Source organism: Chanodichthys erythropterus, chromosome 17 (genome assembly GCF_024489055.1).
Source record: "Chanodichthys erythropterus isolate Z2021 chromosome 17, ASM2448905v1, whole genome shotgun sequence".
In the NCBI taxonomy this organism is placed as follows: Eukaryota; Metazoa; Chordata; class Actinopteri; order Cypriniformes; family Xenocyprididae; genus Chanodichthys; species Chanodichthys erythropterus.
In genome coordinates this window covers 15,813,420-15,957,598 of record NC_090237.1, presented here as the reverse complement: position 1 = coordinate 15,957,598, position 144,179 = coordinate 15,813,420, and the positions used below count along the sequence as shown (strand labels likewise).

The window sequence follows — 144,179 nt, the reverse complement described above, 5'->3', positions numbered from 1 at the left end:
CCGATTACGTAACTCAGGTTACTTTTAATGCGTTACCAGCACTGTCAAGCGTGGCTGCTAACAGGAAGGTCACAACAAGGGAAAGTTCAGGAATAAATACACTTTAATAAATCCATACAGGAGAAACGTAGGAACACAGACAAAAGCATTCACATAACATAGACAACACCAGACAAAGAACACAGGAACAGTTTGGCTAAAATAACAGGGAGAACTAATACGATAATTGACTGAACAGATGAATGTAATCAATAATCAGACACACTGGGAAATTGGGTCACAGGGGAAAAACACAATGAAACATAGGAACCCTGACACACTTGATACAAAATCACTATATGTGTGTGTGTATGTGTAGCTACATTATTATAGATATTTTTGATATATATTTTTCATTTTAACCCTAAAAGTTTAGCCTCGGGTACATCAGTAGAATCCTCTAAAACAAGTTGTGTATAGTACTTGATATGGCACCAGTCAAAACACAATGAGCACAAGATTGACGTTTTGGAGGATAAAGGTTGATGTTTCCATGTTGCTAGTTAATTTAAAAATTCTCAAGGTAAAAGTCATCTTTAATATTTTTTTTATTCTAATTCATTATCCATTTTTATTAGCTAACGTGATTCACTTTAAAATATAATATAAATTCCCCCAGCTATCAGATAGTCCATCACCAGCTAAATCTATGAATGAGAAAAGACAAGAAGAAAACAAAGAAATCAATTTTTGCCTCCTTAATTCTGCTTCTAATCTCATCCCTCTATCAGTACCCCCATTTTATTCTGTTCTGTCGGCAAAATGATTAATTGACAGGAACAAGATTTGTGTTATATCTGCCTATGCCTTCATCAAGTCTCCTCTAATAACCCATTTCTTTGCAAATAAGCAGTAAGGATCTAACTGCTCACACTTAATGTAAATTAATAAGCATGAATGCATGTAGTTAATATAGAGCATCATCCATTAATACTGTATGGGATGTGTCCCAGATGCACTTACTGATGGAAACGGGTGAATCAGGATGATAGAGTCTAATGCCAAGAAATGCAGTTTTAGATGCTGAAGTATGAGCATTCATTATGATGATTAATTTCCTGCAATAATATAGCAATCCTTCTGTTTAGCTAAATACTGAAGGTCACCACAACCCTATCAGACCTCAACCTTGAGTGGAGACCAGTTTCTAAATGAAGATGAGTAATACTGTTTGGAGACTCAGCTAAAACATTCATTTAAGTCACCTTGGAGCCAAACACTGGAATTATTTTTTACATACTATATGTCATTTATCTCTATTACACTGTCAAGAGTCAATTATTCCAGAAAAACAGGCTAAATGTATTTTAATTTTTATGTATTTTATCACAAAATATTTGAGAGTGAAATAAGCACAGTTCATTGCCACATCAGCTTAAAAGAATTGAAAAGAAAAGTGTAGTAAACTAAAATTGTGCAAATCAATGTCAATCAAAACAGACTTGTTCGGCAGTGTTGGCAAAATGAATTTAATGCTTCTGATGGCTGAAAGTGATATATCAAATGTGAAATGTGCGAACATTTTGCTGTTTCAGTTTAAAGGTAGAGTTCACCCAAAAATGACTATTCTGTCATCATTTACACTTTACTTTTTTTTTTTCAGTGGAGAACAACATTTTTAAAAGAATATCCAGGCCATTTTTTTCAATATGAAAGTGAATATATATATTGCACACACACAATATATATTGATTAATATAACTAAAAGGTTTGGAAAGACATTTGTCTTAAAGGAATAGTTTACCCAAAATAGAAAATTATCCCATAATTGACTCACCCTCAAGTCATCCTAGGTGTATATGACTTTCTTTTTTCAGCCAATTGCATATATTATATTATATTAAATTATATAATATTAAAAATATCCTGGCTCATCCCAGCTTTGTAATGTGATTGAATGATTTTAATAAAAGCCTTCTGAAGCGAAGCGATGGGTTTTTGTAATAAAAATATTCATATTTAAATCTTTATAAACTATAATCACTGGCTTCCGATAACTGCCATAGGTAAGTCGAGTTGGACTTACGTATGGCAGTTATCGGACTGGAAATCTCCACAGAAGGATAGGCTTGTTCCTTGTTTCAGAACTCTCCGAGCTCCCAGTGTCTCCCAAGCCTACTACAGCCTCGGATCATCTTTGTGGGTTCCGGCAGGACGGTCGTTCCCTGGAGAGGTATGTGGAGGAATTTGTCGAGCTTGCTTATTTGGCGAATTGGTCAGATGCATGTTTGAACTGGCAGGGCTGGATGAAGACACGATTCGTTTTAAAGAACCTGCCTGTTATTTTTCCCTAGTCGAAACAATTAATCTGATTTTGTTTCTAAACTGTTCTGAGTTTGTCATTGAGGAGGTTCTTGATCAATCGTGTAATCCTCGTCCAGTCCCCACAGAAACACAGGCGGCCTGACCAGTTTGCCAATCGCCACTTTCCTCGGCTTGCTCCTCCAGTGAGCATTCCCCTGGTGTCCTGCCGGACCCAAAAACCCCAATGGCCGATGAAAAATCCTCCGCTGGGAGGAAGAAGGCGGCCACAAAGCAATCCCAGTCTCCTGAGTTTTCTGCCTCCATGCAGCCCCAGTCTCCTGATTTTTCTGCCTCCATGCAGCCCCAGTCTCCTGAGCTTTCTGCCTCCCTTCAGACCCAGTCGTCTGAGTATTCTGTCGCCGAGCCCGCTCTAGTATCTGTAGGGCTTTTTGTGGAGTATGATGGGATGGACTGGGCCCCATTATCAGACTCCTCTCCAGCCCTCACCGAGCCCGCTCCATGCCTCCGCGGGACCGCTCCGGTCTCCACTGAGCCCGATCCAGCCTTCGCCGAGCCCGCTCCAGTATCTGTGGGGCTTTTGGTGGAGTATGAGGGGAGGAACTGGGCCCTGTTAACAGACCTCTCTCCAGCCCACGCCAAGCCCGCTCCAGCCCTCGCCAAGCCCACTCCAGCCGCCGCCACCAAGCCTGCTCCAGCCACCGCCGAGCCTGCTCCAGCTGCTGCTGAGCCCGCTCCAACCACTGCTGAACCCACTCCAGCAGCTCACGAGCCCAATTCAGCCGGTGTGCCCACATCATACCATGAGCCCTTCCAAGCACCCCTTGGTCTCCCAAAGATTTTTTTTGGGGGGGGAAGGGTACACGTGGGTGGGAAAGATGTGGGTGGGTTTGGAGACCCGCCATGACCACCTACGGCCCCTGACCCATCACGACTGCCCACAGCTCCTGACCTGCCGTGGCCGCCTGGGACTCCAGACCCGCCGTGACGGCCCGAGATCCTAAACCCAACCTGGAGACCTCCGCACCAGTCTGCACCACCCGCACCTGCCTGTAGGTCTCCAGGGCGCCCACCCCCCCCACAGCGGGTCAGGGGGACGTAATGTTACATTCACGCCTTCCTGGACTCGAGTTCCCAGCATCCTCCTGTTCTGCACACCTGTCTGCACTTCCCTCATCAGTCTTCCCGCCATCTCCCCGGATTCCCAGCACCTGTTGTCCTTGTCAGCACTCTCTTTAAGTTGGACTCACTCCCTGCACTCCCTGTCCATTCTTGTTGTTAGTTATTGTTTGACTAAGTGTGTGAAGCTGTCGCTCAGTATCCTGTTTGTAAATAAAGCCCATTAATTGTGGATTTCCGGACTCGCCTCATTTCTTCAACAGCACACATAACAATGTTCTTTTGTAAATGTATACATTTATGTTAAAATGTATTATTTATATTATTTTGTTGCTATTAATTTTATGGCGAAAGGGGTTAATGTGTGAGGGGGGAATTAAATGTTGAAATTGTATGGAGCTCTTTGTTAATGCTTTGGTAAATTTTCAAAAAACATTGATAAAAGGAAATATTTAAATATATGAATATGTAATAAATTAGATTTGTTTGAAGTGCTTTTGCTGGTGTGATGTTAGACACAGAGTTGACTGAACCGGATAATGGTGCTTTAAAATTCCATTCAAAGATAAACTGGATGGAGAGTTTGCTCAAAGACAGGTTGGAAAAGCAATCATGCTTCAGTGCACCTTTTACAAAGATGTCTTGGCCAAAAGCTCATTGCATCAACCTGCCAGACAGATGGCTCTCAAGTTCTGCATGTGCTATTGTCAAGTCTTCACATCCACCGAGTCAGAAAAACGAACATTTTCTACCATCTGTTCCCTGAGAACTTTAGCCTCATGCAGCTAGACTCCCTTCTCAGTGCTTTTCATCTTCCAGAACATACAGAATCAACACAAGTCTGTGAATTAAAGGAGTCTTTTCATAGCACGCGCTGGCTGTAAATAGTTCGACATAGAGTTTAAAATCACATTTCATAGCAGCTGCTATGGAAGTCGTTGTGATTTGTTTTGCATTCTATAAGTCTGCTCATCAGCAGGAGTTAATAGAGGCCACCCTTTCTGAGTTGGGTTATAATGTGGCTCTCTCTCCCAAGATTTGCAGATATTTAAAAAGAGAAGTTTCATTGTTATGATAAAGCCCTTAAAGTGAGGGAAATGTTCCTGATCATACTGTACAGTATTCTCTTGGGGATATAGCAAGTCGTTTGGGTAATGTAAGAACGTCTCTCACGTACTTTAAAGGACTTTAGTCTCAGAAAGTTTTGTGACCTTGTGTTGAGCATGGTGATTTATCATCATTGTGGAATGGCATTTTTAGATCTAAGTCCCCAAAACAATCCACTGGAAAGTTTTTTAAACAAGCTAACCTTTAAAAATTACCCTGTTACATGCGTGATGGAGCTCTGCACATCCAGGTGACTTTTCTTTTATATATATAAACATCAAAACCACCACCACCACAAAGAAAAAAAAAAATCATGATCCAGTGAATTCTTGCCAGTTTATGCCAGGTAAATTGTATTATCTAATCTGTGTATGAACTGTCATCCAATAACAGCTGTTAATGAGGATTTAATACCTCATACCCTTACCAATCTTTCATTTGAAAGCCACATTTCTAGCATCTGTAAAACCGCATTCTTCCATTTTAAAAATATATCTAAATTACGACATATGCTCTCAGTGACATGCGGAAAAGTTAGTTCATGAGTTCATGACCTCAAGGCTAGATTACTGTAATGCTTTACTGGGTGGTTGCCCTGCACACCTAATAAACAATCTCCAGCTGGTCTAAAACGCAGCAGCTAGAGTTCTTACTAGAACCAGGAAGTATGACCATATTAGCCTGGTTCTGTCAACACTGCATTGACTCCCTATTAAACATTGTATACATGTTAAAATCTTGCTAATTACTTATAAAGCAATAAATGGTTTAGCTCCCCAATACTTGTGCAAGCTCTCAACACAATATAGTCCTTCACGTCTATTGTGATCTCAGAATTCAGGCCAGTTGATAATACCTATATCAAAATCAACCGCAGGTGGTAGACCATTTTCCTTTTTAGCACCTAAACTTTATTTAGCTAATATTATCTCTCTCTGTTTATCCCGAGGCTTACCGTAGTCTGCCAGATCCAGGCTGTATCCAGATGAGATGAAGGACCTGCACCTAGACACAACAACAACGCAGCCCTGAATGTCAACTAAACTATCCTCTGCAAAGGCCTCCTTCCCTTTCCTTTCCCTATGTATAGATAAAATGTAATCAAAAGGATTCCAGTTCGCATGGATATGCGGAAATGACTAATAATTCTGTATTATGCGGGCCAGAGTAATTTGGCAATGTCATTTTGTAAAAAAAGACTAAGCATCTGTGCACATACACATTCAAATGCACATACCTATAGACTAAACACGTAAATGAATGGCAATATCGCATTAAAAATCTTCTGTTTTCAGTTAAAAAAAGTGTCATTTAAGCGGCCCCTGAGTTAATAATTAACGAATTTATTTTTACAATGGAAGTGATTAAATCAAAAACTTACTTTGGCTTGATCCCGACTTACTTTTAGTAACTTTTTCTTAGAGCTGCTGTAAAGGCAAAATAATCTCTGTCCATTAGTTTTCCTATTATCACTGTGAAGCTACTTTGAAACAATCTGTACTTAAAAAGTGCTATATAAATGATGACTTGACTTGATTTAAAGAGACAGCTGCCCTTATTTTGTTCTAAACTTGTATTACTTACTTTTTTCTTTAGAACACAAAAGAAGATATTTTGAAGAATGTCTGAGCTGCTCTATGGCGTAAGTGGAGAGGGATGAGGGACCAACTTAAAAAAAAAAGAAAGTAACATAAAAGTACCAGGAAAGTAGTCCATATAATTTCAAATATGTTTAAAATGACAGGGTAAATACATTTTGACAGTATTCTCCACATTTTTCAGTGAACTATTCCTTTAATTCGTACACAAACTTGTGCCCTTATGACAAACACCCTTTCATTTACAACATAAATTTATGCATAGAGTAAGTAAATCAAAAGAAGGCTTTTCTTTCATACCTACTCTGTTTACTTGAATAACTGACACATTGTTGGTCTGAATCACCTTGTTTATAGGAAAGTGCATGTCGACAGCAGAGACCAGAAGTCCCTTTCACGTTTGACTTTCAGAGCAAAATGAATGCTGACTACTACATTTTCCACCAGGCAATCTGAGCACTGAACTTTCCAACTTGAGAGCTGTAAGCCACTTCTAAGATATAGGGCTTTGGTATAAACATACTGTAACCACAGTGCTGGTTGAACTGTGTTCTACTATATATATATATATATATATATATATATATATATATATATATATATATATATATATATATATATATATATATATATATATATATATGGATTGTGCTTTAAGGGATAGTTCACAGAAAAAAGACCATTCTGTCATAATTTGCTCACCTACATGTTATTTACTTTCTTCTGCAGAAAAGGAGATATGTTTGAGAAATACTGTTTGACTATACAAAAAAGTCAGTGGGGTCCACAGACGAAAGAAAGTTTGGAAAGACATGAGGGTGAGTAATTGAAGACAGAATTTTCATTTTGGGGTGTTGATTTCTGAGAAACATCTGAAGGGCATTTGTTGTCACCAGTTACTAAGGCAACAGGGTTTTTTGATTCTCCCACATCTTATCATCTTTCTCTAAGGAGAGTAATAGCCTTTCCTCTGGCTGACTAGTGAGGCTCTGGCAATGTAGTGCACATATATGATGTGCTTCAAATCTGAAATCGTGATTATAAATCTCCATGCATTAATGTATATATTTGCAGTTCCTGTGTTGTTAAAGCTGTATCAGTCTTGCACACAGTATTTGCACTTATAACCTCGTCATGGTTTCATTCCAATGGCCTTATAGTCTCACAGCCCAAGCACACATGGTTGAGACCACACATGGCACCAAATCCATTTTTCTGTGAGCTCCACACCCACCGTATCTAAAGTCTGTGCACTCAGATCCAATCCTCAAATCAGCTTTCTGTTGCTGTAGGGGAAGTGTGGGCTTGTGCTTTGTGTCTAGACTCTTGAAGAACATTTGGGGGCATCAAATTCAATTCTTCCCCCAAGACAAGGAGCCCAGTCCATGGCATCAGAGTGATGTTGTTAAAAGGGGAAGTTAATGTTTTTGATTAAATATTACAAGGGCACATTAAAGGCACAACATGCAAGATTTTTGGATTAAATATCCATTGTTATTGGATTATTGGATTAAATATTGACTTGTGTACTTATCCCAGATGTTTCCAAGAATGTTTAAATCCAGAGTCATACCTGCATTACCCCCGATTTCCAGTTTTATTTTGTTGAAAGCATGGAAACACCAAAGGCGCTTTAATATTTACATGTATTAATAGATGAGGGAACAACTGTTTGGATACATTTATAGACTTAACACATTTATTCTTATTGTTTAAATCTAGTTTTCTTGATTTTTTGCGAGTACCATGCTTTACCATGCCTCAGAGAAAAACACTATTTTGTGAAGTAGCTAACATAGCATAATCAGATGCAGCTTTATTTTTAGTAACAATAATACAGCATTTTCTCTGTCATATAATAGGATTTAAAATTAATTGCATGCCATTTATCAACATAAGCCATCCAGCATTAATTAATATGTTATTCTAATATCGATCTAGCTTACTGCAGTGTGCAACAAGTGTCTCACATCAGCCACCGAGCGAATGCACAAAGTAATGTTATAACATCATTTTCAACACTCTCAAATGTATCTAATATGATAAACAGCGCTGTTATCTCATCTTGACTGGAAGAAGTGAAAATGGTGACTGTGGCATAATAAAAGTTCTGCTGCCCTTGAGGTGTGTGTTGCACTCGTCTCTCATTGGCAATTGCTCCAGCGGCCTCGTTCAGCTTCAACAGCACTCGCCCTGCTCCATTTCATACTACAGTAACTTTAATAATCTCATCCATGAACATGATTTCTGTCCGGGTCATATATACCGATTCTTTTCCACCAGCTGTGAGGTGAAGAAGACAACTACCAAGATTCCGCGCTCAATCATCAAGCTACGTCTTTGAACAGGCGATCTCTAGCGGCAAAAAAATACATATTGTACCTTAAAGGCGCCCAAGAATGCTTTTTCACAAGATGTAATATAAGTCTAAGGTGTCTCCTGAATGTGTCTGTGAAGTTTCAGCTCAAAATACCCCATAGATTTTTTTTTTAATTTATTTTTTTAACTGCCTATTTTGGGGCATCATTAACTATACACTGGTTTTGGCAGCGGCGCCCCTTTAAATGGCGTGCTCCCTGCCACACGAGCTCTCGACTATATTACAGCGCATTTACAAAGTTCACACAGCTAATATAACCCTCAAATGGATCTTTACAAGATGTTCGTCATGCATGCTGTATGTATGCTTCGAATGATGTGAGTAAAGTATTTATTTTGATGTTTACGTTTGATATTGAATGAGTTTGAGGCTATGCTCTGTGGCTAACGGCTAATGCTACACTGTTGGAGAGATTTATAAAGAATGAAGTTGTGATTATGCATCATACAGACTGCACATGTTTAAAAATGAAAATAGTGACGGCTCTCTTGTCTCCGTGAATACAGTAATAAACGATGGTAACTTTAACCACATTTAACAGTACATTAGCAACATGCTAACGAAACATTTAGAAAGACAATTTACAAATATCACTAAAAATATCATGACATCATGGATCATGTCAGTTATTATTGCTCCATCTGCCATTTTTCGCTATTGTTCTTGCTGGCTTACCTTGTCTGTGCACAGATCCAGACGTTAATACTGCCTTTCCTTGTCTAATGCCCTGAACATGGGCTGGCATATATGCAAATATTGGGGTCATACATATTAATGATCCCGACTGTTACGTAACAGTACTTTCTAATTTTTTAAAAGTCTGTGATTATAGCGCCACTTAGAGATAAAAGGCAGTAAACACATGTTCCGGGAGCGGCGGTGGTAAAACTATTATTCCAGTTGGCTGCTATATTTTTTTTTAATATTGCCTTATGTATATAGGCATTTCACCATTTTGAATTTGTGGTGAATTTTAAGAGATGAAAGGACATTTACTGATATACATTCCTGGCCAAAAAGGAAAAAAAAAAAAGAAAAGGCCAATCCCAAAATGGCTAAACACTAAGCTTTTGTCTTCTTCATAACCACAAATTATTGGTCAGGAAATTAGCAAAATGTAAGCAAATGCACTAAAAAGCCATGTCTCAGAAAAACATCAAAGACAATGAAGTTTTTGGCAGAATATGGGATGTTGTGTATGGAGTAATGAATTATAATTAAACACGAGTTGCATAGTGATGCTCCAGAGTGGTGTCTTCAAAAATGTAGCATAGAGAAAGAGGTGTCGTTTTGTGGGAAGCCTTTTTAGCTGCTTGTATTGGTGAGTTACTTCACTGTGAAAAGTCATTTAATGCTTTGGAGTACATGAGAATATTGCAGAATGGCTTGCCAGAGGAATGATCTGGGGCCAGTTGCATAAACTTAGTCACTATATTAAGACTGTGTCTTATAAGATCTAGTATGACCCACTTTTCTGTATCAAATTAGGCAAATCTGTATTTTTATGGAAATAACTTTTTAAAAAGTTATGAACAATCTGAAAGAAAAAGCATTGATGGCTAACTGGTAACACTAGTCTTAGCGGTTTATGCAACGGCCCAAATTGCAGATACAACCAGGAAGTGGTTTGAGAACCATCAGGCTCCATCAGGCTCATGTTTTGGCCTGGTCAGAGTCCAGATTTGAACCTTATAGTGAATATTTGGTCTCACATTGAACTCAAACTAACTGGGAGACATTTTAAATAATTCATAATGAACTGTTTGAAGCCAACAACAGTGAATGGAACAATACTGACTCTTCAAGTGTCAGTTATTGACACTTGTTTACTTTGCCAAGTTATTTTATCTACAGTATTAGTACAGTTCTTGCTAATTTCCTGACCAGTGATTTGTGATTAAAATGGTTAAAACTACTAAATATTTAGCAATTTTTGGCTTGGGCCTTTTTTCTTTTTTTTCTTTTTTTTGTCCAGGTGTAAATATTAATATTTTTGATCTCCAGGTTGGAGATGAAAAAGAAAAAGATAGATACATCCAATTTCCATCCCTCATCACCACCTTCATTTTAAAACAAATAGGCTACTCAATTAAAACAAAATATATAAGTAACTATATACTAATATATAGTTTACAGTTTGAAGATTAATTAATTATTAATTTCTTAAAAAGAAAGAAAGAAAGAAAGAAAGAAAGAAATAAGAAAGAACAGGGTTTTGAAAAGAAAAAAAGATTGTGATTAAAGAATTCAAGGCATGTATTTTATTCTCACTGATGTTTATGTAACAGCCCCGCCTCGTTTTCCAACCTTCTCAATCTCTGTTGGAGGGACTGAGATTGTCCCTCAGTGGATGCTGAAGGTTACCGCGTGCGTAAAGCGCGCGCTCAGATGCTGCGCTCACACGCGCGTTGCTCACACTCCGCTTGGACTCTGAAACGGATATGGGTTGCTCCTGCTAAGTGCAGTTTAACACCTGAATAAAACAAGGAAACGCATATTTACATGATGTTCAACTTCTTTTAATCACCAAAATGAAATTTCCCTGTGGAAGTAGTGTTCGTGTTCGCCGGTTTACAGTGGTTTTATCCACCCGTGGAGCTGTAATTGAGACAGAAGAGAAATACAGTTACAGTCGCTCGGATGGACAAGTGTATCCGATGGGGAAAAGTGGATTTAAAATATAAGAAACGGAATACTTCCGCTCTTTGGATGAAAGCGGCGGTTTGAAGGTACAGCACGGCATCTTCTCTCGGTTGCGAACTAGTTATTTCTGTTCATGAATAATTAGGAAGCACAGTTGAGCTGCTAATTAACAGATATTTGTTTATGCTGACACTTTCATACAAACTTTACTTCACAGCGTGTGGAAAAAAACAAGCCTTTGTTTCACACGAGTATGTGTAAAATCGTCTTGTTATCTTCTCCAATTAATGCTACCGCTTTTGAAAGTGACAAAATTGCAGTAATTTCTGTGTGTGTGTGTGTGTGCACGATGATGTGTGTGCGAGTGTTTGTCACAGAGCGCGCGCGAGAGAGAGGGAATAAGAGGGTAAGGGAGAGAAAATAGGTCTAATATAGACATTGTCACTGTTGTTTTCCATTAATCTGAATTTAGAATCGTTTAATATTAGTTTTTGTGTTTGGGACAATAATATTAAATATCTTTAACTACTGACTGCTGTTTAACTACTTAAACACTGCAAACTGCTCTATGTATGCAGTTGTATTAAAGTAATCAAACGTCTCATTTTACGTCTCATTTTTCATCACAATAAAACTAGTATGCAATATATAGTATTACTTATACTATATATATATATATATATATATATATATATATATACACTGTATAATATCTATCTATCCATCTATCTACTATATAATATATATATATATATATATATATATATATATATATATATGAGATAGATAGATAGATAGATAGATAGATAGATAGATAGATAGATAGATAGATAGATAGATAGATAGATAGATAGATAGATAGATAGATAGATGTACACAAGTACAAAGTATCAAATGTTTAAAATTTGAATCTAAATACATATATAATAGTTCCTCCTGTAAACATTTTACTTATAATGAACAAAAACAAAACAGCTGCATGATCTTATCAAAGATAAATTCACATCCTGAATTGTTCTGATTCAAAATCCCATTACAAACAAACAAACAAACAAACACAACTGCACATTATTATGAAAGTCCAATGGTTGATATGAGAAAGAATTAAAAACATCATTTAGTTGAGCTGTGATGCGTATTTCTTCCTCTGCAGGGAGTGTCAACTCTGAGACAGCTTTCATGATCAAAACTGACACTGAGAAGGCTAAAGAGGCAATTATGTGGAAAACCAATAAGGGGTGGTCCCTTTACACGAGAGTGGGTTACATCTGTGATTGTGGTGCTTTTTAATGGATTTTTTCCCTCAGCAAAATGCATTTTTTACTATCATATTGAACGGTTTAAGTGATGACATATTGCTATTACAGTTTTGCCTTCTAACATTTGTTCATTTACATGCACAATTGCTGACGAGGCGCTGCTGAGACCCTGAGAGATGTTACATTCAGGGTGCGACAAGTTCAAGCGTTCTTGCTTCTGTTATTTCCCTTACATATCTTTCTGATTTATGTAACACGAGTCAAGGTGGTGAAAACAGACCAGTGTGATGTGTTCAAATAGAATTTGCTACATTTTGATATATAGCCAGGCACTTATAAAACTTTGATATGATGAATATAGTCCACCCAAAAATGAAAAATCTGTCATCTCTAGTATGATTTTCTTTCACCTGTGAATCTCAAAAGATATTTTGAGAAAAAAAGGTCTTTTTTTGTCTATACAATGAATTTTTAATGGCGTCCAGTGTTGTTTTGGACCCCATTGACTTTCACTGCATGGGGGAAAAAAATGAAAAGCTTAACCCAAGCTGTACCTTGTCCCTTCCATCTCAAAGCCATAATTACAAAATAACTTAAGAAGACAAGTAGACCTTTGTTCTGAGTTTGATATCATTAAGATGGCCACAATAGGCTCATTCGTCATGAAATGCAAATGAATTTCATCCATTTCATCATTACGGGCTATCATACATTTTGTGCTGAGCTCTTACGAATTCTGCAAAATCTGCTAAATATGGAAAGAAAAACAACTGCTCACTGTGCGGTTGGCTTTTTTTCTCAATTTGCAGAGACTTTTGTTGTGATATTTTACGAAACGCTCACACCTCCCCGTGTCCACTTATTATTGAGCTGATGCTGCTTATGTTTCTGTATGTATTCTTGGACGTCGTTCAAGGGGAACAGTAGGGAGGGAGGAGACTTCTGTCCTAGTTAGTCAAGTCACAACTAGAGTTCAAACACAGGCTTTCCAGGGCAGCTGAGCGAACTATCACCCATAAATAAAGGATAGACTTTACACTGCAAGGCCACAGCCCTGAGCTTTCTTGTGAAAACTTCTGCTCAGGTGCTCCAATAAGAAATTGATTTTTCACGGCAAAACTTTGTGGGACATGCTGTGCAATCTGGTTGATGTGATAAGACACACCTCAGGATGCAAAAAAAAAAAAAAAAAGTACTGGATTTCTCTCATAAAATGTCTCGTCTTTGGTTTTAGGGTCTCGGCTTGGCTTCAACCATCTGATGGAAGTCTTCACGGAGTATGCTTATAATGAGAGCTTCTTTGAAAATGGATCCCGGGACTTCAATGCCACGGAAGAAGGGGGGCGGCACCAGTACAATTATTACGCCATGCTTCTCACGCTGCTCATTTTCATCATTGTCTTTGGCAATGTGCTGGTGTGTATGGCCGTCTCTAGGGAGAAAGCCCTGCAGACCACCACCAACTACCTGATAGTCAGCCTGGCTGTGGCTGATCTACTAGTTGCCACACTTGTAATGCCATGGGTGGTTTACCTGGAGGTAGGTTTCAGCGTGATCAGAGCCTTTTCGTTGGGAATGCCAAAATGATTTCAACCATTAACCATTAGTTGTTTATAATAATTCAAGGATAGATTATTACATTATTCTGAACTGAATAGATTGTAATTTCTTTCGCCATCTTCTTCATAACTCGAGTCAATGTGGGCAAGAATTAACTAAGAAGAGCTGCAGGCGCGTGTCTTAAACCTCATTCTAGCCAATCAATTTGCAGTAGCCACAAGCACATGTCTAATTCTAGAAGTCTGATCCTAGCCACGGGTTAGTAGTTATTTTCAACCAAGAAAAGCCTCTCTTGTGTATGTCATTGAGCCATGCATATTATCAAAGCTATCAGATTGCAAGCAAAATCCATAGGTTGAATTGTACATTCAGATCATAATCTTGACTCGTGTTCTTCTGAGATTAATGTATGCGGGATGATTGTGTGATTTTGAATTGAACTCTGAACAGTGACACTTCATATGCGGCACATCCAATTTACAGCATTATTAGAAATCCCTGTATAAAATTAGCCTTTTGATATCTTGCGATGTGTTGTTTATCTCCTAAAGGGCAGCACTGAGTAACTGCATGCTCAGTCAATAAATGAAGGTCATAATTTATTTAGTTTAAATCATTTATATGCGTGAACAGAACATTAAGGAGCGCTAGTGTAAGATGGTTGAAATGGAGTCTGATTGTTGGCTAAGTAAAAATTGCTGTTGGTGCATTGCTATATGAAAGTCCTCAATATTATTATTAGGACAGATGAGATCATCATTCCAAAAGATGTTTTTCATAAATAACTTTTTTAAATATCTTCAGAACATGATGAAAATGCTTCATGAAAGCAAGAAATGACCAATTGAATGGAAGGTTGGGCCAAGTGCAATTTATGAAATGTCCTGCTTTAATATACGCCCCACTTTATGCTGAATTGGAATTTGAATAGTAATGGCGGAAGGAATTTACTGATTTGCAATTCAACACAATCAGACAACAGAGGATTTTCATTAAACAATTAAACTGATTAGGCATAGTGCCTCAAGCCGCATTTCCACTGCACACGACATTCGCATCCGATTGTCGCATTTCGCCCCCTAGCGGCAGTCGCATGGAACTTTGAAATTGGTAGTGAAGCAACCATTACCCTCGGCTTATTCCAACCCAACAACCACCATGGTAAACTGAACCATTTTAATGAATGTAACGTTAATGCATGTATGAATATATATATATACAAAGCAAATGACTCTCAATACATCTGAAATAAAAACAAACTAGTAGATTTTATAGAGCTTCAACGTAAAAATGTATTTAATAATCATAAAATATCTTTTTTGTTTTACATAATTATTTTAAAGAAATAGTGTTTATATAATAACGTTAAAGTGTTAAAATATTGGTAATTCTAACTTCGTGCTCATTTTTTGACTAGAATACATCATATCCGGTCGGCCGGTCGCATACGGTCTAGCCGCAGAAGTTCAAATATTTCAACGCATCCAAAGCTCAAATCGGATCCGAAATTTCCGCTTTCGCATATGATTGGAACTCTACGCAGCCCCCGTACTACTTTCCATTGGAAATGAATGACTTCCGGTCCAACGGCTGTCGTTTGTCGTGTGCAGTGGAAAGGCGGCTTTAGGCCATGTCCACACTAATATGTTTTCGTTTGAAAACTTGTCCACACTGAGACGGCATTTTAAGTCAACGAAAACATAGCTTTTGGAAAAAGCTCTCCAAAGCAGATAAATTTGAAAACGCCGTCTTCGCGTGGTAGTGTGGACTGTGAAAACGGAGGCTTTTGAATACGATGACGCATTTTTAGTCATGTGATGCAGTCATATGACCAATTCAGCCAAGACACGTCTCCCAGTCTACATTCTCGCTTGCTTTTGCCACTTTATAATCCTGTGTTACTCGCAGCAACAACTCCACCACACTGTCGGTCCATTTAAAAAACTCAGTGCCTTTCCTCGACATTGCCTCAAAGTTTCAAAGAGCCGGAAAGTAAATAAACGCCTAGCGGGAATGACACAGGTCGAAGCTTTACTCATGCGCAGTAGGGGGATGTAAGCGTTTTCATACGTTTCAGTGTGGATGAGCAACTTTTAGAAAACTTTGAAAATTATAGTGTGGACGCGGAGTGTTTTTAGACGAAAACTCTGTTTTCAAATATATCTAGATTAGTGTAGACGTAGCCTTAATGTCCAAAATTTTAATCTACTGATTATATAAACAATCACATTAATACTGAGCAACTTACAATTAACAACAAAATTGCAGGTTATTTTGTCTATTTTTCCTCCAAAAAGTTGTTTTTTAAAACAAAGCTTAAAAAAAGCTGAATCAACTGTTGTGAATATCATTTAAGGGTTATTTCACCCAAAAATGAAAATTCTGTCATTAATTACTCATGTCGTTCTACACCGCTAAGACCTTTGTTCATCTTTGGAACACAAATTAAGATATTTTTGATAAAATCCGATAGCTCAGTGTGGCCTCCATTAACAACAAGATAATTTTAGATGCCCAGAAAGCTACTAAAGACATATTTAAAACAGTTCATGTGACTACATTGGTTCAACCTTAATGTTATGAAGCGACAAGAATACTGTTTGTGCACCAAAAAAACAAAATAACGACTTTATTCAACAATATTTAGTGATGGGCGATTTCAAAACACTGATTCATGAAGCTTTACAAATCTTTTGTTTCGAATCAGTGGTTCGGAGCACGTATCAAACTGCCAAAGTCATGTGATTTCAGTAAACGAGGCTTCGTTACATAATAAGTGTTTCGAAATTTCAATGGTTCATCACTGGGGGGCGTGACTTTGGCAGTTTGATACACTCTCCGAACCACTGATTTGAAACAAAAGATTCATAAAGCTTCGAAGCTTCATGAAGCAGTGTTTTGAAATCGCCCATAACTAGATATTGTTAAATAAAGTCATTACTTTGTTTTTTTGGTGCAGAAAAAGTATTTTTGTCGTTTCATGACATTAAGGTTGAACCACTGTAGCCACATGAATTGTTTTAAATATGTCTTTAGTAGCTTTCTGGGTGTCTGAAAGTGTAAATTATCTTGCTGGCTATGGAGGCCACACTGAGCCATTGGATTTTATCAAAAAGATCTTCATCTGTGTTCCGAAGATGAATGAAGGTCTTACAGGTGTGGAACGACAAGAGGGTGAGCAATTAATGACAGCATTTTCATTTTTGGGTGAACTAACCCTTTAATGGTGCTTCAGTCCTGAAAGAATCAGTGGTGTTTAATCAATCGTTTTAATTGATTCAATGACTGACTGATAAAAACAGTAATTTGTCATCACCTACTGGCATAATGAGGTAATTGGCAGACATTCTAAAAGAAAAATGTACATCTGACATTTTGTAAATCATTTCCATCCATCCATTCTCAAACCACTTGTCCTTTGTTGGGTCACAGGGATACTGTATGCTGAATACTTTATACTCTATTTAAATCTTTTCTCCTTAAATTCTGGAATTAAATTGGAATTGAAATGCATTCTCAGTTCATTTCTAAATGCCACACAACTCTTTCTGTGCACAGCCCTCTATTAGTGCAAGGACATGTTTTGATCTCTAGCGATGCCTGAGAATGATAGCGGTGAGGCTCATTTCATCTGAGTTTAGAGATATGGTGATGAACTGATTCCGGCAACTCACAGCAGCTTTCATTAGAAGTGTCAAATAATTCTTTAATCAATGACAGCGATGCAAACTCCAGAGGCAGGGACCTAAGACCATCAAGCGCTTTCCGAGTCCCTCGGCTTGCCTGAGGACACACATTAATCAGAGGAGACTCTGCCAGCCAACTCAGTAGAAGCAAACTAGATGAGGCTGACCTGTACTATATTGCTTCTCTCTGCCAGTTTTATCGAGTAAACCAGAGAAAATGCTAATATTTTATTGCTTTAAACATTATAGTGGCTGAAGCTATTGCAAATCGACTTTCAGATGAGAAAAGCAAGTGCTTGTGGTGTTACCATGGATATTTATAATATAAAGATATTAGTAATATGCAGTGCGTGGCAAGTAACTAACTATTGTACATTTACAGGTAAACAGTGTGGGTTTGCAATGCATTCAGATAAATAAGCAGAGCATCTAGTCATCCATGTCTGTCCTCCTAGGTGGTGGGAGAGTGGCGGTTCAGCACAATCCATTGTGACATCTTTGTCACCCTGGACGTGATGATGTGTACAGCAAGCATACTCAATCTATGTGCCATCAGTATCGACAGGTAAGTGCACTGCCATTACAAGAGTCGTCTAATGCTAACCAAGACATAATTTGGTTGCTCAGCTCAAAACTCAGCTTTTACACACCTGATTTGGTGCTGTTATAGACAGACAATGACTTCATTGTACACTGTCATTTACATGAGCTCAGAATAGTAAGGAATACTTGTTAGATCAATAGTGGTTCATACTGAACATCTCTATTTATACAGTAAGTAATCAGATACTAGAAAGAAAGAATAGAAGGGATTACAGAGGTCAGGGGAAGCACAAATATGTAGTGTTATACAGTAAAGATCACATGATTAAAGATATATTAGGAAAATCATGTCAAGAGACAAGTTTTATAAGCCGTTTAAAACAACAGTGAATCCATTTTTGTCTGGTATCTCCCACAGGTACACAGCTGTAGCCATGCCTATGTTGTACAACACACGCTACAGCTCCAAGAGGAGGGTCACAGTCATGATTTCTGTCGTCTGGATTCTGTCTTTTGCTATATCATGTCCACTGCTGTTTGGACTCAATAATACTGGTAAATATGGGGAAAAATATTCACTTTATACTTCTCTTTGCTGGGAGTCCAACACCATTCAAAAGTTTATTTTTTTTGAAAGAAATGAATACTTTTATTCTGTAAGGATGCATTCATTCATTTCATTGATCCTTATACGACCTTCTGTGGTCATAGAGCTGGAGCTTATCCCAGTTTCTTAGGCCAGAGGCAGGGGAAAGTACCCTGGACAGATGGACAGTCCATCACAGGGCTCTCTCACACACACAATCACACATAGGCAATTTTGACTCTCCAGTTCACCTAACCTGCATGTGGGGGAAACCGGAGTACCCGGAGGAAACCCACGCTGACATGGGGGGAACATGCAAACTCCACACAGAAAGGCTCAAAAGGTACCTTCTTGCTGAGAGGCAACAGCACTACCCACTGAGCCACCAAATGATGCATTAATAATAATAATAATAATAATGACATTTTTATAATATAATGCTGTTCTTTTGAACTTTCTATTCATCAAAGAATCCTGAAAAATTGTATCACTGTTTCCACAAAAATATTAAGCAGCACAACCACTGATCTATATAGATTATCTACATATATATTATACAAATCAGTGAGAACAACTGTTTTCACCATTGATAATAATTATACTGAAGACTAAAGCTTTGACATTACAGCAATAAATTACATTTAAAATTAAATTGTAAATTAAATACATTTAAAATGTACTAGTATTTCACAACATTACTGTTTATACTGTATTTTTGATCCAATAAATGCAGCCTTGGTGAGCATAAGAGAACATTAAAATAATCTTAATCTCCCCAAACATTTAAATGGTAGTGTAATCCAATTAATCATAATATACTGTAATTAATTTCATGCATCTTCTGAGAAATGCCTTCAAATGAAGATAAAGACATTAAAATTATTGTGGCAGATGAATATATAACTGAATAGACATTGTAAAAAGAAGAAGCCAATACACTGTTTTATATCTGTAAGATTTCTTCTGCCGTACTGTGCGCTACTGTCCACTTTGCAGCATTTTATATACAGTATTCTACGTGTGAATTAATAAATAAAGGAATAATGAATTAATAAAATTATTTATTTAGGAATAGTGAATTAATAAAGGAATATGCTAAACTCTGTGTGAGTGGATCCCCTTGTATTATTAAAATATATAAATGTATATAATTTTATAATAATATAATTATTATAGTACAATGTAACAGCTTGCACTTGCGAGCTGAATTTAGAGAGTATTAGTGTCATTATCTTGCATGTACACTGGTGTTAGGGGCAGCTAAAATAAGTTAGGTCACCACTTCATTTGAAAGTTATATTAGAGGAAGTAATATAATCAGCACTCTTCTGCTTGACTGCTCGTAGTTGGAGGATGGGGGTCGGGTACTCGGGGGCATGAACAAATCACACTGCAAGATACTGGGAAGTTGGGCGTTATGTCCACCAAATCAAAGTCATTAAACAGGACATGATATCATAGAGATAACTCCTACAGAGCGGCAAGCTATCATTTTATATATATTATATATATTTTTTATATATATATATATATATATATATATATATATATATATATATATATATATATACACACATACATAATGTGTTAAAACAAATGTACTGATCATTTGAAAAACAATTTGAGAGCAATGATGGATATATAGATAAAACTAAATAATGTAACGATGTTGGCATCTTTGTAACTAGCTAATTTTCATTGTATTTTCTGTTACAGTAACCCATGATGATGCTCTGTGTGTGATCGCAAACCCTGCCTTTGTAGTGTACTCCTCCATCGTATCCTTCTACGTTCCTTTCATAATAACACTGCTAGTATATGTGCAGATCTACGTGGTACTGCAAAAGAGACGGAAACGTGTCAACACTAAACGCACATGCCCTGTTACAGACACGGATATGAGCACGACTTTAAAGGTGAGAACAGCTGTTTGATGACGAGTTATGAAAGTTTCTACTTACTTGGCACTCCAGTATAGATTAGTGAATTGGGATTTTGAAAAAACTGCCGTGTCAATGAATTTCATAGTAATTCATCAGCATTGTAATTCCCATTAGCAGTGTATCACTAATGAGCAGTTGGATAGTAATGAATAGTAGTACAAATGTGCATCTGTGATCATAGCATGTCTAGAATGACCTTTTCCTTTTTTTGCTTGTATTGATTCTCCCAACATACAGCAAATCAATGCAGGAAATGGTCGCCGCTTCATATCAATGTTATTATACTGTAATACATCGTTAGTCTTTTCGTTGTTTTACACAGAGCAGTGACAACCAGGCTTCTCCATTGAGCACATACCGCAGCAGAATAAATTCAATATAGTATTATTCAAAGAAACCGATAGCTTATCTACCCATCCTAAGCTTCTTCAAGGGCATCAGTGCATTATTGAGGGGAATTTGTGTTTAGGGAGTTCTCATACTGTGTCCCGACGGCATAAGTAAACATCGCATCTCCTATCAGTGGATTGTCACTGCTGTGTCTCCTCCAAAGCATTCTGATGTGTAAACCGGCTTTAGATCAACATCATGTTTTTTTCCGCAATGCTTACATTTTGAAGTGCAAAACTCATCCTTATCCTTCTATATAGCAAGTGTCTGTTTTTCTTTTAAATACTGAACTTTTGGATTTAGATCTGAAATGATCTTTATATTATCTGCATCCAAAACGTATGTTTTGTGTACTGAGAAAGCAAAGCTTTAGCAATCCTGCCGAGCAGGTAATTTAAAATGTTAAAGGATTAGGAAACTTTTCCTAGAGCATTACCTATAAACATGATCTATAAGCTGGCATTTGCAAAAAAAATATCACTGTAACCGAATGTAACTGCCAACCTTGCAGTTGTATGTTCCTCCGATTTTTATAATTGCAAATAAATGTAAACTGAACCTGGGACGGAACAACTAATTCCTTTCTGGTCTAAATCTGTCAAAACAGTCTGGTGTTTCTCCCATGTGTGTTTCAGAAATGCACTCACCCTGATGATGTGAAACTGTGCACTGTGATCGTCAAGTCCAGTGGGAATTTTCCTGTGAACAACAAAAATGTGGTACAGCCAATTTTATTCTTGCTTTCAAAATATCAATCTCACAGGATTTTTGAGCTGCTGTTTGTGTATCCACCATGAGTATTGAGGACAGATGACATTTGAGAAATGACAATGTGTCAGCAAATATTAAATGTTAATCTCTGCAGCCACAGTTTGCTTTATATGAAGTTATATTGACTGAAACATTAAACAAGGTGTTCTGAAATTAACGGTTTGATAGAGTAAACCGTTAGTAGTGGATTCTTGCTTTTTATATCAAGGCTCTTGTGTGCACTTCAGCTATGCACTTAGACAAAATTACTTATTTTTTTACCTCTTTTTTTGTTAGATCTTCATAAAGGAGGTGGTAAACAATGGGGACGACATTCAAATGGATGAGATCACAAACTTAAACCCTCCGAGACAGAGGAAGCAGGATCAGTCTGGTGCAGGTCAACAACACAGCAGGCTGGTTAACTCTAATGTAAGAGAGACTGACATATCACCCCGGTCGCCTGAAGCAGGTGTCAAACCTGAAAGAAATGGCAACACCAGCAATATCACAAAAGGGGCCAAAGCATTTGAGATCCAGGTCTCCCCCACTGGCAAAACACAGACATCAGTCAAAACTCTTAACAAACGCAAAATCTCCCAGCAGAAGGAGAAGAAGGCCACTCAGATGTTAGCTATTGTCCTTGGTAAGTGTGTGATGTTATTTGATGTTAAAATACTTTAAAGGGGAGCTATTATGTCCCTTTTTACAAGATGTAATACAAGTCTCAGGTGTCCCCAGAATGTGTCTGTAGAGTTTCAGCTCGAAATAAAATACCCCACAGATCATTTATTATAACATGTTGTAAATAGCAATTTTTGAGTTGAAGCAAAATATTCAGATTTTGTGCATGTGTCTTTAAATGCAAATGAGCTGCTGCTCCCCACCCCCTATTAAGAAAATGCCTTTACAGCTTGTGCCTCGGATACTCTGCCAAAACTAACAAAACATCTGTTTGGTTTTGATTATCATCTCTATCACGGTCACGGTCTCGTGACATTGCAGTTCTTCATCATCATGAAAGTTTATTATTTGTATGCGTTTTAAAGCCATATCAGTTTAAACTTCTGATATATGGTTTTCTGAGAGCACACATCTAAAGCACGCACACAGAAAGCTGGATTTCAGATGTCAGAGTTCTCCTTTACGTGTTAATATTGTGCTGAAACTGTCAAAAACACACAAGGTTATGTCAAAAACACAAAGTTCACAAACATTGTCGGTTATGTCTGTGAACGTAAACAGCAGGGAAAGAAATCGCATGTGTATATTCGATCTGTGTATTAAAGTGACAGCAGCATAATATCTAGTACCTACTGCTGCCTGTATATGCTTTTAATATGAATCAAACAACAAAAGAAAAACAGAAAATTACTTACTGCCTTGATTGAATAACTTTAGTAGCTTTGATAAGAATACATTTCTTACTTGAATGCTGCTGTTAAATTTTCTGGACTAGGAGATAAACATGGATGACTGTGTACAGCTCACTCAGGGGAGGAGCTAAGCTAATAGGACAGATTCCGTCACCATTTGTGGGTGGGGTCTGTTTCAATGTAACATCACATTGGAGTACTTTCCTGAACGGCTCATTTTGAGACACTCGCTGCATCCGAAATTACATACTATCTGAGTAGATACTACATTTGAATTTACTTTAAGACCATTAAAAAAGTATGAACATGGGTAGTATGAATGAAATTGATATGTACTACATCCACCATGTTGTTACTGTCACATGACCTACCAGCTTCAGTTGCATTGCTTCACTTCCATTCATAAATCCCCTTCTGTACCCTCACGGGACAGTAAAGTGTCCATCGAATGTGAATTTCAGAATCTCTCTGGAAGTAGCAGGTCATATGGGGACTTTACACCAACTGTTTTTCGAATACTATGTATTCGGACATACTATTTTGCCGTACTGTTTTTCGCATACTATATAGTAGGGAAGTATTCATTTTCAGACGCAGTGACTGTTTCCGATTTAAGGGAAAAATAACAAATGGAGAGGATAGATTTTTACCACAATACACACACTGTGGACACATAATTATGTTCAAAAACAATATAAAAGTGAATCTTGCATAATAGGTCCCCTTTAAAACATTTGTTGGTTGATTTGCTTGTAAAGTGTTAACAATGTGGCTCCATGGCACTTTGAAAACATTGCTGTTTATTTGATCATCACCAAAGGCTTTAGATATAGAAAGAAGGTACACTTATATTACTTACGAATGAGAGAAAGTGCAACTCGCAATATGGCGGAAGTCCCAACTTCTAAATAAAATAACAAATCGTGATTGGTAAAGTCATTGTGTCACTGCAGCTGGCATTAGAAGCTCTGGTTGCTATAAAACGTTGCTGAGACGCACGCTTAGGACTGCACAGCTTTTTAAATGCTATGCGAGCATAAGAAACAATTTATGAGAAAGATATTGTCAGATTTCAATGGTTATTTCAAATATGAAATTTAATCGTTAGTTTGGTGTACAGCTTTGGAGAATTTGATGTTTCCCCATTCAAAGAGAGGGTGCTGTACTTGAATGACTGAAATAGCTGCCCGAGAGGTGTTTCAAAGATGCCGCAAAGTGAAACGACTTGCCTTAAAGAGACTTTGTCATCACGACCAGCCTAACAACAGCAACATTGGCTCAGCCAATAGTGTGACCCTGGGGGTGGTAATATCTGATTGTCTAACCAATAGCAGACAGACGAAGAGTTCTGTTTTAATTTTTGCAGTTTTGTTGGTCATGCAAAAATAATGGAGCAAAAACTGCACACGTCAGTGTTAACAATACTGTTTGTTTTATTGTATGTTCAGTACAAAATGGCATTTCATCTTCCATTTTAGTGAGCTACACAATATTACATGAAATTAAAAACATGCCTCTGCAAAACCCCTGAATGAAAGAGTTTATATATGTTTTCAACTCTAAGGCACAGTTTCTCAATATTGCCCACCCAAATATTTTCTTTAACATCTTTGTCTGCTTATTTTCAGGTGTATTTATCATCTGCTGGCTGCCGTTCTTCATCACACACATTGTGAACACTTACTGGCAAGTTCCTCCTGAACTCTACACTGCCTTTACATGGTTGGGCTACGTGAACAGTGCAGTAAATCCCATCATATACACTACTTTCAACATTGAGTTTCGCAAAGCTTTCATTAAGATTCTACACTGTTGAGAGAGAACTCACTTCAATGGAGCAGAAGGGATGGAAATAATACCTCATCTACAGTGGACACACTGTACAACTTTATTTAAAGAATCAAAATCAAATCCCATGTGGACTATGGCCTGGGGACTACATGTCTTGCATTTCACTGAGATTAAACTAAAGGAATGTATATAAATTGTCTGTATTATAAAAAATGATTTTGTTCCAAGATCATATCGCCCATAAAAGAAAAGAAAAATGCATATAAAAACCCTGGGGTAGATGGGGCTTTTTAAGCAGTTATCTTCAGCACAGACAAAAATGCTTGTTTGGAATACTAATTCAAGCAATGCCTTTGCTTATCTGTTTGTCAGTATTATTTTTGATTACTTTGCTCAAAACCTAAATGCATCTACAGTAGGTGGAAATTCTAAAGCATGGTAGTACATGCAGTACTGTGATACAAACAGATGCTTTGTAGTAACCAATAGGCCATGCATTGCATGGAGGTGGTATTTTTTTTTTCTGTTGAAAAGCTTATTTATGTCAGTCATGTCTGCAATGTTATGTCCCACATTTATAATGTGTTTGTTAGATGTTCTCTCAGCAACTAACAGCAGGCAGAAACCGTAATACATTCAAACTGTAATTTCTGTACAAATATCAAAGCATTTGTGCCACGCCTACAGCAAAGTGGATTTAACATTTTAAAAAAGGAGAGAGAATAAATATAATTTCAGTAAAATGCTGAGATTTTTCAAACAAAATAACCTTGACCGTTGTTTGTCAACCTTCCTGATGGAAGCATTAACCATTTCAGTTCCTTTTTGGCCTTGTGGAAGTGAAGATAATACTGACAGAGTGAAATGGGAGAATAAGGATGAAATGCATGCAGTCCCTGGGGATTGGTTTGTGTGTACAGAGGACGAGAGCATCAGCCAAAAGTGTCAGCAAAATGAGTGTAAATTTAATTTAAGGTTCCTTTTTACTATTTATTATGTTTATATACATAGCTTTTCATGCTTTATATGACACACCTTGAATGTGATGGGCCTGCCATTGCAATGTAATGCATGTTCTCATGAGATGTATGTCGCACAATGATATAGGCTTATGAATAAAGTAATTGTGCACTGCCGGATTACTGTATCATGACAGATGTTTTAGTGATATAAAGCTACAATATCTGCTATCTATGGTGGCCAAGAGAGCTCATCGCGCTGCAACTGAAGAAAATATGCAAATAGAAAAAACACCAGCAAATCAAGAAAACATCTTCATTGGTTTGACAACACGTGCTGCAAATACTCACAATGCAACCAAATACAGAAACACGCTGCAAATACTCACAACACAACCAAATACAGAAACGCACAGCAAATGCTCACAATGCAACCACATACAGAAATGTGCTGCAAATAGCACAAAACTCAATGCACTGCAACTGAGGAAAACACATGCAAATGAGAAAACATCTTCATCAGTTTGACAACACGTGCTGCAAATACAATGCAACAAAATACAGAAACAAGCTGTAAATATCACAAACCACAATGGAAAGGTTTCAAAGGAACCCCAACAAGTGGCCAACCTGGCTGGGATTGTTCAATGTCTACTCATCAGTGGTGTTGTCGATGGCCTGAAAGGTGAGTTTTTTTGTTTATTTTAACATCCTTATCGTATGTGAGTTGTGAGTATTTGCAGCGCGTTTCTGTATTTGGTTGCGTTGTGAGTATTTTGAGACGTGTTTTCTGTATTTCGTTGTGTTGAGAGTATTTGCAGAGCGTCTCTGTATTTGGTAGCGTTGAGAGTATTTGCAGAGCGTTTCTGTATTTGGTAGCGTTGAGAGTATTTGCAGAGCGTTTATGTATTTGGTGGCGTTGTGAGTATTTGCAGAGCGTTTCTGTATTTGGTTGCGTTGAGAGTATTTGCAGAGCGTTTCTGTATTTGGTTGCATTGAGAGTATTTGCAGAGCGTTTCTGTATTTGGTTGCGTTGAGAGTATTTGCAGAGCGTTTCTGTATTTGGTTGCGTTGAGAGTATTTGCAGAGCGTTTCTGTATTTGGTTGCATTGAGAGTATTTGCAGAGCGTTTCTGTATTTGGTTGCGTTGAGAGTATTAACAGAACGTTTCTGTATTTGGTTGCATTGAGAGTATTTGCAGAGCGTTTCTGTATTTGGTTGCGTTGAGAGTATTTGCAGAGCCTTTCTGTATTTGGTTGCGTTGAGAGTATTTGCAGAGCGTTTCTGTATTTGGTTGCGTTGAGAGTATTTGCAGAGCGTTTCTGTATTTGGTTGCGTTGAGAGTATTTGCAGAGCGTTTCTGTATTTGGATGCGTTGAGAGTATTTGCAGAGCGTTTCTGTATTTGGTTGCGTTGAGAGTATTTGCAGAGCGTTTCTGTATTTGGTTGCGTTGAGAGTATTTGCAGAGCGTTTCTGTATTTGATTGCGTTGAGAGTATTTGCAGAGCGTTTCTGTATTTGGTTGCGTTGAGAGTATTTGCAGAGCGTTTCTGTATTTGGCTGCGATGAGAGTATTTGCAGTGCGTTTCTGTATTTGGTTGCGTTGAGAGTATTTGCAGAGCGTTTCTGTATTTGATTGCGTTGAGAGTATTTGCAGAGCGTTTCTGTATTTGATTGCGTTGAGAGTATTTGCAGAGCGTTTCTGTATTTGGTTGCGTTGAGAGTATTTGCAGAGCGTTTCTGTATTTGATTGCGTTGAGAGTATTTGCAGAGCGTTTCTGTATTTGGTTGCGTTGAGAGTATTTGCAGAGCGTTTCTGTATTTGGTTGCATTGAGAGTATTTGCAGCGCTTTTCTGTATTTGGTTGCGTTGAGAGTATTTGAAGTGCGTTTCTGTATTTGGTTGCGTTGAGAGTATTTGAGGTGCGTTGAAAGTATTTGGTTGCGTTGAGAGTATTTGAGGTGCGTTTCTGTATTTGATTGCGTTGAGAGTATTTGCAGCGCTTTTCTGTATTTGGTTGCGTTGAGAGTATTTGAGGTGCGTTTCTGTATTTGGTTGCGTTGAGAGTATTTGAGGTGCGTTGAAAGTATTTGGTTGCGTTGAGAGTATTTGCAGCGCTTTTCTGTATTTGGCTGCATGGTGAGTATTTGAGGTGCATTTCTGTATTTGGTTGCGTTGAGAGTATTTGCAGAGCGTTTCTATATTTGGTTGCGTTGAGAGTATTTGCAGAGCGTTTCTGTATTTGGTTGCGTTGTGAGTATTTGCAGAGCGTTTCTGTATTTGGTTGCGTTAAGAATATTTGCAGAGCGTTTCTGTATTTGGATGCGTTGAGAGTATTTGCAGAGCGTTTCTGTATTTGGTTGCGTTGAGAGTATTTGCAAAGCATTTCTGTATTTGGTTGCGATGAGAATATTTGCAGAGCGTTTCTGTATTTGGTTGCATTGAGAGTATTTGCAGAGCGTTTCTGTATTTGGTTGCATTGAGAGTATTTGAGGTGCGTTTCTGTATTTGGTTGCGTTGAGAGTATTTGCAGCGCGTTTCTGTATTTGGTTGCGTTTTGAGTATTTGCAGAGCGTTTCTGTATTTGGTTGCGATGAGAATATTTGCAGAGCGTTTCTGTATTTGGTTGCGTTGAGAGTATTTGCAGCGCGTTTCTGTATTTGGTTGCGTTTTGAGTATTTGCAGAGCGTTTCTGTATTTGGTTGCGTTGAGAGTATTTGCAGAGCGTTTCTGTATTTGGTTGCGATGAGAATATTTGCAGCGCGTTTCTGTATTTGGTTGCGTTTTGAGTATTTGCAGAGCCTTTCTGTATTTGGTTGCGTTGAGAGTATTTGCAGAGCGTTTCTGTATTTGGTTGCGTTTTGAGTATTTGCAGAGCCTTTCTGTATTTGGTTGCGTTGAGAGTATTTGCAGAGCGTTTCTGTATTTGGTTGCGTTTTGAGTATTTGCAGAGCCTTTCTGTATTTGGTTGCGTTGAGAGTATTTGCAGCGCGTTTCTGTATTTGGTTGCGTTTTGAGTATTTGCAGAGCCTTTCTGTATTTGGTTGCGTTGAGAGTATTTGCAGAGCGTTTCTGTATTTGGTTGCGTTGAGAGTATTTGCAGAGCGTTTCTGTATTTGGTTGCGTTGAGAGTATTTGCAGAGCGTTTCTGTATTTGGATGCGTTGAGAGTATTTGCAGCGCGTTTCTGTATTTGGTTGCGTTGAGAATATTTGCAGAGCGTTTCTGTATTTGGTTGCGTTGAGAGTATTTGCAGAGCGTTTCTGTATTTGGTTGCGTTGAGAGTATTTGCAGAGCGTTTCTGTATTTGGTTGCGTTGAGAGTATTTGCAGAGCGTTTCTGTATTTGATTGCGTTGAGAGTATTTGCAGAGCGTTTCTGTATTTGGTTGCGTTGAGAGTATTTGCAGAGCGTTTCTGTATTTGATTGCGTTGAGAGTATTTGCAGAGCGTTTCTGTATTTGGTTGCGTTGAGAGTATTTGCAGAGCGTTTCTGTATTTGGTTGCGATGAGAGTATTTGCAGTGCGTTTCTGTATTTGGTTGCGTTGAGAGTATTTGCAGAGCGTTTCTGTATTTGGTTGCGTTGAGAGTATTTGCAGTGCGTTTCTGTATTTGATTGCGTTGAGAGTATTTGCAGCGCTTTTCTGTATTTGGTTGCGTTGAGAGTATTTGAGGTGCGTTTCTGTATTTGGTTGCGTTGAGAGTATTTGAGGTGCGTTGAAAGTATTTGGTTGCGTTGAGAGTATTTGCAGCGCTTTTCTGTATTTGGCTGCATGGTGAGTATTTGAGGTGCATTTCTGTATTTGGTTGCGTTGAGAGTATTTGCAGAGCGTTTCTGTATTTGGTTGCGTTGAGAGTATTTGCAGAGCGTTTCTGTATTTGATTGCGTTGAGAGTATTTGCAGAGCGTTTCTGTATTTGGCTGCGATGAGAGTATTTGCAGTGCGTTTCTGTATTTGGTTGCGTTGAGAGTATTTGCAGAGCGTTTCTGTATTTGATTGCGTTGAGAGTATTTGCAGAGCGTTTCTGTATTTGATTGCGTTGAGAGTATTTGCAGAGCGTTTCTGTATTTGGTTGCGTTGAGAGTATTTGCAGAGCGTTTCTGTATTTGGCTGCGATGAGAGTATTTGCAGTGCGTTTCTGTATTTGGTTGCGTTGAGAGTATTTGCAGAGCGTTTCTGTATTTGATTGCGTTGAGAGTATTTGCAGAGCGTTTCTGTATTTGATTGCGTTGAGAGTATTTGCAGAGCGTTTCTGTATTTGGTTGCGTTGAGAGTATTTGCAGAGCGTTTCTGTATTTGATTGCGTTGAGAGTATTTGCAGAGCGTTTCTGTATTTGGTTGCGTTGAGAGTATTTGCAGAGCGTTTCTGTATTTGGTTGCATTGAGAGTATTTGCAGCGCTTTTCTGTATTTGGTTGCGTTGAGAGTATTTGAGGTGCGTTTCTGTATTTGGTTGCGTTGAGAGTATTTGAGGTGCGTTGAAAGTATTTGGTTGCGTTGAGAGTATTTGCAGAGCGTTTCTGTATTTGGTTGCGTTGAGAGTATTTGCAGAGCGTTTCTGTATTTGGTTGCGTTGAGAGTATTTGCAGAGCGTTTCTGTATTTGGATGCGTTGAGAGTATTTGCAGAGCGTTTCTGTATTTGGTTGCGTTGAGAGTATTTGCAGTGTGTTTCTGTATTTGATTGCGTTGAGAGTATTTGCAGAGCGTTTCTGTATTTGATTGCGTTGAGAGTATTTGCAGAGCGTTTCTGTATTTGGTTGCGTTGAGAGTATTTGCAGAGCGTTTCTGTATTTGGTTGCGTTGAGAGTATTTGCAGAGCGTTTCTGTATTTGGTTGCGTTGAGAGTATTTGCAGTGCGTTTCTGTATTTGGTTGCGTTGAGAGTATTTGAGGTGCGTTGAAAGTATTTGGTTGCGTTGAGAGTATTTGCAGCGCTTTTCTGTATTTGGCTGCATTGAGAGTATTTGCAGAGCGTTTCTGTATTTGGCTGCATTGAGAGTATTTGAGGTGCGTTTCTGTATTTGGTTGCGTTGAGAGTATTTGCAGCGCGTTTCTGTATTTGGTTGCGTTTTGAGAGTATTTGCAGAGCGTTTCTGTATTTGGTTGCGATGAGAATATTTGCAGAGCGTTTCTGTATTTGGTTGCGTTGAGAGTATTTGCAGAGCGTTTCTGTATTTGGTTGCGATGAGAATATTTGCAGCGCGTTTCTGTATTTGGTTGCGTTGAGAGTATTTGCAGAGCGTTTCTGTATTTGGTTGCGTTGAGAGTATTTGCAGTGCGTTTCTGTATTTGGTTGCGTTTTGAGTATTTGCAGAGCGTTTCTGTATTTGGTTGCGATGAGAATATTTGCAGAGCGTTTCTGTATTTGGTTGCGTTGAGAGTATTTGCAGAGCGTTTCTGTATTTGGTTGCGATGAGAATATTTGCAGAGCGTTTCTGTATTTGGTTGCGATGAGAATATTTGCAGAGCGTTTCTGTATTTGGTTGCGTTGAGAGTATTTGCAGAGCGTTTCTGTATTTGGTTGCGTTGAGTGTATTTGCAGAGCGTTTCTGTATTTGGTTGCGTTGAGAATATTTGCAGAGCGTTTCTGTATTTGGTTGCGTTGAGAGTATTTGCAGAGCGTTTCTGTATTTGGTTGCGTTTTGAGTATTTGCAGAGCCTTTCTGTATTTGGTTGCGTTGAGAGTATTTGCAGAGCGTTTCTGTATTTGGTTGCGTTTTGAGTATTTGCAGAGCCTTTCTGTATTTGGTTGCGTTGAGAGTATTTGCAGCGCGTTTCTGTATTTGGTTGCGTTTTGAGTATTTGCAGAGCCTTTCTGTATTTGGTTGCGTTGAGAGTATTTGCAGAGCGTTTCTGTATTTGGTTGCGTTGAGAGTATTTGCAGAGCGTTTCTGTATTTGGTTGCGTTGAGAGTATTTGCAGAGCGTTTCTGTATTTGGATGCGTTGAGAGTATTTGCAGCGCGTTTCTGTATTTGGTTGCGTTGAGAATATTTGCAGAGCGTTTCTGTATTTGGTTGCGTTGAGAGTATTTGCAGAGCGTTTCTGTATTTGGTTGCGTTGAGAGTATTTGCAGAGCGTTTCTGTATTTGGTTGCGTTGAGAGTATTTGCAGAGCGTTTCTGTATTTGATTGCGTTGAGAGTATTTGCAGAGCGTTTCTGTATTTGGTTGCGTTGAGAGTATTTGCAGAGCGTTTCTGTATTTGATTGCGTTGAGAGTATTTGCAGAGCGTTTCTGTATTTGGTTGCGTTGAGAGTATTTGCAGAGCGTTTCTGTATTTGGTTGCGATGAGAGTATTTGCAGTGCGTTTCTGTATTTGGTTGCGTTGAGAGTATTTGCAGAGCGTTTCTGTATTTGGTTGCGTTGAGAGTATTTGCAGTGCGTTTCTGTATTTGATTGCGTTGAGAGTATTTGCAGCGCTTTTCTGTATTTGGTTGCGTTGAGAGTATTTGAGGTGCGTTTCTGTATTTGGTTGCGTTGAGAGTATTTGAGGTGCGTTGAAAGTATTTGGTTGCGTTGAGAGTATTTGCAGCGCTTTTCTGTATTTGGCTGCATGGTGAGTATTTGAGGTGCATTTCTGTATTTGGTTGCGTTGAGAGTATTTGCAGAGCGTTTCTGTATTTGGTTGCGTTGAGAGTATTTGCAGAGCGTTTCTGTATTTGATTGCGTTGAGAGTATTTGCAGAGCGTTTCTGTATTTGGCTGCGATGAGAGTATTTGCAGTGCGTTTCTGTATTTGGTTGCGTTGAGAGTATTTGCAGAGCGTTTCTGTATTTGATTGCGTTGAGAGTATTTGCAGAGCGTTTCTGTATTTGATTGCGTTGAGAGTATTTGCAGAGCGTTTCTGTATTTGGTTGCGTTGAGAGTATTTGCAGAGCGTTTCTGTATTTGGCTGCGATGAGAGTATTTGCAGTGCGTTTCTGTATTTGGTTGCGTTGAGAGTATTTGCAGAGCGTTTCTGTATTTGATTGCGTTGAGAGTATTTGCAGAGCGTTTCTGTATTTGATTGCGTTGAGAGTATTTGCAGAGCGTTTCTGTATTTGGTTGCGTTGAGAGTATTTGCAGAGCGTTTCTGTATTTGATTGCGTTGAGAGTATTTGCAGAGCGTTTCTGTATTTGGTTGCGTTGAGAGTATTTGCAGAGCGTTTCTGTATTTGGTTGCATTGAGAGTATTTGCAGCGCTTTTCTGTATTTGGTTGCGTTGAGAGTATTTGAGGTGCGTTTCTGTATTTGGTTGCGTTGAGAGTATTTGAGGTGCGTTGAAAGTATTTGGTTGCGTTGAGAGTATTTGCAGAGCGTTTCTGTATTTGGTTGCGTTGAGAGTATTTGCAGAGCGTTTCTGTATTTGGTTGCGTTGAGAGTATTTGCAGAGCGTTTCTGTATTTGGATGCGTTGAGAGTATTTGCAGAGCGTTTCTGTATTTGGTTGCGTTGAGAGTATTTGCAGTGTGTTTCTGTATTTGATTGCGTTGAGAGTATTTGCAGAGCGTTTCTGTATTTGATTGCGTTGAGAGTATTTGCAGAGCGTTTCTGTATTTGGTTGCGTTGAGAGTATTTGCAGAGCGTTTCTGTATTTGGTTGCGTTGAGAGTATTTGCAGAGCGTTTCTGTATTTGGTTGCGTTGAGAGTATTTGCAGTGCGTTTCTGTATTTGGTTGCGTTGAGAGTATTTGAGGTGCGTTGAAAGTATTTGGTTGCGTTGAGAGTATTTGCAGCGCTTTTCTGTATTTGGCTGCATTGAGAGTATTTGCAGAGCGTTTCTGTATTTGGCTGCATTGAGAGTATTTGAGGTGCGTTTCTGTATTTGGTTGCGTTGAGAGTATTTGCAGCGCGTTTCTGTATTTGGTTGCGTTTTGAGTATTTGCAGAGCGTTTCTGTATTTGGTTGCGATGAGAATATTTGCAGAGCGTTTCTGTATTTGGTTGCGTTGAGAGTATTTGCAGAGCGTTTCTGTATTTGGTTGCGATGAGAATATTTGCAGCGCGTTTCTGTATTTGGTTGCGTTGAGAGTATTTGCAGAGCGTTTCTGTATTTGGTTGCGTTGAGAGTATTTGCAGTGCGTTTCTGTATTTGGTTGCGTTTTGAGTATTTGCAGAGCGTTTCTGTATTTGGTTGCGATGAGAATATTTGCAGAGCGTTTCTGTATTTGGTTGCGTTGAGAGTATTTGCAGAGCGTTTCTGTATTTGGTTGCGATGAGAATATTTGCAGAGCGTTTCTGTATTTGGTTGCGATGAGAATATTTGCAGAGCGTTTCTGTATTTGGTTGCGTTGAGAGTATTTGCAGAGCGTTTCTGTATTTGGTTGCGTTGAGTGTATTTGCAGAGCGTTTCTGTATTTGGTTGCGTTGAGAATATTTGCAGAGCGTTTCTGTATTTGGTTGCGTTGAGAGTATTTGCAGAGCGTTTCTGTATTTGGTTGCGTTGAGAGTATTTGCAGAGCGTTTCTGTATTTGGTTGCGTTGAGAGTATTTGCAGAGCGTTTCTGTATTTGGTTGCGTTGAGAATATTTGCAGAGCGTTTCTGTATTTGGTTGCGTTGAGAGTATTTGCAGAGCGTTTCTGTATTTGGTTGCGTTGAGAGTATTTGCAGAGCGTTTCTGTATTTGGTTGCGTTGAGAGTATTTGCAGAGCGTTTCTGTATTTGGTTGCGTTGAGAGTATTTGCAGAGCGTTTCTGTATTTGGTTGCGTTGAGAATATTTGCAGAGCGTTTCTGTATTTGGTTGCGTTGAGAGTATTTGCAGAGCGTTTCTGTATTTGGTTGCGTTGAGAGTATTTGCAGAGCGTTTCTGTATTTGGTTGCGTTGAGAGTATTTGCAGAGCGTTTCTGTATTTGGTTGCGTTGAGAATATTTGCAGAGCGTTTCTGTATTTGGTTGCGTTGAGAGTATTTGCAGAGCGTTTCTGTATTTGGTTGCGTTGAGAATATTTGCAGAACGTTTCTGTATTTGGTTGTGTTGTGAGTATTTGCAGAGCGTTTCTGTATTTGGTTGCGATGAGAATATTTGCAGAGCGTTTCTGTATTTGGTTGCGATGAGAATATTTGCAGCGCGTTTCTGTATTTGGTTGCGTTGAGAGTATTTGCAGCGCGTTTCTGTATTTGGTTGCGATGAGAATATTTGCAGAGCGTTTCTGTATTTGGTTGCGTTGAGAGTATTTGCAGAGCGTTTCTGTATTTGGTTGCGTTGAGAGTATTTGCAGAGCATTTCTGTATTTGGTTGCGATGAGAATATTTGCAGAGCGTTTCTGTATTTGGTTGCGTTGAGAGTATTTGCAGAGCGTTTCTGTATTTGGTTGCGTTGAGAGTATTTGCAGAGCGTTTCTGTATTTGGTTGCGTTGAGAGTATTTGCAGAGCGTTTCTGTATTTGGTTGCGTTGAGAGTATTTGCAGCGCGTTTCTGTATTTGGTTGCGTTGAGAGTATTTGCAGAGCGTTTCTGTATTTGGTTGCGTTTTGAGTATTTGCAGAGCGTTTCTGTATTTGGATGCGTTGAGAGTATTTGCAGAGCGTTTCTGTATTTGGTTGCGTTGAGAGTATTTGCAGAGCGTTTCTGTATTTGGTTGCGTTGAGAATATTTGCAGAGCGTTTCTGTATTTGGTTGCGTTTTGAGTATTTGCAGAGCGTTTCTGTATTTGGTTGCGATGAGAATATTTGCAGAGCGTTTCTGTATTTGGTTGCGTTGAGAGTATTTGCAGAGCGTTTCTGTATTTGGTTGCGTTGAGAGTATTTGCAGAGCATTTCTGTATTTGGTTGCGATGAGAATATTTGCAGAGCGTTTCTGTATTTGGTTGCGTTGAGAGTATTTGCAGAGCGTTTCTGTATTTGGTTGCGTTGAGAGTATTTGCAGAGCGTTTCTGTATTTGGTTGCGTTGAGAGTATTTGCAGAGCGTTTCTGTATTTGGTTGCGTTGAGAGTATTTGCAGCGCGTTTCTGTATTTGGTTGCGTTGAGAGTATTTGCAGAGCGTTTCTGTATTTGGTTGCGTTTTGAGTATTTGCAGAGCGTTTCTGTATTTGGATGCGTTGAGAGTATTTGCAGAGCGTTTCTGTATTTGGTTGCGTTGAGAGTATTTGCAGAGCGTTTCTGTATTTGGTTGCGTTGAGAATATTTGCAGAGCGTTTCTGTATTTGGTTGCGTTGTGAGTATTTGCAGAGCGTTTCTGTATTTGGTTGCCTTGAGAGTATTTGCAGAGCGTTTCTGTATTTGGTTGCGATGAGAATATTTGCAGAGCGTTTCTGTATTTGGTTGCGTTGAGAGTATTTGCAGAGCGTTTCTGTATTTGGTTGCGTTGAGAGTATTTGCAGAGCGTTTCTGTATTTGGTTGCGATGAGAATATTTGCAGAGCGTTTCTGTATTTGGTTGCGATGAGAATATTTGCAGAGCGTTTCTGTATTTGGTTGCGATGAGAATATTTGCAGCGCGTTTCTGTATTTGGTTGCGTTGAGAGTATTTGCAGCGCGTTTCTGTATTTGGTTGCGTTTTGAGTATTTGCAGAGCGTTTCTGTATTTGGTTGCGATGAGAATATTTGCAGAGCGTTTCTGTATTTGGTTGCGTTGAGAGTATTTGCAGAGCGTTTCTGTATTTGGTTGCGTTGAGAGTATTTGCAGAGCGTTTCTGTATTTGGTTGCGTTGAGAATATTTGCAGAGCGTTTCTGTATTTGGTTGCGTTGAGAGTATTTGCAGAGCGTTTCTGTATTTGGTTGCGTTGAGAGTATTTGCAGAGCGTTTCTGTATTTGGTTGCGTTGAGAGTATTTGCAGAGCGTTTCTGTATTTGGTTGCGTTGATAGTATTAACAGAACGTTTCTGTATTTGGTTGCGTTGAGAGTATTTGCAGAGCGTTTCTGTATTTGGTTGCGTTGAGAATATTTGCAGAGCATTTCTGTATTTGGTTGCGTTGAGAGTATTTGCAGAGCGTTTCTGTATTTGGTTGCGTTGAGAATATTTGCAGAGCGTTTCTGTATTTGGTTGCGTTTTGAGTATTTGCAGAGCGTTTCTGTATTTGGATGCGTTGAGAGTATTTGCAGAGCGTTTCTGTATTTGGTTGCGTTTCGAGTATTTGCCGAGCGTTTCTGTATTTGGATGCGTTGAGAGTATTTGCAGCGCTTTTCTGTATTTGGTTGCGTTTCGAGTATTTGCCGAGCGTTTCTGTATTTGGATGCGTTGAGAGTATTTGCAGCGCTTTTCTGTATTTGGTTGCGTTGAGAGTATTTGCAGAGCGTTTCTGTATTTGGATGCGTTGAGAGTATTTGCAGAGCGTTTCTGTATTTGGTTGCGTTGAGAGTATTTGCAGAGCGTTTCTGTATTTGGTTGCGTTTTGAGTATTTGCAGTGCGTTTCTGTATTTGAGGTGCGTTGAAAGTATTTGGTTGCGTTGATAGTATTAGCAGAACGTTTCTGTATTTGGTTGCGTTGAGAGTATTTGTAGCGCGTTTCTGTATTTGGTTGCATTTTGAGTATTTGCAGAGCGTTTCTGTATTTGGTTGCGATGAGAGTATTTGCAGAGCGTTTCTGTATTTGGTTGCGTTGAGAGTATTTGCAGAGCGTTTCTGTATTTGGTTGCGATGAGAGTATTTGCAGAGCGTTTCTGTATTTGGTTGCGTTGAGAGTATTTGCAGAGCGTGTCTGTATTTGGTTGTGTTGAGAGTATTTGCAGAGCGTTTCTGTATTTGGATGCGTTGAGAGTATTTGCAGAGCGTTTCTGTATTTGGATAGGTTGAGAGTATTTGCAGAGCGTTTCTGTATTTGGTTGCGTTGAGAGTATTTGCAGAGCGTTTCTGTATTTGGATGCGTTGAGAGTATTTGCAGAGCGTTTCTGTATTTGGATGCGTTGAGAGTATTTGCAGAGCGTTTCTGTATTTGGTTGCGTTTTGAGTATTTGCAGAGCGTTTCTGTATTTGGATGCGTTGAGAGTATTTGCAGAGCGTTTCTGTATTTGGTTGCGTTTCGAGTATTTGCCGAGCGTTTCTGTATTTGGATGCGTTGAGAGTATTTGCAGCGCTTTTCTGTATTTGGTTGCGTTGAGAGTATTTGCAGAGCGTTTCTGTATTTGGATGCGTTGAGAGTATTTGCAGAGCGTTTCTGTATTTGGTTGCGTTGAGAGTATTTGCAGAGCGTTTCTGTATTTGGTTGCGTTTTGAGTATTTGCAGTGCGTTTCTGTATTTGAGGTGCGTTGAAAGTATTTGGTTGCGTTGATAGTATTAGCAGAACGTTTCTGTATTTGGTTGCGTTGAGAGTATTTGTAGCGCGTTTCTGTATTTGGTTGCATTTTGAGTATTTGCAGAGCGTTTCTGTATTTGGTTGCGTTTTGAGTATTTGCAGCGCGTTTCTGTATTTGGTTGCGTTGAGAGTATTTGCAGAGCGTTTCTGTATTTGGTTGCGATGAGAGTATTTGCAGAGCGTTTCTGTATTTGGTTGCGTTGAGAGTATTTGCAGAGCGTTTCTGTATTTGGATGCGTTGAGAGTATTTGCAGAGCGTTTCTGTATTTGGATGCGTTGAGAGTATTTGCAGAGCGTTTCTGTATTTGGTTGCGTTGAGAGTATTTGCAGAGCGTTTCTGTATTTGGATGCGTTAAGAGTATTTGCAGAGCGTTTCTGTATTTGGATGCGTTGAGAGTATTTGCAGAGCGTTTCTGTATTTGGTTGCGTTGAGAGTATTTGCAGAGCGTTTCTGTATTTGGTTGCGTTGAGAGTATTTGCAGAGCGTTTCTATATTTGGTTGCATTGAGAGTATTTGCAGAGCGTTTCTGTATTTGGTTGCGTTGAGAATATTTGCAGAGCATTTCTGTATTTGGTTGCGATGAGAATATTTGCAGCGCGTTTCTGTATTTGGTTGCGTTTTGAGTATTTGCAGAGCGTTTCTGTATTTGGATGCGTTGAGAGTATTTGCAGAGCGTTTCTGTATTTGGTTGCGTTGAGAGTATTTGCAGAGCGTTTCTGTATTTGGTTGCGATGAGAATATTTGCAGCGCGTTTCTGTATTTGGTTGCGTTGAGAGTATTTGCAGAGCGTTTCTGTATTTGGTTGCGTTTTGAGTATTTGCAGAGCGTTTCTGTATTTGGTTGCGATGAGAATATTTGCAGCGCGTTTCTGTATTTGGCTGCATGGTGAGTATTTGAGGTGCGTTTCTGTATTTGGTTGTGTTGAGAGTATTTGCAGAGCGTTTCTGTATTTGGTTGCGATGAGAATATTTGCAGCGCGTTTCTGTATTTGGTTGCGTTGAGAGTATTTGCAGAGCGTTTCTGTATTTGGTTGCGTTTTGAGTATTTGCAGAGCGTTTCTGTATTTGGTTGCGATGAGAATATTTGCAGCGCGTTTCTGTATTTGGCTGCATGGTGAGTATTTGAGGTGCGTTTCTGTATTTGGTTGTGTTGAGAGTATTTGCAGAGCGTTTCTGTATTTGGTTGCGTTTTGAGTATTTGCAGAGCGTTTCTGTATTTGGTTGCGTTTTGAGTATTTGCAGAGCGTTTCTGTATTTGAGGTGCGTTGAAAGTATTTGGTTGCGTTGATAGTATTAGCAGAACGTTTCTGTATTTGGTTGCGTTGAGAGTATTTGAGGTGCGTTTCTGTATTTGGTTGCGTTGAGAGTATTTGCAGAGCATTTCTGTATTTGGCTGCATGGTGAGTATTTGAGGTGCGTTTCTGTATTTGGTTGTGTTGAGAGTATTTGCAGCGCGTTTCTGTATTTGGCTGCATGGTGAGTATTTGAGGTGCGTTTCTGTATTTGGTTGTGTTGAGAGTATTTGCAGAGCGTTTCTGTATTTGGTTGCGTTTTGAGTATTTGCAGAGCGTTTCTGTATTTGGTTGCGTTGATAGTATTTGCAGAGCGTTTCTGTATTTGGTTGCGTTTTGAGTATTTGCAGAGCGTTTCTGTATTTGGTTGCGTTGAGAGTATTTGCAGAGCGTTTCTGTATTTGGTTGCGTTTTGAGTATTTGCAGAGCGTTTCTGTATTTGGTTGCGTTGAGAGTATTTGCAGAGCGTTTCTGTATTTGGTTGCGTTGAGAGTATTTGCAGAGCGTTTCTGTATTTGGTTGCGATGAGAATATTTGCAGAGCGTTTCTGTATTTGGTTGCGTTTTGAGTATTTGCAGAGCGTTTCTGTATTTGGTTGCGTTTTGAGTATTTGCAGAGCGTTTCTGTATTTGGTTGCGTTGAGAGTATTTGCAGAGCGTTTCTGTATTTGGTTGCGTTGAGAGTATTTGCAGAGCGTTTCTGTATTTGGTTGCGTTTTGAGTATTTGCAGAGCGTTTCTGTATTTGGTTGCGTTGAGAGTATTTGCAGAGCGTTTCTGTATTTGGTTGCGTTGAGAGTATTTGCAGAGCGTTTCTGTATTTGGTTGCGTTTTGAGTATTTGCAGAGCGTTTCTGTATTTGGTTGCGTTGAGAGTATTTGCAGAGCGTTTCTGTATTTGGTTGCGATGAGAATATTTGCAGAGCGTTTCTGTATTTGGTTGCGTTGAGAGTATTTGCAGAGCGTTTCTGTATTTGGTTGCGTTTTGAGTATTTGCAGAGCGTTTCTGTATTTGGTTGCGTTGAGAGTATTTGCAGAGCGTTTCTGTATTTGGTTGCGTTTTGAGTATTTGCAGAGCGTTTCTGTATTTGGTTGCGATGAGAATATTTGCAGCGCGTTTCTGTATTTGGTTGCGTTGAGAGTATTTGCAGAGCGTTTCTGTATTTGGTTGCGTTTTGAGTATTTGCAGAGCGTTTCTGTATTTGGTTGCGTTGAGAGTATTTGCAGAGCGTTTCTGTATTTGGTTGCGATGAGAATATTTGCAGAGCGTTTCTGTATTTGGTTGCGTTTTGAGTATTTGCAGAGCGTTTCTGTATTTGGTTGCGTTTTGAGTATTTGCAGAGCGTTTCTGTATTTGGTTGCGTTGAGAGTATTTGCAGAGCGTTTCTGTATTTGGTTGCGTTGAGAGTATTTGCAGAGCGTTTCTGTATTTGGTTGCGTTTTGAGTATTTGCAGAGCGTTTCTGTATTTGGTTGCGTTGAGAGTATTTGCAGAGCGTTTCTGTATTTGGTTGCGTTTTGAGTATTTGCAGAGCGTTTCTGTATTTGGTTGCGTTGAGAGTATTTGCAGAGCGTTTCTGTATTTGGTTGCGATGAGAATATTTGCAGAGCGTTTCTGTATTTGGTTGCGTTGAGAGTATTTGCAGAGCGTTTCTGTATTTGGTTGCGTTTTGAGTATTTGCAGAGCGTTTCTGTATTTGGTTGCGATGAGAATATTTGCAGCGCGTTTCTGTATTTGGTTGCGTTGAGAGTATTTGCAGAGCGTTTCTGTATTTGGTTGCGTTTTGAGTATTTGCAGAGCGTTTCTGTATTTGAGGTGCGTTGAAAGTATTTGGTTGCGTTGATAGTATTAGCAGAACGTTTCTGTATTTGGTTGCGTTGAGAGTATTTGAGGTGCGTTTCTGTATTTGGTTGCGTTTTGAGTATTTGCAGAGCGTTTCTGTATTTGGTTGCGTTTTGAGTATTTGCAGAGCGTTTCTGTATTTGGTTGCGTTTTGAGTATTTGCAGAGCGTTTCTGTATTTGGTTGCGATGAGAATATTTGCAGCGCGTTTCTGTATTTGGCTGCATGGTGAGTATTTGAGGTGCGTTTCTGTATTTGGTTGTGTTGAGAGTATTTGCAGAGCGTTTCTGTATTTGAGGTGCGTTGAAAGTATTTGGTTGCGTTGATAGTATTAGCAGAACGTTTCTGTATTTGGTTGCGTTGAGAGTATTTGCAGAGCATTTCTGTATTTGGTTACGTTGTGACTATTTGAGGTGCGTTTCTGTATGTGGTTGCATTGTGAGTATTTGCAGCGTATTGCAGCAAAATGATGAATATGTTTTCTTAATTTGCTGGTATTTTTTCTAATTGCATGTTTTCTTGCAGTGTGTCAAGCTCTCTCTGCCACTGTAGCTATCCGTTATAAAAATCTTTGTTCATCATCATAAACCTTGTGAGAACTCTGGATATAGACTTTCCTGTGAACTTTATGGAGTAAAAGAACACGGGAGCCTAAACGAAGTTCTTCTCTAGCCTCAGGGTTGACTCAAATGATGTGGCACAGAACGTTTGATATGAATGCATGTTCTGTGGACAACACAATGACATTAGCCCCATGGCAACCATCTGTGGACGCAGCTGATGATCAACACACTGCTTTTTGTTGGCTATGCACACACCATTACACTGCTAAACTTAGGGCTACACAAACTTAGCAAAAGTACACAAAAAGTAGTTTAGATGTGCATTTTATAATTCAAAATCCCTGGAAACAAAGTTAAAGTCCAAAGCCCTTAACTAGCCCACAACCACCCTGAGCCGTGATGTCAAAACGCAGCAGAAAGAGAAAAATATCCATTGCATTGTTTTAAAAGCCTTCACAAAACCTTCTGAATGGCCGTCAATAGAGAAACATTATGGTGAAGTTAAAGCATCTTCTAGCATAGGCGAACTACTGTATATAACCAGAGTTTTTCAATAACAATTCTTCACTTTTTACATTTACCAAAAATAACATCTGTCCCACAGATATTCTGTTGTTTTAAGTTCTTTTATTTTATTTTTTATTATTATAATTATGTATTCTTTTTTCCTCATTGTTGTCTTTGTTCTGTTTCTTTTTTCTGTGAAAAATCAAAAACACTAAAATAAATGTGTTAAAAGAGATCAGTGTGTAAGGTACAGGGACATGTTATAAATAATCATCCAGCATTGATTGTGAAAAGCAAATCACTGTCAGAACTCCCAGGGTCATCCGTATAGACATGCATTGAAGGCCTTAAGATGAGATTAAATCTGGTGCTTGACCCTCAATGATGGAGATGTGTAGGGCACTAGCCATCTATTGCACATTTCTAAATAAAATCTGCTAATAACATTTTTCACCACTTGCTTGCATTCCAATCACAAATTCGTTGTTAGACGTGGACATGCTGTATATGAAGTCTGTGAATGATGATTTTGCTCTGACAAATGAGAAACACTTGAGCAAAGTAAACTCCATTCTTGGCTTTTCAATAGAAACAGATTAAGAACTTAAAATTCTTCAAGCCTCATTAGTTGGCTAAATTACCTCTTAAAAATAGCTTCAGCTTGGTAAATTGCACTAAATATTCCTGGATGGAAACTGCGACATTCCATGTAAGAAATGTCTCAAATTAACTCTTTGCAATACCCTGCAATCAGGTCTACTTTTCTTGTGAGTCAATGAACAAATGCAAAGACAGGTTTCATCGTTAGACACGCTGTTCAACAGCCCTTGATTGCTGTCGGCACTTAACAGGAAAGGGGTCACGTGGATAGAAAATTAAGTCATTTTGAAGATGTGATAGATGACAGAAAGTAAGTAAGCTAGAAAAACAGTTACGAATCATTTGAAGCTATTCGAAGCTATAACAGCTGACAATTTTAAATTAAGTCATTCACTTTACTAATTCAAGCACATAAAACGTGTTTTGGACTTATTTGTCTCTTCAACATATAGTCCAGTCATCTTTTGGACTTAAATCTCTGATCTGAAAATGTCTGGCTGAGAAAGTGTTCCGAAGGCAAGTAGAGAGAAAGAGAGAAAAAAGGAGGGAGGGTGTGTGAGGGCTCCCAAAGCGCTGCAGCTATAATCACTTGCTTGGCACGGTTACCCCCCCCCCCCCCTCCTATGAGCCCAACTAAAGAGAATTAAGCTGGACCAGCTGAGCCACAGGCAGGTGCTGTGTTTGTTTTTCTGATGTGTTAATAAGAGTGCTCCTGCTGCCCACTGGACCATACGCCACACACCCCACCCAGTCAAACCACACAGCGCTGATTCATTTAACAGGGCAATGCTGTCAGGAATTGGAAATAGAAGTCATTTGTCCACACAATTATGTAATTATTTGAGGAAATAGCATTGAACCGAGGCTCTCCTATCCGTTCAGCTTAAAGTAAAGCCTTGAATTGAATTTTGATTGACATTCATTTAAGTAAACACATTTCTACTTAACCACTTTACAGGAAAGTAGGTTAAATATAATTACTTTAGTAGGGTAAGATGGGGGAAGATGCCCCCATTAATAATAGTGTGCATTTACTTTTAAATTGTAACATATAGAGTTATAGGTTTGGCATTTGCAGGATGATAATGAATCAGCCAATGAGTTAAGAAAAAAAATGAGCTATCTGCTAGTTGTCGTAGCACAAAATGTCAGACTACTGGGGTAAAATGGGACAAGAATGTTTGCATATATAGTTGTCAATTTAAACGTGTCCACAAATCCATCATTAACAAATAGAAAAAAACTTTGATTACAAATGAAGACTTTAGATGCAAAAGCCTATAAATGCCGTCTGAAATGCTCTTCTAAAATGAGAATTTTTAATCAAGCTTAGGTTCAGTAATTTCACTTTAATGGCAAATAGGTCATTTTTATTGCCATTAAAGTGAAATAACTATATGGATCAACATGCACATTCCCAATATATGGATCCCAATATATGGATTAACATGCACATTCCCAAATTTCGATATATCCTAATTATTGTTAATATGCAATTGATTATTTCCAGGAGCTAATTGCTCCTACCTTCAATTTTTTATTACTTGTGGGTTGCAGTAGAGATGAGGCGTTCACGGAAATCCACAATAGAAGGGTATCTATTGAACGAAGGAGATAAACACAACCAAACACACATAGAATAACATTAAGAACTGACAAAGGAATGCAGGGAGTGAGTCCAACTTAAAGGGAGTGCTGACGAAGACAACAGGTGCAAGGAATCCAGGGAACGGCGGAAAGGTTGATGAGGGAAGTGAGTTCAGGTGTGCAAACAAGGAGGATCATGGGAAACGGAGTCCGGGACAGGCGTGGTGTAGCATTACCTCCCCCTCCCCGGTAGGCGCGTCCTCGCACCTCAGATAGAACAACGGGGGAGGGGGGGTGGGCGCCCTGGAGACCTACACGCAGGTGCGGGGGGAGGTGCAGATGGGTGTGGAGATTTCCAGGGCGGGTCGAGGGGCTTGGCCGTCAAGGCTGTTCAGGAGTCTCAGGTGGCGGGTCTGGAGACGTGGGCAGCCATGGCGGGTTCTGAGCCCCACCCACATGTGTGACGCCCACATGTTCCCCACACAGCAGGAGACTCCTGTGCGGATCCGCATTCAAGTCGCCAAACCCGTGTGACTGTCACATTCGTTTTGGCACCGCCCAGAGGATCAGCTCCGCCTCCGGGCGGAAATTCTACTGTCAATCAGCAAATCCTGAGCAGACCCATGTCGGATCCGCAGACGCGCACGCACCTTTACTGTAACGGTTGTATCAATTTGCAGGTCCCAAACGGACCCGCCGCGGAAGTAATGTTTTAATTGCGGATGCATAGCGGATGCAGCGCGGAGCCATGGCAGGTCCGCGATCCGCCTTCGTTGCGGATCCGTCACTGCGCGCATGTAGACGCCGATACGGGTCCGTTTGCGGATACGTTCCGGAAGCCGCGATACCTCCGCGGCCGATTCGCCATGGAGTTCTTTTGCTGTGAGGGTCCCCACCCACAGGTGCATGGCAAAAAAAAAATTGGAGGGGGATATTTAGGGGGGGCTGGAGGGTTTGTGGCCTGGAGTGGGCTCGGGGGCTGCTGTAATTTGTAATGTATGCATGTACTACATTACAAATGTATTATTTAAAGTTTGTTTGAGCAAGTCTTCTAATTCTCGCAAAAAAAAAAATTGAAATATTTAAATGACATTTTTTATGACAAATCTCAAAAATGTTTTGGAATAGATAAAAGTCCGTTTCCACTTGTTCTGGATTAAAACAAGTCAAAATGACGTTACATTAAACAGTTATGACTACACTTAGGCTACGTCCACACAAAGCCGGAGCTTACCCTAAACCGATCTTTTTATTTCTCGTCGCAAAAAATATCTGCGTCCACACTAAGCCACTGAAACGACTCAAAATGATGTAGTATACATGCCAGACCATTATGTGGTGCTGTAATTCTTGAAAATAAGGACTTTGAGACAACAAAGATTGTTTTAAACTTTTTACTTCACACTGGTCTATATAAGAGGATTTAATATATAAAATGAAGTTCATCAGATGACCTGAGGAGGGCAGCAATATGCCTTTGGAGCGTCTAAGCTGCCGCAAATTTCACAAGAAGAAGAAGAAGAAGACTTGGAGCATGCACATAAACCTTGCGCGCTGAATACAAACTATAGTAAAGCTTAGAAATAACGCTTTATTTTGGCTCAGTGTCATCTGCAGCATGAACACAAGCATCTAGAATCCTCTATTGCCGTTGTTAGTGCTGTTTTGTGCTGTTAGCGGTGTCTGACTAGGGTCGACACGTGGAATGATGACATCATCGTTACAGAAAATATGCGGATGGCCGCATCCACACGAAAACGCAAAGACGCCGTTTTCAAATTTATCCACTCTGGGACCTGGTTTAAAAAAATAGCGGTTTCACCTTTCGAAAACAGCGGATCCGTGTGGACGAAACGCCTATCAGATAAAAAATTTGTGCGTATTCACAGAAACGCGTCTCCGTGTGGATGGAGCCTTAAATGACACCTAATAGTTAGTGATTATTTCTGTTGTGTCTAAAACTAGAAAGTTTGATGATAGCTCTTGTGCTCTAAGAAGAGTTATAGATTCCACTCATAATTAGGGTGGGCCAGGGGCGGAGCCAGGGGGTGGCCAGGGGTGGCCGTGGCCACCCTTGGCTTAAGCTTGGCCACCCCTTTGGCCAACCCGCTCACAACTGCTGTTTCTGTCTGCTTTTTTGTTGATAAGAATTGCGTTAATTTAAATGCAGAACCGTCTCTTTAAGACGTCTCATGTCTCATCGATGGAGATGTAACAATGGAGAACAAGCTATTGGGGGTTTGACAACCAGAACTGACTGAAAAAGTTGAAATTTAGTTATAGTTTGAGCCCCTTTATTAATATGCCTGCAAGTGAGTAATGATTAAAAGAAAAAAAGGGTCAAATTCACTCAGCATTCCATGATCTAATAATTCACTATCTCAATTACAATTAAGTAGGCTAAAAACAAACTGCATTCAGTTGTGTTGTAGGCACAGTCCATAGCTACATTATATTCAGACTCATTTTTATGTTGAAATGATGAATATTTCTGTGCCACCCCAGACTGGTTGCTGGCCCCTGTCTGGCCACCCCAATGAAAAAATCCCAGCTCTGTCGCTGGGGTGGGCAAAGGACAAAATATTCAATTTAAGGCAAACAGTCTGCAGAAAGTATGGCGACTGTCAATGTGAATGGGTGGTTTAGAAAAACGTTTCTTTTTAAACATTTTTATTGAAGTTGGATTTTAAATACACATCACAGAGAGCAAATTTGTTTGGGCATGACACTTCTGACAGTAAGCCAGCCCTCTGAATGCGATAAATGTCAAAAGCATTGATTTGATTCTGGCAAATACGAGCAGCTGATGGACAGACCTGAATGGAAGACTTTCTAGATTTAGAGAAATTCAACCAACAAGAAAGTCCCTTTTGTATACACTCAGACAGATGCAAATAAACCAGTTCAGAATGAGTTACAGTTTTATCAGAGCTGGGGGTTTGGGAGTATTTCAATTATTTTGTGCAGCATGTGACCAGATCAGTGAAGGCCAATTGGCTGTTTAAATTAAACTCCTTGGTGTTTTATACATCAAGAAGTAAGAACTGTCTGACCTTCAACCAAGATAAGAGATCGAGCGATTAAGGTCTTGTACAGGACTCTTGTCATGGTTCATTTTGAGGCATCCATGTTGATGTCACAATGACAAACTCACTATAAAACTCCCATATTATTAACATGGCTTTGTCATGAAATTTGACATTAACCTCATTCTGTTATATTTCAATGTTGAATAAACAACGCTAGCACAAAATCTGACAATATGCACATCAAAGAATTCTGAATCATATGCAGAAATTCTTACATTTCAAGGCCATCACAAAGCCAGTTTCAATCAACATGATAAATAATCTGTAAACCATCATTTCAGACTACAACAACATTTGGGAATGAACCCTGCATCAGCACCTTTGTTCGCCAATACACTCCTAAAAAGGTGATTCGGAGGTTTTTTGGATGATATATAGTCTTAGGAGCAAAAGTCTTCTTTTGGATCTCTTAGGATCTCTGCCTCTAAAGGTTCTTGGCAACAAAAAGGATTGTTAATAAAATATGAAACAAGTGTGTGCTGTGTATATAATTTCCTTTGGCATTGAATTTAATGATGTGTTCATAAAATAATAAATAAAATGGTAATTTCTTGCCTATATTTCCCCTGCCAGATGACTCCTTTTAAAGTCTTTTGTAAGCTTGTCTTCTTTTAACAATTGTAGGAGTTTGACATATTCAGTTCATGCTTATTAAATGAATAATAGTAAATAACTTAAACATTACATTTCATGAAGAGCAAACAATTCGGTTTCTTTCAGTTACTCAGTAGTCTGTTTTCCCTTTTCTTATCGCTATGGTACTTGTTTTCCTCAGGTAAGTGGTACATTTTCAAAGCTCCAGCAGGAGCTCACTGGGCTATGCTATTCAGCCAAACCTCGACGCCTTAAGGCAGGAACACACCAAGCCGACGGCGACGAACTAATGGCGACGAAAGCAAACTGTGGGGTTGGCTCACGTCGGCTGCGTCTGGGTCCAAAGTTGCCCTGACACACAAAATCAATGCTCGACAGCATTCCAAGTAATATCAATCAAACTGCTGTTGGGTTGTTGATAAATCCCCATTTTTTATGTTTCAGAGTTAAACAAAACCCAAGTAATTGCTTTGTAATTGCATTTAAAACACACTCAAACACACGTGTGTGCACACACACACACCCATCCACTCACTGTGCGCGCACACACACACTAACAGATCGACACACAAGTACACTCTCTCACACATACACACGCATCCACGCACGTGCGCGCGCACACACGCAAAAGAACTACCAAGGTTTAACCCTTTGATGCACAAGCTATGAAAACCCCTTCTAATGCATAACATGGGTCAAAAATGCCCCGTATTCATTTCCTATATAATTTCAATAACGGTTGAGTGTTTTTTTGCTGAATCTTTAAAAGAAATGTATTTTATCATTCATTTATTCCAGGTATTCCTTAAATATCTTGTTTTTGATTGACAAAAATCATTATGTTAATTTTTTCTTTCTTACTTTATAAACAAACACAGTTTTTGTTTGTCTACATCAATTTTAAACACATGGGTCAAAAATGACCCGTATTCATTTCCTATCGTATTTCAGTCATGACTGAGTGTTTATTCACTGAATCTTTGAAAGAAATTTATTTTATCATTTATTTATTCCAGGTATTCCTCTTGTTTTTGATTTTAACAAATCATTGTTTTTATTTTTTCTTTCTTTTTTTATAAACAAACACAGCTTTTGTATTTCTACATCAATTTTACACACATGGGTCAAAAATGACCCATATAGAAACCTTTGCAAATTTTCACAAGTAGGAACATATTTACTGCAGACAACTATTCATCCACCACACATTTCACCTCTCAACATGGCTGCTTTTGTATATTTGATGGATGAAAGTCATATTATATTTCATATAATAGGCTATATATTATATTTAATAATTTGTATTTTTTGTCATAAACCAATGCTACTGGTCACTTTTTACATCTCTCAGTGTTCCTGAAATGTAACAGTTTTGAACAAGGTTTCTGTCCAACAGTGAAAATATATAATAACTAAGTGAATCGATCAACAGTGCTTTTGATTTTCTTTATCTAGAGCGTTAGCGGCTGGTCCTCAACAGAACTGAGGTGGATGATGACATCACTGTAAAAAAAGTTGAAAGTATACTTTGCGCACAAACGCAATTTAAATTTTACTAAAAATTAAATTTTTCAGTTACAGAAATCCAGCGGAAATTATAAAAAGTTACAAAAATCTGTATGCTGACCCTCACATACGCATACAAAAGTGAAGTATACTTTGGCCTTTAGAATGGTAATGACACACACAAAAAAAAATCATTAAAAAAGAAAGGAAAAATTTAAATAAGGATTTGTTTATTGAGTAATAGATGGAATAATGAATGATAAAATTAATTTATTGTAATATATGCGATATAGAAAGTAATAACTCATTCAGGTCACTTTAGACCCATGTTGTATATGTCCAAAACTGTTACTTTTCAGGAACACTGACAGACTTAAAGGGTGACCAATTGCATTGATTTATGACAAAAAAAATAAAAATTATGAAATATATAGCCTAATATATTAAATATAATAATACATCTATCAAATATACAAAAGTAGCCTTGTTAAGATGTGAAATGTGTGGCAGATGAACAGTTGTCTGCAGTAAATATGTTCCTACTTGCAAAAATTTGCAAATATTAAAGATTTCTATATGGGTCATTTTTGACCCATCTGTGTAAAATTGATGTAGAAACTGTGTTTGTTTATAAAGTAAGAAAGAAAAAATGAACATAATGATTTTTTACAATCAAAAACAAGATATTTAAGGAATACCTGGAATAAATAAATGACAAAATAAATTTCTTTCAAAGATTCAGCGAATAAACACTCAGTCATGACTGAAATTACATAGGAAATGAATACGGGTCATTTTTGACCCATGTGTGTAAAATTGATGTAGACAAACAAAAACTGCGTTTGTTTATAAAGTAAGAAAGAAAAAATGAACATAATGATTTTTGTTAATCAAAAACAAGATATTTAAGGAATACCTGGAATAAATGAATGATAAAATACATTTCTTTTAAAGATTCAGCAAAGAAACACTCAACCGTTATTGAAATTACATAGGAAATGAATACGGGGCATTTTTGACCCATGTTGCGCATTAGAAGGGTAGTGATACAAAAATGATTTTTATTAAAAAAGTAAGAAAGAAAAAATTTAAATGAGAATTTGTTATTATCAAAAACAAGTTAATTGAGGAATACCTGGAATACTGAATGATGAGATTAATTTCTTGCAAAGATATAGAAAATAAAAACCCAGCCGGGTCATTTTTGACCCATGTTATGCATCAAAGGGTTAAGCATGTAAGTCATGTATGGTGTAAAAGGACTTACAGGAGTCGAAATTATAAATCCTCTATCACTTTTAGTCGTCTTTGACAAAACTTCCCTCAGCTAGCACGTCTTTTTGAAGTGAATAGAAACCTTGTCACCTGACCTGAATACTGCGCTGATTCGCTAAAACGGACTTATCGGTTTCTGTCACAGTCTATGGTTTCTGTACACAAACAACAAGGGCGCTTGTCGGCTTCTGCTGTAAAACGTGAAGTTGCGATGGCTGACAGTGGACAATACCGGCTCTTCTGACAAAATGGATTTAGGGTACAGAACGTGCTATATATGGAGAATAATGCACAGCACTTAGTTCATTTATTTTTATGGTGTTTATCGGTTTTTGCAAATGAACTCTTCACTTAGTCGGCCGACGAACAAAAAACGTTGGCTTGGTGTGTTTCTGCCTTAAGTTGCTGGAGGTAATTGGGGGAGGGGCATGTAGTAAAAAATGTGTAGTACAGGATGAGTCATCAGGTTTTTTAGTCTTGTTTGCCTGGAAGAGACAGACTGTATAATTGAAATATAAAATATTAATATTCTATTTTGTTAACTTTTAAAAGTACATTAGAACATAGATGACCTCAAAATAACATACATGGACTGGAAGCCACAAAACTATAATGCATGGGGTGGAAAATGGCACACAGGAAAATGTGTTTTGGTGTCCTCTTATTATAGCAATTATAATGTAAACAAAATCATTTTTAATGGTCTGAGTCTATTATGGCAACAAATAATGTGTTGATAGTGAGACCATGGTGTCATTCTCTGGAAGAGGGTTCGGTGCATGCTGGGTAAAACTTAATCAACCACTCATTAGTAGAGCTATCTATGTGCTTGCCTGAAGGACCCAGAAGTAATGAAATGAAAGTCAGACAGAGCAATAATTGGTCACACTTCACTAGAAATCTTCTCTTTGAGATGGTACTGTATTTTTCAGCACATTTCTTTGGATGTGCAGTCGTGTGTATAAATGAATTTATATTACATTTGCTGTGGAGATTTAAACCTTATCCACATATGATGATCTTTGGTGCATTAGCAATAGTCCATATCAGGGAATATTTTGTGCCACTGAACGTTTTGAAGCTTTGAAGTAAAATCTCTCAGCACAAATTCTTTTTAAGATCCAAACATTAATAACTAATTAAATTGAGGGTATCTGACGAGTGTAAATCACACAATGGGAAGCCGTCTCTTAATCTGCCTTTGTTTTACTGTGTAAACATATGAGCGCACACAATACTAAGCACAATTATTTGTAAATGATTTGCTCAATTGGAATTAGATTCTGTATATGACTGGAAATGATCTCATCCATCCATTTTCAAAACTTTTTAATCCCATGTAAAATCTCTCTGCAGGAGAAAAACGCCTGAGAACATGCTGTTACGTAAAAGAAGATCGTTTATTTTCTGCATATCAATGAGGGTTGCATCAATCCACACTGTAGACGTCTCAAAGCATTTGTTATTATACAGACCTTTTAATGAGATATTTAAAGTGTCATGTACATTACAGTGGAGAGGCTGAAGAGCAAACCACAGTCTGTGATGGGCTGTGTTCTGATTCCTTCAAGCCATTGATGTTTTATTAATATATTCACTTGTGAAAAAAAGTCAGAACCTTGCTAAAACAAAAAATAAATGTGATTCTGATATTCTGATGCTTGTTTCAAAAGCTCTGAAACCTGATTACAACTTTCTCTGTGTCACAAAAGAGTATGTAAAATTACTGAAATGAACATAATTCAAGCTTAAGCTTATGTCTAAAGTACAGTTTGTGAAATACAATACTAGTGCGTTTCAGTCATAAGTTGACACCAGTTAAATACGCATTATGTAATGATGTCCAGCATACCACCAGTTCAGTATACTACTGTATTTTCAGTTCAGTTCAATATATATACATTCAAACCAAAATTTATTCAGACACCTTGAACATTTCATTCATTATTACAGTTTATTAATTATAGTCGGTAATAAAATATGACAAGATCTCAGAGTTAAACTGTGTCAGAAAAAAATTTATCTTAATTATGTCAGAAAACACTTAAACAAAACATGGTCAGGTCGAAGTGTCTGAATAATTTTAGGTTCCAAATTTTTATCAATTTTACTGGTAGTCTACTGTATGAAGAATTTTTGGGTATAATATTTCAGTTTACTTTATTTTGCTATCCTCACTTACATAAATGAACTATAGTGTCCTGCACCCGCTAGTAAAAATATATCAAAAATGTCTGAATAATATTTGGTTTGACTGTATACACACCAGTATAATGACATAGAAAGTTTTTTTTTTTGTTTGTTTTGCCCTTTGTATTTAGGACAAAGTTGTCGAACGTGAGCGGAAGCCTGCTGGGAAGTGATGAGCATGTTGTCAAACAGGTTTTTTGGCTTTTGTCTGTAAATGTAACATGCCATTTGAATGCCACAAATGGTTATGATTTTTTTCACCTTTACACATTTGTATGTTTGACATGAATGTACTGAATCATGTTAAATGCATCAAAATACCACACGTGGTGGGCTATTTATTTATTTTTTTTTTTTACTGTGCTAAAGCCAACATGAATTTACAACTTATTTTACTCTTCTAATATGATGCGTTTTAAAGTTAAATGGGATATTCAGTACAACAAAAATGTGTGCGAATAAATGTGGGCATTACACACCAGAATGGAGCCAGACTGAATGTGAGTTTGATAAGATTATTGCAATCTGGCTACTTAGTTAAAGGGATGTTCACTCAATAATTTGTCTCCTTCATGTTGTTACAATCATGTATGATTTTCGTTCTTCTGTTGAACATAAGACAAGATATTTTGAGAACTGTCTCAGTGTTTTCCCCCCTTTCCATACAATGGAAGTTAGTGGTAATCAAAACTGTTTGATTAACAACATTCTTCAAAAAATTTTGTGTTCTGCAGAAGAAAGTAAGTCTTGCAGGTTTGGAACAACACAAGGTAGAGTATACATAATGAGAGAACTATCCCTTTAACATTATTCAATAGCCTGTACAAACTGTCATCATCAACAGACAAGGAAAGTAGTTTCAGAGACAGAGCAAGTTATTACATTTTGATTAAATTTTACAACAGACAAACAACTGATGTCTTAGAAATAACATGCTCTGATGAATCATTCACTATAAATAAACTGACAGCCATTATTATTTTATTTTGACTTTCATAACAAACTGCTAGTTACAAAAATCCTTCATTCATAACACTTCCATTCCGAGAACACACCTGAGCTCTTAACCCAAACAAAGGCGTTAAATTCTAGGAATCTAAATCGAAAACAACAGCAAGAGTGTTTATAAGAACAGGCTTTGCAGCAGGAAGGAAATCGATAGCAGAAATCAATGCTGGATCCCCTCTAATGGTGGAGTTATCTGTCACCAAACACAGCTCGCTCTCCGCCAGAGTCTCAACCAGTGTGTGTTAGCTTTCCAGTAGCTCCACAGCTTCTGTATTGTTGCACCTTTGAGCCAAGGTTAAGGCGGTACATCCTTTCGAGTCCTTTATACCCCGCTGTGCATTATTCATCAGCAGGGCTTTGATGATGGGGATGTTGCTGAGCTGGACGGCTAAATGCAATGGAGTTGACTGGCTGTTATTCTGTGCGTTCACATTGGCTTGATGGGATATCAGCTGCAGCACACTAGGAAAGCAGCTACTATTACAGGCTAAGTGGAGGGGTGTCCAGCCGTTATCCTCGGCCAGGTTAGGGTCGGCACCTGCTGATAGCAGCACCGTCACCACCTCCTCCTGCCCATGATGGCAGGCAAGGTGCAGAGGCGTCCAGCCGTCTTTCCCTTGGACGTTGACTGAGCCATGGTGCTCTTCCAACACAAGGATAGTCTCCGGATGGCCTTTCAAGGCTGCCAGGTGCATGGCTGTCCAATTCTGATAGGTTCGTATGTTGGGGTCGAGGCCTTTACTTAATAGTAGTCTGCAGATACCCGTGTAACCCTTCGTAGCGGCAAAATGAAGGGGACTGTAGCTTTGCTCATCAACTGTTTTCAGATCAGCCCCACTATTAACCAGCAAACGGACGACCCTGAAGTGCCCCTCGTCTGCCGCCAAGTGTAGGGAACTGGACTGAAGGTTATCTTGTTTGTTGACATCAGCTCCCTTTTTGAGCAAGAGCTTAGCGATGTCTACATGGCCATAAATGCAAGCCACGTGAAGTGGCGTACGGCCAGACTCGTGCTCTTGCTCATCCACGGCCTCCAGACGTGGTAGCAAGATTCTCACAATGTTCTCGTGTCCATTCTGAGCAGCTAGATGCAAAGGCGTCCAGCCGTCCTTCTCTTTGGCATCGGCACTCGCCTTATTGTCTAACAAAAGGCGTGCGGCTCTGTCATCGCCAGTCTGTACGGCAAAATGCAGCGCAGTCCACTGGTCGCCATCGCTGAGGTTGACGTCAGCCCCACGCTTTGTCAGCAAGCTGCAGATGTCGTTAAACTTGTGCAGAACCGCGACGATGAGTGGGGTGTAGCCTTTTACACTCTGGCAGTTCACAGAGGCTCCCAGATCCAGGACCATCTGCACGCTTTCTCTGTCCCCGCTTGCCACGGCGTGATGAAGGAGAGTATTGTTGTCTTTGAAGAGCGTCGATACATGCTCTTTTCGCAGAACATTCTTAAAGCTCTCAAAGTCTTTTCTTACAAGGAGAGAGTGAATGCTGGAATCATCTGTAATGAATGGAAAAAAAATAGGATGGTGGACAGTTTTATATACAGTAAGAATGTGTTAAGTTTGTGCAGACAGCACAAAAGACACTGAATGTGAGAACAAAATACTTGCCTGAAGAGTCAGCTGCTTTCTTTAGCTAATGGAAACAAAGCAAAATTTAATTAATGTTAAATCTTGTGTGACTAACAACTATTTTGCTGACATCAGAAATTGCAAAAATATAAAGTTATAATGGTAAAATTGTAATGGTACATGTATTCATCCCAAACTGTCACGGTACGGATATCACAGTTCGGTGCATGCAAGCAGGCGATGAATACAGTAATCAATAAAACAGCTTGAGAATATCTCACGTAGCATTACATTTTACCTCAGGCAAGTCATTTAGTGTCCACAGCATGTTAGTTCACTCGATAAATGAACTCTCTCGCTAAATTTGTGAACTATATTAACTTATATATTCATTATATTTTACTCAACCTGTTAGTAATGTATTAATTATTTGTATGTTCAAATAAATTTGTCATGAAAACAAGTTATGACAGTAACTGTGTAAATGATATATTTCAAAAATAATTATATAATTAGATTTAGAAGTTACAACATTACAAGTTTACAACATTTTTTTATCTCTAAGAAAATGTTAATTATAATAGAATTTATTTAAGGACACACACAATTTGTTCAATAAACCATTGTTTAATAAAAAGAAAAAAAAAGTTTTCTCCCCCTGCTGTACCAAACCCGTAGCCAACCGTGACTTCAATACTGATGTACATACCGAACCATCATGTTTGTGTACCATTACACCCCTAAAGTTATTGTCATGGATTTCAAAAAGTTGGAATATGGCAGTATGTATACATGCACAGTTAAAATCAAACTACAGTGTTTTCTTCGTGCACATGAGCTATAGTCTTTATTAGGGCTGGGCGATATATCGCATGCGATTGTCACGCGCATTTCGTCAGTAAAGCCGGTTCCCTGATTACCGCTAAATCGCCATCACCTGCTTTCAAATGGAGCGCCATTTAATAGACAGAGCCATAGTTCACTGACAAGCTACGCAATATTGCGTTCATTATCGAAGGCGATTCATCTGCGATAATGAACGTGATATTGCGTAGCTTGTCAGTTATCTACGGCTCTGCGATAGTCTTTATCTCTAAAAAGATGAAATTATTGAAAACATACACAACACTAAGGCAAACTGAAGAACAATTAACATGTATAAATGCTTAATGAAACTAAGCTGCTATCGCATCATCTAGGTCTGTTAGTTCGACTTTGCAGAAACCAGACAGGTATGATTTCAAATCAGAGTAAAGCGCTTATAATCAAGCACTACAAACACAAAACTGATGTTTGTTATCAGAGAATGCAGGTCGTCGTTGTAGGTCATCATGAGTTGAGATAATCTTTATGTCTAAATACAAGTTGTGCATCATTGCTGATGTTTGGAGCAAGCAGACAACACTGACACCAAATGCAAAGTTCTGTCATGAAACTCTAGATGGTGCAGGCTAATAGGTCCTAACTCAACCTGCTCATAATCACATTATTATTTATAGGACACAGCTGATTGGCTCTTGCTGTATCAGTAGCTAATGAGCTTGCATGTTCAACCTTCAAATATACGGGTAGCATTTGCCTTAGCAGTGAAGTGCGCTTCAGAAACCCTCCACCTTCCCCAGCTCCACTTGTATAGATCTGCTACAGGTAATTCATGTACGCTATATTGTAAAGTTTTGTATATGAATATTTTACAGTGTTAAAATCATTCCTTAAAATTCTACAAACCCCCGCAGATTAGTCATGCTAACACCTTATAAGCTGATGGTGTGGTCTAAACATGCACTGGAGGAGTCACTTACGTTCCATACCTGTTCAGGCAGACGCTTTCTTATCTCACCCCCTGAAATCGTGTCTGGGATTTTCAGGACTTCACTGAGAACTTCAGTTAACCGAACGATCTCTGCAGAAAAATGGAGATGATGCAGCTGAATGTCACTTTCTCTTGCGTTTTTTTTTTTTTTTTTCAGGGCTTTCCATTCCATCATTTGAATAAAAATGTGCAAATGGCCAGGCAATGATTGACAGCCTTTTAGCTACTCTTATGGAGGAGCATCTTAATTGGCAGTGTATAATGCGAGATAACATTGTAGCGCAGGGGGTTTAACTGTGCTATTCACACTGAATTTTTAGTAATCTGATGTACAAGATTAATCATATTCAGCTCATTATACAATACAACACTGCAACAAAATTAGCAGACACTTATTAAACTAATGCTTGAACACAAACATTGAATTCATTATCATGATCACTAATTCAATTAGAATTTTTACTGAAGGTGACCTGATGAAGATACAAATCGCAGAGGAACTGGGAGGTTGATAAAAATTGCAACAATGTTGGTTCATTGCTCATTGTTATTTCAGAGGGAACAAGACCAGTGAGACAACTGAGCAAGCGTCTACCGAGACTTGAGAAATGCATTTTGTCCGTATGTAATCGAGCACTATTATAGTCTTCATTAAACAGAAAACAAGAACAAAAATGAGGTTTGTTACCACAGAAAGCAGGTCGCTGACTGCAGTCTTGGTGCCAGCATTGCTGCATGACACCGATCATGTCCTCGCACTCAGGGGGCTTGTCTTCAGGGATCTTCTCTACACCAGGCCTTTTGCCAGATGACACTTTGATTAATATTTCTGTCATAGACAGACCTGTGACAAGAAGAATAGCACAAATTGCACGGAGTGTTATTTTTGTACTAAACAAACTCCAAATAATGAGTTTAACAACACAAACACAACCTGTGCTTCAAGCACTCTCATAACAAACACAGTGCAAAAGGCACTTGCAACAAATTCAGTACAAAATGGGCCTGAAACTCTTTCTCTTAATAAATAGTGGGTGAAATGTGTTTAAGAAATGCTGACTATCAACCTCAGGTGGTCAAAATATATATTTTAAGAGCTGTTTTGTTTTTAATTCATTTTATATGTTTTTTTTTTTTTTTTTTGCAATCCTGTTATCAACACTATTACCAAAATGGAGGATGCTTTCAAAATTTAAATTAAAATTCAGTAGGTAACAGTTGCAAATTAGCTTAACAAGAAGCTGCCACTTAGCAGGGACTGACTAGTTTAAGACCAAATATTAGTTTGTTGTTATTAACATATATTTTTCATAAATTTAAGTTTGTTTGATGGAGTTCATTTGTTTGATCTTTTTTTTCCTCTTGGGGTGAATGACAAATTACAATTTGTGTAAAAATATGTAGAAAGTGCCATAATTAGAAATAATATATACCTTGATATGGGCGCTGTTGAGTGAGAATTTCCCACATAATAATAGAAATGCTGCAAATTGAGAATGGTTATATGATTATTTCATGGCATATCATAACTCACTGTCAAAATGTCAATTTATGCACATTCTGTAACATTCTTTAACTCTCACCTGTACACATCATACTTTGTTCCGGGAGGTTCAGGATTCTGGGTAAAGGTTTCTGGAGGCACATAGTTTATGTTCCCTCGAGCTGTCAGGTGTTCAATAAACTCAGTCTTACTAGAGAACTCCTCCCATTTAATGAGGCCGAAATCTGAAATCTTTAAAGAGCAAATATTGCCTGAAACTGCACCAAAACTATGAGATTGTATATTTTAACCTAACATATTGCATATATGTAGAAAAAGTAACATCATTAACCAATGATAATAAAAGCGACAAACTTATCACTAGCTCTCTTTTTTTCACTAAGTCAGAAATTCATTCAGAAGCATTGGAAAACAAGTGAAATATTATCTGACTCACCTTTACGTGAAGATGATCATCAAGAAGAATGTTAGCTGGTTTCAAGTTTAAATGAAGGATAGGCGGTTTCATGCTGTGCAGAAAATTCATGCCCATCGTCATCTCATGGATCATTTGGAATTTCTTGGGCCACATTAAGAAATGACTGCTGAGAAGGTTATCCAAGGATCCCTTTTTCACATATTCCATCACTAAAGCAGGTGGATCTTTGCTTATTCCATAAATGGAGATTAAATAATTGAACTTCATTCTTCCAATTTTGGACATCTCTATCATGTTCCTATAGAGTCATAAAAATAGAAAATAACTGATCATAAAATTATATATATATATATATATATATATATATATATATATATATATATATATATATATATATATATATATATATATATAATCAGTATACATATTTACATTTACTGTTGTTAACTTTCAATAGAGATTAACTACAGTCTTCTTATACTACTTCTGTTGTGTCAACTGCCAACTACTTACAGTCATAATTAACAGTATATCTTCTACTACTTTCACGTGTTACCGTACCTGTAATCATCACTGGTTGTGGTCTTTAGGGCACATGTTTCCCGCAAGACTTTAAGCTTCACCTTATAGACTCGACCCAACTTGCGCTCAGCCACTTTCTCCCAGTCATTTTCAAAGTCATCTTTTTTAAAATGAGTAAATCTCTCCAGGTTGCCATCTATGAAAGAATCCTGTACACTGGAATTAGATGCTGTCATTTTGTTTTCCAGGCTCAGAATATAAAGACTCTGCTCTTCAACATGTCTTCTTGTCACATAGAAACCAGGTCAAGGAAACGCATATTAAACAAAACGATCTGCTGGTTTTGGTGGGAGGAGTCAGAGCACTGATTATTAGAATAGAAATGCAACAAAGCCAGTTTTGAAAGAGTCACACAGGTGAGGTTGAGAGATTTGTGCGGGACACCTGATAACTGGATATACCAGCTTCATGTTTTTACATAACAGTAGGGATTGCCTCATAAGGCATGTGTGCACATTTGTGGTTTAAATGTTAGGGAAGCAGTTGCATTTTCAAAGATATTTGTTGTGATTATGATTATCTTACAGCTCAACATTGTTTTATCAACACACACAACACAATTTATAAAGAGCATGTCACATTTTCATTATAATTACTATTGTTCTCTGGAAGCTTTCCCATTGGTCATTAATCTCTCAAGCACTACCTGTTGAATTTCTTGGCACATTAGCAAAAACCTGTGAAGTGAATGTTATTCTAAGTCAAAGTGTGATGCAAATTAACTTTCAGTGACAGGCTTTCAAATATAATGTAATAATACCAATAACAGTAATTAACAATTAAGCAGAGAGCAGCAGTTTTAAACAGAGGAGACGATGCTATGCCTCTCTTTCAAAGTCTAACAAGAACGCTGAGTTCTTGTAAGGCTTTGAAGGAGAGGCTTGACATGCAGCCGTTGCGATTCAGGCTTTGTCAGGCACCCGAAGAGACACTTCATCTCTTAAGAGGTGCACAAAAGCCAGCCAACATTTGTTGATTTTCTGCTTGAGTATATATCGATGCAAGAAACAGATTTACAGTCAAAACATGACTTAATGTTCTACTTTGTAATGATGCTGTGATGGTGTCTGTGATTTTCAGGTGTGCAGTGTGCAAAGCAATTGAAACTGCTGTAAATGACCTTTTACCACTTAAGATAATGCAATCAATAAGCTAATTACCTTAATTATAGTGGGAGTAATTGCGCAACAAGCTACCACAAGTGTTTCTAACGGTCTATTTCTGCACTTTCAAAGATTTAATATTGAAGCTTGTTTCTTTCTAGTTCTGTGACATATCCGCTTCATTTCCCGTTGGGCCCATTTTGATTGTATTTTCAATTACAAGAAGCCATTATGTTTTTTATTAAGTGATCTTCAAGACAGTAAATCTCCTTTGCCCCTAGGTTGTCCCAGCCTGGCGGTGGGATTTAGAGATGTATCTCACCAGGCAATGTCTGCTTGTTATTACTTAATTGCTTCTTTTTCATCCAACGGCGATTATTTGAGAGGGAAACACACAATGTGAAACCTAGTAAGCAGTTGAACAACATGTCTAACTTTTGTGAGCAATGGGGTAGTGATACATAAAGAGAAGCATTCATGTACATCTTTGACATCAGCACATCCTGCATTAAAGAAAATGTACATGAAAGTACAGCTAAGAAAGTAGACAGTGGTAGGATAAACAACCAAACAGAGGGTTAGAGGGACAGTTCACTAAAGAAAATGAAAATCTGTCATCATTTACTCACCCTCATGTCATTCACAACACACACACAAAAAAAGATATTTGTGACCTGTTCTGTCAAAAGGAGTCGGAATGCCCAGGGGCTAATTTCAAGTTACAGGCAAAACAATGTCTATATTGGTCGAAAAATTGAGGTTTTCACAAAAAATGTATTCATTAAGTCTTCATCTAACGATGCTCCAAACAGCAATTATACATATAAAAGTTTTTTGTTTTTGTTTTTTTACGTTTTCTGAGAGGAGTACCTTAGTGTTTTGACCATGAAAAGTTTTTTCTCTGCCCACTTCTGGATGACTGGCGCTTCCTCTCAGTACAATTTGGTATCGTTGTAAAGCGCAGCATTCTCCTTTGTGAATATTCATAGCGAATTCTCGATTGCTTGAGTCTGAACTAATGAAATGTGATTTTCACACTCATGCTGATGTAAGAAAAACGATCTTACTCACGCCGAGTAACACATCCGAAGTGCGGTCACAATGATGCCTCAGACAGCGTGCGATCCCGACACATATACACAACAGTATTTCAAAAAATCTTTGCTGGCGAGTATTCACGCAAACATTGCTATGCTATAAACTGTTATGTCTTAAATGAACGTTTGGTTAACTGTTGGGGTAAAAACATCTGATGTGTAACATTATTTTAGATTATATTAGGTACAGTCTTAATATATAGACTGTCTGTTTCATTAATGATAATCAAACAATTGTGGAATCATGGAAAAAAAGAAGTTGAACATATGTATAGTTCCTATAGATATGGGTTTTGACTTGGTTTGTGCCAAATTTGGTGGTATCACCAGGGATTTTAAGGGATTGCTAGGAGATTTTGTTTTGGAACCTTCAGAAAACTAGATTTTTTTCAAAATTGTCTTTGCTGACTGTATTGACTTAAAACAGGTGTAGCTCAGTCATTTTATGTTTTCATAAAAAACATACGTCATTTTGAAGGTTTTTTAATAGTGAACGTAAGAATAACAAGAACTCATTTTTGAAAATGTGCTTGTGATTCATTTTGCCAGCACAGGTCACATTTTGAGAAATGTCTGTTACACATTTTATTCAAATGTCCATACAATGAAAGTCAGTGGGGTGCAATATTGTTTAGTACTTGACAGACTTCCATAAACATTCTTCAAAACATCTTTTGTGTTAAGATGCGGTCACATATACCGGGAACACTTCCTATAACACCAGATGTACTCGTTACTCGTTATGGCATCTACGTTAATATTAGTTTTTCTGTTTATCCTGAGGTTTACCATAGTTAACCGGATCCGGGCCGTATCCAGGTGAGACCGAGGACCTGCGCCTTGACACGGCCACAACGCAGCCCTGAAGTATCAGCAGAGATTGAGTCTAGATCATCCACTGTGAAGGCCTCATCGACATGACAACCAGTGGCACATTTTCCTCAACAACCGTCCATACCGGCATGATGAATACGATCCTCAACTGAATGGAACTGAAATAAATATTTTGAATGTTGCGATCCTATCGGACTTATGATAGCAACCTGAATCGTAACAAAGCACTGTTCGCCAGAGGAGAACTGGCCCCCGACTAAGCCTGGTTTCTCCCAAGGTTTTTTTTTCTCCATTTTAACACCAATTTGCTACTTGTTTGCCACCTGAGGTCACCTGTTGGAGTTTGGGTTCCTTGTCGCTGTCGCCTTTGGCTTGCTTAGTTGGGGACACTTGACATTTGACTTGACATTTGATATTCTACAGTGCTTTGATCTGCCTGCATTGACACTATTCTTGAAGAGCTGCTGTGCAGCAAAAAATATATTCCAGTTATCAATGTAAAGCTGCTTTGACACAATCTGCATTGTAAAAAGCACTATATAAATAAAGGTGACTTGACTTGACATATAGCACAAAATTTCAGCAACATTGACCTTTGTCTATTGTCAATAATATAGTTATGTATAGAGCACAGCTCACTCTGAAGTCTCTTTTAAACCAATCAGCATTCAGTTGGACAATCTGCATGAGAAACTTGAACCAATTGCAACATTTTTGTGGGGAAATCTTTTGTCATCAAATTAAATCCCCATTCACATTGATACCTACAGAAATTACTGGATTTCATCTAAGAAAATTTGCCAAACGAAGGTAAATGTGACTGCACTTTAATACAGAAGGAAGGTAGGTTCTGAAACGACATGAGGGTGAATTATGTGAATTATCCCTTTAAAAAGCTGTGTGCTGACAATATTTACTCAGTATAAGTATTCACACTGGTTAATTGGCTTGTATTTTTAACATCTCTATTGAAATTCTCAAAGCTTGGCACTATAATGCAGTATAAATGATTATTCAAGAGCACTTTGAGTCACTTTTAACAATGTTAATACCCAGTGCAGCAACTAAACATAATGATGAGCAATTCAAAAACTGTCAGATAATGATTGAGTGCTCAATGCAGATTTTAGTCCGGTTGGCTGAATTGCAGTGAGCGCTGTTTTGTTAGCATTCACAAAGGCCCCTGGACCAGCAGTAGGCAGACCTTTGCAGACAACGCCTGTTCCCAATCCAGACAAGCAAGAGAGCCAAACACGCCAGCAAACAGCAGGCCACTGAGCTGATAATCACCACCATGGCTTCAGTGTCATCTGTACAGCATTAACAAACCAAAGCAGACCAAGTTTGGCTGAAATATCTTTCCATTAGTTAGTATTATCACCCCACCAGAAAACCTTTGGATATACATTACCTGCTGTTTCAGAGGCTGATGAATTGTCTGCTCCTTTCAAAACAGGGCCGAAAGAAATGCGATTTCCTGTGCTGCTGAAGATGGCCCTCGATTCCTCTCTGAGATGTGCATTTCGATGCTGCACACACTGCTGAGATGAGAAATGGATAACCAATACTGTCATCATCCTGAAATCAAGCCATTATACTGCACAGAAATAAATTCCCTTAACTTCTGGATACTTTCAACTTGTTTACAGACTCGGCGAGTTATTCTGTTAGCCTACGAACTACAGACCGCTTCACTTTCTGTCTTACAGTGACAGAGTAACAAGCCGCAGAAGATCATTTATTTAGAAACTGCAGATGCTGTCATCAAAAGAGGGAGAGTAATGAAAAGTAGAAAATCTTTCAGAAGGAAATATTGAGACCTCTTCAACAGTGATAAATGATCCCCAAGTTTTCATCTGTGAGGCCGGGTTGAGACTCACCCTCTCGCACTCAGAATGGTTCCTCAAGCACACGCTCAGGTCACAGTGCAGGTAAGCGGTGGAGTAATTGATCATCTGGAAGAGACTGATGGTAAAGCTAGCCCTCTTTGACAGGATGCTAGGAAGCAGTCTAATGCCATGGGGCTCTATAGGCAGCCTGAGGGAGTACAAATCAAACAAACGCATTAGCTCTGATAGCACACACAGTACTAAAATTCGTGATGCAAACTGGGGTAAAATGTCTTGAACTAAAAAGCATGACAATCCTGGACGAGGATTTGATTAGACCTACAAGCTTTTTTAAAAAAACTACAAACATGGCGGTTAAGCAGAACGGTTAAAATAAAGGGGTTTGAGTGATTAATAATCAGCATCTAACGTGACGAAAAATATTTATTAAATGTTATCCACATTATATTTCATCAGGATTGTGAACTTTTATACCGACGTGTTTGGTCGTTAACTTTTAAATGCATCATTATGCAAACATGAGCTAGGAGAGTTAAGACCCATGACTGCCAGATCAATGTGATACATTTCTTTCTGAAACAGTAGGAAATTAAATTTAGTTGAATTTGGAGGATTTTAACTGTGACAACATGACTGGCAGGGCAGTTTAAACGGTGACAGGATGCACGTAACTAAGCGACAGAGTGTCCGTTAAAGACGCAATTATGACGAAGTAGTATTTCTGCTACACGCTCAAAAGTATGTACTTTTTCTTAACAAAAACAGTACATACTTTTAGGGCATAGTACAAGTAGGTGAAATGGGACGCAGCATTAGATGATATTCACATTTATTCTAGGTCTTATTGCAAAATATTTCATTGTAGCTGAATACCATGTACAAAATTCAACAGGCTAAAGAACACTTACACAAGGAACTTTTGCCAATGGTTTAAAAACAACTAGCCTATCTAATATAAATTTCAAGCATTATTAAAGACAAGTAAACACTCAGTAATTAAAAAGAACAAATAAACAAATTAGCAATCGCACAAATAAATACAACTGCGTTTTAAGGTTTTCAGTAGAAACTATAATCAAATGTAAAATAACACTGCACTTAATAAAATAATAAAATATACATAACGAATATAGTTACAAAAATTATTCAGTTAAGAACAGCGAGTGAATTTTCGCTTTGTCTTTTGTTGTTTGATTAACGTTATCATAGAGACGGCAGCAGGAATATTAGGCTGCTGTCACTTTAAGAGCTGCACGGATCCAATATACTGTTACACGTACGTTTTCTCTCAACTGTTTTATGTTCATTTAGACATAATTGACTATATTTACGAAGATATTTTGACATAATTTTGTGTGTATTTGTTTAAGTGTAAAAAGTTCAGTATTGCGCACTATACAGTATGAGAGACGCCGCTTTGGAAATTCTCGATACCCATCCATCGATACGGCACCAGTGCATTCACCACAGAGAGAGTGATAGAGCCAATTCAATGGTTCGAGATTATAAACAGTCCGTGATTGATAAGGGCCAATGGAGGGAATTTGACCAGGACACCAGGGTTACACCCCTACTCTTTACGGGAGGTGCCATGGGATTTTTAATGACCACAGAGAGTCAGGACCTTGGTTTAACGTCTCATCCGAAGGACGGTGCTTGTTACAGTATAGTGTCCCCGTCACTATACTAGGGTGTTAGGACCCACACAGACCACAGGGTGAGCACCCCCTGCTGGCCTCACTAACACTGCTTCCAGCAGCAACCTAGTTTTCCCAGGAGGTCTCCCATCCAGGTACTAACCAGACTCAACCCTGCTTAGCTTCAGTGGAAAACCAGTCTTGGGCTACAGGGTGATATGGCTGTTTTATATACTGTATGTCCTGTACATTATTTACTTACCCATTTTGTTTGAGGAAACACTAACCCCTGATTGAGAGACAATTTTGCTAATCAAAATTACATTACTGTACTTCCAAAATATTGAATTTTGAAAGAATTTACTTCAAAAATATTGTATAGATAAAAGATTTAGTGCATGAATCTACTGAAAGTACACACTGTGCTGTCTCTCGATATTAGTGGAAGTGTGCTATTGGCAACAGAGCTGAGACACTCACAGAAAGTTAATACTTCACACACCAGCAGGGAAAAAGACATCAGCAGTTTGTTGAACTGCTCTAACCACACAACTTTCAGCTCGATATAGGCACATACTTCGCCCAGTATATTTATAGCTTTCTCAAATTAAACAGTTTGAGGGAATGTTTCTTAGCCAGTCATTATAATGCTGTTCCCCTGTGATAAGGTGACCAGTTAAAACGTAGCTGAGTCATATAAACAGGAACTAATGCTGATGTATTAAACCTTCACATAAAAACGAGGGAGATGGGATCCGTATAATCCAGCCATGCTCGGACCACATAGCTGATTTGGTACCATAATGTAAAATGTGACCTGGTTCAAGGGCACCATGTGATTTGAGTTAATCTAAAATAACCTGAGAGGAGCACATTACCTGGAAAAAATGCAGCAGGTGGTGTTAAATTCATCAAGTCTTCCGGTGGGAGAGAGGCAGCAGGATTTTATCTCTAGGTTCACCTGGCTGTTATTTGTTTTGAGGCTGATGACGACACGCAGGTTTCCTAGGGCAGGGATGAGATCTCCGGGCATGATATCTCTCTCCAAGTTCAGACTCATCTCTGCTGTGTAGTTGCCAGTGCCGCAGATATCATCTGAGATTTGTGCCAGACTGGAAGAACACAATCTTATGGTCAAAATTCAATTGAGTGCAGTGAAAATTAATCATGTTGACTACAGTTTATCACCATGCTGGCATCTCTATAGATTGCATCTGTACTTGCGGAGCTAAAGTTTATTCAGTAAAGTATAGTTTTTCCACAACAACAGCAGCCATACTTCTTTGGAAAATTAAAATAAAATGAAAAAAAAAAAAAAAAAATTTATTTTATTTATTTTAGTCCACCAGATGTGTGTGGGAGGGATTCATTGTGGTTGTGTTTGCCATTTCGTGTCTCATTAATCCCATTAGACAAATATTGACACTCTATCTATCTATCTATCTATCTATCTATCTATCTATCTATCTATCTATCTATCTATCTATCTATCTATCTATCTATCTATCTATCTATCTATCTATCTATCTATCTATCTATCTATCTATCTATCTATCTATCAGCTTATAGATCGAGCACAGCACAAATGCTAATAAAATTGTTTCCGTTCCACATTAAAAGTGATTTAAGAGTTCTGAGTCATTACCCACTGAGAGAATCGGATGATGTAACCCTCCTCTTCCTGTTTATTACTGGCAGGTCTGACACAAACTCAGTAGATCTCCCATAGTCATTTTCAGCAAATGAAGTGGTGTCATGTGAAATATCTTCACTTCCTCCCCTGGACGGTAATGAACCATTGGGGAGCAATTGTTTCTCTGTACTTGAGAAACTTAAATCCGCATGGACAAGAGGAGAGAACTTTTCCCCAGTAACAGCAGACAGCGCAGTCCGCCCAAGGTGTTTTGGTATTTCATCCGTTGCACCTAAACTAGACATTTCATCAGCTGGAAGGTTTGATTGCGTCGTTTGTGAATGCTGATTTACTGTTGAGAAAAAATCAGTGTGGTCTTCAGTTAAGGTCAAATGCTCTTTATGCAACACATTCTGCATTTGAAAAAGAAACAAAGGAAAAGTTGTTCCATTGGATGATTCAAGGAGTGACGTGTTTAGGGCCCCTTCTGGCTGTGCTACAGCTGTTGTGTGCCTACTGATGCCAGAAATTTGGCTGGATGTCATGTTCTGAGGATTCTCCTTAACATCTGATAAATTTACAAACATATGATATGATGAAAGTGAATTTTTGTGGTTGTCTTGTCCACTTTTTTGCGTTATTGCTGGCCAAATAGACACTGAAGGTGAAGCTGCATTCAAGTGAACAACGGGGGAAACAGATGTGTGAATTGGGTGTAAAACAATCTTGTGCGGAATTGGCATCAACAAGGTTTGATTCATGCCTACAACTGAACCACTGTTCTGATCATGGTGTTTCAGAGTTGTTGGTTTAACCATGTCATCTCTCTTCTTTAAGTATGACTCAATCTGAAGTACAGATTGTGTTTGCGGTGCTTCTGTGAGAAATACCTCTCCGGGGTGAGCTTCAATGAGCCGTTGGACTGATGGGATACTGCTAACTGTGTAGCTGCCAAAAAACAGCATCACAGTCCCTCTTGGGTTTTTAAGATCTTGTTGTTTGTCGTCTAACGGCAAACCAATCTTTCCAGGTGTCAATGAGTGATTTAAAAAGGCGTACTCGCTATTACTTTTCTTAGAGATGGACAAAAGTTTTGAGTCTGTTGTCACAGTATTTTGTGACTTACCGAAAGGTGTTGATAGCAGAAAGGACTTTTTTTGCGGAATTGCACGAGCAAAAAGGGAGATGTTGGCGAAAGACGCCCAGGATTTTAAAAACATAGTTGTTGTAATGAAGGTCTTTGTTGTGGGTATGTTGCTGTTAGTAAGTGGGACCCTAACATGTGACATGCTTTTGTCGATTGTGGTTGTGTTTGCTGTTTCGTGTCCTGTTAATCTGCTTGAGTTCACGTCTGGCCTCTTGGATATGATGTATGAGACTTTTTGTGACACGCCATACTGTTGGTTTTGGTTAGTAGAGTCGAATTTACTCAAGTTGTCCATATTTGTGAATCTCTTCACAGTTGCAGATGTAAACGAAAGTGGAATCGATTCATGAGCTTGAGCTGATACAAAAGGCTTTAATCTCTCTGAGGGGAAATGATTTAGAGGCTTTTGAGGCTGATGATCATTTACTTTGAAGACATGAAACACATTCTCAAGCTTTGTCAGAGGTGGAAGAGGCAATGGTGTAGATAATTCATGAAACTGATCATGGTTTTTTGAAGTGTCTTCTTGAGGTAAAATGGTTCGGAAAGCGGCAAGTGAACTTTGAGTCTGTTTCATGAACATTTGCTTATTTGCTGTAGTTGCTTCCTCAGCGTTGGTAAATGAGGCAGTACTAAAGGCTATCAATTCCCTCAGCCGAACTGGAAAATGATCCATTTTGTTATGTTTCTCTTTCATTGATATATTAGATGTTCTGGCTTCTTTGGTACAAAGATCTGACGTTTTGAGAAGAGAAGAGTTTTGAGCGCCCAAAGAAAGGTCACTTTTATTCAAGCGATGAACGAAACTGTTTGCTGAGGTTTGGAGCGTTGGTTTAATTTGACGCTCTTTACTTGTTTTGGTGTAAAAAATGGATTTGCTTTCTAGTCCGTCCCTCGCTGAGACAATTCTATGCATGGAGTCGGATATCAACCGCGAGGCCACAAATTGTTTTGTCACGTGCATTTCGCCAGCAGCTGTTACCATGTTTGAAAAATAATTCAGCGTGGTTGCGTCTGGAATCATTGTAGGGGTCAGCTTTGAAGCAGAGAATAAAAACATTGAGTCTGGATTCTTTAGTGACACCCCGAAGGGTTTTGGTCCATTGGTGCTGGGATTTTTGCTGCTTTCTGTCATTTTATTAACTATTACTTGGCTGGGTGATTTCACTTGTAATGGAGTATCAAGGATCAGTGAACTTGGTGAAAGCAGATTCTTCTGTTCTTTTGGCTCATGCCCAGATTCATTTTTGGGATTTTGACTGAGCTCAGTGGTTAAAAGCCCTAAACCCTGCAAAACTGTAAAATGCATAATGGTCGATTGATTCTTAGTCAAAGAAGCCTCTTCAGTACGATTCAGAGGGTTATCAGCTCTAAACGACTCCAGGGTCCAATTTTCATTCTTGTTTTCGCCCGGTCTTTCCACACTGTCGTTTGACTCCCCAAGGTTATCAATTACTGCTGGATCAGAGGCTGATACCATGGGAATGTCATTTGCGGGCGAAGGAGTAATAGACTCCAAGACTCTTTGATTCTTGCTTTCCAGTGAAGCGTGTAAAAAAGCTGAGATCTTTTCCCTGCCTCCGGACAGATGAGCAGCAGGCATCATGGTGTCATTCATCATTGACTCAAATTCAGCCTTAGCTGAGGGACGAAGCCTTCCCTCATCATTGGAGATCAATGAGTAGTCTCCTTCAGACTGAAAAGGCTTTGCTGCAGTGCCACCCTTACTCGTGGAATGTGAACCTGTACCATAAGCTAAGACAAAGCTCTCCCCATTTGAGGTAATTGCATCTTTATCACTGGTTGTGGTTGCATTTACTGTACTTGAGTGCTGCCTCTCATGTGGTGTATGGAACAAATCTGTCCCTGGAGAACTGATTACAGCCACAGTCAGGCGAGGAGGGCTTTCGGTGGAAACTTTTCCACCGTTGTCACTGGAGCTGTTTTGCTCTTCTGATGGCATAGTTATTATGAAGGTTGTGCTCTCGGTTTGCAGGGACTGAAAGCCTTGCAGGTCCTCCTCCTTAGCACTTACTGAAAAAAAGCAGAGTTGCAATTTAGCTTGTGAGATGGCTCATAAAATGCACATAAATACCTATAGTATTTGAGAGGCATTAAAATTTTACGACTGAATACACACACACACAAAAAAATGTATACAGTTAAAATTATTGCATGCATAAGGATTGCTTCGTAACATAGCACAAACGTGTAGCACTTGCCCTATCTCATGAATAATTCAGTGCAGTTTATTAGACAGAAATGTGTTTTATGTTTTGTGAAATTAAGCAATCTCTGAATGGTTGTTACCGCTGAATAGAATTTAGAAGCACAGAATTGCAAAGAACGGGTCATAATATGGAATTGAATTGAAACATTACATTTATCTAATCAATATTGCTCTTATATCGCAATTAAATATATTAAGGAAAATAAAATTATACTATATATAAAATTATAAATTACATAATTTATGATATAATAATTTTTTTTCATTTTTATAACAATTTTTTTATAATTATAATTTGATAAATACTAAAAAATAACAATTGTATAATATATATATATATATATATATATATATATATATATATATATATATATATATATATATATATATATTATATTAATTAACTACATATTTAGTAAGAATATATATAAATATAATAAAACAATAAATATATTATTTTTATATTAAATATTATATTAAACAACATAATTATATGAAAATTTGTTAATTTTATAGTTTGTAAACTGCAATTACAGTTTATAAACTATAATATCTTTAATAACTTGTGCTGATCACAGGATTTACAGTATGTGCTCCAGCAGTCATTGAGGAAAAACTTGGTGTACATACCTGTGAGTCCAAAAATGAAAAATATGAAACTAATCCCCATACTTAATCTTCTCTCTTGGTTTCTTTTAAGCTACACATATATAACATCATAATGCAATTATATTGAGATGCACTACACAGGATACTGTCCCAACAGAGCTCACAACACACTCCCTGAAGAATCCTACTGTGAGCTTTACCTTCCTCTCATCATTTATAACTAGATTAGATTACTGACACGTGAACACAAGCAAGCTGAGAAAATGAAACGGATTTCTGCGTCAGTAGAATCCCTCATCATCCTCATCATGTTTGACTGTGTATAATTTTTCACGCGCGCCTCGGCTTGCACGAGCTGCTATGATAAGTATCCGAGTCATCCATTATTAAACAGATGAAGATAAAACTGAAATACAGTGTAGAGTAGTAGTTCTCAACCTTTTTTCAACAATGTTATCTAACATGTTCAAATAAAATATTGACAAAAAAGTTTTTTAAAATGATAAACCTCACATTTCAGCCTTTAAAACAGGTTTAAGAAAATCAAAATGATAAATTGTTATATGTATTTTCTGAGCTCTATGAATAATTCTAGATACTTGATTATCCAAATTGTTTAGAATTTTAGAATGCACATTAGCTTATTTTCCATCAACAGCGCATAAAACTTATAACAGTGAATAAAAAATTTGGTCTGATTTTCACAAAAAAATACAGACAGGCTGAATGAAAATGTAAATGGACTCTCTGACAATAGATGGCACTTATGGAAGCACGTCCTGATTTTGCCGAGTTAGACATATTTTGTTGATCTTGGAACAAATATTCTTGTCTACCCATAAGTTATCCCTAAAATCAAAGTGAAATGATAGGTGAATAACAATGATGTAGAACACCTAATCCCAGTTGTAAGCCTAAACATTAACTAAACTTCAAATCTGATTGTGTTGTGCCAGGATTAACAAAGATGTTGTTCCAGGAACAAGTTGCACGTGGTGAAATCAGGTTCTGCCTTAAGGAACAGCAGAAATAGAGTGGTTTCTCTGGTAACCACTGTAAACAAAGCTTTATTAGACATTACACAGAGGTAAGAAAATGCCAGCAAAACTTTTCTCAAGGCAGTCAGTTTCCTTCAGAGTTTTTACACAAAACAAAGCCTATGGCGCCTACATGAGACTGTTGCTAACTTTGCTTAATGTTGGACCGTATTTACTGTCAGTTTTTCATATCTGTAACTGTAACACTAACCGTCAGGAATTGCATTGTGGTTTATCGTCACGCCAGCTAATTTCATCCCTATTGTAACCCTCAAACTAGACTAGAGTGAGCTTGGCGACCCCTCGTAAATCTTTAGTGATCCCAAATTGGGAAACACTGGTGTAGAGAGTTATATCAAAGAGCTTGTAGCTTTTTCAGTTCATTTTCAGATGAGTTTACACATTTCTGCTGGCAGAAACATTAAAGCATAATCTAATCACTCTTGGTCAATAATGTACATATGTTTGCCAAGAAATACAGACAGATAGAAATTTAACCCAGTCTGCTCCACTGTTCACTTGTTGAAAGGTTTATAAGTCTAAAGACAAATGTCACTGAGGGGTTAGTTATGTCTTCAATATAAGAATGAATATATGGCTAAAAACTCATCTCTTCTCTGAGCGCTTAACTTTATCCTGCTGACTTTTCAAATGTCTTACTTATTTGTAAGTTTCTTTTCAATTAAAGTGTCTTCTAAATAAATAGAAATGTAAAAATATATTTTAAGACCCCTCCAAAATAAAACTGGGAACTGGGAATATGCTATTATTAAAATACTATTGTCATTATTATTAGGGGCCTTGAGTCTATGGCAGCCTATAGTACCGTATGGTAAAAAGTTGTGAAATTTGGCACACAGTTAGAGGACAGTCTGATCTGTGTCCATAGCAAATTTGGAGTCTCTAACTCAATCCATCTAGCGCCACCAGCTGTCCAAAGTTGCTGTCCCCGTAATTGCTGCTTGCAGCTATATTTATTATTATTATTATTATTAAAATGCTAAATACCATAATGTATGTATATATATATATAAGTAATTATTAATTAGTGATAGGTCTATTTTGTCAGTAGTCAATTGACATCAAAGTTGGCTAATCATCCAAAACTTGGGTGCTTACATTAAAGGGATATTTCACCCACAAGTGAAAATTATGTTATCATTTACTCACACACGTCTTTCCAAAATTGTATAAAAAAAGATATTTTGAAGAATGCTGGTAAGTAACTGAACAGTTTTGGGCCCAAAATACCAGAGACTTTCTCAAAATATCTTTTTTGTTCCACAGAAGAAAGAAAGTCATATAGATTTGATGACAGCATTTTTTGATGAACTACCCCTTTAAGTTTAACAGAAGTTAGCAAAACTACAAAAATTAGCTTACAGCACATTTAAGGGTAGTGGTGCACCACCTGAAACTAAATCCAAAATATGCTCTGGGACAAACGTGAAGTGTTAATGTTCCATCTTGCATTCTGTTTGTGAAATCTTTTCCCAAACCCTGGATTACACTGTCAGCCTCACTTCTGCTAAACCCATTTGAATTGTAACAATTTTACTTTTTTCTCATTACATCATCAAATGCTTTCTAAAGCTATCAAGTCTGCAAAGATGAGCAGGCTTTACCCATAATAATCTTCAAATGCACTTTTTATTCTTTTTATTTAACACATGAAAGCTACCATTAATCCATTTATCAACAAACAGGGAGCAAAATGTAATCAAGGCAACACACTTCCCAAGTGAGTCATTTGGGATGAAAGGAAATTGAAACGTTACGAATATCGTCCCGGGGCAACATGTTCTCTACAACAGCAGATAACAGAGTCACATGTCAATGTGAATTCTCTCTAATTAAAATGAACACAGGAAACAGCTGCATAATCAAGATTGGCCTTAAGGCATGACAGTAATTTGTGGCCTCACTTAAGATGAGCATCTTAAGCTGTGAACCAAAGGACAGCATTCATCTGTATGTGTGTGTGTTTGCAAGCGTGTCCTGAGTTATGGGGTCATTTATTGAGGAATCGAATGTGGGTAGCGGCTCACGTGATCAATCTCACACAGGAATGAAGGATTTCTAAACCATGAAGCTCCCTGAGTTTCTCCATATGCCTGAAAAAAAATCAAAACAGAGATTTATCAAACCAACAGAATTAGGTTCTTTCTCATTTGGACCACACAATGTATTCTGAACAATCATATATAAAACCAGAGCTAAGAATATGAAATGCAAACAAGCATGAAAATGTCAGTCAGTTTGCTCTGCATATAAAGCGGTTTCATGTGTAATATTTTTGGCAGTTTCTGTACACTCCACTGTTTTCTGTCTAAAATGTCTTTTTTAGGCTGCACTCTGATCTCAACGGTTTGAAATCTAACTGTAAAGACTCATGCTCGGAGAAGCGTTACCTATAAGAAGTTGAAAGCTCATCAAAGTTGAATGGCATAAGATTCTGACTCCTCTTTGTTGGATTGTCCTTGTTAGATGCTGACTGGGAGAATAAGATGCCTCAAAAACACTTAACTAACAGAGTTACTTCTCTCAGGCCTGATCTTGTGAACCTTCATAAATTAAAGATGAAGGGAAAAAACTTGATAGTTCTTTATGTCAATAAAAGCGTAAAGGTGCAATCGGTAAATATTTAAAGAAACTCTCACATCTGTAAGTGCTCTTTAACAGCCATAAAATGAGACGAGAATATAAATTATTGTCAAATGCAACAAACAAACATGTTTATATCTGCATCACATCAATTAGGATGCCTTGCTTATGCCCATAAACCTTAGACCTGACATTTTTTAATTCATTATGCATTCAGACAGTTCATCATCTTGTTGAGGTTAATTATGAGGAGGCATTATCTTTTCACCTTCATGTTTCCCAGAGTATCACTGCTGTATATGAGTACATCAGCATGAATGTTAATCAATATAATGCAGCTGACTGCAAAAGGCAAGTCAGAATTTATACCTGGGATCTATTTTGCACAGCTTCCCAAGGGTGATGGCTGCGTTCTGCCGAACGGCTGCTCTTTTGGCGTCTCCGGCGCTATGGCGTAGCAGCAACGGCACGCAGTCTGTGCCCAGGAGGCCACTGGCAGCTCCATCCACTTCTAGGCAATGGCCCATACACAAAGCTGCGTTCCCCACCACCAACTCGTCAATGCTGCCCAGGAGTTTTCTCAAAGTGTGCAGCCCTGAATGAATAAATGTGTGTAGCACACAAAGTCACCGTAAGTCCACAGAGCTTAAAACATCTTATTGAATCCAATCCTCTGCCTCCCTGGCCCTCAGAACTCACGTTTGTCAAGCTTTACCAGCTCCTCACAAGCCTGTGGGATTGAGGCAGTGCAGACTGTCAGGGCTTTAATAGAGTATCTGGAGCTCATCTCTCCTCCTACCTGACAGAACAGATACACAAGCAAATTTCAGTTAAATCTCCATAATTGCAATTGCAATACTCTGCTTAAAAAAGAAGAAGAAGAAGAAGAAGAAGAAGAAAATCAATATAGCTGGTCACCAGAATACAAGAATGTGAAATAGAGGCAGCTTGCAAAGTTAAACTCTTTATATAGATGGATGGATGGATGGATGGATAGATAGAGACAGAATGATAGACAGAACAAAAGACACATTAAATTAAAAATTACATTAAAAACATTGCAGTCCAGAAAAATATGTTGAATAGTCATTGTTGTTTGACATGGAATGCATGATGGTGGCTCTTCACCTTTTGATAAATAACCATGTGTAAGCCTTGTAAGACCTAAACAGCATTTAATAAAAACAACTTAATCATACCTAGATTTGAAATAAGTAAAAAACATTCTTCTTATATTAGGACTTATTTCGTGTAACTGATTTCCTTTGCATTTTCCCATTCCATCTGCCACATGTTATTAATATAAGAGTTTATTACTGGTCTGAGATCAGACGGTGGAATTTGACATATTCAAGTTGAGAGTCTCCTTTGCAGCGATGTCTGCTTTCTCATTACCAGATAAACCAATATGACCTGGAAGTGAACCTAGCAAAAAAAGATAATGACATTTTTCTTGTGTAAAAGATCTACTTTAGCTAATATATTTATAATTATGGGATGATCAGTCTTTACAGATTCTAGTGTCTGAAAGCAAGATTTTGTGAAGATTAATAAATTTCGTTCTTGTCCATTTTCTATATCTGTGAAGATTAATACATTTTGTTGTTGTCCATTTTCTATATTTTCCAAAGCCAGTAGTAAAGCACAAGCTTCAGCTGTAAAGAATCCTGGGATTCTCATGCCATGACATTGATTTTCAATTATTGCTGCTGCCAATACACAATTATCTGCTTTGGATCCATCTGTAAGTCTGAGGAAAATTGCATCTTAACTCCAAAAATATCTGTCGATATTCATGATGATATGTTGTTGCCTTTTTCTGTTGATTGACAGGCAGACAAACAGACAGAAACACAGACAGAAACACAGACAGACAGACAGACAGACAGACAGACAGACAGACAGATAGATAGATAGATAGATAGATAGATAGATAGATAGATAGATAGATAGATAGATAGATAGATAGATAGATAGATAGATAGATAGATAGATAGATAGATAGATAGATAGATAGATAGATAGATAGAGTGGCATGAAAAAGTATGTGAACCACTTGCAGAATCTGTGAAAATGAGAATTATTTTAATAAAATAAGAGGGATAATAAAAAATGCATGTTATTTTTTGTTTAGTACTGTCCTGAGTAAGACATTTTACATAAAAGATGTTTGCATTTAGTTCACAAGACAAAACAATGGCTGAATTTGTAATTAACTGATTTTTGCAAACATCTTTTATGTAAAATATCTTACTCAGGACAGTACTAAACAAAAAATAACATGCATTTTTTATTATCCCTCTTATTTCATTAAAATTATTCTCATTTTCACAGATTCTGCAAGGGGTTCACATACTTTTTCATGCCACTGTAGATAGATTATAAATAAATAAACTAATTAATTCAATTAAATTTGGGTATTTAGCTTCTGGGCTGAAAGTCAGCAATAATTTATAATCCACTGGTCCTCCTGCTGGGCTAAGAAGATCTCTTCGGTAGAGATTTGTTTAAATTTAAAATTTAAATGTAAATGATTTAGATTGCCAATTAAATGCAAGGGGCATAATCTCTACCATCTCCAATATCTTATATCTCATTTATCACACTTAAACATATATTCTCTACCTTCAGAATCTTCAGCAACTTCTTCACTATTCCATTCCGCACAACTTCCCGAGTGGCATCAGGAGACATAGGGAGGAGAACGCTCAGCAAACCTGCAGCTCTCTGAAGCCGGAGACAAAACAACATGTTTGATACCATAACTCCCATCCTTAGGATACATAGGTCATTTCAAAAGGATTAGGAAAACCCAAGCAAACAACCTGGAACCCGATTTACATAGTCAGAGAAAATAGTCCCCAAGCTAGGGCCTGAGGCTGCTTCAGTAATCGCTATGTAAATGCTTCAGTGCATGCGAAATTCTTCTCTTGGGGATGTTAGGCATCGAAGGACATCCATATATTTAAACTTCCATTTTTGATCTTGTAGAGCCCATATGTGTAAATGTTTTGTAGGGATGCTCTAGAGAGCTGAATACGCAGGGTTCCACATCCTGCAGAATGAACATTTTAATAATTAATGTGCAGAAATCTACAGTTCAAACGTTCTGGCGGCTTCCATCATCGGGGGTGGGTTAAAGCTCGCTTTGGCCTTGGTAAAACGAATTCAACTCACTGTGATGATGCCTCCAGAGGAATCGCTCAGCAGGTCCAAACACCTGCTGCTGGCCAGAACAGCGTGCTCCTGTGTGTCAAAAGAGAGCCAGAAAAGCATTCTCTCCAATTTTCCTTTGCTGTTTCAGACATGATTGCAACATATGGAGAGAAAAGCCACCAGCAGAACATTCTGCCAGTCCTTTGGCTACAAAAGTGCTTGATGTGTTGGATGAGGGCTGGCCCAGAGCCCGGCATATTAAACTTCCTACTTTACCTGGACAACTTGAGAGGGATTTGAGGCTAAGTTGATCATCAAACCCAGGAGAGGATAGAGGACACTTCTACATTCACAGGCGACGCACCGCTCCTGCAACCAAAACAGAGCTTTATCTCGACAGTGCCGGAAATTAAATTCATGTACTTTTGCAGTTTTAGCGTCTGTGGAAAATGGCTGTTTCACAGCTCATGCAACAAGATAGCAAAAGGAGCTTAGAAACAAACCCTTAAAATCAAAATTCACAGTGCAAGACATCATACATAATTCAGCAATGTTCAAGGACAGAGTATTTGGGAGCTTGGTTGTGATGTAAAGGGTTATCATCTCCAAGCTTACCATTGCTTGAAGAGAGCATTTCCAAAATTCTTCACGTCCTGCCAGCTTTTTACTGATGATATCATCCAGAGCCATGCTCCCAATCACAGAAATCACAGAAGCCAGGATCTTGTGGTCAGCTGTCATTATATTAGACTAATTTGTTTTAGAAAGAAAGAAAGAAAGAAAGAAAGAAAGAAAGAAAGAAAGAAAGAAAGAAAGAAAGAAAGAAAGAAAGAAAGAAAGAAAGAAAGAAAGAAAGAAAGAAAGAGAAAGAAATTTAATATTTGTATTCAGTAAAGATGCATTAAATAAATCAAATGTAAACTGTTTCTTGGGGAAATCAGCATATTAACATGATTTTTTAAAGGATTAGTTCACTTTCACATGAAAATTGCCCCAAGCTTTACTCACCCTCAAGCCATCCTAGGTGTATATGCCTTTCTTCTTTCTGATGAACACAATCAGAGTTATATTAATAAATATCCTGACACATCCAAGCCTTATAATGGCAGTGAACGGGTCCAATGAGTATGAGCTAAAGAAAGGGCCTCCATCCATATCCATCCATTTGTATTCCCTGTGGAGTACAAGTTTATGATGGATGTTTGTGGATGGAAGCACTTTCTTCAGCTCATACTCGTGACCCCTGTTCACTGCCATTATAAAGCTTGCATGCATCAGGATATCTTTGATTGTGTTCATCAGAAAGAAGAAAGTCATATACATCTAGGATGGCTTGAGGGCAAGTAAAGCTTGGGCTAATTTTAATTTGAAAGTGAACTAATACTTTAAGGATCATGTGACATTGAAGACTGGAGTAATGGCAGCTTTGCCAACACAGGAATAAATTACATTTTAAAATACATTAAAACAGAAAACTGTAATTTTAAATTGTAACAAATAATATTTCCATTTTTACTGTTTTACTGTATTTTTTTATCAAATAAATGCAGCCTTGGTGAGCAGAAGAGACTTCTTTCAAAAATATTTTTTAAAAATCTTACCGACTCCAATCTTTTGAACGGTATTGTAAACGAATTATCTAAAAGCTAATCATGTCATTAGTAGGACACAAATTACAATTACAATTACTAATTTTAATCATATCAGTAACTGGATGTCTACATGGACTGAAATCGATGTTGCACTGAAGTGCAGCAACATATTTGCTTTTTCTGAAGATTTGGGTTCTTTTGCTGCCAGAAGATTGCAGTATGGTAAAATAATATCTTGGTACAGCTTAAAGGGTTAGTTCACCCAAAAATGAAAATTATGTCATTAATGATGTCGTTCCAAACCCGTAAGACCTCCGTTCATCTTCGGAACACAGTTTAAGATATTTTAGATTTAGTCCGAGAGCTTTCTGTCCCTCCATTGAAAGTGTATGTACGGTATACTGTCCATGTCCAGAAAGGTAATAAAAACATCATCAAAGTAGTCCATGTGACATCAGTGGGTTAGTTATAATTTTTTGAAGCATCGAAAATACATTTTGGTCCAAAAATAACAAAAACTACGACTTTATTCAGCATTGTATTCTCTTCCGGGTCTGTTGTCAATCCGGGTTCACGACTCCGCAGTGACGCTGCTGACGTGTTATCCGGTGCGCCCGAGCTTCGTTTACAAGAAGGGGGCAGTAATGCACCAAAACACTGGATGCCAACCGCCATAAAACAAGAAGAAGAAGAAGAAGCTTTGTTTACATTCTGAGGGAGACGCACGCTGTATTCAAGCTATTCTACATTGTTTGTATTTTGGTATTGCTATATTTTTTAAAATGGTGCGTAAGTGTGCATGTTGCGGATGTCCTAATCGCCAAAAACAACCACGGCGACGTAAAAGTGCATTACCAACGCCGACAGATGAAAGGATTCAATGGAATCAATTCAATGGAAAGGATTCCGGAAGAGAAGACAATGCTGAATAAAGTCGTAGTTTTTGTTATTTTTGGACCAAAATGTATTTTCGATGCTTCAAAAAATTATAACTAGCCCACTGATGTCACATGGACTACTTTGATGATGCTTTTATTACCTTTCTGGACATGGACAGTATACCGTACATACATTTTCAATGGAGGGACAGAAAGCTCTCGGACTAAATCTAAAATATCTTAAACTGTGTTTCAAAGATGAATGGAGGTCTTACGGGTTTGGAATAACATGAGGGTGAGTCATTAATGACATAATTTTCATTTTTGGGTGAACTAAACCTTTAAATCAAAACTAAGTAGACCTTTACATGTGGAGTCAACCTTCAGGAAGAGGGTTTTGGATTGCATAATACAGAGTCAGACGGAAGACATTTTCAATGCTAAGATGCATTAAGGGTCTTTGATCAATAAGAAAAAGTTTCTTTACTAAGTATGTAACTGTATGTTGTAAGTGCTCTAAGGTCATGTCTTCTAGTTGTAATGGCAGCAATGTACAATCCTGTGCCAAAACGTCTGATAAATCAAACAATAAAGTATTACAATATGATATTATGATTTAGCGATAGATGCTATTTACACTAAATGTAAATAGCAATTAGATGTGATTACGATAGATGCTACAAAGTGAAAATAGCAATATATTCTATTTACACTAAGTGACAATAGCAGCACTTTCTTAGCGATATTCTATTTACACTAGGTGAAAATAGCGATAGATTCTATTTACACCATGTAAAAGTATCAGTTCTTTATATACTTTATATTGGCAGATACTATTTGCATCTCAGTATTTTTGTACATTAACAGGATGCAATAATATCAGAGTGTAAATTATTATATTTCTTAAAATTATTAAATGGATGCTACCTTTTTGCGACAATAAAAACCCTCCCTACACCTTCCCCTAACCCAGGGGTAGGCAAGTTCGGTCCTAGAGAGCCGCTGTCCTGCTGAGTTTAGCTCCAACCTTAATCAAACACACCTGAACAAGCAAATTAAGCTCTTCAGGATTACTAAGGCTATAGGCAGCTAAAGGTTTTTTTTCAGGGTTGGAGCTACACTCTGCAGGACAGCTGCTCTCTAGGACCGAACTTGCCTACCCCCTGCCCTAACCCTACCCAATAAATATTTTAAATATTTTTTAAAGACTCATTTGCAGTTTATTTCCACTTTTAGAACATTATTTTCATTTTTATTGAAAATAAATGCAATCTCGGCAAAAGAGAGATTCGAACCCGCGTCGATCGCTTACTACTGCTGCACCACTGAAGATGTTAAAATTTGTGTGTCTTTTTTAAAACTTGAGCGTCCCAACCAGACATTGGTGGGCAGAGTTAGCGTAAAAAGCGTTTGCCAACAAGGGACGCTATTCGCGTTTATTGTAAATATGAAAATATCACATTAGTGTGATTATGAAAGATGTTTCATAATACATCACCAGCAGATGTTCAAGAGGAAGGGCAAAAACTGCTGTGAAATTCTCCCTTGACTGAATCTTAAATCTGAAAAAGATAAACAACAAAAACAACAACAAATAATGTATAATAAATAAAGAAATGAGCTACTTAACAAGAATAAAGCTCAACAGACTAAAATCCTCAGATAACCCTTGCTGTAATGCGCAAATGGTGTCCCTGGGGGCAAAAGATAAAAATGCGTTATAATGTGGTGGGCGCTGATCCAAGCAGATCTATGGTTTCAGATCTCATGTTGGTGACGCCTCACACGTACAAGACAAGACCAATATGACTAACCATCCTTATCTAGAAACAAGAGAGCGGCTTGAATTCACTGAACACTTTTCATTGACTATCCATCAAAATGTTACGCCATTCTCATTTCCTTTTGTGCATGAAGTGGCGGCTTAATTCCATCTCCTGGTCACCGGGAGCACCTTTCTCTATCTGTAAGGTGGTGAATGACTAGAAACGGTGAGAAGCTGATCTCTCTCACAGAGATAAATGGAGGGATTTGTGAATGTGATGGATTGTTTTGTCTTAAATGTGTTCACTTTGTGTTCTCAAGGGACCTGGGCTGTTGAGCTGAATGAATTTGAATGTGTCTCGATGTAATACGTGCAAGCGACTATGATGTATGGGAATCTACTGGACTCTCAGGTGGGCCGTGCCCAAGTTTTCATAAAAAAGGGTCAGTTTCGCTGTCTCTCTCATGGGCATTCATATGGTAAGAGCAACTATATTGATTGTGCATACTTATTTTCTGCAGCCAAGTTCTTCAAAACTGACAGCGCCGATGCGGAGCTCATATCACGGCAAACACAGCTCATCAGGTTCTCTGCCATTCTACAGGAGACAGAACGAATTCATTATGGGCTCATTAAACGGACTTTAATAAAACATGCTTTAACCAGTAGGAGGCCTTCTGCATGCTAGCTAATGAGATGAATCACTGATATCGTAGGAACACCACACTTAAATCTATCTCCAACTCTGGTTTGTAGAAAACATAGAAGGTTAAGATGAAATTTACATCAAAGTGGAATTGATGTAATATTTATACTAGTAAATATTTTAAAATCAATACATATATTTTAACATTCACTTTTTGATATAATGAATTAATAATGCTGTTTAAATATTCAATTAAGCAACGCAAGCAATTATTCTAACAGTACATAAAAGGAAAAAACATTACATTTAAGAGATAAAAAATGTATCAGTATAAACATGGAGCAGATTTAAATGCTGAGTAATTAATGATATGTGATTTATTACTTATTAATTATGTTCTTGGTATGTATTTTTATCTTTACCCCTGATCTAAGAACATCTAAACCATGACAGTATTTCTTAGCAGTGTGGCATGCCAATCCATTTTGTTTCACATAATTAGTCCTGTCTAAATGGCTCATTTAACCTCATATGTGTTATGTTGTAAGTAATTAATTCAAGGCATATCATTTTTTAAACTGCGATGCAATGCATTCAATATGACACCAAAAATACTGTACGTACTGGCATAAATTAAGGTTGCCGATGACCAGGTCCCTTCCGTGCTGGCTTTGTGAGTACAAGCTTAGCAATTTCAGGCTTTCCTTCTGTATTTCACATATTGGTGATGCCAACAGCTGGACCACGTGTTGTCTAGTAACAGGACACTCCATCAACAGCTGTTGGTTTTGCTCTGGAAGGAACACAATTATGGAGAGGGTTTAATAAAGATAAATGCCAATGTAAGTGACCAGTTAATGAGATTACACCTGAAGGGCACAAAGAACTTACTAAAGAGACTTTTAATGTGGGAAGCAATAACCATTTCTTTGCTAGCAGGCAAGAACAGAATAAATTGATATTGACTTGAATTAAGACAATTTCACGAATCCTCGTTACTTTAAAAGAAGGTGGGGAGTAGAACCACAACAAGTGTTGTCGATACATTTTAAGTTTTCCAGAGAGAGAGAGTTTAAAAGGATTAACAAGAAATGTCCAAATGGTATTTTCTCAGCAATAGCTTCTTTCATTTTCAAGGTCTTTGAACAAGATTCATATGCTCACGTGATGCATTTCATCTTACCGTTTCCAGTGCAAACTGTCCTCCATAGTTTGACTGCGGATATGCATAGATCCACTGCATATGGATCTTTTGAATTCTGTGAAAGACAGCTAAATACAGAAGGTGGAAAAACTATAATATAGTAAACACACTTCAGACCAAATGGAGTTAAAGGGATAGTTCACCCAAAAACAAATTGTTTTGCTTTGCATCCATTTTAAATGGATGTCCTCTTTCACTGTAAATGCATGGAAAAGAACGACATTCTTCAAAAATTGTGTTCCATGGAAGAAATAGTCATACGGGTCAGTGTTGTTATTGTTAACTAAAAATATTAAAAAAAAATAGTTTTTTGTTAATTAGATGAAATAAAATAAAACATAAATATTAGATGAAAAACTTACTACACTTACAAAACTTGAAAAATAGATATGTTGTTTTGTCAGCTAACTAAAATAAAATAAGTTAAGGTACTAAAACTAAAATTAAAAATTAAAGCTAAAAAGAAATATTAAAAACCTAATAAAAATGGCAAAAGCACATAACATATTTACTAAAATTGAATTTTAGTATGTATTTAAAACATTAATCATTTAAAATATTAATAAGTACTAAAATAGCATGGGCTCAATGGACTTTTAGGTGCTATTAACATGACAGTTTTCAACTAAAAACATAGAACGTTTTATCCGTTTTGACCGTTCATTTACATGACAATGGCATTTTGGGTTTCAAAGTGCACATTTTTGAAAATTGCCTCCGTGTAAACAACAAAAACGCAAATCTGTGAAAACGATGATGTCATGCGCAACATGCGCATTACATTTTCAGTTTATAGTGTTTCATGGCCATCTAATTGCTTGACAGCAAAATACAGCATTTTTTTGTCATTTTCGAGGATCCGTGTGAATAGGGATCGTATTGACAGTGGTGTCCTGTTTTCAGTCTTCAGTCGATTTTCTTGTTTTGCTGTACACTGTTACACTTGTCTTACTTTTGTTTAAATAAACCACATTGAGATTTAGATCCTGTCTACAGTCCTTTATCCTCATCCTTCATCCTTGTGACACCAGTGTTGGAGAAAGTTACTTTTAAAAGTACAATATAAGTACCTCAATAAAAGGTAACTAACTGCATTACTTAGCTGTTTTTTTTTTTAAGTAATGTGTTGCGTTACTTTATATTCTTAGTTTACATTTCAAAGTTTTTATTTATTTCAAGGAAAACAGAATGTTTTTATGCAAGCGAGATTAATAAATGCCTTCTCACGTTTAGTCTACAACTACAATAACCAACATACAATAACCGAGTTCACACAATGCCTCTGCTCCACATTCCCGATTTCTTTCAACATGGGGACAGGAGAGGTGTTAGTAAATAAATGGGAAAACAAAGTAACTTACATTGCTTATATGAAAATGTAACTCGGATAATTTGTTGTAAATTTAAGAGTAATTTTTTCTTGTTACTTGAAAAAGTAATCTGATTACATTACTCGCATTACTTGTAATGAGCTACACCCAACACTGCGAACGACATTACATTGATGAAATAATGGCAGAATTTTCATGTTTGGCTGTACTATCCCTTCAAACAAACATGTTTTAGAGATTAGAGACCACATGTGTGCAAACTATGAGAAATAAACAAAGCGAATCTCCCAAACAAACCAATCAATCATTGTCAAACATGGATAAACCATTTCAATTTCATTCTGCTGTGGAAAGGTAAATTCCAACACAAGACATGATTACACAGCAGCACCAGATTACACATCTGTGGTTTAAATGTATTCAAATTTGTCAGTTAATTTTAATAGCATATTTGGTTGGGACAAGACAGCCGATAAGGGGAGAAAAAGCTGCTTGATAAATGAAGTAGCAAGCAATCATACACACTGGATTATGCATACACATTTTATAATACTACAGTAAGTACTATGCAAAAAGTTTAAAATTCAATTAATTCAAATACGACTTCTAGAGACCAGTACACAACCATTTTGAATTGCTGAAAGTACATACTGACCACAAACTGTCAAGTTCACTTCTTTAGCAACCTTACCTTCTTACAATGTTATTGCCATTAATGATACTGAAGCCATTGTTTAATCTGAATAATGTCTGCCCAGTACCTGTGAGGGACACCAGATAAGGTCAGTGTTAGTAGGTGTGTAGTGAGAGCCATATATCAACACTAAATCACAGTAGCCAGCTTCAGACACACAATACGCTTCGTTCAAGGGCAAAAGAGAGTACAAGGAGAATAAACAAAAGCTCATCAAGAATAAGAGAGTGCTGCCTTATCTACACAAAAGCAGTGTTCGTTCTGAGGAAGTACTAGAAATTAGTTCACAAAGAGCCATTCAGGTATCCCACCTGTACAAAACATTGGCACAAAGCTTTCAGTCTTGGAGAGCTTTCAAGATTAGGCTTCACAATGCACAGACCCATATTTTACCTTTGCAGAATACTTCTGACACTTTAAATAGCTTTAAAGAGAGGATTTCTGTTGGAAAGGGCTGCAGAATTTAAAGTAGGAAGTCAAATTTAAAGTTAAAAGTTTGATTTAGAATGTAGTTTTTATAATGTTACTTTGATAAGGTAACTTAATTTAAAGTATAACAAACATAGTGATGTTCTCAGAATCCTAAAAAAAAGTGTGGTTTCCACAAAAAATATTAAGCAACACAACTGTTTTGAGCATTGATAATAAGTCATGTTTCTTGAGCACCAAATCAGTATATTAGAATGATTTCTAAAGGAGGATCATGTGACACTGAAGACTGAAGTTATGATGCTAAAAATTCAGCTTTACCACCAGAGGAATAAATTACATTTAAAACATATTCAAATAGAAATCAGTTATTTTAAATTTTAATAATAATAATCCGCAAACAGATTTACTGCATTTTTGATCAAATAAATGCAGCTTTGGTGAGCATAAGTGACTTCTTTTAAAAAGAAGTCCCCAAACATTTGAACTCTAGTGTGCTTTCAAACAAGAGTAAACTACACAATAAAAATGAAATGTTAAATGTTTTTTGTTTCATAATAACTCAACTTTACGATTTAAAATCATTTAAACATCTGCTGTTTGTATTGTTTTTGTATTGTTTGTGTTTATTACAGAAATTGAGTTTCAAATATAAACTCAAATTGAGAAATATTCACTTTACTCCTTTTGTGAAGTCGCTGGTTTTCCTATATTCACCGATCAGGCATAACATTATGACCGCTGACAGGTAAAGTGAATAACAACAAGTGAACATTTTGTCCAAGTTGATGTGTTAGAAGCAGGAAAAATGGGCAAGCGTAAGGATTTAAGTTTGACAAGGGTCAAATTGTGATGGCTAGACGACAGGGTCAGAGCTTCTCCAAAACTGCAGCTCTTGTGGGGTGTTCCCGGTCTGTAGTGGTCAGTATCTATCAAAAGTGGTCCAAGGAAGGAACAGTGGTGAACCAGCAACCAAGGCTCATTGATGCATGTGGGTAGAGAAGGATGGCCCATGTGGTCCAACAGACGAGCTACTGTAGCTCAAATTGGTTCTGATAGAAAGGTGTCAGAATACACAGTGCATCACAGTTTGTTGCGTATGGGGCTGCATAGCCGCAGACCCGTCAGGGTGCCCATGCTGACCCCTGTCCACTGCATAAAGTGCCAACAGTGGGCATCAGAACTGTGCATGTGCGTCGCTCACCTGGGGAACACATGGCACCAGGATGCACTATGTGAAGAAGGCAAGCCGGCGGAGGCAGTGGATTCTTAGGACAATGTTCTGCTGAGAAACCTAGGGTCCTGCCATCCATGTGGATGTTACTTTGACACGTACCACCTACCTAAGCATTGTTGCAGACCATGTACACCCTTTCATGGAAACGGTATTCCCTAGTGGCCGTGGCCTCTTTCAGCTGGATAATGCACCCAGCCACAAAGCAAAAATGGTTCAGAAATGAGGAGCACAACAACAAGTTTAAGGTGTTGACTTGGCCTTCAAATTCCCCAGATCTCAATCCAATCGAGCATCTGTGGGATGTGCTGAACAAACAAGTTCGATCCAAGACTTACAGGATTTAAAGGATCTGCTGCTAACATCTTAGTGCCAGATACCACAGCACACCTTCAGGGGTCTAGTGGCAGCAAAAGGGGGACCAACACAATATTAGGAAGGTGGTCATAATGTCATTCCTGTATATTGACACAAGATCAGAACCAAGCAGACAAAAACTGAAAGGTAATGCACGTGTTCACTAACAAAATCTAAAAGGCTTGCACCTGTGCTTACAATAGGACAGTGTCTGTCCTCTGTGGCTGATCATGAGGATTAGTTTCCTCATCATGAACTGCAAATGAACCACAGAGCAGAATCAATGAGCCATCTGCAAAAAATTTCTCACTACTCTCCTCTCCGTATCGATCCGAAGTGCAAGAAATACCGCCCTGAGAGCTGGAACAACACTGGGTAAACCAAAGGCATATTTCACACAAATCTGAGGTTCGACACTGCTATAAACATTTGTTCATCCTACCAAAAAAAACTGCTGGAGTTCAGTGACAACTAAATAATAAACAAGAAACAACAGCAGCATCTGATAAAAAACAAACAAATAAATCAAAGGACTCTGAATTAATTGTGGGAACTTACAGTCTTTAATAGCCTGTGAGAGCAGCTCCAATCCACCACAGTAGTAAAGATTGATCTCATTGGGTCTGTCGAGCTTCTTCAGCAGCTCTAGTACTGCCGTGGCCTGTTCCGTTCCTGCTTGTAGCTCTTCCCAAGCTGCCTTTTCCTGGAGAGCCACCTTCTCTTCCAAATCCACTTGTCTTAGATAAGCTATTGCAATATAAATGTAATATGACTGCTCCATGAACATACTTCTTTTTTTTGCATATTCACGTGGAAATACTCTATTAAAATGCATAGAATGGAAATCCATAATTGTCACTATTCCTCTGGAAAAGTTCAAAATGAATGTAAATGAGCAACTAATGGTCTAAAAACTGCTGGTGTAAGCATGTGAGGCTTTCTACAAGAAAATGTTCTGGGGGAGAAACAGGGAACGTGTGAGAGAGACTCATGTAAAAACTATAAATGAACACAGTTTATTCTGGTAGTGCTGAGAGATGCTTGAAAGTACATATTTAGACAGATGCAAAAAGCTAACTAATAACATTGCTAGTCCTACTCTGCTGCCAAAGCATGGATCTAAAGTCTAAAATATTGACCTTGTCTTCTCTTGCCTCATATCTTCACAGCATTTTTGAATCATACCTTTGACCATGGTTTCCCGCTGTGGCTCCATCTCCAAAATCTTTCGATAGCAAATCCTGGACTGAAAGTGAAGAAACAGCAGGATAAAAGGAGAGGTGTCAAATAAGGTGAGGAATGTAAGTGTAATCCAGCTTTAGACTTGAAAGGACAGAAGGACTTTTATTGAGCGATACTTACCTGTGGGAAATCCTTGAGTGCTAGGTGAGATTTTCCCATGTGTATATACGCTTTAATACACTTCTCATTGCACTGTGAATGAAAGACTTATATATTCATTTGCCACTTGAAAACAACAGAAGATGCATTGAAATAATAAACTAGAGTCAGTAAAGTGATATTTTATGTCCCAGACTATTATTTTATAAAATTAAAAAAAAAAAATCCAATTCAGAGGTGAATACTATGGAAGCTTGTTTCCGCCACTAAATAAAAAAAAGTCAGAATTGAGTGATATAAAGTCAGAATTGGGAGATCTGACTTTTTTCTCGCATTTGCCAGTTTTTAATCACACAATTCTGACTTTTTTCTCAGAACTGCGAGATATAAACTTTTGTATCTCGCAATTCTGACTTTATAATTCACAAATCCGAGTTTAAATCTCACAATTCTGAGAAAAAAAGTCAGAATTGTGAGATAAAAAGTCGCAATTACCTTTATTTTTTTATTTAGTGGTAGAAACAAGCTTCCATAGAATGAACATAATATTTGTAATTTTTCAATTAAAACTCATTTTGATATCTTTTAGGGGGCATAAAAATTCATCCTCTTTAAAGAGATGAAATATGTGAAAAGAAAACCTTATTAAGTAGCTTAATCTTTTATTGTTTTATTATATCTTTATTTCTTAGAAAAAACAAGAGTAAACCACTTTGTCATTACTACTATTGCTAATACACTTTGAATTTATTATTATTATTATTATTACTATTGTTTTTGTCACCCTCCTCATCCTCCATTCTCCCGTTTTCGTGTAATATTATTATTATTATCATCATTATTGTCATTAAAATTATTATTTTTTTAATATTATTATTATTAGTATTATTATTTCACTGATTATATATGTTTTTTTTTTTCTTTTCTTTTTTTTTATTACAACTCTGGTTATGTCTGTTGTACTTCCCTACATGCTCCTATATTTCCATTCCCACACCCAGTTACACTTACAGTTATACACACACATACACAAATCTTACTGGCTGTTATATATGTTTTATTGTACATGTATTTGTATTTTGCATTTATTGTCTCAACTGTAAATATTGTAATTGTCTGTTTGCATAAAAAAAAAAAAAGTGTAAAAACCCCCAGAAATGATATCATAGAGAGAGCCCCATTTAGATCTTCATTACTGGGTGACAAGGCGCAACCCTCTGAAAGCCATAAGAATTTTGATTTTTATTTTTAAATGACTTTTCAATAATCATATAATTAAGATGTGCACACACACTTTTGCTGAAAATGGCAATCACATGAGTGACTTTCCTTTTCTTTATCCTAGACACTTATTTGTCACTTACCCCGTAGTTAATATGTTGGATTTTCCCTTATTAAAAGGATAAAAAAATATTAGAGCATTAAAAGAATATATAAATAAAGCTAGCTAGCTCTTATCTTTCTAAAAAGACTATTCAGCACAGCTCAAGAAGGAACTTCAACCCAATTTTCTAATGCTGAGCAGCTATCCAGTTCAATAGAAGCCACTCTATGGAACCTGCTGTTCTCACCAAGAGAAACTCTCTGCTTGGGCTGACACTGAAAAATGAGGGGTCACTTCTCTGACCTCTTTCCCACTGATCTACTCACCCTCAGAGCCCACTCACAGTCACTTATGGCCTCCTTATATCTCTTCAGCTTGATAAAGGCCTACATAATACATGAATGCACGAGACAATAAAATCACAAGAGAAGTCTCACAGGAATATCCATTATGATACGGTTCATCTTATTATTGTAGAAGAACTCGCTCTGAAATGTAGAAGTACCTGAGCTCTGTTTGTGTAGAGAGCCTGCATGTCACGCAGCTGCTCCAAGCCTTCAGTATAAAACCTGACAGCCGTTTCGTAGTCACCTTGAGTGAAAGCCTCATTCCCCAGCTCCTTTAACGCTGCAGGTCAAACGAGGACAAAGGAAATCTAGACGTTGCAAACCGACAATGCAAAAACTGCCCATTTCACTCTCGGGCTTCACTGTACACACCGTTGGCTTTTTCCTCTTTCATCTTTCTTCTCTGACTTCTCTCTTCGGCATCTTTTTCTAATGTCCTGAAGAAATTCTCTGACGAATCGAAGGGTACAACAAACCGTTGCAAGATTTATAATAAAAAGACAAGAAGTGAAGATGAAGGTGAGCAAGTTTGTATTGATTTATGAATCATTTACAAGATGTCAAGAGCAGACATTCAAGTTTTATACCTGAATCCAAATTATTCAACAGAGACAGAGAAGTAGAACTGCTGAACTGAGAATAAGAGACTCCAATACACAAACCTACCTGGATTTTGACTTGATTCATACTGGATGTTCTGAAAAGAAAGGAAAAAAGCAGTGTAACTGTATAAGAAATATTAGTTATGAATGTAATAGTCACTTAATCTCTTTGAAATATTATGTACATATTTAAAATGCAATTAAGTGTTTATTCACATTATGTTATATTATATATTACATTTTTTAATAGACTGTAAATACTGTACCGGGGGCCCATTTTCAATTGAAGGATTTTTGTTTATAACCGTCTTATTGATTTTGGTTTTACATGGTTCCACCTGCTCCAAAGATGAGATGAATTGATCTGCCTTCGCAAGTGCTTTCTCCTGGCACGACACATCGCTGGAATTGAACTCTTTTATCAACTCATCTGCAATCAGATATCAACAAAAAACAACTCCAATTACATTTACTTCATGATTCAATAAAAATGTGCGCGCTACATTATGCCTAATTTCACATTACTGAGAGTCCAATGGTTTGACCCCAGAGGTGTAAAGTACTTTAGTAAATGTAACTAGTTACTGTACTTAAGTATCTTTCTGGCTGCTTTGTAGTTGTACTGAGTATCAAAGATATTGGCAACTTTTACTCTCTACTTGACTACATTTTTGAACAAGAAAGCAGTTCTGCAGCAGTTTGTTTCTGATATAAAGAAGCAATATTGGTACTTTATCTTGTGCATTTTGCCTTTACTCACACAACTTGTCAACAAAGCTACTTTATGTGAATGTGAGAGCATTAGCAGGTAGTTGCTGTTCGCAGGTGTTTGATTTATTAGATGAGGAAATGACTGCAGCTGGTGATAAGGCTCAAACCAGCACGTACAGTAGACTTTGACTGTTTAATTCCACTTAACATTGTTTTATTGATCCACTAAGACTGTTTTGAAAGGTATTGGTTTACTTATGGCCTTTCTGTGCAGTTGAGCTCAACTGAGACTTGAGAGTTTGTAGACGTTTAAGAGGCTGTTGTGTCGACCTTGATTTATTGCAACATTGAGATGTTCAGTTTTTTTTTTATTTTAAAAAATATAAACTTGATTTCTCATCTTACAAATCAATTGTTTATTTTCACTGGCATGTCTCTCAGGACTAGTGCATCTCTGAGCCTACATTCAGCATGAGTAAAATACTGTTAAAATCAGATACTTTAAGACTTTTACTCAAGTCGTACTGGAATTGGTTAGAACTTGTAGTGGAGTCATTTTCAATGTAAGGTATCAGTACTTCTACTCAAGTATGGTTTTTAGGTACTCTTTACACCTCTGTTTGACCCGACGTTGTATAAATGCGTCCCTTATGCGTATCGATATAAGTGAAAATGGGGTTGTAAACAAACAACACTTACTTATCTGGTCAGCTTTCCTCAAAAACCTTTCGAGGTCGTCGGTATCTTGCAAAGTCATGCTTGAAAACGAGTTCAAAAAACAAGAGGAATTCAGTGAAGAGAAGTCAGGCAGGTTTGTTTACGGAAGTGTATCCGTAACCATAGCAAAATCAGCCATGTGCAAAAGGAATAGTTTACTCCTGCTGGTAGATGCCTGTAACTACATTAGACGGTCAAAGTACATCATTTTTTACGATCTGATATCAATTTCAACTTATTTTATTTTGTTACATCGAATATTTAGTGACATTACTGCGTGAATGACAACAACACACTCATTTAGTCAAAAAACATAACTTTGAATTAATGGTGAAATGTATAAAGCTTTACTTTATGTTGTAGGGTGTAGGGCAGATGAAGGTCCACGTATTCATGAATATGAACAACGACTGAGATGTAATCCAAAAACAGGCATACTTTCACAGATAAAAATGTTTTATTGTTCCATTCTATCTCTTGTTGTTATTCCAGAAAAACATACTTTATTGATCCCTAGAGGGACATTCAGGCACATAATAGCAGCTGTCTCAAATATGGATAGCAGAAAAACACCACTATAAATAAATGAAATGCAATCAAACAAGCCAGTGCAAGACAAAACATGAGAACAATGGCATAAATGCGTATTTGGTAAACAAGATTGTGAACGTTGAGACACCAAAGAAGTGCTGATGGACTGTCTTGTAGTTTTTCATAGTAAACAGGACAAGACAGAAATAGTTTATGTGTTGCTGCTTTAAAATTTCATCATTATAATTCTGCCCTGAGCAGTTTGCATCGTTCAATCTATTTTAAACTCAAAGCTTAGGCTGTTATTTCGCTATATATTCTGCATATGCTTATCTTTCTTTTATTTTATAGTCATAATTTAATACTGGTTTCATCTTGTGGGTTATGACCTTAAAATTGCTCGCAGGTCTGTTTTGATAAGGTCACGGACAGTGGGGACCGTTTTAAAGACAAATAAACTGAATGGGAAAAAAACATATAATTGTGCATGGACCCTTTTCACATCAATTCCACAGTTATTAACGTCATAAATCTAGCCATTTTTTATATATATTTTTTTTCATCTTTAAAAAATGTGAAGGTACATTTATAACACTATTATCTTGGCATTAAATTATAAAAAAAAATCATAAACACTGCTGTGAGAGTGTATTTTATTACAACGGCAGAGAGAGTAACGTAAATTTGACATCTTTTTCTCTTCTGACTGTCGTAATTAATCTGTCTATATACAGTATATTTTGTTAATCTTTTGGAAAGGCATGGAAACACAATCATGTTTTTCTTTTGCTACTGAAACAAATTTATTATGATTATAGATATATTATAAATATTATAGTTAATAATTGTTAAAAATGTCATTTAATCTAGTAAATTTAGTTTAAACAATTATTTCTTGTATTTTTACTCTTTATTACTAACAAGGCTTTTGGGAAACGCACCCCTTAGGCAGATTCCAACATTGTCAAATTGTGTAACTTGCCCTTATCCTCAAAATCTATATTAAAACTGCATTAAATAAAGGTTCACTTGTATGGTAATATTAACCATTTCAATGTTTGATTTTAAAGGGTTAGTTCACCCAAAAATGAAAATTGTCATTTTTACTCACCCTCATGTCGTTCCGCGCCCGTAAGACCTTTGTTCATCTTCAGAACACAAATTAAGATATTTTTGTTGAAATCCGATGGCTCAGTGAGGCCTCCATAGCCAGCAATGACATTTCCTCTCTCAAGATCCATTAATGTATTAAAAACATATTTAAATAAGTTCATTCATGTGGTTTAATATTAATATTATAAAGCGACGAGAATATTTTTGGTGCGCCAAAAAAACAAAATAACGACTTATATAGTGGCCGATTTCAAAACAATGCTTCATGAAGCTTCGGAGCGTTATGAAACTTTTGTGTCGAATCATGAGTTGGATCGCATGTCAAACCGCTAAACTGCTGAAATAACATGACTCTGGTGCTCCGAACCGCTGACCAAAAATATTATTGTTGCTTTATAATATTAATATTGAACCAGGCCTCACTGAGCCATCGAATTTCATCAAAAATATGTTATTTTGCATTCTGAAGATGAACAAAGGTCTTACGGGTGAGTAATAAATCACATTATTTTCATTTTTGGGTGAACTAACCCTTTAAAGATTTTTTTTTTCTTAGAAAATGAGTGATGGTTTCTCTAGATAAGACCCTTATTCCTCGTCTGGGATCGTGTAGAACTTTTTGAAGCTGCAATGAAACTGTAATTTTGACCTTCACCTGTTTGGAGGCCATTGAAGTCCACTATAAGGAGAAAAACATCAAAAACCTTAATTTCTTTTCGACTGAAGAAAGAAAGACATGAACATCTTGGATGACTTGAGGGTGACTAAATTATCAGGAAATTTTAATTTGAAAGTGAAATAATCCTTTAAGGCATTTTTTTTTTTTCAAATTTTGTAAGAAAGTAGTTGCTAGCTATGTAGGGTCACCACTCAAAGAAACTGAAACATAACTAGGAGCTCTAAGCTGGTCCAAGTGCCCTTATCATCCAAGATGATAAGGCCATCAGATGTCTTGCAGTATATAACATGCCTTTGAAAGCTGGATTCATCACTGTCAGAAAGGCAGCGCTGTTCAAAGTTAAAATGTCAGGTCATGTAGAAGTGGCATCTTGGCTGTCTGGGCCATCGCTGACTGACGGGTCGGTGTTGAGGTGGTTGATCTCCAGGCTCTTAGGAGACTCTTTCAGGAGACTCTCGACCTCACGGTACACTGAAGCCTCTCTGTATTTGCGCAGATGCCCCAAAACCTCCTGCCCGGGAAACAGCACACATCCGAAATCTCACACTCTGACAAATATTACTTCTGCCACATCAATCTGATCCTACAGCATCTGCTACATCCCTGTGAATTACTTGGCAACAGCTACTGAGAACGTAAGGGGTGAATATGTCGAAATAAATCAAACTTACATCCTCTGAGAAAATCCCAGGACTTGGCTTCTGCACTCTTTCCAGCAGAAGACCATCGAGTGCTGCATCCGACGCCAAATATTTTGTCCTTTCATCATCTGGACTATCAGTTTGTCCCAGTCTGGCATGGAACAGCTCACTTAGGCCCACCTGTAAAGCCTGGAAATGGAGACGAGGTCATTAATAAAGACTCTATTAGAACATTCCTTCTTGTCTTGTTCAAGCTGTGCTGTGTGAGGCAGTTGTATATGGCACCTTGAAGAAGGCCCTTTGGAAGGCAGGAGCAGAGTCTGCCCTCATCTGACCGGTGGAAATGTGTGCAGCACAGTGCATGAGCAGCAAAGAGAGGCCGCCCACCGACTGCAACCTCCGACTGCGAACAAACAGAGTCCTCTCTCCCTCCTGAAGACATAGGGAGTGCTAAGTGCACAAGGGTTTGTATGACAGAGCACTAAGTGTGCTTAACATGAATTAATTATCGCTCACGCGGTGACTGACAAATGAGGGCATTTAACCTTACTGCAACCGAACTAGCTGTGAAACCAATTATATCACAGGAAAAGTGGTGCTAATTATCACTAAGTGTGATAAATTGTTAATAGCTTTCCATATGTTGTATATTTCACTGGTTCAATATTTGCATTCATAAATTTAGAAATACCTGATAATAGAAAGAGTTGCGGAAAGCATTGTTATTGTAGTCGTTGAAAGGTAGACTAGAAGCCAGTTGAAGTGTTACTGCTGGTATCTGGAATGAAGAAATCAAAGCTGTGAATAAACTTCAGGCTATTTGCATGAAACCATTGCAAAAGTGAAAGTAAAGACATTTATAATGCTATAAAATATTCTATTTCAAATAAATGCTGTTCTTTTGAACGTTATTAATCAAAGAATTCACCGTTTCCAGAAAAATATTAAACAGGACAACAATTTTCAGCATTGATAACAAAAAGAAATGTCAGCATATTAAAATGATTTTTGAAGGATCATGGGACACTGAAGACTGGAGTAATGGCTGCTGAAATTTCAGCTTTGCCATGACAGTAATACATTTTAAATGTAAAAATTTTAAAATATATTCAAATAGAAAATAGTTATTTTAAATTGTAATAATCTTTCACAATATTATAGTTTTTATTTATTTTTGATCAAATAAATGCAGCCTTGGTGACCATGAGAGACTTCATTTAAAAAACATCAATTATATTTATATAATTTATATTGATTACAAATAATTTGAGTCAAAAACAGTAATGAACTAGTATTATATTATTAGTATTATATTCTTTTGTGCAATTGTTGTAATAAATATTTTATCTAATGTTATTTTGATTATAGCTATAAAGAAAAACACCCCAAGAAGCCATGGTTTACAGTGAATTTATAACAGCTAAGGGGCATTGTTAGGCACATTTAGCTGTTATAAATTCACTGTAAACCACGGCTTCACAGGGCTTATTGCTTTTATAAAATGGATACAACACAATATAAATATTAAAGCCAAAAAATGTGTATCAATGCAACCTTCATGAAGTAAAATCATTAAAAGCCTTCCTTCAGCTGAAAAAAAAAGTCCCTGACCATGAACAGCAACAGAAGTTACATTTATTATGCCATTACATCATTTTTTTTTTTTTTTTATGAGCGAGTTGCAAAGATATATTGAAACTTGTTTTGAACATGAAACAAGAAGCAAATGTCAAAAGCTCTGAGTGCTGTCAGTGTCAGCAGGGCATGGGAAAACCCGTTAGATAGCAGCAGACTTTCAAACGGATTTTTTATTATGAACATAGAACTGACCTGAAGGAAAATGCTAAATCTGAATGCAGGTAATACACTCAGTCACTCGATATCTCTCTCACAACACTGTTCTACATAATGCAGTAAGCTTCAATGAACACAATCAATTGAGAACAAACATATGTTTATGTTGCTAAAAGTGGTTGCTAAGACAGACGCAGCAGCATACACACTCAGTGGTGCAGCGATACTTATGGAATACCAAAGACCCTTTAAGACTGTGTTATTCTATAGTCTTTGATAATACGGTCAGCTGTATGTTTTCATGAATTTTACAACGACTTCGAACGCGACTCAACCAATCAGAATCAAGAGCCGGAACTATCCGTTTTATAAAAATAAATTGCTAGTAAAATGTCATAACTATCAATGCAGGGTTCAGTCAAATGATCTGTCTGAACAAACCAAAGATTTCGACATGTGCAACCTAACAACATTAAAAAACCTTTTTTTTTTTTGTCATGTTACTAAATAAATGAAAGTAACGTAACGTAGATACGTTTTGTTAGTTACTCCCCAACACAGTCTATGAGAAACACACATAAAAGCAAGTGAAAAAAGACAGACAGATCCAGACCATTTTATGTAAGTGAAGGTGCTGGAGGAGAAACTGTCCATGCTGGTAGAGCAGAAGCTCTCGTGGGTTGAGTGTTTCAGAGCTCACTAGAATCAGCTCCCCCTCGCACTCCCACTGAGCATCCATGAAATCCATGAACGACCGGCCTGCACCTGAATGCATGTACCAACACACACCATTTAATGTGTCACACTTTGATCACTCTGCCTCTTTGCAAATTTTAACAAAAAATAAAGTTGTTAATTAATTACATTGTCACGTCCCTTGAACTTTGCTGCTAAAAATAATATTAGTTATATTTCTGACATGTACTTGATGGTTCTCATGGCTTTAAATCATCTGTTGCTATACTAATTACTTTGCAGTTCTGATGAGATCAGATTGCACGTTTCAGTGGTGATAATTAGAGCCTGACCTGAGGGCTGGAACTTCAGCATGCCTCTATCTCTGGCGCTATCCCTGAGCTGCTGCTCCACTTCCTTCATCAGCTGGAAGAGAGGAGATAGTGCTACTAGTCTGGACCAATCTTCTTCTGCAACACCGTAAAAACAAATACAGAACAGGAAAATCATTTGAGATACTTTTTGTTGCTAAATTGCTAAGTGGTAACTTATTCTGAATGTTTTTCAGTATCATAGTTTACAATATCAAAAATTGTAAAATATGAAATCCGAGAGGTATCTGAACCACACATAAGCAGCAACATCATATCACTTTTCAAGGTCCAGAAAGGTAGTAAAGACATTGTTAAAATAGTCCACATGACTACAGTGGTTAAACCTTAATATTATGAAGGCCAATAATGAGTCGGCATTCTGATGTAGAACACGGACACACTGCGTTTACTATGTTAACTGTGTAGGAGACTGACAGGGAAGAGAAAAAATGGTTTTGGTTTTGTTTGTGCACACAAAAAGTATTCTCGCCACTTCATAACATTAAGGTTGAACCACTGTAGTCACGTTGACTATTTTAACAATGTCTACTACCTTTCTGGGCCTCGAAAGGTTCAATGATGTGGCTGCCTAGGTGTTGTTCTGATACCTCTTGGATTTCATCAAAAAGATCTTCATTTGTGTTGTGAAGATGAACGGAAGTCTTACGGGCATGGAACAGCATGAGGGTGAGTACTTCATTTTTGGGTGAACTAACCCTTTAAAGGGGCTCTATGTAGGAATGACACTCAGTGGTCGAAATAGGTACTGCAGTTCAAATTCAAAATATTGTTTGTTTCAAAGATGAGGGTGGGCAGCTTGAGGACACGCAACAAGAGGGAGCGCAATTGACAATGAAGGCTAAGTTTTAACATGCTGCTGTTCAGAGATTTTTAGATGAATGCAGAGGCTTTTTAAGTCCGGTAGAATCTGCAATTCTCTGATCCAGTTTGTTTGCTGGTTTCCATGGCTGCAATACGCGGTGTGTTCAGCCAACTGGCAATCGGTGTTTGTCGAAATACTATTAAAAATGAACTTTTTATCATTATTTATGATAAACTGGCAGCACACGGTTTCCTACAGACCAAAACAAAGACAGACATTCCGACACGGAATGCACATTTTCAAAGTAGAATGTCTGCCTGTAGCATTGTTTTTCTGAGAAACAAGTAGGTGAACTTAGCATGTTTCCTAAATATCTGCAAACATATTGGGGTATTTTTATGCTTTATTAAAGGTCTCATGACATGCTACTTTTTGGATGCTTTTACATAGGCCTAAGTGGTCCCTAGTACTGTATCTGAAGTCTCTTTTCCGAAAAATGCAGCCTTGGTGCAGAATTTCAGCCACTACAAGTCAGTCCCACAATGAGCTTTCCTAAGGATGTGCCGTTTCTGGGTCTGTAGCTTTAAATGCTAATGAGGATGAGAGAGGCGGGGCAAGGTGGAGGGTAGGTGTGGCCTTAACAAGCTTGCGGCCACTGTACAATGCGCTAATGTCGACAGTGGATGTATCGCAATGGCTCGTAGACACGCAGTTGTTCAAGCTTTCAGTTTGACCCAGAATCTGATCCAGATGGAGAAGCACCTGATGGAGAAGTTGCAACTCAGCTGCTACAGCAGGACATCTCCGAATGGTTAGTTTAAAACATTGTGTCTGGATACGGTCCTTTAGTTGGTAGCTAATGCTGGCCTACATTGTTGGCTTTTCATGTTGTTCTGATTTGCTATCGTATATTATATATATAATTATTAGCTATAGACAATAACCAGTGCCACTAAATTAGTCATCTGCCATTATTACAAATACCTTTTCAGATAGGTGCCTGTTGTGGAAAATGTGCCACCATGCCAACATCATTTATTTATTTACATATTTTATATTTCATAAATCTACATTACATCAAGTCTAGTCATAGAAAATACGCTCTTTGACTTGAGACAGAATTGTGTCCGAGTCTTGTTTTATGCGGACTCGAGTATTACAACACTGACATATGTTGCATGTATGTGTTATAGTTTAATACTTAGGGTTAGGGATGTGTACACGCTTATAACCCTGAGTATGAGCAAGTATAGACAATACAAGTATTCAAGGGTTAGTTCACCAAAAAAAAAGAAAATTCTGTTAATTACTCAATCATGTGGTGTTCTAAATCCGTAAGACTTTCATTCATCTTCAGAACACAAATGAAGATCTTCTTGATGAAATCTAAGAGGTTTTGTCCCTCCATTGACAACCTACGCAACTGAAACTTTGATGCTTTAAAAAGTTTATAAAGAGATTGTAAAACTAATCCATGTGAATTGAGCAGTTTAGTCGACAGAACAAACCTCTTCTGGAAGCTCAAACGTGCTGTGTAACACACGAGAATGAACCTCGTTGGTTATGCAGCACATTTGAGCTTCAGGAATATGTTTGTTTTTGTGCATCATTCAGGTTCTGTAGAGCTTTTGTTTATGTTTGCTGATCAATGTTTATATGTGAATAAAAGCCTAAATTAAATCTTTTCATCATTTAAAGCTACTGAGTCACTTCAGAAAAATTGGACTAAACCACTCAATTCATATGGATTAGTTTTACGACCTCTTTATGAACTTTTTGAAGCATCAAAATTGCTATTGCGTAGGCTGTCAATGAAGGGACAAAACGCTCTCAGATTTCATCACCAAGATCTTCATTTGCGTTCCGAAGATGAACGAATGTCTTACGGGTTTGGAACGACATGAGAGTGAGTAATTAATGACAGAATTTAAATTTAACTAAGTATGGTTTAAACCTTAAGTATAGAAATTGTGTTGCTTGAAATAGCAAAACTGCCTAAATAGGCCATGTGCTAAAGCAATGTAACAGCATGTTTTTGCTTCACTGTTTTCCTTTTGTGGAAACATGACCTTTAAAGGTGCCATAGAATGCTTTTTCACAAGATGTAATATAAGTCTAAGGTGTCCCCTGAATGTGTCTGTGAAGTTTCAGCTCAAAATACCCCATAGATTTCTTTATTCATTTTTTTAACTGCCTGTTTCGGGGCATCATTATAAATGCGCCGATTCTGTGCGTGTCCCCTTTAATTGCTCGCGACTCTATAATACATTGCATAAACAAAGTTCACAAAGCTAATACAACCCTCAAAATGGATCTTTACAAAGTGTTCGTCATGCAGCCTATCGGATCATGTAAGTATTTATTTGGATGTTTACATTTGATTCTGAATGAGTCAGATAGTATGCTAACAGGGCTAAAGCTAACATTACACACTGTTGGAGAGATTTATAAAGAATGAAGTTGTGTTTATGAATTATACAGACTGCAAGTGTTTAATAATGAAAATAATGATATGACTCTGATCTCCGTGAATACAGTAAGAAACGATGGTAATTTTAACCACATTTAACAGTACATTAGCAACATGCTAACGAAACATTTAGAAAGACAATTTACAAATATCACTAAAAATATCATGATATCATGGATCATGTCAGTTATTATTGCTCCATCTGCCATTTTTCGCTGTTGTTCTTGCTTGCTTACCTAGTCTGATGATTCAGCTGTGCACAGATCCAGACGTTAATACTGGCTGCCCTTGTCTAATGCCTTGAACATGGGCTGGCATATGCAAAAGTTGGGGGCGTACATATTAATGATCCCGACTGTTACGTAACAGTCAGTGTTATGTTGAGATTCGCCTGTTCTTCAGAGGTCTTTTAAACAAATGAGATTTACATAAGAAGGAGGAAACAATGGTGTTTGAGACTCACTGTATGTCATTTCCATACTGAACTCTTGTTATTCAACTATGCCGAGGTAAATTCAATTTTCAATTCTAGGGCACCTTTAAGGAACTATAAGTCTTAAACACATTTTAGTTTCACTCAAAAAGCTCCACTAAAACTCTGACCTGCTAGCTTTGGGACACTGATATAAGCGGACAGACCAGGTTCCTGGAGAGACTGGACATCTGAATGGAACAAGAGAGAACATCATGTCGTGATCTGAAATGAGGATGCCTTTAACATCTCTGACATAAGAAAGCCTCACCCTGGCTGTGGTTTAGATGTGTTTTTTCCTGGCTTTTCTGAGTGGAAGATGGCTTTGACAGAGGAAGAGAGGGCACTATGGCATTCTGTTCACTCGCAGATGGAGTCTTGATTTGATCTTTAAAGGACTGAGTCGAGACACCTGGCGAAGCAGGAGACACAAACACAGCAGTGAAATTCTACAGACTTAACAACCAGAAACACTCTATTTATTCTCTGTGCATTCAAATATACCTTTCACAACAGACACCGTTTCAGTCCATGCTCTGGAAGCGCTTTCCCGGCCAAACGCCAGCTTCCCTTTTGAGATAGATTTTGCAACTGAGACAAAAACATGATTAACGTTTCTATAATAAGGAATAAATGAGGATATTGTTACCAGAGCTCTGTTGCCGCTGTGTGCTGGTCGATTGGCCAAGTGCTTTGCTTTCCTCCAACAGCTGAATAAGTCGTTCAAGCCGAGGAAGGATTTTCTGCTGAGTCATGGCTATTACTTTCAGAGGGTTTCTCACAGCCTTAGGCTTCAGTACACCAAAATCTTTAAACCAGAATGTGCCAGACTCCAAAGACTAGAGAAGAGAATCAATTTAGTAGACTGTCAAGGGAAAAGAAAGTCTTCCAAAGCATTGTCCCAAATATATACAAAACAGCTCTAAGGTAAACCAAGGACATCGCTATACAATTATCGGTCAGTGCCACGGGCATGCATTGCACATCTAGCCTCCGGCATGTGTTACCTGCGCGGTGTCAGCGCGCAGCTGGCAGACCAGACGAGCACAGTGGAGAGACGAAAGCACAGCGTCCAGCTCTGCTTGTCTCTGCATTAATTGCTCCCACAGTTCCTGCTCCTCATCCTGTGATAATCACAAGACACTGTGTTATTTATCCTAGAGCACACTCTATTAAACTGGAAAATGGACAGTGCAAAGCCAGAATATTGGCAATTGCACAAATTGTCACATGATGGACATTAAGCTTCCAAAGTATTGATCTGCTCATTCAACTGTTTAAAGACATAATAATGAGCTCAGCAGATTTGTATGTTTCTCTCTGTGGGTGAGTGTTTCAAAGTGAAAACAAGCTGACCAGATGCTGCGTTTCCTGTACTGATAGCTGATCCCGGTCTGTCTGCAATCTCTCCATGGACACACTCACTCGGTTCAGCACGGCCTTAAACCTGGTGTGCCAGTAACACTGCTGCTCCCACTCCTCCTCGTCTCCTTAAGGGAAGAGTTCACACAGAGATGAAACCTTTGTCATTATTTACCCATCATGTTGTTCCAAACCCTAAAGCTGTTTTATAAAACAAAATTGAGGGCAATATGTTTTTCCAAACAATGAGATTTAATAGCGACATCTAGCCAACAGTCTCTCACTTTTTTAGTAAAAATCACACATATGATTGACATTGTAAAATAGTTCAATTTTACCATGGTTAGCTCCAAAATTTACATCACTATAAAAGTGATCCACATGATTCATACAAGCCTTCTTATTACAAGTCTTCTTATTACAGGTCTTATGATATGTGAGGAACATTCTAAAAGTTGTTACTCACTGATAATTTTCTCTTCTAGGGAGTCATTTACTCGAACAGATCAATGAATCAGTGAGTTGAATTCAAGAACCGAATAAGTGTAATTTTTTTTTCAGAACTGATGAACAAATTAGATTGAATTGCTCATAAATTGGAATTAAATTATTTGATTCTTGAGTAAACTGCTTACTGGAGGGGAAGATTATTATTAGTGAATAATGACCAAAATCTGTGTTCCTCACACAAATCTACTTTATTGTATGACTTCAGAGGACTTGGAATATAGTGCACAGGAAGTTTAGACTACTTTTATGGATATTTTGTCATATTTTTGCATTTGAGCAGCCATAGTCACTATGAACTGTCATTGTATGGAAAATACCTGTGTAAAGATTCTTACAATTATCAAATTTTTTGTTACATATAAGCAAGACAGACATATTAGGGCAACATGAAGGTGAGTAAATAAAAACAGAACTGTCATTGTTGAGTGAATCTCTTTAACACAGATTTTAAGTAAGTTGCCAAAAGCAGTCACTTTTCTACGGAAGAGGATTAGGGCCAAGCAATAATAATTTCGAGAAAAAAGTCGAAATAAAATGTTGAGAATAAAGTCATTAAATTACAAGAAAAAAGTCGTTAAATTACGAGAACAAACTCGTTAAATTATGAGAAAAATGTTGTTAAATTTCGAGAAAAAAGTCAAGATAAAATGTTGAGAATAAACTCATTAAACTATGAGAATAAAGGCATTAAATTACGAGAAAAAAGTCGTTAAATTATGAGAACAAATTAGCAATTTAACGAATTTGTTCTCGTAATTTAACAACGTTTTTCTCATAATTTAATGACTTTATTCTCAAAATTTTTTCTCGACTTTTTTCTCGAAATTTAACGACATTTTTCTCATAATTTAACAAGTTTTTTCTTGTAATTTAATGACTTTATTCTCAACATTTTATCTCGACTTTTTTCTCGAAATTTAACTACATTTTTCTCATAATCTAACGAATTTGTTCTCATAATTTAACACGTTTTTACTCGTAATTTAATGACTTTATTCTCAACATTTTATCTCGACATTTAATGACATTTTTCTCATAATTTAACAAATTTGTTCTCATAATTTAACAATTTTTTTCTCGTAATTTAATGACTTTATTCTCAACATTTTATCTCGCATTATCTCAAAATTTAACGACTTTTTTTCTCGTAATTTAACGAGTTTATTCTCAACATTTTATCTCGACTTTTTTCTCGAAATTTAACAACTTTAATCTCGGGATGGTTTTATGCTTGGCCCTAATCCTCTTCCATACTTTTCTCTATATTACACACTACCGTTCAATAGTTTGGGGTCATTAAGATTGATTTATTTTTTTTAAATAAATTAATTATTTAAATTGTTTAGCAAGGATGTATTAAATTGACCCAAAGTCACTGTAAAGACATTATTAATGTTTTATAGAGATTTCTATTTCAAATAAAAGCTGTTCTTTTCAACTATTCATCAAACCTGAAAAAAAAATAAAAATAAATGATCACAGTTCCCACAAAAAAAATGGAAGTTTTCAGCATTGCTAATAATGATAAATGTTTATTGAGCAGCAAATGAGCATATTAGAATAATTTCTGATGGATCATGTGACACTGAAGACTGGAGTAACGGCTATGGCCATCACAGAAATAAATTACATTTTAAAATATAATAAAATAGAAAACATATAATTTATTATTATTATTATTTATTATTTTTTATTATTTTAAATTGTACGTATTTCACAATGTTACTGTTTTACAGTATTTTTAATCAAATAAATACAGCCTTGGTGAGCATAGCATCCAAACTTTTAAATGGTAGTGTACACAATGATCATGACTGCTATGTTTTGAATCTTTAAAGCATGACCGTTTGCGCTCTCAGTGGGAGTATGAGCGTGAGGACTGACCTCCTGTGAGAGCGTGTAACACATGGGCTGGTAGAAGCAGAGATAACTCTGAGTTCTGGAGAGCTTTTCTCTGGGCCTCACACTGAGCGCTTTCCTGAATCTCAGCGGCAGTCTCCCTTAGCTGCCTGTCTGTGTCCATCCAGTCTATCTGTTTCGCGCACACACGAACATGCACAGAATCTCATTTGGGATGCAAGGATGGTGGAAATGCTTTCTATCACACTGACACTCACAGAAATATAAACAGACACTTGGTCAAAAGACTTGCATTTTAAATAGGCCACAGAGTGCAGTGCCATCTCTGAGGAGTCAACTCACACATTCAGACTCGTGTACAGAAGTAGACAGATAGTGTTTAACGGCTCTGTCAAAATCTCCCACCATCTCTTCTTCCTTCAGTGTCTGCTCACGCCAGTAATTGCCCCGTACGCTGCTCTCCTTCTGGAGGGTTTCAACCTGGGGCAAACAAACACATTTTGTAAACATATAAACACCCCCCAAGCCAAATGAGCTTTTATGCAGCTGTGATTTAGTTCAACTTCACTCACCATGACACTGTCTGGGTTTTCTCCTAAAGTCAGAATTTGAGACACAGTTACAGGGACCACAGTCCGCTTCCAAACATCCAGATTTGCCCCCACAACTGGAGCCAGCACCCCGGTCACTGGGTCCACCGTTTGCGCTCCAAAACGTATGGGAACCAGCCCTGAGAGCAGTAATAGGTTAACACCTAGAGATTAATGTAACAGGATTTGGACATTCCTAGTAACCTACATTACCTTTACCATCTGCATCCTCCATGGTTCCTGCCAGAGGCACCATGCAGCCTGACACCCAGTCCAACTGAGCTCCGAGAACTGGGACATTCAAACCCGAGCCTCCGGGATCAGGATACTCCAACCCGGGTAGAGCTGGCAAGGAGAGCTCAATGCCAGGCAGCTTGATCTCCCCTAAAAGAGCAGAAGCAGCAAGAAGGAAAAAATTCAGTAAAATTTCTGCTTTAATCAGATTGCTGTAAATGTCAAGCATATATATATATATATATATACACACAAACACACTACCGTTCAAAAGTTTGGGGTCAGTAAGATTTTTTTAATGTTTTAAAAGAAGTATCTTCTACTCACCAAGCCTGCATTTATTTGATTAAAAATACAAACAAAAACAGTAATATTGTAAAAAATTTAAAACAGCTGTTTTCTATGTCAATATACAGTAAAGTGTAATTTATTCCTGTGATCAAAGCTGAATTTTCAGCATCATTACTCCAGTCTTCAGTGTCACATGATCCTTCAGAAATCATTCTAATATGATGATTTGATGCTCAAGAAACATTCATTATTATGATCAATGTTGAAAACAGTTGAGTACAATTTTCTTTTCAAAATTCTTCGATGAATAGAAAGTTCAAAAGAACAGCATTTATTTCAAATAGAATTTTTCTAACATTATAATTGTCTTTACTGTAACTTTTGATCAGTTTAACTCATCCTTGATGAATAAAAGTATTGATTAATTTTATTTCTATCCCCCAAAAATAAAATAAAAATTCTTACTGACCCCAGACTTTTGAACGGTAGTCTTTAATGTTAAAAAAGATTTAGATTTCAGACAAATGCTGTTCTTTTGAACTTTCTATTCATCATAGCATCATGAAATAAAAATGTATATATATATATATATATATATATATATATATATATATATATATATATATATATATATATATATATATATTGAATATATATATATATATATATATATATATATATATATATATTGAATATATATATATATATATATATATATATATATATATATATATATATATATTGAATATATATATATATATATATATATATATATATATATATATATATTGAATATATATATATATATATATATATATATATATATATATATATTGAATATATAGAATATATATATATATATATATATTGAATATATAGAATATATATATATATATATATATATATTGAATATATAGAATATATATATATATATATATATATATTGATATATATAGATATATATATATATATATATATATATATTGAATATATATATATATATATATATATATTGAATATATATATATATATATATATATATTGAATATATATATATTATATATTGAATATATATATATATATATATATATATATATATTATATATATATATAAAATGCTAAATATAAAATATTTTATAAAATATAAAAAACCTCAGGATTTAAAGTATTATCATTTATAAAATGTAACATTTTTTATCATTCAATTTATCATTTATAAAACATTATTAATAGACATTAGTAAGCCATTTATAAATACAGCTATAAATGCTTTTTTTCTTGATTTATAAGCATATCTATAAGGAGTTTAATAATTGTATTTTCGTACTTTATTAATCATCAATTTATCATTTCTAAATTATGTATTACATTATTCACAAACCAGTTATTTAGGAGTTGTTCAGTGGTTCATATATCATTTAGGAAGTGTAAGTAAATGATTAATAAAATATTTAAATGTACATTTATGCATCTTATTATATAGTAATAGTTACTTAGTGTGTTAATAAATGTGTCCTAGTATCAAAACTACCTCAGTACTAACTTTAAAACATTAGAGGACAGCAATGCAGAAGATCACTGAATCTTTAAATCTCATTTATAAAAGCTTTAAAAAGTATAAATAGTCCTCACTTTTGATGAGTTAAAAAAAATAGTTAACTGACTGATTCTAAATGTTTTATAACTACCTGAATTAATCATGAATTGCAGTAGGAACATAAAGCATTTATTAACACACTAGTAACTATTACTACATGTCTAAATAATAAAATGTATAAATTAATGTTTAAATAGTTTATGCTTATAAATCAAGAATAAAGCATTTATAGCTGTATTTATAAACTGCTTACTAATGCTTAAATAATGCTTCATAGCGTGCAGTTATTATAATGTTACCAAAAGTTTAAATAAAAGGTTCAGATTTTCCATCACGGTAATAAATTACATTTTAAAGTATATTAAAATAAAAAAAACAGTTATTTTATATTACTGTTTTTACTGTATTTTTGATCAAATCATTTCAACCTTGGTGAGAATAAGAGACTTTTGAATGGTAATGTATCGCATAATATTAATAAAACTTCTTTGCATAACCTAGTTATTAAACACCACTGTAATCATAAAAGATCCAAAAATAATCAAACAGACAAGCATTCTGAAAGCTCTTGCACTGTTTAAATGAGATCCCATATTAAATGACCCTTCACTAAGCTCCGCCCCCTTGGTTACTGCTGCTAACCTCTACACAACATCACATAAGAATGTCTGGAGATGTCTGTGGACAGCATAGAGTGGTAAATATTAATTGGATATTATTAGTCCGTAGACTGGAATACATTGTGACTTTTGCACAGTATTTTTATTTGCCATTTTTCTTTAAAGAAATCGTTATGCAATAACTCCAAAGACTGCAAATCAGAATGGAGGAAAACACTTTTATCCACACATCAGTCAAATGATAAGAAAAAAGCCTCATTTGAACAGTTAATGTTAAGAAACAAAAGTTAAGGCAGGGCTCAATGGAGGGTAAAAGATAAAGATTTACCCAAGTATCAATTACTGTAGTCATTTTTGCACTGACCTAACCTTTATATTAGTTTACAGATCTTGAAGCAAACAGATCTTTTGTAGTAAACAGCTCCTACCCACCCACACTACCACCATTCTCGGCCACACCCCTGGCCTGTTCCTGTACAGCTTCCAGACGACTCAGCAGCTGCAACATACAGTGTTGGCTGCTTTTCCAGGCCTGCTCCAGCTCAGATGTTGCTGCCGAGAGTCTATCCAGGTCACCTTGTAGATCTGCAGCTGTTGAGCTCCACTCCTCACTGCAACCTTGCAGGAGCTCCGCCACCCGCAGACAGGCGCCCAGAGCCTGGCTGTCAAGCAGAGCCTGGAAACCCCCAGCATGAGGCACCACCTTCCCTCCTCGCACGCTGCCTCCACCAACCCGCACCATCCGGCCGCTCAAGGGCTCGATGAAGGACTCACCCAGGAGGAGCCCCCCAACTGGAAGTACAGCCCCTAAACAGACACAATCATCAATCAGGCTGTTTTAGCGTGCGAGATTTTTTCAACGTTCAGAAAACAGACCTGTATGGGGATCAAGACTAATCCCTGTGATGAGCACCAGGTTGCCTGTACGTGGGTCCAGCATGGGAGAGCCAATCTGAATGGGCAGCCGCAGACGCGAGATGGGACACATGTGCACGCCACCCAAAGGATAAACCAATCCTGTTTGTGGATGGATGGTGACTGCTAGAATAGGCACCAAAACACCAGTGTCATAATCACACATCGGTCCTCCGAGCACCAGCCTTTGGCCTGAACGAAGCCCCCGTAGTTTGGAAGCAGCATGGATTTCAGCATGGCGGGATGGAGGGTATGGAATGAAAGGCAGCAGAGGTGATTCCCATTTTCCCACCTCACCTAGAAAGAGAAAACCATTAGAAGTGCCTCTGAATTTGAATTGTAATCAAGTGCTGCTGACTGAGATTAACATATACAGAACACAGAATATTCCTTTACATTCATTCTACTAACTAGCATATTAAAGGGATAGTTCACCCAAAAATTATTCCATGATTTACTCATCCTCAAGCCATCCTAGATGTATGTGACTATCTTCTTTCAGACGAACACAGTCGGAAATATATATTTAAAAATATCCTGGTTCTTCCAAGCTTTATAATGATAGTGAGTGGAGGGGGAAGCCCAACAAGTGCATACATCCATCATTAAACTTATCCAGGCTCCAGGGGGTTAATAAAGGCCTTCTGAAGTGAAGCAATGGGTTTTTGTAAGAACAAATATCCATATAAGCATATAAAATATACATAGTCTAAAACAAGAAATTTTAAGGGGAAATGTTGGAGGATTTCGATATATGAGAAGAAGAGCTTGAGTCTGTTGCACAGCCCCATACGTTTAAACCGTCAGGGGTTACTCTTGTGGTGCAAGTCAACTTGCACAGTATGTGTACATCCATCTGCCGGAAGCAAGTTATTTTAGTTTATAAAGTTTTAGATATGGATTTTTCTTGCAAAAGCCCATCGCTTTGCTTCAGAGGGCCTTTATTAACCCCCTGGAGCTTTTATGATGGATGGATGCACTTTTTTGGACTTAAAAATAAAAAAGATAATTTTAATTTTTGGGTGAACTAACCCTTTAAGTGACTCACCCACACAAGCATCGGCTATAAAGACAAGGGTGGAGGAAGCAGGATCAAAGCCCACATTTCCCACCACAGGCAGTAGTTTGCCAGTCTGGGGGTGCAGGAAGAAGTCCGGGGGCACTGGCATGCTGTGCCCACTGGCCAGTAACATATGGGCATTAGAGTTGGGTTGAATGAGGCCTGTGATGGGGTCTACATGAACAGCATCACAAGCCCTAACAGATCCGTCAGGAGCTGTGGAGGGGAAAAAGAGTGCAATCTTTCTGTGTTTCCACAGACCTTAATCAATCAGTCATGCCACATACATGCCAAGTTGAGCCTCAGAGGATATTTGTCAGGATTTGACCAGCAAAATGTGCTATGTTGTAAAATAGCTCCACCTAGTGGTGTAGCTGCACTTTAAGACTTACGATAAGTTTCTGTTAAAATTACACTAGGGGGCGTGATTGCACAGTCACTGACATTCTTACCATATACAATAACATTAGGTTTGCATTACGTGGTTAATATTTGTAAATTCTCAAACAAATGGTTCTGACCAATGACATCTTCCCTACTGAGGACTGATCCAGTTGCAGGGCATAATAGCTGTGCTCCAGTGCCCTCTTTAAGCACAACCCAGGCTCCCTGCCTCTGGCTCTCCACTGATACCATCTCTGTCATCTCATCTGCCAGCATAGCTACTCGCTCCAGAACACTGCAATGCACAACATATACCGAAGAGAATTGATGAAGAAAAACTGTAAGGAATATAAGTATTACATTTAAAATATGTTTAAATACACACACAGAAATACAAACCATTCAAAAGTTTGGGGTCAGTAAAATGTATTTTTTATTTTTTTAAATTAAGTATTTTATGCTTACAAAGGCTGCCCTTTTTGGGAAATATTAATACAATTACACACACACAAAACACGTGTACTACAAAATACTACTGATAAACTGTGGTACTATATATTAGCTACCAATTTCGATCAAAAAATAAATTAAAATATCATGATGCTTCTTACTTTTAAAAGGATACAATATATACACTTTATAGTTAATTTACTTAAATCTAGCTTTAATTTATTATGGTTTTACTATGGTGTACTATATGCAATACTATGGTATTTTTGCAAAAATGTTATGGGATGAGTGGAGAATTTGGGCTTTGAAGTGTTAATGTGATATGTAGTGTGAAAACAGAAGGAGGAATTGAGGGAATTGAAGGGTTATGCAAAGGCTGAGTACATCCAGAGGCATGAAGTCAGACAGACACTGGTTTTGTAGTGGCCGGGCAGTGTCATGCAGTTCATGGATTCAAGGACACCTTGCTGCTGTCTCTGATGTTTATGTTATCTGTTGTGCCTCAACACTGAGGTCACAAACATGAATACAGGCTAAATGTCTAGTTTCCAGTCCTCTCTTCAATGAAACCTACTTTCTATTAACTCTCTTCATATCATGATAATAACACATAAATCTTACTGTGACCAGGCAGATATATTGGATACAGACACCACATAAAAAAAAAATAGACCCAATTTCATCACAGCAGTCACTGGACAATCAATCCTAAAGATCAGATGTGGAAAACAATCACAATTGTGTGCAGAATGAACAAAGCTTTAAGCTTTCACACTCGCTTTGTGATTATGGATCTGGAAATGTGATAAGAGGGCTAGGACGAGGATGAGACGAAGGGATTCTCCACCATTTATTATGGGGAAATTTTGTTTTTAAGAAACCTTTTTACTGTAACTGCACAGTTGCGTTTGCACACATTCACTCAGCTAAGAAAACCATTGCTAAATTCAATTCTATTGCTTTTAATTAACGCAAATTAAAATCGCAACATAAATTTGAATAGATTAAGCCAGGGGGATTAAGGGGGGTCTTGAGATGCCTACATAGATGACTGAAAAAATATGACAGAAGTTATACAAGAATTTGTCTTACTGTAAGTAGCCCTTAAGTCCAGACAGACTGACAACTTAATTGTAAAATAGATTACTGTAAAAGTAGGCCAGTGATATCATATATATTTTTCACTTAATCACAGTGATGTGAAAGTAAAAAAAATAAATACATTGCCGTAAAAAGTTTGGAGTTGGTAAGATTTTGTCACATGATCCTTCAGAAATCATTCTAATATGCTGATTTGGTGCTTAAGAAACATTTCTTATTATCAGTGTTGAAACAGTCAATATTTTTGTGGAAATTGTGAAACATTTTAAATTTCTGAGTAGAAAGATCAAGAGAACAACATTTATTTGAAACAGAAATATTTTGTAACATAAATGTCTACAGCAATTTTGATCAATTTAACACATTCTTGTTCAATAAATATATCTATTTCTCCAAGAAAAAAATCGTACTGACCCTAAACTTTTTAACGGCAGTGCATGCCATTAAGAATGATTACTTAATCACTCTTAATAATGGCACCAGACCGCCTTCCGTATTCTATTTATGAAGAAAGTGTAAAACTGTCGCAGTTCAAAAAGCTTACGCTACATCCCACACCTTTACTATTCAACTTACGAAAAAAGTGTAACTGACGCAACGCCGGTTTACACTTTCTTCGTAACTTGAATACGGAAGGCGGTCTGGCAGAAGCTAGATATTTTACTTCATAACTTGTTACATTTGGACATTTTTTTTTTACACAAACGCATTGTTTTGCCTCAGAACAACTGTGTGGATGGATGATGGATGAATGTGGATGGAGACACTTTCTTCAGCTCATATTCGTTTGGTAACTCATACTACCATTATAAACCTCGGATGCGTCAGGATGTTTATTAATATTTCTCCAACTGTGTTCATCAGTAAGAAAAAAGTCATACACACCTAGGATGGCTTGAGGATGAGTAAAGCTTGGGCTAATTTTCATTTGAAAGTGAACTAATCCTTTAATTACTGGGTGTCTCACATGATTAATTTGATAATAGGCCTATATTTTAATCAACTGAAACTTCAAAGCATGTATGAACCAAATGGGCAGAGATAAAAACAGACAGATACATATCTGCTTCTTGATGACATACTGTTGCTTGATGTGTTTTTCCCAGTGTGAGGTCTGACCCTCAGCCAGCAGCCTGAGAAGCCTGGCGCTCTCCCTCAGTCGCGCTCTGAAGGTCTTCTGCATGGCCTGCTGCGCTTTCATCTCCACCCGCAGGATCTGCAGCTGACTGTCCAGTAGCTGTGTCAGCTGATTGCCCAGCGCTCTCCGTCGCACCATCTCCTGCTCCACCTGTCTCTCCAGACCTTCAGTTTTCCCACCATACTTCCTCCAGTCAGGGTGGAGCTCTCTCAACTTTCCCAGCACCCCCTGGTAGAGCTGCTTCACCTAGACAGGTTGCACGTTTCCTTCAATAAAACAAGCTTACAAAGGACTGCTATACTTACAACTCATTTTACAACTTAACCCACACTTCGCCCCAGGGAAGTAACAATTTACTTCTGTATACTACATAGTATCATACTGAACAGTGAAACAATTACAACTGAGCATCTCAGTGACGCTATACAATATATGTTATAAATACGTTTGAACTTTACGAGGGGGATATTTGAGGGGTGGGAATTAAGACTATTGTTCCCATGAAGTCTCACCTCTCCTCTGAGCTGTCCGAGACGTACTGTGACAGACACGCTGTGCTTGAGCAGGATGTCGTAGAAGGTGCTGGAACTGAAGGCTTCAAGATCCACTTGCTCTTCATAGTCCCAGAACTCATTTGACACCAGAGCCACCGCTGTGGGCAATGTGAGCACAGTCTGGGAATTCTAGCTCTGGACAGAGCTAATACAGTACTATAGGAAAGCCAAATGTGTCACGCCCAATAAATCTCCTGACAATCATTGCTTTGAAGGCAAAGAGTAATCTTTGGTAACTGTGTACAATGCTGTCTAGGACTTTTAGCGTTTGTCAAACAGAGATATGGTTCCGCCAAAACAGCAGGGATATCCTAAATACTTGCACCACATGAGGGTAAAATGAGTCAGTTCACTACTGCCATCACAATGTAACTTGATATCTTGGTTATCTTAAGCAGATAAAAAATCTTGGCAATGTATGTTCAAATGTTACTTGGAGCAAATAAAAGAGATTTTGAGATCTAAAGGTCCTTTATTGTGAAGTATAGGGGGATCTCTTGCAATCTGATAAAGTTCAAAAATCAATGCATGTCATGTTTGTTCATTTTCTAATGTGGAAACTAGAAAAAAGTGATTTTCATTAATTAAAAATTTCCTTTTTTTTCCCTGTTTTTTAAGCACTAGATAAAGTTTTGGCCAGAAATATTAGCACCCTTCATAAATATGATCAAAGATGACTCTAAAAATAAATCTGCATTGTTCATCCTTATGATCTTTAATTTATAAAATTAGCAAAATTCGAACCTTTCATTGAAGGAAAAGAATTGAAAGTGGGGGGGAAATAACATTATGAAATAAATCATAATGTTATTAAGAATGTCTTTTTTATCTCTAAATTTCAAATACAAGAGTTGTATATTTTATAATGTTGTGACGTGCTGCCAAATTATATATTTGTACTTGGAGAAAAAAAAAAAAAAATGTATTTATTTATTTTTTTTATCTAATCTCAAATAATTTCAAATATATGTTTGGGTAACATTTTACAATGAGGTTCTAAACTACTGTTCAAAAGTATGGGGTCAGTAAGATTTTTTTTTAAAAAGAATAACATTTTTATTCATCAAGGATGCATTATATTGATCAAAAGTGACAATAAAGACATTTATAGTGTTACAAAAAATTCTATTTAAAAAAAAAAATGCTATTCTTTTGAACTTTCTATTAATCAAAGAATTCTGAAAAAAATGTATCATGGTTTCCACAAAAATATGAAGCTGCACAACTGGGTTCAACATTGATAATAATAAGAAATGTTTCTTGAGCAGCAAATCAGCATATTAGAATGATTTCTGAAGGCCCATGTGACACTGAAGACATTTTACAATTTTATAAAATAAAAAACGGTTACCTCAAATTGTAATAATATTTCCCAATATTAATACATATACTGTATTTTTGATCAAAGAAATACAGCCTTGGTAAGCATGAGACACTTCTTTCAAAACATATCAAAAAATGTTATAAAAAAATCTGTAGTTTACTGAATTTAAAAATGAACATGAACCTAGAGTACTGTTCATTGTTAGTTCCTTATTGTAAAATGTTAGCAGTGTTTGTTAGATTATGTTAAGTCTGTAATATTTTAACTCATAATATGATATTGGCTGTGCATGAGGCATTATGGACAAGGATCCTGTGGTGTACAAGGTCAGAGGTGATCTTGTGTTAAACAGGTCTATTTGTGTGAGAATGTGGCATGTATAGCCCCTGGTAGTACTAAAAAAGGTTTAATTGCATCTAGTGTGTGACGTCAATGGGTTACCTCTCTGAACCGAATCCTCTGTCAACCCCACCTGCAGGTTTCGGTGTGTTTTTTTCACAGCCACCACCCTGGAGCCCTTTGATGAATAGTCATCCATGTTGTATCTGAGCTGCAGATCACGGTACCTGGCCTGAGCTGGCAGTTTCTCAGGCCAGCCGTACTCCCTGAACAGGATCTGTGAGAACACAGTGTTCAGTCACTTCAATAAGCCAAGCTTTGTTAACCCTAAAGTTTTTGTTAAGGCCTCCCTTATCACTTACCAATATTGTGACGCACAAGCACAAGACTACCACAGCTCCAACTAAAAGCCCACCGATCATCAGCCAATCAGGGCGGAGTATCAGTTGGCGCCTCTGCGCGATGCCCATGCGAGTCAAATGATGTGGGTCAGATGGGAAGAAAGGTCCAGAAACATAACATTCCCCACCTGCAGGCACTACCTTCACATACTGAAAGGACCAAACAACAATATATACCAATGAATAGACATGGAGGTTCATTTTTTATTACAAATTACAAATAAATGCTGTTCTTTTGAATTTTCTATTCATCAAAGAATCCTGAAAAAAAAAATCATGGTTTCACAAAATTATTAAACTGATTTCAGCAATGAGAATAATATGTTTTTTTTAAAGGTGCCGTAGAATCAAAAATTTAATTTATCTTGGCATAGTTGAATAACAAGAGTTCAGTACATGGAAATGACATACAGTGAGTCTCAAACTCCATTGTTTCCTCCTTCTTATGTAAATCTCATTTGCTTAAAAGACCTCCGAAGAACAGGCGAATCTCAACATAACACCGACTGTTACATAACAGTTGGGATCATTAACATGTACGCCCCCAATATTTGCATATGCCAGCCCATGTTCAAGGCATTCAAGCCAGTATTAACATTTGGATCTGTGCACAGCTGAATCATCAGACTAGGTAAGCAAGCAAGAACAATAGTGAAAAATGGCAGATGGAGCAATAATAACTGACATGATCCATGATTACATGATATTTTTTGTGATATTTGTAAATTGTCTTTCTAAATGTTTCGTTAGCATGTTGCTAATGTACTGTTTTTCATTTTTTTAAACACTTGCAATCTGTATAATTCATAAACACATCTTCATTCTTTATAAATCTCTCCAACAGTGTGTAATGTTAGCTTTAGCCACAGAGCACAGCCTCAAACTCATTCAGAATCAAATGTAAACATCCAAATAAATACTCTACTAATGCGATTAGACATGCTGCATGACGAACACTTTGTAAAGATCCATTTTGAGGGTTATATTAGCTGTGTGAACTGTGTTTATGCTGTTTAAGGCAGGCGCGAGCTCCGGGGGAGGGAAGCGTGAGGAATTAAAGTAGCCGCAGCCTGAATCGGCTCATATTTAATGATGCCCCAAAATAGGCAGTTAAAAAAATGAATAAAAAAAAATCTATGGGGTATTTTGAGCTGAAACTTCACAGACACATTCAGGGGACACCTTAGACTTATATTACATCTTTTGAAAACACGTTCTACGGCACCTTTAAACATTTCTTGAGCACCATATCAGCATATTAGAATGATTTCTGAAGGATCATGTGACATGAAAATTCAGCTTTGAATCAGAGGAATAAATTACATTTTAAAATATATTAAAATAGAAAACAATTATTCTAAATTCCAATCTTTTTCACAATATTACAGTTTTTTACTGTATTTTATTTATGTAAAGTTGTAATTTTGCCAATGTATGCACTCATTCAAGATTAATGTATACATAAAATCCTAATTGCGAAATTAGCCCTAGCAAACTGTGATACCTAAATTCACTTGTAACATTTAAAACAATTGATGTTAGGTTTTAGTATTTAATTTTAAAATCTATTATAGATTTTGAATAGTATAGATTTTTAATATTGGATATTTAGTGGTTATCGGCCATAACATGAGACGGATCATAATACCATGCGCCTATGTTGGTGGCTGCTAAGTTTGAAGGCGTACACCCCAGGCTCATGGAGACTTATGGAGAAAAGGGAGTGGGCAGATCTTGCCCGTTTTTGATCCTGTGCCAGTAATCTGAAGGGTCCCCAGTCAAACGCAGCATTAGTGTTGTACAAGCTGTCTCTGTGAAAAAAGCAGGATTCCCTCTGTGACAATCTGGGACAGTGAAAATGAATGGGCAGCACATGAATCACATGTCAGCATGTACTTACCCATCATACTGAGGGTAGTGCTGTTGGGTCAAAGTAAAGAGGAGAATATCCCCTGGATGTAGACATGCTGTTGGGTTCAACACTCCTCCAGGTCGCATGTCAGATGTATCGAACGCTGATGATTTACTGGACCAGTGAGAGTCCCAGGCTTCCTCTTTGACTTTGATGTTTCCTAATAAAACATATCTCATTAGATGTCCAATATAATAATAATAATAATACAAAATTTTTAAAGGCACTTTTTAAAACATTGTGAAGAGCTCTAAAAGTGAGAAGCAGAATCTTGAGCTCTACTCGATATTTAACAGGAAGCCAATGTAAATGGAGGAGGTTATACTGGCAGCTGAGTTCTGGACCAACTGAAGTTTATAAAGGAGTTTGTGAAGTAACCCAAAAAGAAGATGGTTACAATAATCAATGCATGAAGTAACTAGAGCATGTAGAAGAATGGCTGTGGAATTGGGTGTGAGAAATGGACAAAGACATCTGATGTTCCATAGGTGGAAATATGCAGACTGAGTAATATTGTTCACATGCGTTTCAAAAGACAAAGTACTATCAAGTACGACACATCCAGACTCTTAACCTGAGAAGATGGAGAAATTATAGAATTATCAATGGAGAGTGAAAAGCTATTGGATTTTGACAAATTAGATTTAGTGCCAACAAGAAGAAACTCTGTTTTATCAGTACTCAGCTTGACAAAGTTGCACGAAAACCAGGATTTAATCACTTCTAGACAGTTCGAGAGAGAGGAAGAAATAAGAGTAGAATTTGGCTTGGAAGACAAACAGAGCTGGGTGTCATCCGCATAGCAGTGAAAACTAATGCCATATTTCTTAAAAATATAACCAAGAGGTAATAAGTAAATAATAAATAAAAGAGGGCCCAAAACAGAGCCTTGAGGAACACCAGTGGTAACAGATAAAGAGAATGAACTGAAATTTTTAAGCTGGACAAATTGAGTGCGCCCGGAGAGATAAGATCTAAACCAGATGAGAGGAACAGCTGTAATACCTATAGAGAATAATCTATCTAAAAGAACTTGATGGGAAATAATATCAGTAGAATGAGTATAGTTAACAGTATCTGGGAGATATATATATATATATATATATATATATATATATATATATATATATATAGCTATATATATATATTAGATACCTCTGTCTGCATCTAGGGGCTCAAAATGGCTGTTGGTTTCCTGGCTGTGGGCCAGAATCAACCTCCGGACCTCCACAGGGACAGCATTGAGCAGACCAACGAAGCCCGCCTCTGCACAATGGCAAACAAACAGCAGGCTGCTGATAAACCGTGGTCACAAAACCCTCTCTACTTCCTGCCCTTCTCTCTGGTCACTCACCCCCTGTTTGCACGGTGTACACAGGCCTAGAGAAATTGAGCTGCACATTGCATTCCAAGCTCCCATGGGAGTCCCAGTGCTTTAGGACCGTCTCCAGCATGCTTCCTGACATGCTCACCTTTTAAGAAAACACAAGGATAGTTTAATGACAAATAGGTCAGAGTGTTATCTTACCGCTATTTGTGCTAAGCTATCACTTGTGTATAAACAGGGCTGTATTACACTCTCAATGTCCTGTGCAAGTCCCTCACATTGTGTACTTTGTTAAAGTTATCCAGTCATACAGTGTTTCCTTTCTTTTTTACTGTTAATCGTCTTATGGATTATAATACTTGAATGAATAAAAAAAAAATAGATCAACTTTTTGCTTGTTGTTCAGGATCTGTACACTTTTTTTTAGACTTTTTATGAAAAGTAATGCATTAAGTTACTTTTTGCACTACTTTTCCAAACCGTCTACTGCAGTCTCTCTTATTAAAGAGTGAAATGTGTTTTTTTTTTTTTTTTCATTTGAAGTGCTTTTTGTTTGTTGCATATGTTTATATCCAGACACAGTAGTATTGTTATTGTAAAAGTCACCATGAAGTTACAATTTTTCCCTACTATGGTAGTCAATGGGGGGCGAGATCTGCTTGGTTACAAACGTTCTTCCAAATATCAAGTAATTCATACAGGTTTGGAACAATATGAGGGGGAGTAAATGATGACAGAATTTTCATTTTTGGGTGAACTATCCCTTTAAAGGTGCAGTAGGTGATCTGGAAAATGCTAACGTTAATGTTCTGAATATACAACCAAACAAAATAACATGTTTCTGACAAAATATAAATTGCTGGAAAAAGTTTGAATTAATTAAAAAATAATTTTCATTACTGGATGAATCAGTGTTTTTGAACTAATCTTTTGAATGAATGATTCACTGACAAATAGATTTGTCGCCACCTAGTGGAATAAGATGTTATTGATACAACCGTTATTTGACATGCCAAGTTCATTTTAAAAGGTAGTTTGCTCTATTTCGTAGACATCAGTGTTTATATACTAAACTAAAATCTATATCTCATTACTTCTGTGATCATTTGAATATTTGTAACATAGAAATAACTCATTTGTGGTTCAAAGCTGCTCTCTCTGGCTCTGGCAGCGTGAACACATATTTGAATGATACGGTATGATTTTATCAAAGGTTTTAAAAGATGCAGGTGAATTGTTGTCATTAATAAAGTAAGATCGCGTGGGTCTTTGAATCGAGATTGAGCCTTAACACATTACAAGCAATATGATCGCATTCACACCAAGTACGATAACTATAAGGTGTGGCCCTCCAGGAATGGAGTTTGAGACCACTGATGTAGATGGACTGACTTGTTGATTAGACTCTGTGTAGAGCAGGTAAAGGCTTCCAGTGCAAACCAGCTGCAGAACTGGACTCAGGGTATTCCGGCACCAGCCCACACACTCAACCCTGTCTGGCTCAGGCCTGGACAGACCTCTGCACACACACAGGCCCAGGGAGCCATCGTAGCCCTCGTACAGCTCAGGAGATGGACACACCTGCAGGCAGGCACAACGTATGAACTACTGATCAACGGGGTCCAAGGGTAAGTCACATGTCACGTTCAGTGGTACATGTGAGGCTGCTTATGTGCATACTAAGAGTTCATGGAAGAAGGTATTTTACTTTAGAGGCCACTGACTTCTTGGTCAACCATTCAAAACTAAGAAAACATCCAATATCCGATGTCCTTCATAAGCAAAATAAGCAAGTTGTTACGCACCATTCATAAAATTTTCAGTGTTAATGACTGAATGGAGAGTACGTCATCATCTCTGTACAAACAACATGACTGTAGTACAGGTTTCTCAATATTCCCTTGGTTTCTGTGGACACTCACCTGCTGGGAGCAATACTGCTTCCATTGCTTGTGGTCCAGACATTCTCCATGCTGGTTACGTGCTCTTCCATGCTTGCAGATCTCATAGACCTTCAACACACATGTTTCTCCTTTCTGTGTGTATCCCAAAGTACATGGACACTGTCCATCACTGGCCTGCATTCAGGATTGGGAAGATATCAGCCGTTAGAGACAACAAATCCTGACTCATTTCCCTAGTGAGTAGTAACTGATGAAAAGAGCATTCAGCAGTCAGTGAGAGTGGTAACTAGACTCCCACTGGGCTGAAACATGAGCATCTGTCTGAGCAGAGGTCTGCAGATTGCTTCTCTACATGCACAGTAAAACTCCCAGAGTTAAATCAACTCTGCTCAGAGTACATTTGGTCCCTCTCTAAATAATGTTAAAGTAACACTGAAGCAGAGTTAAAGTTAACGAGATAATTAAGGAATTAATAAGGCTGTGACTGAAGTCAGTTGTAGTTCTTGTGTTTCTCTTTTCTTCAGTGATTCTGCTTGTTAACAGCAGGTGTTCATCACTAATGCACAATCATCACTTAATTAATTGTTTAATTATCTCATTAACTTTAACTCTGCTTCAGTGTTATTTTAACACTATTTAGAGAGGGACCATATGCACTCTGAGCAGAGTTGATTTAACTCTGGAGATTTTGCTGTGTGGTTGCAATTAGCTACAAATGCATGGGAACTTATGTAAACAATGCACTAAGTTCTTACCTGGAAGACTTGACCCTCTCGAAGACATGTACAGCTGTCCTGTCCAGGCAGAGGCTGTTGTGACCAGGGCCCACAAGGCAGGCAACTGCTCAAGCCTTCTCTAGGTCCATAGTGATGTGATGGGCAGCTGATACAGCCGTTTATGGTCGTGGCCCAGAAACTTGGTCCAAATGTTCCTCTGGGACAGGGAACTGGAGCCTCATCTCCCTCCGGGCAATAAAAGCCTTGACACAAACATAAAATTAGAAGGTTCTCCAAAGAACAATCTCCAAGAACCAAACTCTTAAATTTCATATTTAAGTTTTTCTTCAACTATGTAAATCGGACCCAGTGGACTTTTAGAAATTGTGCTTGTATATTCTTGTCTTTCAATGCATATGATAATTCATATTCAGAGTAGAACTGAAATGACATGCATTACAAAATGATTAGTTAAAACATTTCAAAATGCACCTGCAGACTATTTTTCCAGTCATGAATTTTTCTTAAAAATACTCTGCAAAAATATCATCTCTTTCTCACGAACTCAATCTCGTGTCTTGTCTCGTCTCGTGAGCGACTCCCCTATTAAATAATATTTGTAAACTTTTTGCATAATTTCACAAAATCACGGTCTGGTTGGAAATGGAGCCATTTACCTTGATTTTTATATATTTTCTTCATACATCACATCTTGTATTTCATCTTGATAAACAAGTAAGCTAACTTTTACAAACAATTTTTTAGGGGAAAATCCATTTATGGTGGAAATGAAGATGTGGTGGGAAATTTTTTCATAATTTTTTAAAATAATTTTAACAATAAATATTGAAATGGTTTATGATTATTTCACTATTTTTGATCATGATAATTTCAAATAATGCATTTTCACAGTTTAACATTGAAAGATTGGTTTAGAACAAGGGTAAAATATTATTAATATTATTATTAAATAAAGAATTTAAGACAGTTAATGTGATGTTCATTAACAAATAAGTGAAGTTCCTAAATGTAATTTCAGGAGGAATGAACCCATCTAATCTTTCAATTGACTGCTGGAACATATAAGCAGCCACTCACCTTGCTCCAGCATCAGCTCTTTTGGCATCCCTCCATCTCCCTAACTCCACCAACATAATTTAGGTATTTTGCTACCATATTCATCTTCCAAGCATTAGTAGTCCCACTGGGGGGGAATATATAAGCTAGAGTTGAAAATGCTTCCTCGAGCCCCTCCACTACGGACAGCAAGCCAAATACGTTTAACCTTAATAGCTTTAACTAATACTATATGAGCAAACGAACTCATGAAATAAATAAATAACATCTGGGACTAGACACCCATTTGATGCACTTTCACCTCGTCATGTCCCAGAAAAATGCAAGTTACCTGGTTTGCAGGAAGATCTTTCAGGAAGTCTTAGAGAAATGTTTGATCCAACAGCAGGGCTCAGTCTTAGGGTGAAGAACCAGTAAAGTAGGGAAGGCCGGCAGAGGCAAAACCTGAAAGAGCACATCATTTCATTATGCTGTCCCGGACTCAGAGACAGCTCGAAGGCATACAGGAAGCTCTTTCCCTGCCATGCTGAATGATTCATGAACCGTCTAGAGATAAAGTATCACACATGCCAATAGGTAGAAAGATGCAACCTGATGCTGCCAGTTTAGATTACAGGCCACAGTGAAACCATGAAACTGATTAATTTTGGCTGTGCTTTAAATGTCTTTCGGCACATCTAAAAACAATAAATCAATCACAAGTTGCAGGTTTATGTGAAAAAAGACCAAGTCCTATCAGAAATGTTCTACTAGTGTGCACTTTCTCGAATCCTTTGCCAGCAGAAGAGAACATTCCAGGCACTCTTTATTCAAACATGCAATAGGTCACTAAAACAACAAACCTTGTTTTTCACATCCCTTGGCTTCATTCCTTTGATGCACCCAGTAGGCGAGAAGGCCATGGTCAGTCTAGTAAACCAACTGCTATATCTGGGTTAAAGTTGAATCTGCAAGATCCAGAGCCCTATATTACTACACAAGCGTGAATTAAAGCATACTGTTATAATCTTTGATCTGTGCAAGGGAATCAAATCTACTATTATGTAAACAGGTCATAAAATTTGAAGTGAAAAACAATATTTTAAAAAGCATGAATCTGTACGCCAATTATGCATGCCTCATAATTTTTTGTAGTGCTTCAAAATCAATGAACTTGGACCCTGAATTAAGCTACTTCAGCAGAATGTGTGTGGACTTTGACCTTATGGTGACTTAATTTATGTAATATATTTTCACATTTCACACACTTTTAGGCCTACGTAAGAATGAACTCAAATGACAAGGTAGTTTTAGTGCTGCATTTGCCTCAATTGATACCCAGTTCCACGACACAATCTATTGCACAATTTGTTATTGCAAGTTTAACTCTTATCCGTAAGACACCATGTGTTTCCAAACATGGAGAATGGTCCTGCAATTCCTTCATTTGGTTTGGACCCTACGGTGGTGGTGGTGGTGGGAAAAAAAATTGGAAAGGCAGGAAATTCAGTTCATACATCACTGCTCTCCTGATAGTAAATAGGTAAAACAACACTTAGTTTGGCACATAAAGGCCTTCTTTACATAGTTGATGTTGGTACACAGCTTACATACAACAGCTTTTGCATGATAATTGGTTACTGAATTCGATGGCATTACAATTTATTTAATATTTTACTAATAACCGTGAAGTTATTAATTTGGTTTAATAATTAATAATCAGAAAAGGTATGCATTTTTTATCAAACTAAGTGTTCCAGTACAACCAGCAGGAGAGCAGTGGCGTATGAACTGAATTTGGTGACAGTACAGTGTGTTACAGTGAATTGAGTATTTTTTATAATATGAGCAAAGGGGTTTTGGGTTTTGCACTTTTCAAACGGTCCCTTCAGAATGGTCTCCGTCGCCTGCTCATAGAAACCAATTTATTATAAAGCACATTTGAGGAAAATTGGTTGTTGTAGCTCGTTTTCTAGGTTACTGTGATTGGAAGTAGCTGCATTTGTGTTTTAACAACGTTTAGCTCACGAGTTATTGATCCGGAAGTTCGAATCTGTGTATATTGCCAACTTTACTGAACTGCTTGACATAAGCACTGACTGCATTTTGTTATATTTGAGTCCAACAAGTTCAAACTAAGAGCTGCGCATTACTTGTGTGCATTATTAACATATGGAGCTGACTGAAACACTACTGCCAACCAGCGGGACATTAAAAAGGAAGTGTTTGTCCGAGCTCACGGCAAGGGAACGATAATATCTTTGCGTGGGAACGCAAAAGATTTGGAAAAAATCGTCCCACGTCCCTTTAGGGGCTACGTAACAACAACTGTGTCCGTCTTTATATGAAGAGTTTCGTTGCAAAACGAGATAAATCCGTTTTTAACATTTTTGTCAAAACATGTTTATTATTATGTTATCATGTTATTATTTTGTTTTATGGTGCTACTTAGCTGTATTTTTTAAGTTATGAAGGTTTAAATCAAAACAAACCAACTGCAGTTGAATTGATATTAATTGGAATGCACAACCAAAAAACAAGATTTTTGAAAAATTAAAAAAATGGATTTATCTCGTTTTGCAACGAAACTCTTCATATATAATTCAGTAGTGACACAATTGTAAAAAGCTAGCGTGGCTACGACTCACTAACCTCTTTTTCCTGGTGCTCGAGCCACCATAAAATACTGCTGTGGTAAATCCTTGTCTGGAATGGATTGCTTGAGAAACATTTTCCATATAGGCTAATATTTTATCATTCATCATGTTTTGTGTGTCTGCTACTTCCTTTCGAATGTTTAGAAATTCTAAAGCGCGAATCAATGAATGAATCATTTCGAGTCGACTCTAATAATTTTCGATGAATACGTCAAACGCGCCTCAGCCTGAATCATTCGAACAAACTGAGAAAACAGACAACGAAACTTCTGGAAGAAGTTAAATATTTATCAATAATCCATTTAAACAAACACTGCAAATGCATCTTATCCTTTGTCAGCGACGAAGAAGGTTTTTATTAAAGGTGATAAAGAGGATCTTTTTGTCGACTGAGAAAAAGATCCTCTTTATGATCGATGATCGCGTAAACAATTGGCTGATGTTTTTAAGGCCCTATCTCGTGCACAGATGATGTATATTAATATTATTCCTTTCGGTGCACCTAATAAATAGTCTTTTATCAGTTAGTAAAGACAGTTTCAAGTAATATTGCAAAAATGTATAAAACAAAACATCCTCTTTAGCACCTTTAAGATCAACAGATAGTTCTGTGTCACCTTATCCTTTTTGAGGCCAATGGTCCCTAAGTTTGTGAATGAGTGCAGTAGGATAGATTCGGTTCTGCAGAAGTGTAGAAATCCTGTCAGTTTGTTTTGGGGTCAGTGATAAGAAGTGGTAGGCTATCAGTGATAATACATATATGTACTATAGTATGACACATATAGCCTACGTACAGTTTTTTTAAGGTAAATTGGGAGGATTTTATTTTTTACAGCAGGCTATGATATGCCAATAATAGTCAACAAAATGTAAAAATGCTGCTGCCAAAGACACCAGAATTGAACGATTGTATGACATCTCTTGTTAAATCATGTTATTGCCCTACTGCACCGGTGTAAAATCAATGGGGCGAGTTACAATGATGTAGTAGGCTATGAGATTTGCACAACAACACATTACCCTGAACAAAACAGCATGTTTGGTAACTAAATTGGTGGCTTTTGTGTGGCAAAATTCCCTCTGCAGGGTTTGTTCTTGTCTACTCAAACATGCAGCTGACAGAAAGTAGGTCTAAAGTGAAATAATCAAATGTTCAAAGTATCCCACTATTGGCTTTGTTTATCACTAGTTTTGGCCATGTACTCAAAGCTAAGAGGACCCATTCAGTAAAGTAAAAACAAACAGCACCTTTGTTCGCAGAGCCAGAGATAATGAAGCAAGCACAGGCCTGGAGGGTTCATTCTCTGTGACTTATTTCTATGTCATTACTGTGGGAGAGCCAAGTAGGACTCAACTCGAGTCAAATTTCATGCAGTTCAGTTCACTGAGCAAACTTCACTGGCAACATTCAGAATGAAGTCCATATCATAATGTACTTTTGTAATTGAAATAGAAGTCGTGTATCAAAATGTTCAACCCTGTTCACTACGTAAGTGCTGTCCAAACACCTTTGGTTAGTACTAAGCATATTCCAATAGCAGTGACCTTGCAAATTACGTCAATATTGTCCTTGTTGTGACATCACTATGGCTACTCTGAATCTGTGTTGTTGGAAAAGAGTAGCTTTGAAGAGGCAATCAGCAAAATACCTTTAAGTTCCTAACGCCTATCGTTATCAAAGTGACCCTCCACGTGGTTTGTGTTGACACAGATGAAAAGCACGACAAACTCTGATAAGGGACTCCTTTAAATATGGACCCTTGAGAAGAAATTCTCATTTTCTCATCAACAGGTAAGAGCCAGATGTCCACTTGCATAGATTAATTAATTATGTTTGAGTGGTCCCATTTAATATGTTGTTAGCCAATAATATTTAAATAAATGTGTCTAATTACATAAATCTTTTTTCTATTTTCAAACAGAGAATAACCTTCATCAGTAAAAATAATAAATATGAATCTGCAGTTTGTTACTTTGGCGTTGGCCTTTGCTACCACAACAGGTTTGTTGCCTCTCCAGTTTCTATTATCAAATTCAATTTTTATTTTTTATTACATTGATCTAATGCAACCATCCTCCTTTTCAGCATTTCCACTCAATGCTGAGATCAGCCGAGAAGCATTTAGTTTACAGAGAGACAATCAGGCCACAGACAAGAAAAAATTTGACAAAGACTCAAAGTAAGTTTACTCTCTTAAGGCCAGTGTTCATTAAACAGCAATATAATGACATGATGCTTGTTTATTTTGTTTACTTTCCTTTATTAAAAATTCATACATGCTGTGTCTTGAATACACCTCTTCTGTGATTAAAAATGAATTTTATTTTAGATATTAAAAATTAAAACAAACTATTGGAAATATTTTTTTGGCGGGGGAAATGTCAGGGTGATACAATTGTTGTAATATAATAATGAAAAAAAAAAAGCCTCAATAAAAATAATTACATTTTTTAAAAGAAAACCAGTTTGGCAAAATTGCTTACTAATATTTCAGTAACATTTATGAATTAATAATGAATATAAAAAAAGTTTTTTGCATTGAAAAAAGTTTTTAAAAAACATTTTTGAAAGTAATTACTGAGATGCGTACTCTCATATGTTTTAAAGGTGTAAGTAAAATATATTTTATTTTTTACTTGGAGTTTTTACTTTCATTAAATATGTTTTATAAGTTTTATAAAAACCATATGAAATGAACAAAGAGTTTGTGTTTAAAATTTGAGTTTTTTATCATGGACGCTCTTGTAAGTCATTGACCCCTGATCCTATTTTGCAGTGGGATGTGGAAGAACCATGTGGTGAGCAGTGACCTTTACTCCCAGGACTCTAACAACCCCATGGCGGCTGAACTGAGACGCAAACTGAGCATGGAGTCTGAGCGGCTGAGGGCTCGTCTAAAGCAGGAGCTTGCTGAGCTGAGGGAGAGACTCTCTCCTTACCCCAGCCACCCAAAACACACCCTGGCCAATGTTAAGGAGTTCCTGGCCCCCTTCACCAAGCAGCTTCAGACCGCTCTCCAGTCAAATACTCAGGAGCTCTGTGAGAAACTCAATCTGAACCTCCAGGACCTGAATCCAGAGGAAGCCACACTTTACCAGGAGGCAGTGCAGAGGATCACGCAAGCTTTGGATGAAAGCCACCAGAAAAGGACAGCAGCCTTTGAGGACTTTAAAACAAAAGCATTTGAGGCAGTAGAGGAGGAAAGAGACAGCAGTGGAAAGGAACTTTGGGAGGAAGTCACTGCCAGGCTGGGACAGGAAGTGTGTACCTTCAGTTTAGAGGTCCAAGGGAAGGTGGCAGCACTGAAGATAGCTTTGGCAGGCCATCTTGCCTCAGCACAGCCTCCAAGGGATGTGATGGCTTCAAAAGTGGATCAGTTCTGCCAGAATTCCTCAGCTCGGAATCAACAGTTTATTTCTAACTTAGACCTACAGATGATCACTCTCCAAGAAAACCAGAGTCATGGTGAGTCATCTGGTTTCCATCAGACAAACATAGAGTCCATACAGGAAGATTTCTCCACTAGACTCACAGCCCTATTACAAGACATTGTACACACTCTAAATTAAATAACGACACACTTCCATTCCTAGCAGAAATACAACTGTAATGTAAATAACAGCTCTTATGTTTGGATTGTACATTGTGACCTGTAACTTTTGTAGAACAATATTGTTGTTTGTACAGTTTTCAAGAACCTTATATGACGTACAGCGAAATCCATTGAAGTGAAAGACAGAAAAGAAAGCCTTTCTTCATTTTATTAAATATATTTTTTTGTGTAATGTGTGGATATACTGTTTCATAAACAGACAAAAAGAATGTAAATAAAAAAGATCAATTTGTACATATTTGAAATGAATATATGTTGTTCTTTGATTATTGCCTCTACTAATAAAAGTGTTCCTTTCTAAATACATCACATCTAGACAATTGTTATATCATATTAAATTACAGGGAAGCAGCAGGTCATTGGCTAATACAGGGGTTTTCAAACTGTGCTTCAGGACCGCTAAGGGGTCTGCAGAAAATCTGAGGAATTATACATGAAGAAAACTGTTACAGTCTGTCTAAACTGTAAATTTATGGCTGTCAAAGTTAACTTATGTATCAAATACTGTATGTTTAATGCAATCATATTTAACACAAAATATAAAAAGTGCTAAATCTGAAGTTACGTAATTGAAAATATATATTGTTAGTAATTTCATACATCTAAAAGTAGGTAGGTAGAAAACTTTACAAAATAAAAGCCAATTATTTAATTAAGAAAACAACATAGTCTATAATATAATGCTTATTATATTTTTCACACAAAATAAACGGGTCTTTATACATAACAAAATAGCTGCCTTTATATTTTAGGAAGAGGGTCCTTCGATCATATTTTGGGCTCCTTCAAAACGTTTGAAAACCCCTGGGCTAATATACAAGCAACGTGTATAAGAAGCAAAGTGTGATCAAAACATTACAAAACGATTACATCCACAGTTTGTTCCTCTCAATAATACCTACACACCTTTTACAGTATAATTCAGATAATAAACAAACTTAAACTCATTAAACAATGCAATATTTGCATTTACATGAAGAATTTAGCATGTTCTTCCAAGCGCATAGTGACTGGACTACACAGTGCTATCTAAATAGATTAAAATATGCTAAATAGGCATTATGCAAAGTGGTTCTTTGTTGGTTTGTGCAGATGCCGTGATGGGATCAGACGTCTTATCGGGCATATCAAATTAAGCTTCATTCAATGCAAAACAGATGGCGAGTTGATGGATCTCTTAGTGGAAAGCCCGAGGCAAACCACCGGCCCAGAAAAACTTCTTCAGCACAAACCATCCAGCCATAACCATCAACACAGCACCGCCGGTGGCAAAAATGACCCCAACCACCACTCCGGCTACATTCATATTGTCCCTGTTCAATGGCTCACTGCCTCCTGATTCACAGGAAAAAAACAAGCTGTTACTGTCTAGCTTTTCATCTGAATTTCAGACACATCAAAGTGCAATATTTCGATTGAAATAAAGACTCAAAAAGAATCTCATACCATAGGCCGATGCAGTGGGAACATCATTCTCTACAGGATCAAAAAGAAACAGTAGTTAGGCATGACAGAAAATGTCTCTCATTTAGAATTCAGTATGTTTGACAACAAGCTGGGTCTCAGATCAGTCTCATTCTGGATTCACGTGTGGACGTGACTGACTCACTCAGGGCTGCGGTGTATAGAGGACCCACAGACACTGTAGCAGATTCTTTGGCTTGTGATCCGTAAGGTTCTAGGGCCCTTCGCTGTCGTGTTCTATTAGAAGTGCAAGGCTGCACAAGTGAAATAAAGTGACATGTTAATTGTCTGACATTTTCAGTAGTGGTATCCTATTCATTCTATTCTAACAGTAAAGACTCCTACATTAAGTAATTCTTGGCACTTGTTTGGCTCGCAAAGTCGCAGTATGCAGTGCAGGTATATAGAAGACTTTTCTTGATCACGATGCTCAACGAAGCGGAAGGCTTCAAATGAAAATCGGGAAAACTTTGACAACCCATTATAAAGCACTGCTGTCCGATTCTCTACAAAGCATCTGTGATAAAACAATAGAAAAACATTAATGTAGTTGCCCTGGAGTGTCACTGACATGATATCACAGCAATAGCAAACAACAATCTAATCAATTCCTGATAGACAAAATCAAGTACATTTTTTCTTGTTAAAGAAACCATTTCATTGGGATATATAGAGGCTTTCGCACCGGAGTAACCTTTTAGATCCTAGAACTACTGGTTGAAGTACGCAGATTTTGCTGTGTTCACACCGCAGGAACCAGGAACGATTTTAGGGTGCATTCACACTTGTCATGTTTGGTTCGATTAAAACGAACCCTGGTGCGATTGCTCGGTTAGTGCGGTTCATTTGAATGTGAATGCTGCCATCCGAACCCTGGTGCGCACCAAAGCGGACCGAGACCAGTGAAAAAATGGGCCTCGGTCCGCTTTCAAACGAACTCTATATGAACGCAACACGGACCAAAGACATGTAACCGAACCAAAAACAGGAAGACGAGACCCTTAAAAGGACAGAATCCTCACGCATGTCGGTTTTTCTTGTCATAGTCGCGAGTTTGCCCATCACAGGCATAGACGCGCGTCTCCATGCAGCAGATCGTTTGTGTGTGTGACGGATGGATTCCCGCCGGTGTTTTGACTACTTTACACATTTTATAAGCTCTTCACAAGTTCCCAGCTGGCCAAAATACAATAACATGCAGGCTACGCACCGCTACGAGCGCATTTACCTCAGCAAACAGCATTGTTTTGGATGTTCGGTAAGTTCCGTCTCAAAATAGGGAGTACGTCATAAAATCCGACCAATCATGTTGTGTATGTATCCCTATGACTTAAGGTTCGGTATCTTTTGGTTCGGTGATAAAATTGCCAATGTGAACGCTAACCGGACCAGGACTAAATGCTTTTTTTCTTCTTTGGTCCGGACCAAATGAACCAAACAAACCGAACTACAAGTGTGAACGCACCCTAAGTTCTAGGAAGTCTGTTTGGGGGAACTAAATTAGCGCCTACTTCAGAGTAGGGTCTAAACCAGCACTATTCATAGTTTTCAGTCACGTACGTTTCAGTCACGTGACTGTCGCGGAGCCCTGGCGGGCAAAACAGCCATGTAACTGCACAGAGACTGTAAAAAAAGATGGACGACGCGACGTCGCTTCCTTCCATTGTATTGAACTGAAGCCAAAATGTGCTGATGAATGGGCGCTGACACGTTACGCAATACGTCAAAAAAAAAAAAAAGTTTGGAGACTGGGCATGCGCAGAAGGAATCGTCAGTTGAGCCGTCAGTTGATGACTGCGTCATCATTCATGTATTTTAAATAGACTAAAAATTATACACAATTTAAAAGTCTACCTATAAAATAATAGGCTATTCTATTTCTAGAGCAATAATATTTTTGAAACGGCAAATTCAGTAGATAAAATCAATATAATATGCCACTAGAAACAACTCTAAATCGTCAGAAACGGTCCTGCCATTTTAAATCAAGTTCAACTAACGTTACAGGAGATCGATTGCTGTAATTAGAGTAAGCTATCATTAGTTTTGTCCTGCTAATTATTATTTTATACCCATAAAAATAATAAGTAACTGCCAGATAACGATCACCTGCTTTTTCCCGACATGGTTAACATTAGGCGTGTTATCTTAACTAATAACATTTATTAATTAGCTTATAACGCCCACATTTGATGTTACAGAAAAAAAGTTCAGTGATCCGTCAGATCCTGTAGGTCGGTTAGTACAGTTTACTGCTGAACAACTCATTTTGTTGGTGTTAATGACAAAGAAATCGAAAATTAAAAGTTAGTTAATACATCTTCAATCTCCCCTCGAAGCTCCGACAGTCCTCAGACAACCTGTCAATCAACTTCGAATCATGACGACACGCCCCGTTTTTATAGAATCAAATTGCTAGCTAAAATCTAAATCATCATAAAAACGAACAATTGAATATATATCAGTGTGATAACAACTACCTTAAATGACCAAAACCATCTTTCAGAAAGTTTTATTTGAAGCAGAATTTATTTTTAAGTTTTCACAGAAGTCTCATTCGACTGCATTGAGAGGGCGGTGTTTATGACCTGTACTGCATCCAGCCTCTAGGGGGCGATCAAAGAGCCCGTGGCTTCACTTTTCAGAACGTATGAGACACACCCGTAACTGCAGCACAAGCCTGTCAATTTTCCATCTTAAAAACACAAATATGTGAACAAGATGCACGTTTTGGGCACTTGTGATCCATATACAGCACCTACAGTGTTTTCAATTACTAAAAACAGTGGGACAATTTTTTAAAAAGATAACGTGAAAAACACTAGGGTGGTTATTTGCACTAATTAAATTAAGCAAAGTTTAACACTAATCAAGGATTTGGGGTTTTATTGGGATCTGGGTTTTATTTTAAATTGAGTTATGTTGCACCACTTTTTAAAAATTTAAACATTTTAAAAACAGATTTACTACGCAGAAAGACCATTAGAATGAAATGGCTGATCAAGCAGCATAGGAGGGTGAACCGACGCCAGGCTAAAGAATTCTTAAAGAACCCTTAAAGTGCCTTAATGTAGCCTACTAAAACAGTGATATTAAAAGGTCAAATTCAGTTTAACCCTTTTTGATGATGCATACTATATACATATAGGCAAGTAGATGAACCTAGAATATGAATGCAACACGTTTTTTTACTAGGCTATGTTTTTTGATGGAAAAAAAAACGTTTAATGAGAAACCCTGTGTTGCATTAATATTCTATGTTCATTTGTTTGCCTGAACAAAGTATGCATAATCAATAAGATGTATATTGAATTTGGTCTTTTAAAAGGAACACTCCACTTTTTTTGAAAATAGGCTCATTTTCCAACTCCCCTAGAGTTAAACAGTTGAGTTTTACCATTTTCGTTTTTGATTATTATGCCAGAATGAGAGTATAGTTCCTAGCCATATCGGCCTAGAAAAAAAAAATCACAATTTTCCGTCGGTCTTATTACACGATGTAACTACAGAAAGTCAAGTTTTAAATAGGAAAAATATCAAAACTCTGGTTATTTTTGAGCAAGATGCTATTGGTCTCATCAGATTCAATGAACTATGCTAAGCTATGCTAAAATGGGTACCACCAGACCCGGAGATCAGCTGAACGGATTTGAAAACAGTAAAACTCAACTGTTTAACTCTAGGAGAGTGATCTTTTTTTCAAAAAAAGTGGAGTGTTCCTTTAATATCACTGTCTTACTACATTAGATCTTACTACAAACCTGGTAAAAATGACTGGCATGCAATGGAGGAAAGCCTTGTTTTGCTCGCCAGGGGGGCGTTCCCCTCAGGGCGTGACGTCACGTGAAAACTATCAATGGGAACTATCAGTGACATAAGTGTACGTTGATTGGTCAAACACCGGCACCCGGCATTTTTAAAAAGCTGTGTAAACATATTTACTTCACGAACATGGAAAACAGTGATAACGGCATTTACCTGTTGTCTGCAGTGTTGTGTTTTTTTATTTCCCACCTTGGCTATACTGAAAGTTGTCATAGGGATTTAGTTTCTTAGCCTCAGATTTTGCTCTTTCAGTCGCATAGATTATGCGTTTATATTCATCTACGTTATCACAAAACCCACAACACACAACAAACGGCATCCTCCATCCACTGGTTTTTAGCGTTTGTAAATGTCGCAGACGCTGATGTCGGCAGCTTCAAAGTTCCTATTCCCGGTGCGAATGCAACCAGGAACATAACCCGGGTAAAAAATTTGTTCCTGGAGAAAAATCCTAGAGGCTAGTTTTTAGAACTGTGTTCCTAGAACTATTCGGTGCAAAAGTCCCTAATGTCACAATGGTTTGAATAGGACAATCTTAAATTAAACAAATTAGTTGAGTCAAAGTTCACAAAACTGATATATTTTAAGTAACCTGAACTGTTTCATTGTTTTGAGTGTATTTAGACGAACTTAAGTTTAACTGAAACTGGGCTGGGATTTATATTTCCCAGCATGCTTTGCCCATGGCACTCAAAAGGGAGAGTAAATGCTAAAATTAAGTTTTATATAATGTTTTTTCGGCAAACTTAATATAAAAGTGGGAAATTTAGTGATTAATGTTTTGTTATGCTAATTTAGTATAGAGTTTTTGTTAATGTGGGTTTTTGGAAAGTTACCATTATGGTGACATGTGGTGCATGCAGCTTTATTTTGAGAGCAATTATTAGTTAACATGTTAGCAAATTAGCAGGTTAGCTTTTTCCAAATTAACTTGTTATAGCTAGCTATGTTTACACTAATTAAAATGTTCACATTGAGGTTACATGGAAATTTTAAGTTAAATGTATGAATTAGTATACTCCAACATTTAAAGTTAAGAACAATTAAAATGTATGAGTCCAAAATAAAAATCTGCCAGTTCTTCTTACTTAAACTTTGAATTTCTTAACTTAAAAATTGAGGCAACTGATTGGCTCAATTTTTTGAGTTTTGCCAACTTATTCTGGTTTACAGTGAAGAAAAGATGATAACTTTTGTTTCATGTAGTTAACCAGTCTTAACAAATGGAATCTTATTGTAAAGTATTACCATGAATTCTTAATAAGGAGTAACTCACCCTGTGAAAAAGTTGTACTGTTTGTTGTTGGTGTGATTATAAGGTGATGGGGTTGCAAAACAGTGGTCCAGCAACAAATTAAAACTAAAGAAAGGCAGAAAATAGCATTTCATTCCTCAATAAAGCCATTAAGAAACATGCTATTCAATGTCCAAAAAAAATACTGCACTGTTCTTACTTTCCAGTGAGATTGACAGCCTTTACTTCAACATAGACTTTACTGCGCAGCTCTAACCCAGTAGGCGGAACCACCAAAGGCATGGTATATTCTGTGCTCTGACATGAAAATAATCAAAAGTATCTTTAAAAATGTGACAATTTGCATTCAGAGTAAAGGATTTAACACAAATCTACACTCACATTGAAGACACTCATGCTGAGAGTGTCAATGAAAGTTCCATTGTTGTCACTGGTGGCCACTGACACCGATGACCTGTGTGAAGAATATTAATCTAGTCAATCCTCTTGTTGTCATACTGCAGTTGAAGTATGCAGTGGAGGTTGAACGTCTTAATACTCACGCTACGATCTGAGTGTTGTTGATAAGATATTCCAGTGGATAACGGCAAGAGAAGTGATAATAGAGGTCTGTGGAGTAACTGATGAGGCCCTCTGCGGAGCTGGGCGTATCAATGTATCCTGTGATAATGACGGACTGAATGCTGGAGAACATGCCGAATGGACCTGATGAGCTGGGCACCTCATCCACAATCTAAAAATGCACAAAGGAAAATTCAATAATATTAATTCAACTATTTATATATATATATATATATATATATATATATATATATATATATATATATATATATATATATATTATATATGATATACTTACTGTACAGTATTTTTGTATGTTTCACTTCTTTTTTTATTATTATTAGTATTATTATTTTTACAATTTTTAAAATACTTTTTTATAATACATTTTAAAAACAAATTCTGTGATTTTTTTTTATATTTTACTATTTAATAATTAGTAAAGTATGTATACAGCTTTTGTCACATTCATTGTACATTTCACCTATTCACATACATTTTTTATAATTAATATAGCCTATATGTCTAAGTGTTATACAAAGTAAAACATTTATTATTTATACTATATACTTTTTATAATTATAATACATATTTTATTTTATTATGTTTTTATATTTTATAATTTTTTTTTACATCTAATTATTTTTGCATAATTAGTATGTATGCAGCTTTTATGACATTCTGTTTTTTTGTGTATTTTCTAACATCATTTAAATATTTAATCATCATTAATCACTAGGCAAAAAGGTTACTAAAAATGGTTTTAAAAAAAAATATATATATATATATTTTTTTTACTAATTTTTCACTTTTTTTGCAGCTTGATTATTTATCTATCTATCTATTTATTTATTTATTTATTTATAGTATTTACCACACCACAACTGTGATTAAAAATGAGGGGGACATTTTTTTCCAAGCTCTTAGAGATTAGACAAAGAAAGATAACAAATATCTTTTTTTCTTTGCACCTGCAGAGATTGTCTACATGGGTTCTCCTGGCTATGGTTGACTGCCAGCTGGTAGCGGATGACAGGTGGATCCACACTGGTGTCAACGGTTCCCCTGCACTGGGCGTTATTGCGTTCCCCATTCAGAGCCAGGCCATTGGGGTCAAATCCTGCCCAATCAGCAGTGCACAGGTTTACCTCCAGAGAGATCATGCTGGCGCCACAGTGTACCACCAGATCATTGTTGTCTAAACAAAAATGGAGGTCTTAATGTCAAGCAAACTGCAGAGAATGGAGGACTGCCTCACATCTGGAAGGTCACAGACTCACCTGGAACCCTGTTATATACCGAGGAGCAGTTATAGACTGAGTGAACGGGCTGCAGAACGAGAGCCAGTGCACATAAGCAGAGGCACAGCATCATTCCTGCTGTAGAGCAAAGGCAGAACATGACTAAAAAGTCACCTATTTAAAAGTCAAGTCATCCAACATCACAATAACAATGAAGGTAATTATTTAGAACAAATTGTGTTTTTATTGTACTTTAGGAGAAAAAGCAGTAGATATCAGTGTAAAGAAACAGTATTCCATACCTGTTTAACTCCCAGGGAGGTGAATGGACACTACTTGAGAAAGATGATGAGATGCTTCTTATATAACGTTAGACCCCAGGCATGATTCAGTAGGTGCAGGGAGTGTCTCATCCCTCCTACTGCATTATCGTACAGTTCCTTCCCAGATTATAAAATTAATCCTCTGGCTTTGGTTAACAATGACAGTCCTTGAATACAGTGACAGCTGGATTTGACACATATCCAATAGACACCTGCTCTGATTTTTTAAGATAAGTCTATATAAATGAATACTGATAAAGTTGCGATTATGACTGTAAAGATATAGAAGACATATGTTAATAGGTTAATGTTTATTTAATTTTATAATTAAATGCAGTTTATCATTGATTTTTATATTTTTTTAAAATTACACCCACTGTACTGTGCGATTAGAATTGTTTTTATGATTGTACATCTCGCCCCCCATTGACATACCAAAAAATCCAGTAGCTATTCTTGCATTCAGATGGATTTTATTTAAAATATTTTTAATGATTTATTAAAAATAACTGCTTATTATTTTATCCATCTGGGAACATATATATATATATAACAGTATTAAATCTCAAAGCCTTAGAAAGTAAATTAAGAGTCTATTGTGTGTAAATCATTTGAAACATAAAATGTTGCATCATCTCCTGGGAGTAGAACATTATGAATATGAGAAATGTGATAATTTGCCACAAGGTATGAAACACAGGACGCCAAAAATAGCTTTTGTTCATCTGGCTCGCATGCAAGCATCATCTATTGTATTCTAAGAGCAGCTAGCTCAAGACTAGCTCAAGACACCCCTGCTAAAGGCTAAAGGGTCGGTTTTGACTGAGTGATGGTGATATCTGACAAAGCTTTGAATGAAGCACGTACACTTGTTTGTGCCAAAAAGCCCCTTGGTCAGAGAACATATTTCACATATTACGCTTCGATGTGTCACACCTTGATGATCTTCTTCTAGGACAAAACAACTGATTCAGAGAGGAGCCAAAATGCATAGTATGAAGTATGAGAATCAAAACCAAAATCCTTCAAGACTACTTTATTCATAAGCCAAGAATTTAAGAATTGTAAGTACTTCACATTCTGATCCTCTAACTGCAGAAAGCCACAGAATTCTCCATTTTTAAATTCATAAGAACAGAAAGAGAACCAAACAATGTGTCATTGTGTGTTGTGTCCTATCTCATGTGCCAGCAATATAATATCATAATTTAATCATATTTTGTGAGGTTATTAAATTAATTTAACATTCCAGTTCAATTCTGTAAAAAGATACACTGGGAATTCACAAAGAGTGAGGGAAGGCCATTTTGTAAAGAACAGAACTGTTGTCAAATCATGATTTATGACTCCTTCATGATTAATGGCCAAAGGCCTTGTAAGACAACTGTACAATCACATTGCTTGAAAACTAGTTTCCTGTTAGTGTTCTGCTTCTTTCATCATGATTTTAATAATCACGTGGTAGGAAATTGTGAGGGGGAAAAAGAAAAGAGCCCACATTCGCTTTAAAGGATGACAATTGTGACCGTATCTAACCTCTGAACAAACACAAGGAAAAGTGGGCCGCAAAAACAACCAAAAAAAAACAATACTAGTACAACACTGCCACCTGCTGGTTCAAAATGTAAAAACAGCAACACAACGCCAACATTTTTGCCAGTAAATGAGCAATGATATTGACAGCTATGTTTTTTACATTAGGTCCGTATCTTACTAAGCTTTAGCTAATGGTTCGGGCGCAAAATAAATAGACAGAATAATAACCTAACTAATAAATGAGCGTCCGATCACAGAACAGTCATAGAAAGTAGTGGCAGTGGATCTGGTATCTTCTCAAAATTCTCTCTGTTATTACAAGAGTCAGTCTAGAGCCTTCTTGTTAAGTTCGCATATCTGGCAGCTGAAATAACTACTTTCCTGCATCCAGGTTATAGAAAATGCATTGCATTCAGTGTGATAAGCTTTAATGCCCACTCTATATGCATGTGACATAAATATGCTGCAGCATCTACACAAGGTGACACAAGCCGAACATACCTTAAACCGGTGTCTCCCAACCCTGTTCCTGGAGGCGCACCAACAGTACACATTTTGAATGTCTCCCTTATCTGAACCATATATTTCTGGTCTTCTAACGAACTGTTGAGTTGAATCAGGTGTGTTTGATTAGGAAGATTTGGAAAATGTGTACTGTTAGTGTGCCTCCAGGAACAGGGTTGGGAAACACTGCCTTAAGCAACTTTCACAGTGGTCAGTTTGTACATTTTTTGACCAACCTTTTCCACTTTTGATGTCATTTCTAGCGAGAAATTAGTATTGTAGTAATTAAATATTTGCTTAATTATCACCAAAGCTCTCTCTATTTTGTTGTTGATCAGTAAATCATTATTCTGCCTCAGAAGTAAGTGCGAAATTATGGTGCGTTCAAGTCATGTCGGAAAGATCGTATTTACGAGCAGAACTGACATGAATGCCACCACAATGTCGTAAATACCAGTGGGAAGCTCGTAATTTTCTTTAAGCTCCGATCTGTACGAGTTGGGGGCGTGTCAGTCAGAAACATGGCGAAATACCACAATATTACAGGTATTTAGCAGTGAATTGTCAGGCTTTTCTATTTACACACAAAGTAAGCTGATTCCCAGCAAAAAATACAATAGCATCACAGTATAAAAATGTAATATGCAACAATAAAGTTTACAACAGCTTCATAAATTAATTAAAAAACATAAAAAAGCAACATACAACTAATGTACATTATTTGCTCTACATTTTCTAGAAGCAGAAGTGTTGTAATTTTGTGTAATTAATTTAGAGAAGGCACACCGCCATCATACTCCGACGAAAGTGACTTGAACGCACCTACCGTCGTACACACGATTTCCCACCTCGTAAATACGAACTTCCCAGGAAGACTTGAACGCACCATTAGCCAAGTGTGGAGAAAGATCTTTATCATTGGTCACATGATGACGACAACATGGCGAATGTAGTAGTCCAGATTACATTCATTCTACATTCATACTATATGTACTTTTTTTTAGCGACCATGATGTAATTACTTATTCAAAATAAGTAGTACCAACTCAAGAGAGTATGCGATTTAGGACACAGCCCGTTCACTCATTCAAATTCACTGAATCATTCTGAAACAAGTGACTGGTCGAATTCAGAATAGCATACTAGCATACTTCCAATATCTTTTAATGGCAGAAATAGTAAGAGTATTCTGCTATTACAAATTTAGCCTTTATGAGTGAGTCATTGAAACTTAAAAATGTTTAATTTAGGAACAATTCACAAGGATTGTACTATGGCTTTGTGGAGCAAAAACAGACAATTTAACTGACATGAAATGTAAATTAAAATATAAGTTACTCAATACTGACTTAATAGATATAAATGGAACAATGTTAATAAGGAAACACTCAATAATGTAAATATAGCAATTAAAGGTAGGGTAGGTAGTGGCTAGCAATAGCAAGCTAGCTTTGAAAGTATAGAGGGTATGCACCGCCGAAAGCGCGCTCCCTCAGCTGGACTGAGTGGCAAAAGAACCTGCTGCGTGACTGGATTTAATAGGGGAAACTGCGAAAACGTGAGTAAAACAAACGAAATACACTAAAGGTTGGAATTGAATGTGTTCAGGCCCGGATTGGCTAATCGGGAGCACCAGGAGATTTCTGTTTATTTGTCCGTGAGGGCCGGTGTTGTCATGGCACTGGGTTGAAATATGGATGCTCTAGAAACTGTGGACATGGCCAAATGTACTAAGCTG

At 37.3% G+C, this 144,179-nt stretch overlaps 6 protein-coding genes across 18 annotated transcripts; 2 read left to right on the top strand and 4 right to left on the bottom strand.

The window, feature by feature from the left end:
• The first annotated feature begins 13,667 nt into the window (after window positions 1-13,667).
• drd2a (dopamine receptor D2a) lies at window positions 13,668-25,057 on the top strand. Of its 2 annotated transcripts, XM_067365331.1 has the most exons (8): window positions 13,668-13,946; window positions 18,109-18,218; window positions 18,615-18,751; window positions 20,499-20,698; window positions 21,195-21,197; window positions 21,751-21,834; window positions 22,175-22,511; window positions 24,870-25,057. In XM_067365331.1, exons 1-8 carry the CDS (start codon window positions 13,668-13,670, stop codon window positions 25,055-25,057), a joined length of 1,338 nt encoding a protein of 445 aa, XP_067221432.1. The 2 variants fall into 2 exon arrangements, with proteins under 2 accessions (XP_067221432.1, XP_067221434.1); XM_067365333.1 differs by lacking the exons at window positions 21,195-21,197; window positions 21,751-21,834.
• Window positions 25,058-54,067: 29,010 nt separating this feature from the next.
• On the bottom strand, window positions 54,068-60,515 carry ankk1 (ankyrin repeat and kinase domain containing 1). 2 transcript variants are annotated; one of them, XM_067365652.1, is made up of 8 exons: window positions 60,115-60,515; window positions 59,572-59,851; window positions 59,215-59,366; window positions 59,065-59,114; window positions 58,320-58,475; window positions 57,621-57,721; window positions 55,858-55,882; window positions 54,068-55,745 (listed from the first exon to the last, which is right to left on the bottom strand). In XM_067365652.1, exons 1-8 carry the CDS (start codon window positions 60,309-60,311, stop codon window positions 54,490-54,492), a joined length of 2,217 nt encoding a protein of 738 aa, XP_067221753.1. In that variant the 5' UTR covers window positions 60,312-60,515; the 3' UTR covers window positions 54,068-54,489. The 2 variants fall into 2 exon arrangements, with proteins under 2 accessions (XP_067221753.1, XP_067221754.1); XM_067365653.1 differs by having other exon boundaries at window positions 57,630-57,721; window positions 60,115-60,509.
• Window positions 60,516-60,652: 137 nt separating this feature from the next.
• On the bottom strand, window positions 60,653-94,340 carry LOC137004930 (tetratricopeptide repeat protein 12-like). 4 transcript variants are annotated; one of them, XM_067365649.1, is made up of 26 exons: window positions 94,227-94,340; window positions 93,083-93,246; window positions 92,881-92,911; window positions 92,587-92,664; window positions 92,373-92,494; window positions 92,194-92,253; window positions 90,565-90,636; window positions 90,388-90,448; window positions 89,761-89,949; window positions 87,180-87,249; window positions 85,137-85,225; window positions 84,578-84,746; window positions 83,816-83,905; window positions 83,041-83,104; window positions 79,688-79,822; window positions 79,349-79,441; window positions 79,094-79,162; window positions 78,542-78,643; window positions 76,616-76,715; window positions 76,286-76,511; window positions 75,361-75,426; window positions 68,302-71,466; window positions 67,535-67,768; window positions 65,050-65,206; window positions 64,581-64,707; window positions 60,653-64,479 (listed from the first exon to the last, which is right to left on the bottom strand). In XM_067365649.1, exons 1-26 carry the CDS (start codon window positions 94,282-94,284, stop codon window positions 64,334-64,336), a joined length of 5,937 nt encoding a protein of 1,978 aa, XP_067221750.1. In that variant the 5' UTR covers window positions 94,285-94,340; the 3' UTR covers window positions 60,653-64,333. The 4 variants fall into 4 exon arrangements, with proteins under 4 accessions (XP_067221750.1, XP_067221747.1, XP_067221751.1 ...); XM_067365646.1 differs by having other exon boundaries at window positions 60,654-64,479; window positions 64,581-64,710; XM_067365650.1 differs by lacking the exons at window positions 60,653-64,479; window positions 64,581-64,707; window positions 65,050-65,206; window positions 67,535-67,768 and having other exon boundaries at window positions 71,352-71,470.
• Window positions 94,341-94,612: 272 nt separating this feature from the next.
• si:dkey-103g5.4 (uncharacterized) lies at window positions 94,613-126,087 on the bottom strand. Of its 7 annotated transcripts, none has more exons than XM_067365918.1 (32): window positions 125,814-126,087; window positions 124,445-124,668; window positions 123,708-123,863; window positions 123,178-123,366; window positions 121,813-121,930; window positions 121,614-121,724; window positions 120,447-120,618; window positions 120,195-120,357; window positions 118,508-118,696; window positions 118,248-118,422; window positions 116,441-116,580; window positions 115,873-116,174; window positions 113,377-113,534; window positions 112,844-113,071; window positions 111,757-112,092; window positions 111,313-111,687; window positions 108,352-108,522; window positions 108,121-108,278; window positions 107,891-108,028; window positions 107,573-107,720; window positions 105,173-105,306; window positions 104,824-104,940; window positions 104,466-104,655; window positions 104,321-104,386; window positions 104,088-104,228; window positions 103,948-104,007; window positions 100,031-100,147; window positions 99,616-99,767; window positions 97,900-97,986; window positions 97,494-97,640; window positions 97,239-97,397; window positions 94,613-97,078 (listed from the first exon to the last, which is right to left on the bottom strand). In XM_067365918.1, exons 1-32 carry the CDS (start codon window positions 126,019-126,021, stop codon window positions 96,920-96,922), a joined length of 5,388 nt encoding a protein of 1,795 aa, XP_067222019.1. In that variant the 5' UTR covers window positions 126,022-126,087; the 3' UTR covers window positions 94,613-96,919. The 7 variants fall into 7 exon arrangements, with proteins under 7 accessions (XP_067222019.1, XP_067222020.1, XP_067222021.1 ...); XM_067365919.1 differs by having other exon boundaries at window positions 94,613-97,075; XM_067365920.1 differs by having other exon boundaries at window positions 108,358-108,522.
• Window positions 126,088-129,972: 3,885 nt separating this feature from the next.
• zgc:162608 (uncharacterized protein LOC100037332 homolog) lies at window positions 129,973-132,021 on the top strand. Its single transcript, XM_067365509.1, has 3 exons — window positions 129,973-130,120; window positions 130,205-130,298; window positions 130,896-132,021. The coding sequence occupies exons 1-3, from the start codon at window positions 130,072-130,074 to the stop codon at window positions 131,686-131,688; spliced, it is 936 nt and encodes a 311-aa protein (XP_067221610.1). The 5' UTR covers window positions 129,973-130,071; the 3' UTR covers window positions 131,689-132,021.
• Window positions 132,022-132,202: 181 nt separating this feature from the next.
• LOC137004848 (zona pellucida-like domain-containing protein 1) lies at window positions 132,203-140,819 on the bottom strand. Of its 2 annotated transcripts, XM_067365508.1 has the most exons (11): window positions 140,381-140,819; window positions 140,118-140,216; window positions 139,809-140,035; window positions 138,819-139,009; window positions 138,658-138,730; window positions 138,476-138,573; window positions 138,298-138,381; window positions 133,542-133,713; window positions 133,342-133,450; window positions 133,179-133,208; window positions 132,203-133,067 (listed from the first exon to the last, which is right to left on the bottom strand). In XM_067365508.1, the coding sequence occupies exons 2-11, from the start codon at window positions 140,209-140,211 to the stop codon at window positions 132,910-132,912; spliced, it is 1,236 nt and encodes a 411-aa protein (XP_067221609.1). In that variant the 5' UTR covers window positions 140,212-140,216; window positions 140,381-140,819; the 3' UTR covers window positions 132,203-132,909. The 2 variants fall into 2 exon arrangements, with proteins under 2 accessions (XP_067221609.1, XP_067221608.1); XM_067365507.1 differs by having other exon boundaries at window positions 140,118-140,819.
• Window positions 140,820-144,179: the final 3,360 nt, after the last annotated feature.

Coding starts and splice junctions, on each gene's coding strand:
- drd2a (XM_067365331.1), top strand. CDS start 13,668: ATGGAAGTCTTCACGGAGTATGCTTATAATGAGAGCTTCTTTGAAAAT. Junction 18,752..20,498: donor GTTTGGACTCAATAATACTG/GTAAATATGGGG, acceptor TTTCTGTTACAG/TAACCCATGATGATGCTCTG. Junction 21,835..22,174: donor CTGTGAACAACAAAAATGTG/GTACAGCCAATT, acceptor ATCTTCATAAAG/GAGGTGGTAAACAATGGGGA.
- ankk1 (XM_067365652.1), bottom strand. CDS start 60,311: ATGACAGCATCTAATTCCAGTGTACAGGATTCTTTCATAGATGGCAAC. Junction 59,115..59,214: donor ACAAAGTATGATGTGTACAG/GTGAGAGTTAAA, acceptor CTCAATTTGCAG/CATTTCTATTATTATGTGGG. Junction 55,746..55,857: donor GAAAGCAGCTGACTCTTCAG/GCAAGTATTTTG, acceptor CATTCATTACAG/ATGATTCCAGCATTCACTCT.
- LOC137004930 (XM_067365646.1), bottom strand. CDS start 94,284: ATGACTTTGCAAGATACCGACGACCTCGAAAGGTTTTTGAGGAAAGCT. Junction 92,495..92,586: donor GAAAGAGGAAAAAGCCAACG/GTGTGTACAGTG, acceptor TTTGACCTGCAG/CGTTAAAGGAGCTGGGGAAT. Junction 79,163..79,348: donor ATCCCTCTCAAGTTGTCCAG/GTAAAGTAGGAA, acceptor TTTGACACACAG/GAGCACGCTGTTCTGGCCAG.
- si:dkey-103g5.4 (XM_067365918.1), bottom strand. CDS start 126,021: ATGAATCATTCAGCATGGCAGGGAAAGAGCTTCCTGTATGCCTTCGAG. Junction 124,669..125,813: donor AAGATCTTCCTGCAAACCAG/GTAACTTGCATT, acceptor GTTTGTGTCAAG/GCTTTTATTGCCCGGAGGGA. Junction 116,175..116,440: donor TCGGACAGCTCAGAGGAGAG/GTGAGACTTCAT, acceptor CAACCTGTCTAG/GTGAAGCAGCTCTACCAGGG.
- zgc:162608 (XM_067365509.1), top strand. CDS start 130,072: ATGAATCTGCAGTTTGTTACTTTGGCGTTGGCCTTTGCTACCACAACA. Junction 130,121..130,204: donor GGCCTTTGCTACCACAACAG/GTTTGTTGCCTC, acceptor CCTCCTTTTCAG/CATTTCCACTCAATGCTGAG. Junction 130,299..130,895: donor AAATTTGACAAAGACTCAAA/GTAAGTTTACTC, acceptor CCTATTTTGCAG/TGGGATGTGGAAGAACCATG.
- LOC137004848 (XM_067365507.1), bottom strand. CDS start 140,238: ATGTTCTGCCTTTGCTCTACAGCAGGAATGATGCTGTGCCTCTGCTTA. Junction 133,209..133,341: donor TCTATACACCGCAGCCCTGA/GTGAGTCAGTCA, acceptor TTGATCCTGTAG/AGAATGATGTTCCCACTGCA. Junction 133,068..133,178: donor TCCCACTGCATCGGCCTATG/GTATGAGATTCT, acceptor CCTGTGAATCAG/GAGGCAGTGAGCCATTGAAC.